This window comes from Seriola dumerili, unplaced genomic scaffold, assembly GCF_002260705.1.
Source record: "Seriola dumerili isolate Sdu_G_001 unplaced genomic scaffold, Sdu_1.0 BDQW01000091.1, whole genome shotgun sequence".
Classification (NCBI taxonomy): Eukaryota; Metazoa; Chordata; class Actinopteri; order Carangiformes; family Carangidae; genus Seriola; species Seriola dumerili.
In genome coordinates, this window is record NW_019174346.1 from 5,754,772 (window position 1) to 5,879,161 (window position 124,390).

Here is a 124,390-nt window from a genome sequence, read left to right on the forward strand (position 1 = left end):
CAGCTCTGGTACATCTTTTATGGCGATGCCTGCACAACAGCCTTTATTTGTTTTTGTTTTTTTGTTTTCTTGGTTAACTTCAAAAGTTTTTACTGTTTCTTTTTGTGTTATTTATTGAATATCTGTCGAGCACCTGAGTCAATCACTAGCTGAAAATACTGTACAGCAGAGCTCTGTCGTCCTGTCTCCATCTAGTGTTCAGCAGTGAAACTACTCATCGCTCCGTCGAGCCAAACAAATCTATAAAACAAGTTGCATCTTGCCCCATTTGTCAAGAGACAAGAGCAGAGATAACACTTCCTGAGTGAGTGGGGTCAGAGTTTTTAACAAGGATAAAAAAAATCAAAAAAGATCTGATGAATAATGAAATACAAGTTGAAAAAAAGTATAAGAGAGAAAACCTTCAGAAAGATTTAAAGAAGTTTTATTTGTTTCACATCTTGCCAAAGCATTACAAACTAAGAACTAAGAAGAAGAACTAAGATCTAAGTGTAAATCTTTAGCCTGGTACAGTTGGTTATGCAGAGAATGTTTTGAAATCAGTATTATTTTACTTGTAAAATGAACTATAAAAATGTCAAGTCAAAATGGAAAGATTGTGTACTGAGGCAAAAAAATGTAATGTTCCTCCAGGAACAAAGTGATTATCCCTTGTTTATTATGCAGCAGCAAGGTCATAAGTCACTGCCTGAATTGGTCAGTGTTTGTTTCTATATGCTTTTATTTTTTATGTTTGACTTTCAACTGAAAGCATAGATATATGATCACACTATAGATAGTTGACAGTGTAGGAATATACAGGAAGTGTGAGGAGAGACGTCCATGATTGGATTTATGAGGCATAGACATACTACTGTTATTCAGTTCAAATTAAAAGTATATTCTTTTAAATAGGCATTCTTTCAAAATAAAGCTCCGTAGGTGCCTTAACAGGTCGGTGTAATTTAATTTAATGTCCTGCCATATAATGTGTTTGTTTGTACATGTTGCAGGCACACACTGTCACGTTATGTCCTCCGGCTCCTCCACTTCTTTCACCTTCATCAATGAGGTCATATGAGCACAGTGTGTGTGTGTGTGTGTGTCTGTGTGTGCGCCTGCGTACGTGTGCCGGGGGAAGCAGGGGGGGGTGGGCAGAGTATGTAGAGCATCAACATGCACCTTCACTCTGAAGGCTGACTCATCCCCATATATCACGCAAACACACCCTTGTGTCCTGGCATCATTTCTCTCATGTTTGCTTGTTTTCTTTTCCATCAGCCTGGCAGCGGAGGGTGTCGAGGAGGCGGGGCAGTCTGAAAAAAAAGATGCATCACTGACAGGCTCACATGTCGGAGAAGTGAGGTAAATCCTCAGGTGAGTCACAACTGAACATAAAAAAAGTTGACCCGTAAACACTTTCTCACAAACTGACACGTGTTCTGTTGAGTACATTTTAGAGCATTTCAGAGCCGACACTAATAGCTATTTTCAATATTGATAAATCTGGAGATTATTTTCTTGCTTAATTAATTACGATCATTTTGTCCACGAAATATCAGAAATTCAGTTTCCCATAGGCGAAGGTGCAGTCTGAAGATCCGAGTAGTGGTTCAAACCCAGAATGATATACAGTTTAATGTCATATTGAAAATCAGAATGTAACAAATCCTCACTTTTCTGAAACCAGATGAGCTCATTAAATCTGTGATGATTGAGACACTGATTAATCATTTCATCACTATTTCACAGGGCAGCAGTTTTCTTATGCAGTATTCACTGTAAATATGTAGCTGCATATGTTAGCACAACTGCTAACACTGTGTCAGCCACTGTCAGTTACAAGCTAACAAAAAACATAATCAAGCAAAAGTCCGTTCTGATACGTCAGCTAAACGCTGATTTTGATCACAACAGACTCCTCATCTGAATCTGGGTCTGACAGAGGCTCAAACATGTGGCTGACTCTCTCTGATGTTTCCCCCCATCTTGATACTCTCTGCTCTTTCACCTGTCAACCTGGAGCAAGCAGCGGTGGTGGGCGGGGCACAAGGCCTGATCCAGTAGTAGATGAACTTCAGCCCCAATTTTCCTTTTTTCAGTTTTTATGTGAGAGAATCATGTTAAACAACATATTAATCATAGCAGGGTGTTTATACATAGTTTGAAACATGTCTGGAGAGGAACTTCAACAGCGAAACTACTACAGAATCTTTTCTACACGGCCATTCAGTTGGTTGTTTTGTGAGGCAACAAAGAGCTTTTTGCACTTTTATTTACCTGATGTGGGGATTTTTCTGTCTGAAATAAACCAGCAACAACAGCGAGAAACCAATGTAGTCTGAGTGGAACTGCAGGGTACTGTCAGCCCACTTTCACTCTGGAGTCTCTTTGAGGAGCCAGACAAGTAGATAAACTGGCTGTAGTGAGTGGAGATCTGCTTTTGTGCCAAAAAGGGAGGAGAGAGAGACATGCCGTCACTGAGTGCTGTCAGCCACACTCGTCTCTCGCTGGTGAGTCAAGGTTTTCCAGTGATTCATGTCTGAGCAGAAGCTGAACGATGGGCTCCGAGTGTAGTCTCTCTCCTCCTTTTTCTTACCACCTCTATCCTCCTCTTCCTATTATTTCACTCCTCCTCTCCATTCATCTCTTTGTGTCTGTGTTCCCTTTCCTTCCTGTCTGCTAATTGTTGTTGTACCACACCATTTATTTCTCCACTAAGCCTGCAGTACTTCTCCCCGGGCCAGCTCTTTTCAGCAGCATCTCGAGGCCCTTGTTGGGAGACCTCCAGGATGTTCAAAACACTCACACACACACCCAATTCCACCTGCGGGCCAGTGCAGCCCGGCAGGGGATTTCACCGCACTGATGACGGGGCACACTCTTCCTTCCTGAGCCCACATAAATCTGTCGATGGGCTCCGTCCTATGGTCTGATATTAAAGCTGTTTTCCATGACATGCTCCTGCGCAGCGGGGGGTGAGGGGGCGGCCGCAGGGGGTGGGCTGTTGTTGACTATCCTGAGGTGGTAGGGCTGGGGGGAGAGTTGTGGTTAGAATTTACTTGTCTTGGTGGCATAAAGACCAACTTACCTGCCACTGGTTATGATCTCACTTGCTGTTGTTGCAGATGAGTAGTTTTGAGCAAAATGTACAGTAACTCTGTGCAGAAAGGAAAACATCCAGAGAAATAGTGTACAAGATGCAATTGTATTGCACATAATAAAAACCCTCTCAGTGTTGTCCTTCTAGCTGTCTCCTCGTTTATTTTGCTTTGTGTAAAATAGCACCTTGACTTTTCTTCTCCCAGAAAAATGACAAGAATGGACTTGTAAGGACATTTTTCGAATGAGTTAAGGACCTCTGTCATCTCAGGCTCAGAATAGTAGAGGCTACTGACCTCAGGCTATAATCAAGCACAGAGACACACACACACACACACACACACACACACACACACACTCACAGACGTGCATGCTCGCACTCGGACACACACATTTGTATAGTAAAGCGTTATTGTCACATACATACAACATAACAGGAATCATGTCATTTTAACATTTAATTCTGAGGTTTACAAATTGATGTACAAACTCTTTACAATTTTACAAACAGCTTTGACTTTTTATGCAACAGAGAATAAATACATTAACAAGTGTTGATCTTCGGGTCAAATCTTTATCACATTTCCTTAAGTTGCACTTTACACTACTCGAAAGAAAACATAGTGTAAGAACAAGTTACCTAACAGTATAGTACATATGCAGGCTGTCTCGTCTTGTGTTCATGTTTCTTTTGAATATCACACATTTAGTAATGTAGCATAATGTCCAATGAGTCAGCTTTAGCAGAAACAGATGACAGTTTAACTAGGGCACAGTTGTGTGGGTTGATTATCTACAGCAGAAAGTAGAACATTCTTTAAGTTTAACATTTTGAAATGCAATAACAAAATACATTTCCTAATATTTACAACATTCTGCAGTCTGGGTTGCCATTGCACTTTCATTTATATCTGTCAGTTACATTGAGAGGACTCTGCTCTGCAGTAAGAGAGTGTTGTTGTAATACTGAAGTGGTTGCAACAGCAGAAACACAAAAACCTCACATCACTTTTCTCCCTGAGATTATTTAACAGTCCACTGGCGTTCTCAGTTTTCTTCAGGGCTCACAGTGGTTGGTGTAGCTGTTACAGTATGTCAGAGCACAGAGAGAGGCCGTGCTCCGACTCCTGCTTGTAGCTCACCTGCCACGGAAGCCCCAGAGCTGGAGGAGGCTCCACAAACGTGTCCATGTATCCTTGAGTACAGGAGGCCCACAACCCTGGCTGGTACCCCAACCCCTCACCCACCTGAGGGTATCGCAGAGGACTGGGAGGATGGTTGGGGGGGCTGCTGCAGTGTCCATGTGAGGCATAGAGCTGTCCCTCCGTGGAATAACAAGGGTAGTGTGGCGACGGGGGGCATGACGAGACGGTGTTATCCATGTATACGTGTGGCTCTGTGGGCAGCCTGTGCATGTGAGGCCCCTGTTGTGGCTGCATCTGATGAGAGATGGATGCGTTCCAGGGGATGTAACTCTGATGCTCCAGGCGGGGAACCATTACCCTGGTCTGCTCGAGTCGAGATGTTCCCATCGCAGCTGGCCCTGCTGATACCCTGTTGCACTCCCGGTGGGTGCAGGGTTTGCTGGGAGGGTTGGAGTTCAGGAACACAGAGAGAGCGGAGATGCGGTTTATGGCCCTCTGCAGGGTGGCGATCTTGGAGAGCCGTTTGCCACTGAGGTCATGGTTCAGAGCAACACGCAGGGCGTTGAAGGCCTGGTTGTAGTCCATGATGCGTTTCCGCTCGCGTACATTGGCAGCCATTCGTCGAGCTTTTGAGCGGACTGGCCGATTGCGCTTCTTGGTCAGGCCCTCCTCTGGGTCGCTGGGGCTGCTGGTTGAGCACTCACTGTCTTGGAAAGATGCCTTGGGACTTCCCTCGTCCTCCTCTTGGCCCAGCAGACCAAGCTCCAGCTCTTCCTCAGAGAACTCTGAACCTTCAACACTGCTGCAGCTCATTATGTCAACAACGTTTAGACTAGACGAGTCTGAGTCGAATCTTGCTACTCTGCTGTTTGCAGGCTGCGCGCGCTCCCTGAGTATTTGCTGTTGTGGGGCTGTCGGTATTTGCTGCTTTGCCGACAGCCCAGGTATTCTCCTCCTCTGACTCCTCTGGTGCCTTGTGATTACTTGTACCTTGACAAGACAGGTTGGCCTGCTTTTAAAAGCTCTTGAAGTCACATGGTACAGTCACCTGTGAGGAATGGTGCACTCTCTCTCCCTCTGCAGGTTTATGGGTGCCCTCCAGGCAAATGGCACTGTCACCTCCTCCTCCTCCTCCTACCCTGACTCTCCCTCACATCCCTCACAGGATCTTACAGAACAGTTTCAACACTTCACATCAGTGTCAAAACATGAGCAAAACATACTAATTATTCCAAAATAGCAGTTAACTATACGCTTCCTTTAACACTTTAATAGTGGATTGGATTCAATGCTTATATAATCCCCAACTCAAGTTAGGTCTGTTGCTACTGACTGCAGAGTAACTGTGAACTGTAGAGTTTAGGAAAGCTAGAGTCAGTTACCGCTAATATCACTTGGTCATTTTGTATCATGCCAGACTGAATGATCACCAACATGATTATTTCTTTCCCTGCACCATATGTGCATCTCTTTCTTTTTACTATCATTGGCAATGAAGGGATATTCATCCAAATCAGTGTTTCATGACTGTCTCCATGTCTCAGGGACATTTGTGACAAATTGCACATTCATCCAAGTAGCCTAATCTGTTAGATGCATTTCCCCTTTTCTCAGCTCCAGGAAGAGAGGAACCTTCTTATCTACCGTAGGTTAGATTTGTCCTTGCAATTAGCTGTCTCTGGAGTGGCGATTCTCTCTCTCTCTCTCTCTCTCTCTCTGTCTGTCTCTCTCCTTGCTCAGGTTTAAGGGCCATGTAATTTAGAGTAGCTTCCCTGGAACCCATCCCCATAAATCAGGCCTGGGCAGCACCTGAGGACAAGAGTAGAGCGAGCCCTAGACTTCAAAGAGAGGGAAAAAACAAGGGCAAATATTTTACAATTAGAACCTGCAATTGCTGCTGGCTTGGGCTATCGATCTTTCATAGTCTTTTGCTAGTGAAGATGTGGTTACATTTTTATGAAATTTTTAGTACTGAAATGGTTTAAAATAGTTTTTTTTATCAATTTTCCTGTGAGGTGATGTCATTTTCTAAACAAATGCAAACTAGAAACAGACTATAAATACACTATCTTATGTCTTCTTTACACTTCATAGTCCTCTTGAGACAAACTGGTCTTGAATTGAACACTGGAATGGGGGAAAGACCTGCATCCATGTGAAAGATCTGTGTGTCAGATATTGTGGAGGTGGACAGTGAAAGGTGATTGAACTGACCTTTAGCAAGGCTTCTGGCCAAGTGCAACGGGTCAGGTAAGTAAAGGTTAGGGCCTCAGACGCTGAACTGGGGGTCGTTGAGAAGCATTGCTTCCTTCCTGCCCTTTCTTTTTATTATGTGTGCTGCGGCTCTGAGACGCCAACTTTTAAAACAATTACAGAGTTTCAGTTCTAAAAGCACAGCTAATGATTTGAGGCGGGAACATTCAGTCTGGCCTTTTTACTGCTGTGTCCAGGAGATCACCACAGACTTGAATTATTCCCTCGTTATTCATCACAGGTTTCTTATTTGATTTTGCACTTATTATTATTGCAACAAATTTAGTGTAAGATTTAACAGATTTCCAAGATTTGCAGAATATTCTCTATTACACTCACATACCACACTATGCTTATGTTTCATGAATTTAAAACTTCCAACCACCAGTAAATCCACTAAGATTTTTTTGAGCTTTGATTAATTAATGAATTACTACAATTTCAAATGGTAGTTAATGTTCGAAAGCTCCAGTTCTAACCTGAATATGACATCTGAGCAGGGCGACATACAGTTTGTCTGTTTTTTTACTCAATATTTCTGAATGACAGGAGTAAGCCCAGATGACACAACAAAATTCTTCTCATTTTTTGTGTTGCACAACAAAATGTGTCCAAACCTTTGCATTTGTATTTGTCTTATAGTGTTAAAGTTAAAGCCGCACCAACAGTTGAACCTAAACGACGATGTCTTGTTCTGCGATGGTCCGTTCCAGTGAAGCTGTAAAACAACCCACTTAAACCACTTTATTTACCACACCTTTTAAATAACCCTGCTGATCTACTGCAAACCTTTATAGCTAAAAGTATTTGAAATGTTCTGCCCACAGCAGTGCGTAGGCTGTATCACAAGCTGTGATTTATGGCTTCACAAACATGTCAGATTTACTGCTGTGGTGTAAAGAGCATGAAGACTACAGCCTCGGATTCTCCCCGTCCATTCATTTTTTGACAGGTGACAAGACACCAGTAATTATCAGCCGCCGGGAATAAATCACAAGATTTTATCACGCAGCTCGCCGTGCCCTTTATGGAATAACCATTTTCAAGCAAGGGGAACCTGTCCAACGCCGCTGAACCTTAGATTTGTAAATCTCCTGCTCAAGCCCCCATAATGACCGGTTGTTAGCCGTTTGTTATTAGAGGTCTGTGTGCCAAACATTATAGATGTATATTTCCAAAGGGGTAGTTAGGGGTAATAAGTGAGTAAGGTCCAGGTTCGCTAACCTTGGCTTTGCAGTGGTATGTTAATGCATGTTTTTGGTGTCTGCCATGGAATTTTCTCACCTCAATAAAAAACCTCCAGTCAAAAAAGAAAAGAAAAAAAAAAAGAGAGAGAAAGAAAGGGTTGCGGTTATCTCTGCCCCTCCACTATTTGTCACACCACAATCCCTTGGGAATAGTTAATGTCTGTAAAAATCAATGTTATCAACTGTAAACTGCCAGTCTGTGGTCATTCCATGGCAGTTATGTTATTTGTCACACTCTAATCTCTTTTATTGCAAAAACACTGCATTGCTTCCTCAGTCTAGGGAGGAATTTACATGGAAACTTAAAACTTATTTAAACACTCAAAATGATTTATGTTTGAGTGAAAATGATGTTGTTATGATCAGTTTTGTTTTGGTGAAAGGATAACTCATCAAAGGCAGTGCTGGAGGAAGTATTCATTTTTCTTTTTACCTAACTAAAAGCAGCAATATCACTTTGGAAAACTACTCTCCTGAATTCAAATGTTTTCTTCAAGTGGTGTCAGAAAAATGTCCTTAAAGTAACCAAATGGGCAGAAAGTTATGTACTGTCAAAGTTGTGTATTGTAGTAATTATTCTATAATTGGAATATTATTACTGCTACATTAACATGTAAACTGCATTTGAGTGTCACAGCTGGTTGAGATGCTAATTTCAATTATTTTTTATCTTGAATCCATAGCGATGCATCATATTTTACACGTTTATCATATTTTACAAAAAAATGAAAAGTACAAGTAGCCTACCTCAAAATTGTAGTTAAATACAGTTGAATGTTAAGTATGGTACTCAGTTACTTTGCACCACTAATCTAATGCAAAATTAGCATGTATCCTCTGTTTCTGATCATCAGATCTCTGTCCATTTTAATTTTTTTTTTTTTTTTATCTTTGCTGCCTGTCATGGTGACAGGCAGGCATGATTTTATCAGAGAACCACCAGTGAAAGAGCTTATCAGGCCTCCCTGAGTCCCACTTTCCTCTGCGATGAACAAGACGTGAAGTTTTGAAGAACCATTTGAAAAAAAAAAAGAAATAAATCAAGTTGTCATATTGATCAGAGCTGTAGTCAGTCTTAGTCTGAGCTGTTGTAATCATCTGTCAGCACTGAGTGAAACACACTTCTTGAATGTTTGGTGACATGGTGAGAGAGTGTCTGCCTCACAGATCCCATCCAGCGTGTTAAAAACCAAACATGCTAACAGCAAAGCTCCTGACACAACTAAGTGTGAATCACTCTGTCTGAAATTACTGGCAGTTACGTGCAGTTGGCTGCTGTAATCCCTCTCAGAGTGCACAGCGGCTATAAAATCTCAGTTGTCGGGTTGAAACAATGCCCCCGGTATTTCAGCGCCCACACCCCGGCATCGAAAGTGTTGTTCACAGAATATCTGTCACAGTGTTGGCCATTAATCACAGAGGTGTGCTGAGGTTTATTGTGCACAATTAGAGATGTTTCCAGAGTGTTGTGACTTATGTGGGAAAAAGAAATTGTCAAATAGATGGTTATTTATAAAGAAAAGGACATCTTGATTAAAGTGTATAAATATGTTGCCATCATCTTTCATCAAGCAGTTAATCATCAGGATACATTTTGCCAGAAAAAGACACAATTGAACATCTTTAATTCATTTTTTTTAAATTCAGATTAATTAATGTGATTTAGTTTGGAGTCTACATGTTTAATGTGAACCCTGCCTTTATAGTAATATTGATTTTTGTTTCAGACGGGTCATAAAGGCAGGCTGGTTGCCATGTAGAGAAAAACAACACTTAATGTTTGGGTCACTAAAATCCTGTACTCTCTAATTTAGCCATAAGCAGAACATTACTATAACCTCAACTCTTAGTGATTTATACCTTGTAAGAAAAACCATGCAAATCTGTCAGTACTGATGTCATGACATGTCTAACAGTTTCCTCCACACAGGAATGTCAGTACACTTCCTCCCCTGCCCTAAACACTTGAATCACGGTATGAATCAGTCTTTTTACGGGATAACATTTACCGTAGGATGATATGAACTGAAAACTGCAGACACTGCTGGAAAAGACGTGCGCAGGGCAGTGGGCAGGCATTAAGCTTGTTCACTTAAATCATATTTTATTTATGTGCCATGCAAAATGCTGAGGTTTAATGTATGCAGTTTTCTGCACATGACAAAAAATTTGACAGAAAAAAAGAAAAATCCAAATAGGCAGCGGCGTATGTTCATAGTGCATTCCTTCCAAAGACAAGTCAGTCATTACTCTGGGTTATCATTAAAGGGTCCATTTTCAGTGTTGGAACATGTGGTCAAGGTTAACTATCTGTAGGCTAGTTCCCACACAACCCACAGCAGTTAAAGTGATGCCCTCTGACCGCAGAAGTTGTAACAAAGCATCACACCAATATGAGTCTAATAGGTTTACAGCGCTCTCTTAAACTTGTGCGTGAAATGTCTCCTTCGAGGACTAAAGATTGTTTGACAGTTGTTAGAAGTCAGTGGTTTAATAGAATTAAATACCGATTGGAAAAAATAACTTACACACATATATACTAAACGAAAACACGTGACCGCTGGCTGGTTGACTGTGAGCGTGTTTGTTTAAGAACAAAGGAAAGTTACAATTAAACGTAGGAGTTTTGTCATTACGTGGTAGATAATTGTAGCTTTGGGCTTCGGGTCGGTCCGGTGGAGGTCATAACCTTGTCTCGCCTCCGGCCATTAACCTCGCTCATCAATGGAAAAAAGATGCCCCCTGTGATACAAATCTCTAGATGTAATTAGAAAAGACAGAAATTTGTCTTTGACCTCATTCCATCAAATGAAGCCCGCAGCGGTATCTTAAATTAAATATTCTCTCTAATCCTAAGGAGCGACATATTTACAGCAATTCTTCCAGTGCTGTTTCTCACGCTTAGTTAAAGGACAGTTACTCAAACCTGTCTTAAAACTTTTGCTTGCTGTAATTCTTAATGGTGATTAAATAATCCCTGTGATTTACACCTTCATGGAAGTGATAAGTGGCAAAATGCACAGCCCTTGTTTTGTGCAAACATGTATTCAGAAGTATTTAGATATGAGGCTGTGTATTTCATACCCACTCACTTACTGTACATTCACAGAGCACAAAAAAGGGATCTTTTAATGACCAGTATGAAAAGTAGCAATTATTGGATGGATTAGAGCAAGAACACACTGGTTCACTGTTCATATTAGCACCTGACCTATCATTTAAATCCATCTGCATCACAATACAGATGTATCATTAAAATGTGCCGAAAAACTGGCATGTATCCAGGCAATAATGCATTACAGATGTGACATGTTCATGTTTGTATACACTGGAAGTTACCCGTGAATTTTATTATAACATCATTTGACGTTAATACAGGGAATAATTAATCATACTGCAGGTTGAACAAAATCCTCCCGATTCTTTCATTTCTCGATGAGGCGGAAAGACGGACATCTGAGTCATGGGTCAAGTTTTATTGCTCAAATGAGTGACTACGAGTGATGTCCATCAAAGTGATGAAGCTCATTTCTAAGACTTTCCCTCTTAATAGATGTAAAGAGCATTTACTACTTTAAACAAGACAGAATCTCTGTCCTCCTGAATAATGTTCAGCTGTACAGACAGTGGCCAAAAACATTAAGAGAGTGATATTTTTACAGAAAAAATACATTGTCTCATAGTTACTGTGCTTGAGGTAAATGAGGAAAACTCCACCTCCACCTCAGAGGACGGCTCTAGTTTTATACATCACTGCCACTTAGTGTCTGGATTCAGAAGACTCTTCTGTCGCCGTCATGTCACTGAGAGGCAGGGAGAGAGAACAGCTGTGGAATTGTTGCCCTCTAGTGGCAATAACATCAAACACAAGTACTAAGAAGTCAGACAGTATTTGCTTTTTGGCTGCTTTTGGCCTGTTATGCAAATGCAGTTGATTTAAGATGTTTTTAGAAAATCAAGAAAAAATGTTAATGTCATTTGAATGGAACAGAAACAAAATTCTTATTTGCTGAACCATGTTTCATTCTGTTAAACTGAAGTAGTGAAATGGCACAAGCCACGGCAGCTTTTAAAACACATTTTCATACTCTTACAACTCCTCTATCAACTCGTCTCTGTAGGATTACGTGTTTTTAAGAACTGCCTTCAGACATTTTGGAAAAATAATACTGTGGTAACCTGAAAATTAAAGGGAACTGCGAGCAATAGTGAACAACAGGACAGAAAAAAAAGTTTACAGTCATACTTCAATCGTGAGCGTAGAGAAAGGAGAGACAGCACACCAGGCAAACTGACATACATGACATACTGTCCAAATGGTGCTACAATGCAAAATAAAAACATGATCAGTTGTGTGCAGACATCCAAATAATAAAAAAAACTGCCAAATAATTCCCAAGTTAGGCATTGCTTTGACAGTCAACACTTTACATGGTAAATGAAAGGATGACTACAGGAGAGGCCAAAGTTCAACGTGATGATAGCACTGGAGGAGAGTTCATTAGGACACCAAAATCACTAGGTGTGTTTCACATGAAAGTGAACAGCAATTCTTGTATCTGTACGAGGTACATTGTCAAATGAGCTAATCCTAAAGTTGAAAGTCTGGCCTGGTGGGGGCGCTATAGTGGAGTGATTGCAGAGTGACCAAAACCAGCACAAAAGCAACACAGGACTAGACCTCTGATAACAGATCAAGGTCTGTGTTCTCAGTACAGTGAAATAAGGTGAGGCTTTGAGACAACTCAGTTCAATCAGTGTGCTCAGTGCCGTGTGCAGCTTCTGTTTGACTTGTTGAGTTAGGCCAAACATCATCACACAGCATGAAAAATGTCTATTACCAGCCAAAATGTATAATGTTTAAAAGGATAACAAAGACTTTAAAGCAAAAATCATTCAGTGTAGTTCTCCATGAAAGTTGTCCATGACACATCCCAGATGTTGAACAGATGCTCTAGCTAGAGACGTATTAACTACCTAACAACAGTAACAAAAAGAAGTCACAGTAGCAGTCTTTTAAATCATTTACATGCAGCCACCAGATGAGCTAACCCGGACACTTCGGTGTGGCTACCCACGTCCTGTATATCTGCAGCATGCACTGCCTGTTTCATACCACTAGGAGGACTATTCCTACAAGCTGATTTACCAAGATGAGTAACTTCTATATTATTAGTCAGTATCTCATGGTCTTTTAAGAACAATTAATTAAGTACATACCTGAAAGAAACATATCTTTGAAGTGTGTCGGGTATTTATGATGTACGTGCAAATATTGTGTTTTTTTAACTTTTGTTTTACTGCTATGAGAGAAAAGGTGATTATTTTAATCAACTGTAATATTTAACATACATGTCTTTACATTGTGGAAGGAAACTAGACCACCTCTGTATTTAACCAAGCAAATACAACATCAACATACAACATCAAAGTATGTGTAAGACACAGGGTTTTCTTTGATCAAATTATTTGTATATTACGTCTTTGCTAAGGATTATCAAGATTATTTTAGTTTATTTATCCGACCCTGTGTTTGCGGTTTACTGTTGCTTTGAACTTAGTCCACAATCAACTAAGGAGGACAGCTAATGCATATTGTTGTTGTATATGTCATTAGGACATGCTTACAGTGACATTTCCATAGGGTCTGATTGTGTGCAATATGGGCTTAGAGAGATTTGTTAAGCCTTATAACATCACTGGTTTAAAGTAGCATTGATTACAAAGAATATACACTACATTGTAACAGAGAAATAATTTTGTTGAGGTTACTGACTGTTAGATTTAGGGTTTTGTTTCTTTTCCTTAATGATGCATTGATATATTGATATTATATTGCACTTATACTACACTACATATATATGCTATACTTATATTTTCAACAGAAATTAAAGATAAAGGTTTAAAAAATGTACATCACCATTCCCATATATAACCCTTTCGGAACTCCATTCATGCAGTTGAAAGTAGAGGACAAAATGTGCTATACCCATGGCATTTATCTTCACTGGTGGCATCTAGAGGAAGTGAAAATGGAGCGACAGGCCAGAAAAGGTTGAAAGTAATTTCATATTGTGTGAAGACAGAAGATAAATGCTCTCTCTCCCCTGTAGGTGGTGTGAGTAGGCTTCATTTGCTTCCTGTTTCTGTTGTTCCGTCACATGAAGCAGTTGTTTCTCGTACGAATGCTGCATTAAGTACTTCATTTATGTCTATGTTTATATAAGTCCATCTGTGTTCTTCCAGGATCCCACTATATTTCTATGGACGCCAATGTCCTGCAGAGGATGGTTCCAAATGATTTTTGTGAACCTCCGACTGGTTTAAGTGTCATTAATTACTGATTTTAAGACATTACACAGGGAAAAATAAAGCACTAAGCAACAAGAAGAAGCAACCATAGAACTAGTGGTGTGGCTGCTTTACCATGTATTTTTAAGCCCAGTGATACTGTATGCAATAAATGTTTCTGGTCATTTTTGTTATTCACACCAGTGGTGTGACTCTAAGCATGGCAGTGAGTACATTTACATGCACATCAGTATCCCAGTTTTGAGTCTTATCCTGGTTTTGATCATATTCCAGATATGTCGTTTACATGGAACTGAGATTATTATTATTATTATTATTATTATATCCTATTAGACATACTCGTATCCATATCCAGATTTATGATCGTCTGGGTGCAGTTGAGTCTGGAACATCTCAGTTATTTCTTTACTGACTGTTACCTTAATGTTTTTGTGTTTGGCCTGTGGCCGTCTGAGCTCTGTTATATTTACCACTACATTTACCACTATGCTAGGTTTAGCTACCTGATTACTGGTGATATAAAACAAGTGCGCCAATACAATTTATAATCTGCATTATTGAAATCAGGCACCCAATTATTTCAGTGTTGAAATCATCATTTACTATGATACATTATGATAATGTCATGCATGATAACATGGCAGAGAATGATCAGAAGCATTGATAGGGTGGTTTCTATGTCAGTACTCCAGTGAGTATATCCAGGTTTCTTAAAATCAAGATATGGCTGGTCCAAGTTTCTGAAACAAGGTACACTCAGAGCCAGTCTTGTCCTCCTTGGGGCCCTAAGCAAAATTCTGCTAGGGGGCCCTCCTACCTGATCCATGAGACATGTAAGCCATTTTCAATACAAAATATTATTTATACTATGGCTTGGCTGAGTACTTGATGGTAGCATTTTACTGAGAGATGTGCATCCATATTGCCCAGTATGCCCAACTGCCCAATTTTTAAATTCAACATTTATTCAATAGTGAGTCAACCCATTGGTTTCCATCTTGCATTAGTCCAGAGTTGTAACTACACCTTGACTGAGAGACTAGGTATTTATTGTCTTGTTTTAGAACACAGCCCTGCAAGTGACTGACAAGCAAGTCTGTCAGGAGCACCACAATATTTCCCGATGGCCTGGGGGTCATTTTGGCCTGCACAGTCAACTTGACTAGCAGTAATATAGAAAGCAGGAGTGAGTTGACAGACTTCTCAGAATCCACGCTTCAGATGTGACATCATCATGAATCTTGGGGACACACAATAGAGAGCTGTAGGAATGAGTCCTAAAACCCAGAAATCAGTTGAATTTTAACCAATGGTTTTTGGTTACAAGGTGGTTAAGACAAGATCAAGACATTTTCACATTTTATTCTTGGCATAAAATACGTCAGTAAGGACACCATTGATATTTAAAGATCCCCTCAAAAATCAAGTTTTTAACCTTGTTAACATATCCATATGGTGTTTTTTTTTTTTTTTTTTTTATTCAATACAAGACTTCATGAAACAAGAGGTCATGAACAAAGTAAGTAGTCAACGCCATGACCCTTGGAACTGCAGTGAACCAATGACAGCCTCATAGAAACAGATTCAAACAGCCAGGGTTTTACACATCATATAACTAGGGAACCAATCCCGTCAACTTGCAGGGACGCAAACCATCTTGATACTCTCTCATGGCCGCGGATACTAGGGATGCTGCAGTGACGAGAGCATAATGTTCTTATAGTGTTGACGTAACTAGTTCTACTCTGCCTCAGAATGACTTCTTACCTTGACCCTAACCATTCTCACTCCTTATGCTTTAACCTAACTAATCCAACCAGCGAAGGCAATGATCATTAGCCAATCAGAGGAAGTGTAGGGCGGATCATGTCAACTCTATGGTAGGATTCGTAAGTTTACAACCAGCTGCTGTAGCATTGATAGCTAACCGAAAGATAAAATCACAATGGAGGAAAAGCGTATTGCAGATTAAAGAGAGCAAAAATGAAGTCCAGCTTTTCGCAGGACAGCAGCTCCACCAGCATCGTTTTCATTTTGTTGTAATTTTTCCTCTGAGACAGAGACTGTAGCAGCAGGCACCTGCCGGAGTATCAGCGTTAGCACCGCCACCACTGAGCAGCCTGCTGCTCACAGGTGTCAGACTAGGACTGACTTGGCGGCATTTTAGGAGCCTCTCATTCCACCCAACTTAAATTTTCCGGCCAGACATTTTGGGAAAGAAACTTTCAGCTGTGGATTTACACCAACTTGGTTAGCTAAATGGAAGTGGCTTCATTATGTGGTGGAGTGTGGTCAGGTTGTGTGTTTTGCTTATGTGAAGAGGCAGCAGAAGGAAACTGGGTTTATTTGGTCCTCTACACCTTCCCAAGGACCTGGACCCAGGCCGTCCTGATGGCCACATTTGAATTATTAAAACTACTGAAAAACATTATTGTGAGCTATTATTGTGCAATAGCATTACTGAGTCCTTTTTTTTATAGACCTGGCTGCTGTTGTTACTGCTGCTACTTTTTTGGTGTGGGTGTAATAGTATTTTTGTAGGCCTATGCTGTATTTGTATGGGTTGGGGTAAAATGCTCCTACCAATACAGCACCCCCAACTTGAAAACCTAGTGTAAGCAGCGGTGGTGGGCGGGGCACTAGGCCTTTTCCAGATTTCTCAATGAGGAAGTAATCGTAGATGTGCTTCCTGCCCCAGTTTTTTTTTTCCACTTTTAATGTAGGAAAACCATGTTAAATATTAGTACACTTACATTTTTATACAGTTTAAAACATGTCTGGAGAGGAACTTTAAGCTTTTAGAGGTCTTCACAAAGGCAGTTGCTAATGTGTCCACAGAGGTTGATGGGGTTAAACGTCATCAAGCCGAACACGAAAACTCACTAGTCTTCCTTTACAGCCTCTTTGTGTTTATACTATCGCTCCTGCAAACTATTTCAAAAATTTTTAAGAGGAAAGGCTTTTGTAGTCAAATCAAACTACAAGTTGGAAGTTTAGTGGTGGTAACACAAGTCTTGTGACCATGTTGTAGTTTGTTTAAAACCTAACATTAGACTTCAAAGATCATAAAAGTGCTGTTCGTTTGTGAAGATCAGTATCAAAACGTTTGTTCATCACAGAGCTTATTTTCTGCAATAATCCAAAAGCCAATAAAAATTGGCTTTTTGTCGAGGGAACCAGGGCAATGCTAACTTCTGGGTTTGCCCATAAAGATATGTCATCCCTGCAGCACACTATAGCTGTGTCCCAATTCAGGGGCCACATCATTCAGAGGCTACATTTGAAAACTGATTGCATCACAGCGGCGCAAATAGGCTGTCCCATTTTGAAGCCTCCTTCAAATGCGACCTTCTCCAACAGGTGGATCCATCGTGGCCCAACCTATCCCATGATTTATTGCACGCTGTTGAAAATAATAAGGCAGCAAACAACACAACAGAGAGCCCGAGAATTACATTTTCAAATGTAAGTATTGGGTTTCAGCTCAGTTGAACAGCTAACGTTCCAACTGTTGAAAAACTAAGGGCCTTAAAACTAGTGATCGAAAGACTAATCGACCAATAAATAGGTCAGTCAAATGATTAATCGACCGACCAATTTATTTAGCCGATTAATGGCATTTTTTCATAATCGGCATTGGCAAATTAAAATGCTCATGAGGCCAATTGAACAAAAAATGTATGCAGACACCATTGACAGAGACTCTGTTCCCAGCGAGAGAGTATTCAGTGACATTGGGACCATTTATGAGGAGAAAGGGAACAGGCTCAGGGGGGAAAATCCTGAGAAATTTTGTTTCCTGCATTACAACTTGCAACTAATAAACTGGGACTACTGAGTAACTCAGGGACTGTAACTAAAGGCAAAGAGATGCTGCCACTCTGCACAATACTGATATTGTTTTTTTTGTTTGTTTTTTTATTTATGTAAGTTCAAAATTTTTGTTCTCTCTTGAGTACACTAAAAAAAATTTTCACTAAAAAAAGTTTTTTCTTTACAAGTAAACCTGTGGACATTTAAGTTAACAATTTTTAATTTAAAATAAGTGCACTGCAGACAGAATGCAGATCTATTTGCAGACACACAACAATCAGCAAATGTTACTTTCAGCAATTTTGTGACTTATTTGCCATTGTTATTAAATTTTTAAAATTTAAAATTTTTAAATTGTTATAAAATTTTTATCAGATTCAAAAAAAAAGAAGGAAAAAAAAGATTTATATATATATGTATATTATATATTTATATATTGGCCATCGGCTGCCCTGCTCTAAATATCAGCATTGGCATTGGCCATTAAAAAACCCATATCAGTCGATCATTACTTAAAACCTCAAGTTTTTGTGTTGTCAAGGTTGCCATCTTGGCAGTGTCTGATTCCGCCTACATCCCGGCTAATCCAGAAATGGGCAAAGAGGTGGGGCATGTGTGGAGCCAAGACTTTGGTGCATGCTGGTTTGTGGCAAGCATATGGTCACCCACCTGTCACTCAAAGCTGCACACACTCAATTATGCATAACTTTAAGCCATAATAAAAATTGAAGCAGGTGAGTTATATAATAATTTACACCCCGTACAGTTGTCATGAAGGAGGAAATTAGAGACCAAAACCGTTTTTTTGTACCAGGCTGTAAATGTGTTTATTTCTGCTGTTAAATTGGACTTTTTAACATGTTAGTCTATGTGGATTGACTTACTATCGGAGCCAGACTCTAGTGGCCATTTGAGGAACTGCAGTTTGTGGTACTTCCATGTTGGCTTCTTTTCTCAGCTGCTCGGTTTAGGCTGTGCTACCGCTGGTATTTAAACATCATTTTGTGATGTGATTCTGAACTAACAATTTGTTTAGATCAGGGAGCATTCACACCCACTTCTCTCACTCTCTCACTCATTTGTGTATTGTGCCTGGATTTCATCCAGAAATTCGTAATGTGAGCTCGACCACTGTAGTATCTGATTTTGAAGATTCAATAAATGTTTTTATTTTTTATTTATTTATTTCTAAATGTTTTAAATTTATAAAACACAGAATTATACCTGCAATCACTCTCAAACTAACTGACAGTTTTATGATGACGAATGTTTTATGATGCTGTAAGTGTTAACATCAGTAATGTTTGTAGACACAGTGCTAGAACAGGCTTGTATTTCCAATTATGATCAGATGAGAGAGAAAAAATCAAACTACAGTATGAGGCAAATTCTTATGTATTTGTGAATATTTGTAATTTATTGGTTTATTTGGTTCTGATTAGGTCTGATTAATGCCTGAGAAAAAGAGAGATTTTAATTATAAACCAATGAGTGATTTGCTCGTTCAAGAAAAATACAGACAATCTATTAAATTCTGAACTAAACACAAGAAGAAAAAGAACACATAACCAGCCTGAACAACTAAACTTGGTGGTTCAGGGTTTAGTGCTCCACTTCAGCCTCCACTCATGAAACTTTAATCAACTCTGGATGCTACGATGATTCAATTTGATAAATATTGGTGTTTTTTAAAGAACAATATATAAATAAAAAATGTTTTCTGTGCTGCAGCACAAATGCAGACTAAATATTCAAACCAAATTTTTTTGAAGACATAAAATTGTTGCTTTTGTCTGGAATTCAGATTGAATGGGGCTGGTTTAGTCACAGTTAAATTCATGCACCCGTATGTACACATATGACATATTTGCAGCAGGAGAATCATATGCAGGTCCCCTTAAAGAGGGTGAGCGAACAGTGATCAGAATCAGTCAGCTGCACTGTGGACCATGTGTGCATGCGTCCTCCTTCCCTCTCATTCAGCTGTTTTAAAACGACAACCCCCACCACCACCACCACCTTCCCAAATCCTGCTCCCGCTCCGAGTGCAGTCATTTCTAGTGCAGAGAAATGTCCCTGGTGACACTGAGGGATGACGCAGGCTCTCTCTTCCTTTCTCTGTTTCACTACCCCCCTACCCTCACCATCTTTTCCCTCTTTTGACTTGCTCTCCCCTTTTTTTTTTTTTTTTTTTGCTATGACGCTCCCCCTTTCTCCATTTCCTCTCCCTGTCTCACTCGCCCCTTCTGCTCTTGCTGTCTCCCTCCTCTCTCCCCTCCTTCTCACTCTCTCTCTCCCTCCCTCTCTCTCTCTCTCTCTCTCTCTCTCTCTCTCTGCTCCGGCACTGCAGTGCTGATTGTGATTGCACACACACTCGCGCACACACACACACACACCGACACTCACACAAGCACACACACACATCTCCCTGTCTCACTCGCCCCTTCTGCTCTTGCTGTCTCCCTCCTCTCTCCCCTCCTTCTCACTCTCTCTCTCCCTCCCTCTCTCTCTCTCTCTCTCTCTCTCTCTCTCTCTGCTCCGGCACTGCAGTGCTGATTGTGATTGCACACACACTCGCGCACACACACACACACACCGACACTCACACAAGCGCACACACACACACACACACACACACACACACACACACACAGGAGCGTAGCTGAGAGGCAAGGACTGCAGCAGCATGCACCAACCGCGGCTGAGCTGTTCGGGGACACGAGGACGGGGAACTGAGGAGAGAAAATAGTGTGCTATTTTCACACCAGCCTGTGTGTGCATCTTTTCAGCGGTGGGGACGATGCATTTCAAGAGAGGATAGCTTATGTTATCCGGCCTCCTCTGCACTGACTCTGCATCCCATTCACCCTGCTCCTCCCACTCCAACTCTTCCTCCTCCTCCTGTCGAAAGCATCGTTAGACAGGACTACAGATTGACCGGGACTGGAGAGTGGTGGATGGTCAGGTTTTGCCCTGGCTGAAAGATTCTTCTGTGGCTATGCTACATCTACATCTCCACTGATGGCTGGATTGTAATCGACATTCGGAGCTAGAAGATAACCCACAGCCCGCAAGGAATCTTGGATGAGTGTCATTCTTTACCAGTGTTGTCATTGGCGCATTTCCTCTATTTCGCTGGTTGCTTTTGCCTTCTCTGAGACTGGCTAGCAGGCACTGCAGCATCAGGACCGCAAGACCCATGAAGTGGTAGGGCATGAGGACCCAGGGGCGACCCAACGGAAGGGCTTGAGTGCTTCCATTGCTACCACTGCTGCTGAGGTGCTTATCTTGATTTTTTTTCTCCAGAAAAGGGTGTCTGGTGGGGGTTGGGGAGGGTGGTGACAGCACAGGTACCCAGGCCCCTGCAGAGCAGAGCGGGTGGCTCTTGCGTAGAGGAGGCAGGCAGGACGTCCTGTGGGAAAGGGGGGAAGAAGGGCTGGCTCGAGCGTTGGGCTCCTGATGGTGGCTATTTTTGTCTCCCCTAGCTGAGTGATTGGGACAGCGGGTGGAGGAGAAGATGCTTATGGCCCGAGACACGGCGCGGGATGAGGCTCAAAAGCTACACAGGAAGTGGCTGAAGCACCAGGCCTTTATGGCAGAACTGGCCCGCAATAAAGAATGGCTGGCCAAGATAGAACAGGTGAGTGGAGGGGACCAGGGCATGACGAGGGAGGGAGGGTTAGATGGGGAGGACAGATGGGCAGAGGAGGTGAGCTGAGGGGAATGTACCATGCCAAAGAGAGCACATGACCAAGACACAGTGTTGATGGTGGGTGTGGTGGCAGTGAAATGGAATAGGTGAAAGTGGGAGAGATGTCATCACTCAGTTTTCATTTCATCACTTTGCTTGGGGACATCCTGAATTACATTCTCAAGGTTATACTGTTATAGTGGCTGTGTTGTTCTCAGGTTCACAGGTGGTGTGATCCCTGTGGTTCCTTGGTCTTTTTGCACTGAGAGCAGACCATCTGAATTTCATTGCCTAGTTATGGAGGTTACGGTGAATCATGTAGAGGACACGTGAACCTTTGCAGCAGCGAAGGCCTGAACATACAGAGAAGCCACATTCCTCTCATTTCCCTTTATTTACAAAAGGCACCTGCTAGGAACACACAGCTGATATGAAGTCAGCTCACATCAGGAAAACATTCTCAGGTTTGCTTTATTGCCCCGCAATTCCCATCATGCTTTGCTCCCCTGACAGAGCAACGTCCCATCATCCACACAGAATGTTCTCCATGCCCTCTGCCTCAGTGAAGCTCAGGTGGGCTCTCGAGATGTAAATTAGTCAACGAGACTCCATTTCTGCTAATGGCACGTTGCGTTAAGTCACAAATGTATTGCTGCTGTTCAGAAAAAAAGGGATTTTCAGCTCAGTCACATGTCGAGCTGCTGAAGACGAGGACATGTACAGAATATGAGACCTCAGTGCATTTAGCATTTAGCTGAGTGAAGTTTGTATACCATCATTTCTGCTCACAATGTAAAAATGTGCAGTTTATCTGTTTTCCTTTGACACTTGCTGACTTTAGTTATGTACTGTAAATGTGTAATGATGTCAAATAATTGATTCAGATTTATTAGCTCTGGAGAGAAAAAAAAAACTATGATGTGGTTAAACCAGGAAGTGCTCTTTTGAATTCAGGCCCCCAAGCATCATAAGAACATTAGCAAAATGTCAGGCAGAAACCATTTGTGCAGCTAGAAGCCTTTTAATTTCTTCATTTTTATAAATATTTTAATTATTATTAATCATTACTCATTTTCTTTCAGGCAATTCACTGGAAAAAGGCTTCACCAGGGCAAATCTTATCAGTGCATTATCATTTATTGTGAAAAGTGTCTTCTGTTTTTAATCATTTGACACTTAGCTTTCTTACTTAATCTAATAACAACTGAGTGGCTCCTCTCAGTCCTGTATGAGTATCAAAAGCTGGGACTCAAATATATCAAGTGCATTGTAGATGCATTTTAAACAATGTCTGTGTCTGTAGTAGTTTGATTTCAGCATTGGTGACGTTTCTCCTTGACCTTGCTAAAATGTATTTACATCTCTGAGAACATCCTGAGAGGTTTTGTTGACATTTCCATGTGTTTTAATTATTAATTTTTATTGAATACATTAAGAAATTCATTAGACCGTATAGATTTTAACACATTATTTTTTGTTGTACACACAGTATTATTAACTATTTATAAGATGGCTATGTAACTAATTATCTGAAGACAAGACCTGTGACTGTATATTACCTAATGAGGAAATCTTCATGAGCCATCTTGGTCGTCCATGTGTGAAATGTGTTTTAAGGCTCATCATGCTATAGTCTAGACCCTCCCATTGAGCCAGCAGACACCCCGGTTTAGTTCAGTCACGATGCAAAAGAGCTAAAAGATGACTTCTGATACGACTGTGTTGCATACAAATCAATGCGTGCAGATAGGTTTTTTTCTTTTAGCAGATGACGTTTTTTTTTTTCAGTTTTTTTTCTGAGCTATAGACAGTTTTTCTCTCAATTCCCAGGTTTAGTCACTGAATCTGAGCTGCCATATTCATTTGTGTCCTCAACAGTGTGATGTCCTGTGGCTCAGTAGTGCAGCATATTATGTTTGTTCAGGTATTGCCAGTTGAACCGTGCATTACAGGCTTTTTTATTCATGGTGGAAACACCCGAGGTGTTATTTTTACAATGTGCAGAGACTCATATATGGGAAAGTTAATAATCAAATGTACTGTAGCAACAAAAGTCAAATGGAGCTGTAAAAGATTTAATATTGTCCAACAGATTCAGGTTTGGAGTCCATTATGAATGCATCATGGTTCTTCTTCTGATATTAGGGTTAGGGGTTATATAAATTCAAAATCCACCATACAAGATACTGGATGACAGGTATAGCTTAAACAGTACAAAAACAAACAAGCAAATGAGAGAATTTGCTGCTTCTCTTGCTGAATATCTTTTGGTCTGAAAAAAATCAAGCTATGTGAAGCTGCACCTTGACATTTAGGAAAAATTGTGATGGCCATTTATAACTGATATCTGACGTTTTATCGAGCAAGTGATTAATCAAATAAACTGGAAAATAATTGGCAGCTTAATCAATAATGAATATTGTTAGTGTCACTCTACTATATATATATAATGTGTATTATAGGTATAGTTTTTTAGGTTTGTAGATGTCCAATCCGAACACTGACTTCTCAACAAGCTTCATCCCGAATCATCAGCAAAGCTTTTTTATAAATGTTGTTGTTGTTTAGTTTGATGTTTGAGGAACTGTGAATGGAAGCGTCGTGATATTAGCTAAAATGATCATGCTCAACAGAAGGAAAGTGATGGTAGAGTTCAAGTGGAACAATGACATTTTTATATAAAGAATTTGAAGATCTGTTGTCAACCTCTGATCATATCCTGTTATTATTTTCTCTAACACTGAAATTACACACTGAAATTAATTTGCCTGTGTAGATAATCATTCAAGAGGAGCTGGACACATTTGTCTACTCAGCAGATGATTTTATGACCACGGTTTTCTGTGATACACACATGACTGGGCATATCTAAAAATCCTTTCACCATCATGAACATTTCTTTATGAAATTAAATTAGCAACTGCAATGATTTTACATTAATTACATTTGCCACAGTAGGTGCTACAGTAAAGGGAATATAGTGTTTTTCTGTTTTTGTTTTTTTACGAGATACAATGTGTTATTACCTTTGCATGATGTTCAGTGGTGACATAGAGACAAAGACCTGGCTGGACACATCTAAGTTCAGTGTAAGCCATGGTTCTTTAATTTGGTGTTTTGCCTGTATTGGATTGTTATTGCATCGTTTACAGCAGAGATACAGACAGGACGAATGGGAAAAGGGGGGAGGGTGCAACATGCAACAAAGCTCCTGGGCCAGAATCGAACCATTTACATTACATGCACCTAGTACAATTTGGCCACCGTGACACCTTGTAACACATAACCAGCTGCCTTTAACAGATGTAACCAGTGAAATTTCAATATTTACAATAAGTTTCCAGAATTTAAAGTAATACAGTTAATGTTCCGGTTCTGCCAGTCATGTGACTCCACTCAGAGAACTGTGGAGAGGCCCTCTACGTAGACTGACATCTCAGCTTGAAATGAAAACGGACTGAAACAGGATCCTGCTTTACTTCTGAATCATCAGCGCATTTGTGTAACCTTTCCTGCCAAATACCAGAGAAATAAGCTGAAAGGATTGACACTGAGTGCAGAAGATGGCTGCTCCGTAGAGGTTAGGGTTCTCTCCTGTGCTGTCTGGCATGATTTCCTAAAGTTCCTGTGCCCCATACACACTCACAGAGACCCTCGTGTCTTCATAGCCCTGTTACCAGTATTTAATCTACCCCCACACTTCTCTCTGTCGTTACCTGAGAGACAGAGAGAAGAGATGACGCTGCGTCCTGATCGGAGAACTCTGCGTCCTTTTGGAAGGGTTCCCGCGTCGGCCCCTTACCTCTGTTCTCTCTCAGTACTTACTCAGCACATGAAGCCAGGCGCGCAGCTCCAGGCCGGCTGGTGTACGTGGAGGATCTGTGGGTGCCTCTCACAGCTGACCTTGTGCCAGGGCTCACCGTGGGCTCAGGGGTCAAAGCTTCATAAACACACAGATAAACCATGGGCCTGTCTAACTGGAGCACATAGATCAGTGACAAACTAAAGGTCCCACACCACATACATATTTAAATATAGGAACTGGTCATCAGTTGTTCACCTCTGTCTTGCTAGGGGCTGGACCGAATACATTTTACAGTCATCTGGGATCAATATGTATTTCTATTTTTCTATTTCTATTTAGTTTCTCTCTTACTCTTTATCTTCATCTCCTCCTTTGTATGTGTTTGGTAGGACTTTAGTAAAGGAAATCAACAGGGATGATGGCTTCACTTCAACACACGTTCAGCACATTTGTCACTGTATGTTTGGTTGACATTATTCTACATTCTTCTAACTGTCATTAAATTCCATGATCAAACAATTAAAGCCCAATAGACCAAAACTAAGACTGTGTTAGTTCACCTCTTACTGGACCTTTTCCTCTGACGACATGTTGACAGGTCACAGAGGGAAAAGGACAGATGTAAAGGATTAAATAATGGAGTTCAGTTTAGCTGCATCAGTTTCAGGAATCAGGTGTTGTTCATGCTATCGCACTGTCACACTGTCATGGTTTTACTGGGACACCCGAACAGAACAGAGCCAGAGATCATGTTATCAGTGACACCTATGCTTTTCCTACTATGACAAATGTCTGCTGTGAAAAAGGCCTGCACTTTCTGGCATCCCTACCCTGTCTGCAGCTCCAAAGCCAATCTCTAACATAGATAGCAGATGTAGTACAGTATGCTTTACATTTTTAAGTCCTAAGGAGTAATTTCATAAAATATCTGGGCACTGCAGTTTTTAACGAGTGTTACTCAGACAGGTGGAAATAGTTAATATGCATTTGTTGGGGATTATTTTCTGTGGTGGATTAACACATTTGGTGCTCTGGTGAGTAGTTTAGCAGGATGGTGTATATGAGGCTGCTGTGTTCACATTAATCAAAGACTATGTCATCCAATGCAACGGTGGGGCTTTTTTATTATCAATTGTTCTAATAAATATGCCTTCCTTTTTCCACCATATGTTTTTAAGAGCAGATAAAATCAGAAAGTAGAAAAAAAACAAAAAAAACAACAATCCGCTCTCTCCCGTTTCCCTCACTTTCTTCCTACCTTCGACACTAAATGATGTATATTTAAAAAGGTATGGTCAACAACATTAACATATACTTAATACATAATAGTGCCATTTAGTTATATATCTGGTAAGGTATACCATTACATTTACATTCAAGCATGGCCCAGTACTTAATTCCAAAGGAGATTCCCAACATCACCACATCTTAAATAAGAGTAAACATGTTCCAGATTTTTAGATTTACATCAAAGTGTGTGTTGTTTTTTTTTTAGACAGTGTGACTCTTTGGTGTGTTTTTAATTGTTTGTGGAGGTCAAATTAAGTCTTGCATTCAGACTACAGTAACTCATGTATCTATAGCACCTCTCTGCTTGCTTTTTTTTTCTTACAGTTTTTATAAGTTCACATTGTCATCATTACTTGTTTTGTGTTGTTGTTTGTAATTGTATGTGGTGAAGCAAAACACAGTTTCTCACAGTGTTGACAATAGTTCCTACCAGAAGAATGACCTACTGTATGTCAGGCTCCATGAGATTAGTTTAGGTTATAGTAAGAAAACTACAGAATATTTCCTGTCTTATCATTTAACACATTAAGTAGAGAAGTCACTAAAACGTTTTTCATCTATTTTCCTCTCATCTCTCATGAAAGTAATGTTTATGTCACACATTTCATATTGTAGAAATTCCAACACCCAACAAGACTTATAACACAGAGCAGGTGCAGTTTAAGAAGAGTGTTTACTGTAGCTGTATGTAAGAAGGAACTTTTGACTGATCTGCTATTTTCATTTTGCACCATCCAATATGCAACATCAAGATTTTAGGAAGTTCCTACAAATTAAGTAAGAATAAACATGTGATACATATGCAGGATAGTTTGGATGTTTTAATCTTTGCATTATACAGTTCACATTAAAATAATTACATTATTATATCCTGTAATTTACTTGTTACTAATACATGGAGTAGCAGTGCTGATATATGATTGCCAAAGGCTCATGCTTAGTTCTCTGAACATTTAACTTAAACTAAATCGAACCTACAGCAATGCCTCACACTCAACACAGCTATAATATCACACTCCCATGTTATTAAATCTGTTAGTTCTAGTATAAGGGTAGCTAATAAGCTAATGCTTAGCATGCTCTGACTGAATGAGTACTACATGCTCATATGTCAACTTGTCTAAAAGCCAACATTGCCATCAAATTAGCATCATTAATTAGGTCGCATCTACTATAGTGCTATCTTGGCATTATGCTGTGTTACTGTATCTTAAGCTTTTAACTCTTAGCTCCTCAGTGTCCATGTGGCTACTGGTGTGAGATTTGGGGAAACCAAACGATGACCTGGTTGGATGGTTTTCTAAAATACCTGTGCATTAGTCATCCCAGTAACTTGCATCATGATGCAGCAAACATGATGAATGAAGTGAAGGGGAAAAAAAGCTTACTGCACATGTTTTGATTGTAACATCTGTATATGCAGCACTATTATAGTCGTGCTCTATCTGTGAAATCTCATCTTCAGTTGTTCTGCATTTTAACTATCAAAACCATTCACATGCTTCCGCTATCAAACAGCATTGTGCAAACATTATACAGATTGCAATGTATTTACAATGAACTAGAAATGATCATAGCTGCAGCTGCAGGTAGCATCTTCTCTTTTTTGACTTGCTGACTCCAAACACACTCTAGTGTGTAAATACACTTGGTGTTACATTGGGATTTGATAAATCACTTTGATATTTAGCATTCCTATTAATTGTTTTAGTAAACACTACATTGTTATGATGCTCTTGAAACATCTTGTATCTCAAAAATCCTCTCAGGAATTAATTAAACTGGTTTAACTATAAATGTTTAACATCCTACAGTGACTGTCCGTGGTTTAGCTTGTCTTGTCTTAGTATCTTTGTTACTTGAGTGTATTTGCTGGTACAGTTTTTATTAAAGTTTCTCACATCTTTAACACAGTATAGATGAACTTACCCCTCCCCCCTGCTGTTTCCACTTCCACAGTTTCTCTCTCTCTATGAAAACCTACATCATCTGAATCACTACAACACCTTACTGTTTTTCATCTTACATGTAAATGATTTTAGTTACTTTATTAACTTAGTGTGTCTATTTTTTTTCATTAGTGTTGCCTTCACTCTCCTGACCTTTTTCTTTTGAATTTCCATCCTCACCCACGTGTCTGTATTTGTTGTCTGTTAAACTTTTTTTATTTTTTAAATAAAATGCTTTACTCTAAATCAAAATACTCTGATTAGAACTGTTCTTATAGCCTCACCCATGATGTAAAACAGATAAGAGTTAGGGCCATAAAAATATATTTTAAATAGATGACAAATAACAGTATATAATGTTACAATATCCAAACAATTGCTTTAATGGACAATACATTTCTGTCTGACGGCAATGGCAGCCTACTTTCAGAAAGGAAACATGCCACCAAGCATTGCATGCTATCCATGCTGTACTGGTCAGAAAATGGATTTTTAAAATCACAGTAGAAAAATTAAATTGAATGGCCGAAGCCTCCTCAGAAAAAAACTACACGTTTATGGCATTGTCTCATAAAGTGATAATGTTCAACCTATTTAGCATATGCTTTGTAATCATGGAATCCATTTATTCACATACTAATACAAAGCACATTGTTACGAGAATAAACTTCAGTTAGTAAAGCTCCAGAGTGCTTCGAGTACATAACAGCTGAAAGGTGTTTATATCAAGAGAGAAAAGTCCAGAACTGTAAATAGAGAAAGCTGGTAGCAAATGTTGATGTTACTGTAATAGATGGTAATGTTAGTGTTGCATTGTGGGTTGGGCTGATTAGCCAAAGTTGAATGTGAATGTCTGCTCAGCGTTCAGGTGTTTCCTGTGTTTTGTGGATTCACCTTTGGAAAGGTGTTATACAGATGAGTTTGACAGTGTTACTTTTATGCAAACAGTAGACCTGAATACACTGTTGTTTGTGCCAGTAGTATAAAACAAGCTCTTTAATACCACCCACTATTTCACTATGCTGCATCAGCATTAAAAGAAAGCCTGCAGAATTTGGCAAGACAAAACAGCCATAATAGCATGATTCATATGTGGTAGCCATTAAAATATCACACTATGTCAGCCATGACTGCCTCGAAAATTTACTTCACAGATGCCCTTTGGATCCAACTGTGCCCAGGGTGTAGCACGGCCCAGCACACCCGCAGCCTCGTTCCTGTTCCACAAACCTTTGATTCCTCCTCCTTTTGCTTCCCTTCTTCCTTTACTCTGCCTTTCTCCGCTCTCTCTCTCCTCTCTCCACCCCCTCTCTGATTCCTTCTCCCTCTGCTTCACTCTGTGTGTCAGTAAAGCCAAGAGAGAGCAGAGAGAGAGACCTGCTTTCTGCTGGCTCTGCATTATGAGAGGGAGAGCGAGGCTGAGGCAAGTTGGGAGCGAAAGAGAGAGAGAGAGAGAGAGAGAGGGGGATGTGAGAGAGTGAGCACTAGCAGCAGTTAAGCAGTGAGCCTGTGCCAAGAGGAGGAATGCAGCACTGCATTATGAAAGCCATAGGATATAGGTCCAGCTCTCTGTGAAAGATAAAGGAGAGAAGCAGGATTTAGAAGATAAAATACATAATGTGCACAGTTGTTATTACAACACAAGCTAAGTAAATAATGAATTCATCACCCACTATCATAAATATCAGAGGAACGTAAAAAGAACAGCACATAAATGCTTTTTTCTTAAAACATGAAAAAAAAAAAAAACTGCAACATTATCAGAGGCTTTTAAGTCTCGACGCTATAAATGAGCTTTTGTGGGCCAGATGCAAAAATATCCAAAATCCTGTGAGGAAAGGAAAACACCTCTTACTCTCCTAAGTCTAGGCTTGGGAGGAGACCGGTAATAATCTATTTCAGGGAAGAGCTTCATTGACACAAAAAATGCCACCAGCTTTGATCTCGCCGCATCTCCTCATCCAAATCACGTCATGAACAAAGCCCAAGATTTAGGGGAGGGAAGAGGAGCAGAGGAGCACAGGCAGAGGACAGAGCGGGGGTTTATTAGACTTACCATGCATGATTTGTGGGTCAGCCCGGGGCCAAACTTTGCTCCATACACCTGCCTCTCTGCAAGCAGGGGGCTCCGAGCCTTGGCATGGAGCTGTGTTGTCCCGAGCTATTTTGGGGACAAAAGTGAATTTAGCCACTCACTTTTTTAGCACATTTGAAATAATGGAATAAATAGAAATGCAGATCCACAGGTTCATGGTAAAGAATGATGAGCATGATGTATTTAGGTAGTTTAGTCCATATACTGCCCGATCTTTCTACAAATGCCAAATCCTTTAGATAAAGACAAGTGATACAAGGTTACTGTTTATCTCAAAATTATTGTCATGGACATGAAAATGGATAAATCTCATTTTAGAAATAAAATAAAATCCAATCTAATTTGTGCTTCAAGTCTAACGTGGTGGACTGTTCTGTGCTGTGGCTGTGCAGTTCACAGATTTCTGAGGCAACAATTATCTCAGCCCATAAGAACCATCCCTCGAAGCAAGAGCTGGCATTAAAGGAGTGTACAAGTGAAAACTCAGCCAGGAAATGACAGACCAACACTCAGTTTTTAAATAGGATAGGTTTCACTGACTTACAGTAAACTGATGTGATGATTTTGATCTTGAACTGTGATATTCACTAGTTAGTTTAACAATTATAACCTTCTATGTCCAGGAGGGTCAGGAGCTGATCCAGGAGAAGCCGGAGCTACGTTCAGTCGTTCAGCAGAAGCTGGAGGAGATCCGAGAATGCTGGTCCGACCTGGAGAACACGACCAAGGCCAAGGCCCGCCAGCTCTTTGAAAACAACAAGCCCGAGCCGGCGGTGAAGAGCTACTCGGACCTCGACAACCAGCTCTCCCACCTGGAGCAGCAACCCCCTCAGCTGGAGCAGGCGCACCATCTGCCCACCTTCAATGAGCAGCTCCAGAAATTCCAGGCAAGTCTCAAGGATCCCCAGGTTCACTCTGAGAAGGTTGTGCATATGTAAAATCTTTATTTAGAGCTGATCTGAGGCCAGAAATGACTCAGTTGTTTGAGTTACAACAACCAATCGGTCTTCGTCTGAACTCTGACCAATGTGCCTTGTCTAACACATTGTCCTTCTTCATACTGCACTGTTTAACTGCATGCTTAAACTCATGTCTACAAAGTTTTATCCTGCAGTTTGCCTTAAACTGGTATTTATACACATTTGACATTTTTATACAGTGGGGAAACTGGACTGCCCACCTACACACCAGGAAAATTCCCACTTTAGCATGGTGATAATGTGAATCCATATACTGAGAAATTTCTACGTTTGAAATGTTACCCATTATGTTTATTTTTCTAATTGTTATTTCTACTCTCAGTCTAATCATTATTCTTTATTGCACTCTAATCTCTCAGAGTTTCGCTGTATGAACATGTGACAAATAGCACCTTTAAACCTTGAATGTTGAACCTCAGTGGGAAAAGGTTTTTGGAGCAATCATGAATGGCAAAGAAAAAGTTTAAATATAAGTTATAATAATAATAATAATAAATAGCATAGCTAGTATTTCTAGCCACTATTATATTTTTCACTGGGCTTCATCAGGTAGAATGAGATCTTTTATTTAAGTAACAGAAAGTAACAGAAATATTCCATTACCAATGAAGAATTAACAGTTATAAACTCAAAAATTTAATTTAAATACATGCATTTTAGCAGCAACATGTTCCTAAAGTATCGAAAACAAAAGTAATCATAATGCAAAATGGCTTCATTCAAAGCATTAAATACATCATATATACAGTATATTACTGGAACATTATTACTGATGCATTAACATGTAAGCAGTATTTTATTGCTGTCAAAGTGGAGCTAGATTTATCATCTATATACTGTTGGGTAGTCTATCTATCTATAACAGCCTTATAATTTATACATTTATCATATTATTTTTTCACAAAAGTGTAGTGGAGTAGTAGTGGAAAAAAAAGTACAATATTCCCTCTGAAATGCTGTGTAAAGCATATAAATATGAAGTAGCATAAATACCCAAGGAAAGAGCAAGTACTTCAAAACTGTATTTGAGTGCTGTGCTTGCATGAATTGGGTTGTGTTACATTTCAGAATTGGGCTTCAGTTTTGCCTAAATTAAATAAACAACTTGACTCCGCCCTCTGACATTTAACTCAACCAACAAGATTATTTCTCCGTCCACAGCATGAGAAATAAATGTTTGTAGAACTGCAAATCTCTGATCAGCCCTGATGTATCTAATGTTTTTGACAGACTGTATAGTTCAGCTTATTGTAGTTTATGTAATTTTCCCCAGCTCTGACATGTGTCCATGAAGGCTGCTGCTGTGGCATGTTCTTAAACACAAGGTTCAGTGGCATTAAAAAATGCACCATATGCTTTTTCTTCCTTAAAGTGAGGCAGCCCATTACATAACCCCTGAAATGTTCTGATAGGAAAAAGCTGATGTGCCGAGCTGTGTTTGTCCATGCCTGTAACATGACCTTCCTCTTCCCTCCGTGCAGGCTATGGAGTCTCAGATAGGGGACTTTTACAAGGATGTGGGAGAGCTGGGAAGCTTGCAGGGGGTCTGCCTACCCCAGCGAGGGCTGATGGCAGGTGACAGGGAAGGCGGCGAGCAGTCAGGCATGGTGGAGACGCGCATCGTCCGCCTCATTGAGCCCCTGAAGGAGAGACGCCGCATCCTGCTGGCTTCCAAAGAGATGCACCAAGTCGCCCAGGACCTGGAGGATGAGATAGTGAGTGGCACACTTCTTTCCTCTGAGTTCCCTGTTCTTTCATTTCATATATTTCCTCCTCCATTTACAAAAGCTCCCTCTTGCACGTCAGTTAGAGTCACTATATTAAGTTATATCATATTATGCCGCATGTATTTTAGGAATCAGAAATTAGAAGAATGAATGATGTGTGTCTTCCTCATGGCTTCAATGTTTTGCTCCTGTACATCAGCAGTGTGAAAGATGTAATGACCTGACTTTGGTTACTTGATAGCTGTGGATTCAGGAGAGGCTTCCTGTGGCCTCCTGTAAGGATTATGGGAATAACCTCCAGAGTGTTCAGCAGCATGTAAAAAAGAACCAGGTAAGTGTCAAAAATGACGTTTGGTCATGGTCAGCCGAAACGTGGCCTGACATCTAAGTCTGAGAACTTACCTCTGATTGGTCCTCCAGACTCTCCAGAGGGAGCTGACAGGGCGACGGGCTCGTGTCGAGGAGGTTCTGGACCGGGCGGGGATTATCGCTTCGCTGAGGACTCCTGAGGTGGAGTTTGTACGTGAAGGGGCGGGGCATGTGCGCCAGCTGTGGGAGGTTTTGCAGCTGGAGACGGAGAGGAGGTCTGTGATGCTGGACGCTGCCCTGCAGTCTCAGCAGTACTACAGTGAGGCAGCTAAGGTGGAATCCTGGCTGTCGGGTCAAAAGCTGCATCTTGTCAGTGAAGAGAAAGGCACGGTACGGTACAGACAGATACTCATACATGTCTCTGATGGAGTAAAACCTAAGTGAACATATGACACTGACATCCTGATGGTATTCTGATGTTTTTCAGGATGAGTCAAGCACACTGCAGCTGCTGAAGGCCCACCTGGCTCTGGAGCAAACGGTGGAAACATATGCAGAGACGGTCGGCATGTTATCCCAGCAGTGCCAGCGTCTACTGGAACTGGGACACCCGGAAAGGTGCACTCACAAAGCAGCACACATAGCCCAAGAAATGTTTGATTTCTACTTTTTCTATCCACTGTGTAAAATAGTAGAAGAATACCATTGTCATCAATTATCTTGTTGCTGTAACATTTTCAACAGCGAGCAGATCACCAAGCAGCAGTCCCACATAGATCGGCTGTACGTGTCTCTGAAGGACATGGTGGAGCACAGGAAGACCAAGCTGGAGCAGCAGTACTGGCTCTATCAGCTCAACAAGGAGGTGGAGGAGTTAGAGAAGTGGATCACTGAGCGTGAGGTGGTGGCCAGCTCCACCGACCTGGGCCAAGACCTGGAGGATGTCACGGTCAGTACATCAACGCGGTTTTAGCTGCTACACCGCTCTGACCACAGGACAGAGATATTAAACTGAAGAGTAATTCATGAGTGAACACCATGAACCATGATGATATGGCTATAATAATATGACATTTTTCAGGAGAGCCACCAAATGCAATAGCATTTTTGATTTTATAATTGTATTGACATGAAAAGCAACATGAAGCAGGAGGAGTTGGACTCACACTGAATAATGAGAGGAGGACATTTTTTTCTGTGAGCTGAAGCAGAATTTGATGACCAGTCATGGTAGTACTTTACCTGATCTACAGGAGAGGCAACCAGACAAAGGCTTGGGGCTCCCAAGGGAAAATGGGGCCCCTGGTGCCACTCATATTGGCACATTTTGCAACAACTATAAACCCCCTCAAACCTCCCATAAAGATACTATACAGTGCATTGCTGTAGCCCCCAACCCCTCCTAAGAGGGGAGGGGCCCCTGATGATGTGTGCTGTAGTTAGCATCTACCCATTGCCTGTGGGTGAGGCATTTATGGGACATCTGTAAAGTGTAGCGTCTATCGATAGTCTGCACCTTGGATGGGCTTCAATGGGCTTCTTTGCCTGGGCCCCCAGAGCCTAGGACCGCCACTGCTAATCTACCATATTGTATTTATGCAATAATGCCTTGCTCAAACTCCTCATCTCATGTGATGGAACATCCCAGATGATGGCGGACCATGGTTGTTTTCCAGGTCATGGGTTTGAGGACAGAGAAGCAAAGATAGGAGGAAATATAGTTACTGTAGTGGAAAGCACCCATTGTCTGAAATAATAGTTAATATTATGAGCTTTACAAAAGTAGCATTTACTGCAGGTAAATACTGTTGTATCAGAATGAATTAGTTCATGTTATTGTGTCCAGTCCCTGTAGTGTTGTGTAGTTTATGTGTTTCAGGTGCTTGAGGAGAGGTTCACCAAGTTTGCCTCAGAAACCAACAACATTGGCCAGCAGCGCATGGAGCAGGTGAACAAGATGGTTAACGAGATGATCGACTGCGGCCACACGGACGCGGCCACCATCGCTGAGTGGAAGGACGGACTGAATGAGTCATGGGCCGACCTCCTGGAGCTGATGGAGACACGCAGACAGATGCTGGCGGCGTCGCACCAGCTGCACAAGTTCTTCACTGACTGCAAAGAGGTACAGTCAAAACAAATATCAGTCTCTGACTCATGTGTAGCGCGTTCTTCATCTCCAAGGTAGACTGTCTGGCTGTGACATGCGGCTTCTATTTTTAAAGCTCTCATCATGAGGACGTTGTCCTGTGTTGTAGGTCTTGGCTCAGATTGCAGGGAAGATGAAGCAGCTGCCAGAGGTGAGGGCGTGCCAAGCCAACATCACCAATCCAGCCACCCTGCAGAGACTCATGCACTCCTTTGAGCATGCCCTTCAACTGCTAGTCGCACAGGCAAGTGATATGACTTCTCTCCTAACCCATCGGTCACAGAGTGAACTTGCTGAGTGAATATGAATTTCACCAAACTTATTTGTGATTAGAAAAACTGTATAACTGGCCCTAACCCAGCCCTTAGGATATAAAACTATATTTATATACAGATTTTTTTGCTTGTGTGTGTATATTTTTACCAACAATCAGAATCCCAACGTATACCAGTTCAGTTCAATTTATGTTCCACAAATACAACTTTTCTTCCATTCTGACTGCACTTACATTGACTTGTGATGAAGCCACTGTCTCCCGTCATCCCGTTGTGGTGCAGGTGAGGCAGCTGCAGGAGAACGCTGCCCAGCTGAGGACCATCTATGCTGGTGAGAAGGCTGAGGCCATCATGGTCAAAGAGCAGGAAGTGATGGAGGCGTGGAAGGAGCTGTTGAGCTCTTGTGAGGCCAGTCGCGTCCAGGTCACTTCAGTAACCGACAAGGTGCAGTTCTTCTCAGTGGTGCGTGAAAACTTGATGTGGATGGAAGGCATCATGGGCCAGATAGGATGGGATGAGCCCAGGTAAGATATATATATTTGATACAGTATGAGTTCCAGGTTAAGTTGCCACATTCTGTGCATCAAAGTCTGTGGTGTTGTGCAGTCCCTGTAGACAGAATGTCATCACTGTGCAGTGTCGTACTAAGCTGCTGTGCCACCTTGACCTACTTTCAAATGACATCTTCATTCAATTTTTCATATGTAGCTGAAGACTATAAATTTTTACATTGTAATCACTGGCATTATTTGACATTTCTCCCAGTTTAACTGTTCAATAAGCCTGCAACAATTCCAACTTGGCTTGAAATCTTTTAGCAGATGTCGATATATCAACAAATGCATCAACAGCCAGCACTATGGGACTGGTAAAGATGGCAAAACATATGTGCATGTACTGTATAGGGCTGCAAGTGACAGTTTCTTGCATTTAGAGTTGAAATATCAATTAATAAATCAGTTAATCAACAGAAAATAAATATTTTGATAATAGTTTCACTGACAAAATTGCCTAGATACAGTTTGTTAATGGTGGAGATTTGCTGCTTTTGTGCGTCTTAAGACGTCACCCTGGATGTGAGGATATTGTAAGGAACTTACAATGGAAGTCTGTGGTTTATTTTTTAATCAATAAATTGTTTAGTCTGTTAAATGTCAGAAAGTCCACCCTCGTCCAAGGTGAGCAGCAAATAAGGCAGGTGCAAATTTGACTTTGACTTGACAAATTCTCACACTCATGAAGCTGAAACCAGTGAATGGTCTGCATATTTTCTTCAGAAATGACTTCAATTGTTAATATAACGCCAACATTTATGTCATTTCAGTTTTTGTTTTGTGTATGTGTGTGTGTGTGTATGTGACAAACATACCATGTAAAGTATTTGTCACTTAATCTAATCTTTATAAATTGATCCCTCCATCCTCAGGGATTTGACGGCTTTAGAGGGGATGATGAAACAACACCAAGAGCTGAAAGCCAAAGTAGACGGCCGCAGCAAGACCATACAGCAGTGTGCAGATCTCGGCAAGATCCTGATAGCTGCAGGCAACCCTGCATCCGAGGAGGTCAGGCTAAAGAACTGTACAACACATCTGTATTTGTATCACGCCACAAAAAAATGAAACCTATACAATACTTCATGACTATGTAGCGGCATGTTGTTGTGGTCATGACTGTAAATCTGTCTGTCACCACAGATAAAAGAGAAGTTGGACAGCCTTCTGTCTAAGCAGAAGGATCTTGTTGAAAAATGGGACAAACACCAGGAAAAGTTACAGCGCAGTGAGTAACTCATGTCTCCATCAGAGCAGAAGCAGCTCTTAACACAACACATTGTTAAATGTCGAATGGACTCAAACGCTTTTTCCACTTCATCCTGTTATGTGCAGTTAATGTATCATGAATCATGTATGAATCTTATTGTTCTTCTTGTTTGCACTGACATCAACCACTCACTCTGAACATGAAATAAATGATAAGATAAACATCCAAGCTACGCTCTCACACATAAAATGTCCCCATGATATACACACCAGCATGTAAACAACAGATTTCTACTGGAGCGTGCGTTAAAATGTGGTGTAATGATAACCGTGTTGTTGGTCTGCTGTCACCTCCAGAGCAGGAAAAGTTCCAGTTTGCCCAGGAGACGGTGAAGGCGGAAGCCTGGCTGAAAGCCAAGGAGCCACTGATCACCTCCAGGGAGCCTGAAGGAGGAGAAGCCCAGGCCCAAACAGACGAGGCTGAGCAGCTCATCCTTCGCCACGAGGCCTTCCGCAAGGCTGCTGTAACCTGGAAAGAACGCTTCAGCTCCCTCCGCCAGCTTTCCGCAGTAAGCTTGACTGTAGATAAATGTTTAATCAGTTTGGTGGAGTCACAATTTAATGCTGCTACAGGAAAAAAAAAAAAAAAAAAGTGACCTTGGCTTGTTGTGTTTGCTTAGCAGTTATAGGCTCATGCATTGTTATGGGCTTATATCTGTTTCATGATGTTTACTGCATGTGGTGCACCCTAGCTCCCTGCACCCCAACTGCTAACAGCATTGTTTACATTGTTACACTGCTTTGAGCAAAAACTCCTGATAACTAGCTATACCTCAGTTGTATTGGATCCACCCTGCCTGATTTCTGGTTTGTGTAGTGTTATTATTTATTTAAACTCTTTCTTTTAGGCTGAGAAGAAAAAAGAGGAGGAGAAAAAGACAACCCCACTCTCCAGCCGAAGGATGTTCCCATTATCTTGTCTGACTCCAAACGTTCCCTCAACCAGTGCTACCTCATCTTTCTTGAGGCAAACAGTACAGGCACATATAGAACCCAAATCCCTACAGACCAGTCTGGATCTAGGTGCCACCCCTGCAACCCAGAGATTGTCCTCAACGCTAGGAAGCTACAACCCAGTCATAAACGGATCAGGCTACCACGGACTGGAGCAGCAGTGCAGCGGGAAGTTGGTGACCTCCTCGTACCTCGGGATGAACCACCAGGCAGCCGGAGGTGGGAGTGACTCCGGTTTCTCGGTGTTGACCTCGCAGAGTGGTGGAGCAGACACTTCTACCTACCTTGGGATAAACCATCAAACTGTTGGCAGTGCAGAAAGCTCTGGGTACTTTGGAATGACTGCTGCGTGTGTAAGTGGTATGCAAAACCATTATAGCAGTGGCAGATTAGGAAGTTCGGGTAACCTAGCTCAGCAGCCAAGCAGCGGAGGTATGGGAAGTCCTGGCTTTCTCCCTCAACAGAATATGGGTAGTTCCGGATATTTGGCCCAACCACAAAATGTGGGAAGTCCTGGATATTTGGGACAACAGCCTAATTTAGGGAGTTCAGGATATTTGGCACAACAGCCTAATATGGGGAGTTCTGGGTATTTGGCACAACAGCCTAATATGGGGAGTTCTGGGTTTTTGGCACAACAGCCTAATATGGGGAGTTCTGGATTCCTAGCGCAGAATTATCAGAGCAGCGGGGGATTGGGTAGCTCAGGCTTTCTGGCACAAAATCATTACAGCAGTGGAAGTCTGGGCAGTTCTGGTTACTTAGCTCAGAGTGGTGGCATCATGGACCCTAAGATGGCGTATGCATGGCAGCACCTAAAAGCTGACTTCATGCAGCCCAGGATCAACCACATTCACAAGGCAGTAAACCCCCTCCTAGAAGCCAGCAGAGTGCAGCGGGAACAGTTCGGGGACATCCCAATGGCAGATATGATGGGGCCAGAGTCCGGGCTGGAGCTCCTCCACGGCCGTCTCCAGAGGGATCCCCGTGGCAGCCGCTCTGACCCTCAGATGGACCATCTGAGGCGAGAGAGGGAGTACAAGCTGGGCAGACAGACCTCCAGCGAACAGGAGATCCAGGCCAGGCTGAACGAGCTGCCAATGATTGTGCGTCAGGAGCGCTACCGGAGGCGTCTGGAGAGGCAGTCGTCCAGTGAACAGGAGGGCAGCGGCAAGCAGAGGCTGCAGAGGCAGGATTCAAGTGACCTGGAGGGCTCCATTAAGGAGGGTTCTGACAAACGCTCAGGGTATGTAAAGAGTCGTGCTGGTGAAAGAGAAATTCAAATGATCTTCACAAAATTTGTCCTAATGATTTTTAAGGTCGCATAATGATTGTGTGTGTCGTTGGGTGACTCATGTCTGTTGTCACTGCAGGGAGAAGAGATCTACCATGGCAGAGATTGTAGAACAGGTCCAGGAGAGAGAGGCAGCACATGTGAGTTAGCTTACATACACTGTTTTGTAGGTTCATTGTTCTTTGCATCTTTGTGTCACATTAAGTTTTTTCTCTGCTTTCTCAGGCACGAGGAGAGCCTTACCGGCCTCCAAGCAGCCTCTCAGCACCAGTGACTCGTTTTGACGGCCGTCCTCGTGCCCGAGACCGTCCAAAACCAAGGAGGAGGCCACGTCCAAAAGAGCCTGAGGAGACACGACGTTCTCGCTCAGCCCCAGCAACTGGAGCGCCAACAACACCCCAGCCGCCTTCACACACTGCCCATAACGAAGGCTCCCTCTACCGCAAAAAGGCCACCAGCTCTGACCTAGAAGCTCAGCAGAGGAGCCCCAACAGGTACAGCCATCACAGACAAATGATACAGAGGACATAGCTTACAACCCCTCCTCCGAACAGAGAATGTCCAGTTGCCGCTTTGCAAGTGCAACATGGATTTCTCCACATGTTGAAGTGGTGTCCACATGTTGAAGTGGTGTATAAACCTTTCCAAGACCAAAAACGCGAGAGCCGAACTATAAGGAATGGAGTGAACTGCATGTTCATCTGTATTAACGTAAGATGCAAATGTTAGTAAGTACAACTAACTAGTTAACTAACTACAGAGGCCAAGGAGCACATCATGAACTACTTAGTTTGTGCAGTTATGTTAAATTAGAAATGTGTGTGTCGCAGTATTTCCCCCGTGTGGAGGTCGACCCTGGATGCTATTAGAGTTTTTGCTCTCGTTAGCATTTTTCCTGCTTTTCTTTGGATTAAGGGATGTTAACACTTAAGTAACCCCAGCCAACAAGGTAGTGATACATTTGTTAAATACGTACAGACGCAATGCTGTTTCTTTATTTCCATGTCTTTTACATGGATCATTAAATGGTTAGGATGTTGACATTTTGCCTAGGACAGTGTAGCTTTAGCCTCAGTCTTTTAGCACAGTGACATGTCCACCAAGTGCATATTTAAGACCCCTTCTTTGACAAGAATAGAGACCGATTTGGAGTGGACATCACAGTTATGTCAGCGCGGTTGCGAGTGCACTGTGGTGGCAGAAAAACAGTGGAAACAATAGAGTGAAATAGGCAATAAAAAAATAAAATGTCTTGGCTGTTGGATATCACAATAGGAATGCAAAAAAAAAAAAAGATCGCCTTTGAAGCTAAATACAGATGTTTATGGTTACAAGCCATAAAACAGACAGGCTGGACTGAAGAAATCTCCACTGTTTATCACACACAAAAATCAATGATGGCCACAAAGCTGGCATTCTCAGTATCGTTATTTCAACAAACCAATTTGCCCATAGACAGTACTCAGTATTTATGCAAGCATTAAATTAATGAATGGCACATGTGGTAATATTATCTATGATATAGCATTTACTTTGCACTATGACTCAGTACAGACTTGGCTAAGCCTTAGGACCACACAATATCATTGGCATTACAGTTACAATGTACACCTGAGGATGTCTTACATAGGAGGCATCCATGGAGTCCAGACTTTCACTTATTCACTTATTTAACTTGTGCTCTGCTGGAAAACCATTAAGATAATTGGAGAGGGCGTCCAATTGATTTATATTCCTATGTTGTACATTGACACCTGACATTGCTAACTGTAAATTTCTGCCACCAGTTCAGCTCCTCCCACAAAGCACATCATCTTTGTTACAACAGGAGTTTTGCTTTAAATGACAGTAGCTTAATTAGCTAGCTACAGCTGTCAAAATCAGCTAGAGACAATTTTTCATTTCAGTCGGCAAAATAAGAAACCTGTTTTTCTCTTCCACTGTCTGAAATCAAGGACCCATTGTTTCCAAAACGTAATTAATTTTGAGTTAATCTACCATGGTTATCAGTGTAAACTGCATATGCACTGTGCTAAATGGAGAGTCGACAGGCCTAACAACACTGACTAATGCGTTAGTTTGCTGCTGAGCCTTTATAATGACATTATAAATGTGTCATATAAAGGTGTTGTGTCCATCTTTAAACTAATTTGTTATCTCCAGAAATGTTTTCAGTCTTAATCTGTACATATCCACTGAATTTATCACTTTGATTTTACAGTAAGTCCTGGGTGAATGTATACTGTGTGCTGAAAGAGGGAATGCTGACCTTCTACAAGGATGCGAGGAACCACAACACCACGTACAACGGAGAGCCTCCCGTCGACCTTAGTAACTGCACATTTGATCCTTCGATGGGATACAAGAAGAAGAAAAATGTTTTCATTCTAAAGTAAGAACTGTTTAATGTTGCAAATTTGAAATCGTGATTTTAATAGTAAAAAAGTGTAATGTTTCTTTACAATTAAAATAAGAAGTTAGAGCCTATAGCCTATGTTTGATATGACGTGGTTATAAAAGAGGAACTAACTGTCCCTGTTTTCTTTGCAACAGACTAAACGACGGAAACAACTTTGTATTCCATGCAAAAGATGAGGTAAGAACATTTATGTTTAAGACATGTTTAAGATCAGGAAATAATTCACCTTCCTTCTGTGCGCCACATAAGAAGACCATGAGAGACCACACCTCTAGGAGCAAATAAGACATGTCTGCACATTAAGGTTAATAGTGTGAAGTCTGGTGATAGTCTGTACTTTTATTACTGTTAACAAATCCCATAAAATGACCAAATCCAAAGTGTATCCTACTAATAAGGTGTGTGTAACCAAAACCTGATACATCTACAATATAAATCTGTTATTATGAACATGGGTGCTGTGGCTGAATCCTAAATCGCCCTGCTGAAATACCTACCAAGGCACCAAAGGTGTGTTAATCAACAGCTGAAAATAGAAATGCACTATTTTCTCCAGTTTGAGTAAATTTTGCTAAAAAGTACAGTGAGCAGCTGTTTTAGGAAATTACTGAGCCTCTTGTTAAATGAAAAAAGATGTTTTAAATCTGATTTAAATCTTCAGTAAGAAACAATGAACTTGGGGCTGAGAGCCACAGACAGGGTGTGAAAGTCAGATTTGATTTTAGTCTTTTCATGACATTTGCTGACAGTGAGAAAAATATACAGTAGAATATTGCTAAACTTATCTTGCTTGCTGAAACAAATGAACAGATTTAGAATGGACTAAGTGCAGCAAAACGGATCGACATTTACTTTGCACCAAAATACATTTTCAAACATGTTCAGTTTTCACACATTTCAATCATTATCTTAGACAGACATTGAATCACTTTGTCTATTTTTAATTTTCCTTTTGTATTTCTCTATTGAATAAATAAAATAACACAAGATATGAGCACAATATATAGTATAGGGGAACATTTATTTTTTCTTTGATGTCTTAGGGAATTATCTCGATGCAATGCCTATATGGAACCTGGAGTCTTTACAGTGTTTAGGTTGTAAATATACTTATTAAAGCCTTTCATTCACTTTAGGAAAACAACCAAGTTCCAGCTTTTAAAAGCTGCACCAAGTAATTTCACATTTTAGTGGCCCCGTGTGGCAGTGGGAGATAGTAAATAGTATTCTTACATATTTTATGCACTTCATTTATTAGAAAGATGTCAATTAATGGCCAGTAGTGGAAAACAAGAAAAGTGTATGTACTGTACTTCAGAACAGTTGTAGGTACTTTGTATTTTACACTATATTTCAGAAGGAAATACATGGTAACTGGTGTGGGTGGTTTAGGAAAGAAACCAATACACTGAGAGAGGTGAAGCCCCAAAAACAAGTGACTGATGTGATAGAGGAAAGGTACAATACTCTGTCGAGGTCAGGTTCAGTTCAGTTGTAGTTCTCTGTGAACTGGAACTCTTTGAACTGACACCTGAAAATAAGTTTGTTCAAACAAGGGGAGTTCCACACAGTTTCAGTTGCTCTTCCCTGTTGCAGGCTCAGACATATGATTCCTACCATGACAGGATGTTGTAAATCCCAAAACAAAATATGAAAAACATGCAAAACATAAGAAAGAGACTCCTTATATAAGCTGTCTGTCTCTTGCTGGTTTCTGTAGGAGGACCTGAAGGCCTGGACTTCAAATATTACCACCTGTATAACTGAGCATGAGGCCATGGCCAAGTGGGACAAGCCTGGCACCTCGTCCATGGACCCTGACCGCTCGGAGAGGAAGGAGAAGTCGGAGGGGGACGCGGACGCCAGGTCAGAGAGGTCTGAGCTCGTCGAAGGGGAGGAGAGGTCTGAGAAGGAGAGGTCAGAGAAAGGGGATGGCTCTGAGAAGTTAGACACATCAGAAATCGCCGACAAGATCGAGGGCGGGGCGGGGGGCTCCAGCACGTCTGGAAAAAGCAAATGAGGAGCCCCCTTTGTGTTTTAATGTTACTCACAGACAAAAGGCGTAGGAGGCGGTGGGTGGGAGGGATGGATGGAGAGCATGTGCAGCTAGGTTTGCAGATCCTCAGTCACAGAGCTGGAACACACTGAGGCCATGGTCCTTGGACTGACTACTGTAACTGTGACAGACTAATCTCTCAGCCCCTCCCCTTCACCCAGGCAATACATCAGTGCTTGCATCGTGCCACCTGCTGGTAGATAGGAGGTTGGCCCAGACAGATAGACAGACCGACAGACAGACAGACCGACTCCAACAAGTGGTCCCAGGAATTAGTCACTGTCATGTCCCATTGTTGATCGTTTAATCTCTTGGATTCACAGCATCCTTCTGTATGTATCTTTGACTGATAATGTAATGCTCTGTCGATCTAGACGAACCCGAGAAGTGGTGAATGAAATGTTTCACAATATTAAAAAAAAAAAAAGAAAAAAAGTTTTTTGAAGCAATATACTTTTTTTATTTCTTCTCTTTGTTAGAGAGAGAGAGAGAGAGAGAGAGAGAGAAAAAGGGAAAAGGAAACAAGAAATAGTTGCAACTCTATGATTTGTCACTTCCACGTGAGCTTACTCCAAGCAGTTGTGCACCTTAGACACTTGACACATCTGTATACTAATCATAACAACATTTAATCCCATCACACGGCTAGCTTTCAATCATGTTAATATAATGGAATGCTGGTGTTAGCCACCTGACTTCATCGGTCAATGAATACACATTTCTACTGTTTCTTTTCAGTTATTATTATCATTATTGATATTATTATTTATTTATTTATTTTTTGTTCACAATGATCCATGTCAAGAAAAGAGCTTTCCATCAAATTCTAATCCATTAACCCGAGGTGTGTTGTTCAAAGTGGCAATGCTCAAAGTAACACTAAGCCTATGTGACACAATGCCTTTGTATACATGACAAAAATCAGAACATTGCATGAGATAGTCTGTTAGTGCACCTGTTAAAACTTGCCTTTATTTTTATGTTCTTGAAATAAGTTGGGCAGTATTGGAATTGCAATAATAATTCAATGTGAGTGGGGGGGTGTATTTTGCTATCATGGGGCCACACTTCTCAAAATCCAGAGGTAAGTTTGACAAAGTAGGATTGTCTTCTATCCACAGTAAGCATGAGAACAAGGGGGGAAGGGCGGGGGGGTATACTGTACCAGAGTATTGACTACTCCTTGATCTGTAACATAAATTAAGAAGCCAAATGGCCCCTCCGCTGTTTGTACTGTATTACTGCAGTTTATTTTCCTCCGAATGTACTGATCTCAGCTGTGAAATGTTCAATCACCACTGAGCTTGTGGTGCCCGAAATTGTAAAACCCTGAAGCAGTTCACTGAGAGCTAAACCTCTCTGTACCCTGTGTCTTTCATTTGAAGTTCAAACTGATTGGAATCTCTCCACCAAAGGCAAGTTAAATGTAAAACTGTCATGAGTCCAGTCATGAATTGTATATATCTATCTTTGTATGTATACCAATAAATCCTGTGCTCTAATAAAACAATACTCTGAACTGAAATGGGTAAAATTAAAACATTTGTATTAATCCACAAATAAAAACAATCATCACTCAAATATATTAATGTTTATTACATTTAAATGAAAAATATGCAAATTAGGAGTCACTATTAACTATCATAGTGTATATAAGTACACCAGTATCTAGTTGTATTAAACACCTTTTACCAGGGAAGAGCAGCAGGACATACTATAGGTATGCTTGTTGTATTTTTATATGCCTATATTTATTCATATCAGATTCAGGAGTTGCCCCGCAGCCCCAATAAGAACTTGTAATAATAGCTGATTGAGTAGTCAGTGTGTCTGTGAGAGGTGTGCTAAATTTATGTATTACCAACGAGAAAAAAAATCAACTAGCCTGGGCAGTTCACTTACATGCTCCCCTGGATAATTGAGTTATTGGTGACTAAACTGTGATTGCAGAGACAAACAGGCATTAGTCCACGTATTGTTGGTCATGTATGTCAGTTATTTTTTACATGTATCAGTACAGTTAAACTTCCCCTAATGTCAATCAAGTGTGGTCATTATGACACTGTATTTACATGAGGAAAAAGGAGGAACACAGGCAGCTGAGGCTTCCTTCAAATTTGGCTGTTATGGTGTTTCATGTTTTTCCATCCTGTCAAATTGCAACTCAAATATGTAAAAAAAAAAAACAACAACAAAAAAAACAACTTAGTCTTCCTTTCTATTAAAACACCAAAAGCATAACTCAGATGGAGCAGTGCTTGAATTCACTGACTTGAGGATTATAGTGATTGTCTGCGTTACTGCAGCTGTCAGTTAACAGAGAGAATATGAGCTGTGTTATGTTGTAAATGTTATTTTCATTTGTTTCGTTTCATGGTTTGTCTTTATACATACGTGCCATGTCATGCAGTTTGCCGAATGAGTGGTAGAAGAAGAGAAAGCCATGGGTTATTTAAACATGAATAAGGTTTCATCTGACTCGACACTCGTCTGACAGAAAGCCTGTCTTTGCAATACATATTTTTATCACTGAAATAGGAGCTATAGTATTTTCATGTGGCTGTAATTGTTCTGATTCATTGCTCATGACAGATATTTAGCCCGCATCACCATGTGCGTTTTAAGTGTTAGCTTCCCATCACTTTTATGAAACACAAAGGATTTTTTTCCCCACTATGTTATAACAGTAACAGTCGAAATTAAATAGGCAGCATAAACCGTGACTGAAGAAAAAAAAAAAATATTGTGCAAACTCTGTTTCCTTCATTGATGGTCTTACAAGTGTGTATGTCTTTGTTACTTTACATTACAACTTGCTGCTATGACATTAAATAAACCTCCAACCTTGCTGATGCAAACTTGACGTGGAATTGATGTGGACACATATGCTGGTCTCACACACACACACACGTGCGCGCACACATCCACACACATGCACGCACCTAATGGCAACAGTTTGCTCATCACATTGATTTCAGCTACAAACAGTGTGGTTCTCTCATTCTTGAAACTGCAGCTGTCTCAGTATCCATGAATCTGAAGGTGAAGACCTCAGCTGAAAGAACACAACATTATCATGATGAGGTAGCAGCAGCACTGATTAGCATTGGCTCCATTTACTCTATACTAAAGCCTCGGTGCTTCCAACCTTATGGAACAATTTCTTGGGGTCATACATACAGTAGGATATAACACAGTTAAGTATGTTGGGAAGACACTGACATGTAAACACATTCAACTGATGGACTAAAATGTAAAAAAAAAAAAAAAAAAATGTCTTTTTTTTTTTTTTAGAATCATCAGAGTCTGTGTGTGTTTAAGCGCCTCATGGATATAGAGCTGAACTAGCCTTTATACTGACACTACTGCAGGACTGCATTATTGGTGGAAATCAACTGAAGGGCTGGTGTTTTCCAAACTGTGTCCATGTCAAGGGGTTAATCGAAATGCTTCAGATCCATCCCGCTTGCTTCTGTACATACAGTAACTGGTACAACACAAACATTTTTACGCTGTATTTATGGCTTTTCTTATAGCAACTGATGAAAATGCTGAATCTCATCCAGGCTACGTATGTGCAGTTTTAAATAAAAATGTGAGTGGAAATGTGAATAATTTATGTGAGTAAAAATAAAGGTACATGCAACTTTTGTTATGCACTAAGGTACAGCCCCATGCACAGTGTAAAACAGTAGTGGTGATGCAGGGTCTATTCTATAATTAAATAATTAAAAAAAAAATACATACATACATGTATACAGTATTGCACAAATTCTGCACAACTTGATGTATGTTTTAAGAATGTAAATTTTAATTATGATTTGTTTATTGAATTGAATAACATCTGCCAATGTCTGTCTGTGGAAATATGAAATATGGTATTGTCTCATAAAATCTCTTCATCCCTTAATTTTGCCATTGTCTTTTTTCCCCTCTGTAGGTTCATAAAATGAGCTAATGATGGACACTTTATAATGTGACAGTGAGAGTTAAGTAAAATAGCCTGAGTGCTCTTAAGATGATTCAGATGAATTACTGTGATTTAATTATCTTATTGATTCACAATTTTACATATCTCACACATTGCCAAGCAGCTTTTAGATAAACCTGTATACATCATTGCCCAAAGGAGGTTCTACAACTATAGCCATGTCATTCAATTCAATTCAGTTAAATTTTATTTGTATAGCACCAAATTATAACATATATTATCTCATGGCACTTTATAGGGTAAGGTCAAGAAGAATAAGAATAAGTATAAGTAAATATAAGTATAAAGTGTGAGTGTGTCATGCTGCAGTATCTGAGGACAAGTTGTAGGCTACATTCTTCAGACCTAATGAGTTAAAATATCTTCTTCTTTATCACAGAAAAAGAAATTCAAACTCTCCATCCAAAAAATTGTTAGTTTGAATTCCTCTGTTTTCGATTCGACTGGAGAACAGATTCTCTGCCATGATCTCATTAAGTGTAAATGACATTCTTGACCCAGACTGACTCTGATTAAGCTCACTGAGACAAAGCAGATTAATCTGAACTTCAACCACTGCTGCTGCCTCCCTGCCCTTCACAACAAAGGTCGTGGGCTCATCCACTGTGTGGCTGCTCTATAGGTGAGCCTGCGGGACGAGCAGAGTTCACAGAGACCAGCCTTCATCTGGCAGCCCTCAGTCCTCCGACACTATGTGCTGTGATATATGAGACAGTGGGATGACACAGGAAAAAGATGGTGGATGCTGCATGAGGAAAAAGCAGAACGCTTGATGTGTGCTGCAATTCTGAGGAGCTGCCTGTTTAACCCTTTGTGTTCCTTCCTTTTCCATTTGTACACAACCTGAGCACATCAAGTACATTTTTTCTTACTCCTCTGCATTGAACAGCTCCTCTCCTTTTCTTCAACTTATCTTCGAGACTCTATTCCAACAAGGCTGCTCAAGGATGTTTTTCCTTTAATCAACACTTGTTTATTAGATCTGATCAACTTATCTTTATTGATAGGTTATGTACCACAGGTCTTTAAGGTTGCAGTAATTAAAACACTACTTAAAAAGCCTAGTCTTGATCCAAATGTTTTTATCAATTACAGACCCATATCCAACCTCCTGTTTATTTCTAAAATTGGCTCTGGTTAAGGTTACTAATGATCTCCTTATGGCCATAGACAATGGACTCGTCTCTATACTTGTCCTATTAGATCTTAGTGCTGCATTTGACACCATCAATCACAGGATCTTATTACAGAGACCAGAACGTATCATTGGCAAGAAAGGAACTGCACTAGGCTGGTTTAAGTCATACTTATCAAATAGATTCTAGTTTGTTCATGTTAACAATGACTCTTCCATGCACACAAGAGTTAGTTATGGCATTCCACAGGGTTCTGTGCTAGGACCGATACTTTTCACCTTATATATGCTCCCTTTAAGCACCAGGTAAGTTTTCATTGTTACGCAGATGACACCCAGTTGTATTTATCTATGAAGTTGGGTGAGACTAACCAGTTGGTCAAACTTCAGGCATGTCTTAAAGACATAAAGGTCGGGATGACCAATGATCAATTTTTTACTTCTAAATTCAGACAAAACTGAGGTTATTGTACTCGGCGCTAAACACCTCAGAAATACATTATCTGATAATATAGTTCCTCTGGATGTCATTACCTTGACCTCCAGTGCTACAGTAAGAAAACCAGTCATTTACTTCACACTTAAGGCAGCCTTCTTCCACCAGTGCAACATTATGAAAATCAGAAACATCCTGTCTTTAAAAGATGCTGAAAAACTAGTTTATGCAGTTGTTACCTCTAGGGTGGACTACTGTGATTCTTTATTACCAAGATGTCAAGCCTTGTGACCAGTGAAAAACCTCCAGTTGATTCAAAATGCTGCAGCGCAAGTACTGACAGGTACTAGGAGAAGAGCTCATATCTCTCCTGTGTTAGCGTATCTGTATTGGCTCCCTGTAAAATCCAGAATAGAATTTAAAATCCTCCTCCTCACCCACAAAGCCCTTTATAACCAAGCTCCATCATATCTTAAAGAGCTCATAGTTCCCTATTATCCCAACAGTACAGCCTCTCGCTCTCAAAATGCAGGTCTGCTTGTGGTTCCTGGAGTTTCTAAGAGTAGAATGGGAGGCAGAGCCTTCAGTTATCAGGCTCCTCTCTTGTGGAACCAGTTCCCAATCTGGGATCAGGAAGCAGACACCCTCTCTACATTTAAAATCAGACTTCAAACTGTCCTCTTTCATGAGGCTTATAGTTATGGCTGGCTCAGGTGAGTCCTGAACCATCCCTTAGTTATACTGCTATAGGCCTAGACTGCTGGGGTGACTCCCATGGTGCATTGAACCCTCTCTCTCTCTCTCTTTGCATTTATATCATACTATGTCATGTCATTAACTTATATTTTCTCTCTCCCCTAGTTTGTGCTTCTCCTCTCTCTCTCTCTCTCTCTGTCCTCATTATGCAGGTATCTCTGATTCTGGATTATTATGGGTATTACAATTACTAATGTTGCTACTATCACCATATCAACAGAATATAGCCTACAGCTGTTCTTAGTCCAAATATTTTTGCTACACAGCTGTGGACATGTATCATGGATATATTAAGAAGAACAGTGTGGGAACATCTCATATTGATCTCATATTGATCCTTGATCATCGCCTGACCGGGAAATTGTGTTGGTCATCCATCTTGAAGGTCATCCCAAAGCCTCTCATCTCTGCTCCAAGGACCCATGAGCGAGGATCCACTAGACATCCTTCACAGAAGGAAGGTTGCTGCAGCTGATCAACCTGATCTGAATTTGCATCACAACATTACCAGATGAGCTTTAGATGTTATCTGTTTTTCAGATTCGACATCAAATCATAAACAGTGGCTCTATGTCTGATTAGTAAAACAACCAAAAACCATTAATTACAAACATTTTTCTCCTCATGATCACTTATTTCCCCATTGAATCTGTATCATTGAGAATACATTCTGTGTGATGGGGAGAGTCTGATTCTTTCAGAAATAACCACATTTTGCTTGTGTGTGGTCATTTCCAGAAACTGTATAGTTTGATGTGAGGTATACTTATCTAATACACTTTCCTGGAAACATAATGATTTGCTATAAATTATAAAACATAATTGTAACCTGGATTATTACATACTGAATTTACAAACCCAACATAAAAAATTGAGGCAAATAGGATAATCAATGAATTAAAATGTTTCATGTGCAGTTTTTTAAATAAATGTGCATATGTTTGTCAAACAGTTTCAACAAAGACGCATAAAACACTGCTGTTATTATTTGGACAGTGTGTATGTGAGCAAATACAAACGCCAAACAGTGAAAAGTCTCCTCAGAGCTCTAACATCTGTGTGACAGCTGATCCAGCTGTGATGCAGTTGTGCAAACGTCATCAGAAACGGACGTCGCATCAGATGATGGTTCAGAGAAAAGGACGTCTGACGTCTCTTCTTGCATCGTCTCGGTTGGGAGGGGGTCGAGGAACAGAGGCAAGGAGGGAACAGTTAAGCGGACTGGGGTGTCTCACGTTTGTCTACTCTGAGACTGTCACATGACCTGTCGTTCTGCACCTGAGGGCGGGGCTCTGGCTACATACGCAGCTACGGAAGCCTTAGAGTTCGAGCTAGCTTCCTGAAAATGGCCAGCTGGGGAAAGGTCGCTTCTGTGTTGAGGAACGTGTTGAGGAGCCCTCGGGCTCTGCGGAGTTTGTCTCTGCGCCGGGTTGTCGGTCCCGGTGTTGTGGGCTCGGTTATAGGAACCGGGCTTTTCTGTTATTACCGATATCACGCAAACAACAGGACATTGCCCTTCGCCGTTCACGCAGAAGAGCAGAGGGTGAGTACGAACAAGTTTCTGTCGTCGAAACAGACACACTGGTGTGATCCGTGAACGTTTCACATGTCCGTCAGTTTACATAGACAGCACTAAGTTTCAAAATATTAGTCATAGCTGCGGAGAAATGTCGAAAAAAGGAATATAATACTATAATACTCAGCTGAGTTTGTATCAACAATAACGCCCCCCAGCCGTCACTCACTGACACACCATGCAGAGTGGACTGCTGTTTGAATGCAGATGGTGCAGCTGTTTATAGTGATGTTTCTGTCCCCTGTCTTGGCCCAGGAAGCTCCAGCTCCTCAGCTGTCCGCCAGAAAGAGACGTTTCATCAAGTTCGCCTCCATGGTCTACGAACAGGAGCCCTACATGACGCCCAGAGACTTCCTGTTCTCCGTCATGCTGGAGAATGTGGACCGTGAGCTGCACTGACTTTACACCCTCCATACAGTGACAGCCTGCAGTCTGAATCTAGTCTCACATTTCTAATGACAGAGTGGAAATATTATAAATACATGTTATACACCTTTTCCATACATCATAGACTGTATGAGAGGGTCATAATAAGGTTAATTGTAAGTTTATTGAAATAGAAAAAGATGGAGGAAAGTCAAGGTTACCAGTAAAGACAGTGATACATGTGTTAGCAGGTGAAGACATGGACCAGAGAGAAAGGCTGGAGCCTGCAGCTACACAGTGCTAATGTGAAAGCACCAAGGCTTAAAAATCTAACTGATCGGCCAAATTGAATAACAAATATGTCATGTTGATTAAAAATGAGGTTGCCAGCAGCAATAGATGAGTGGCAGTATGAAAATGTTGAATCACAAAGCATATGGGCTCATTTTTAACATCATTAGACCAGCAAAACATGATAAAATCATTCATGCAACATGTTTGTGCCGGGATCAGAGTTCATGAAATATCACTTACAGATGTAACCTAATGTATACATCAATGCCTTTTACTGTATTGATGGTAACTAAAGATTATTTTATAGATCTATAGAATATTTTTAACAAATGCTTTTTTTTTTCTTTTTTTTTTTTACATCTTTACAGACATTGCAAACAAAATTATGTAGAGGAATACAGTAAACACTGGAAATGTAAACACTGTAGGCGTATTCGCCTTACAAATGTATAATCATGGTCATTTCTTTTCCTTGGGTCCGCATCAGAAGCTGTTTGTTGTTGATTGGTTATGGTATCAGCTGGTCGTAGGAAGTATCTGGCTCAAAAGTTAATTAAATGCAGCTTTGTTGAACCATGCAGACATTCAGATCTATAAAACCAAGATGCATGACATAAATTCACACATAATGCTGGCCTTGACGTTGTTTTCTGTTTCTTCTTGTGCAGGAAAGCTGCAGAAGAGAACTCTAACAACAGAGGTATATTTACATGTCCCTTTTACAGTGTGAAAATAAGTTCATTTCAAACTGCACATGTTGAGCACAGTCATTAGTTTGGGCTAATGGTGCTGTCGTCTGCTTCTTCCTGCTGTCTTTGCAGGACGTTAATAAGATGCTGGCCTCTGCCTCTAAAGCTCGGTCTGGTAATGATCTGTTCAGAACCTTAGGAGACCATGGTGAGTTATTAATCTGTCATCAGAGTACACTTAATACACAGGAGCTTCAGACCTAATATCCTGTATCCAGATGTGTTCACACAGTGTCTTGATTCAGTTGTGACTGACTTGAGGTCACACTTGACATCAGAGTGTGTCTCAGATGAATTTTGGGGTGGGGTGGATTTTGTTTCTCCTTGAATTTTATCCGTGTGAATCACTGTCAATGGTTGAAAGACATGGGAGAATAATTGTCCCTCACCTGGACACACAAGAAGGCTGGAGCATTATCTATTCAAGGTCATGGGTGTAAGAAGTGTAAGAAGGTCAAGAGAGACCGAAATGTTAGGATGATCAATAAATTGTGATGATGATGAGCAAGAGCATTTTGCAGAATATTCTTCTGAAGAGACACTTTCCAACGCAACTGCATCCAAGACGTTTGGATGTGTCGTGAAAAACTGTGTGACCTTAATAGGAAAAATACACATCTCTCTGCTTGCACATGATTTCTTTTTCAATATCAGTCGAATTTCTAAACTCTAATTTCACATGCATTTCTTTTTATCTTGCAGGTTTGATATCCTACACAGAGTACCTGTTCCTGCTCACTATCCTTACCAGTAAGTTGCTTGTAGATTCCCAAACCTTCCTGGGCCTTATAAGAGCTTCCCTGACTCTCAGTAATAATGTGCTGAATGGCTTTGCATGTGTTTCCTTGTGTGGTTGTGCTTCAGTAAGAATACTGATTTTTTCCCTGTTGAAGCTTTGCACACTTGCACATTTCGAGTGGAGCTAGACAACAGCTGTTGATGTTTTTTCTTTGGTGTTACCCCGCTAACCAAGTGTATTGATTCTTTTGAAGTTATCTGTATACAGTTAAAGAAAACTGACAATGCTATGCTGTTGCAGAGCCGCGCACAGGATTTCATATAGCTTTCAAAATGCTCGATGTTGACGGCAATGAGCAAGTGGACAAAAAGGAATTTCTCAAGGTAAGAGCTCTGACATGTCTGGATTATTTATCAGAAATAACAGAACAAATATTGATCATAACACAGATTGTTTCATATGTAAGCTCCATAATCATGGGATATATTATACAGAGAGAACTATGATTCTGTTTGTTCACATGTCTGTGTGTGCACTTAAATTTCAAAATATTGCCACTTTTAATGCTGCCTCAAGCTGTGATGCTACTAAAGTTGTAAGTATGGAGACATGGAGCCGTGTGAAGGTGAGGGAGAGCTGCACTTTCCATCTGTTATGCGTTTGCAGCCTGAGTCAGCTCCTCCGTTTAATCCATTTATTTAAGGTCACTCGCAATTTTTGTGTCTCTTTGTACCGGACTGTGATGACGAGAAGACCTCCAGTGTGTTTAGTCTAGATCAGGTCTAGACTAGTAGATTGCATGATGGCACGTTATGCAACTTGTGTAGTATTCTCATGTTGTGACTTGGTGCACAGGTCTAAAGCATTCAGTAAAAGATTAGAAGTGCATGAGTTCTCATCTGCTCCAGTTTCTGTTGTGTGTGTGTGTGACTTAAATGAAGGTCGTTTCTCTGGTTTGATCAGTGACATACTCCTCTTTCAGTTCAGAGAAGATATAAAAAAAAAAAATAAAAAAAAAATCAGCGCAGAAAATCATTTTTATTTTCTCTGATTAGATGTTAACAATAATTTGATTTTTTTTTTTCTTTTGCTAATGAAGCTGAAGAAAATCATTGGGAAAAGTAAAATGAGAATTCCTAAGGACAGCACAGAGGTGGGTATTTCACATTCTTCTAAAAGGACCGTTTATGATGATTCTGTCACTAATACAGTATAATGTCTGGCCATCCGGTTTTAATGGTAACAATACACGATACATGATGTTTACAGAAACCAGAAGAGAAAGGGGAAGGTGTGAACACGACACTACAGGCCTACTTCTTTGGGAGAAAAGGAGAAAACAAGTTGCAGTATCAGGAGTTCCACAGGTAAGGAAATGGCCTCTACTGTCCCACACTCAGCTGCTGCTGTCAGTGATCCTACCACATTATTGATATATGGAATATATTTTTCACATTTCAAGAATCTTATCTAATCACCATCCACCATCTGCAATGAGAAACAGCTTCTCCTCATGCTTTTCAGTGACTGTGATAATGATGTCAGTACGAACCAGCACTAGACAATAGACATAAACATTACTCAGTTGTTGTTCCATCACTCCTTTTGAATACTAAAATGACTCTGGCTCATTTGTCACAAGAATTTCAACGTGCAAAACTCTCAATCTAACGAGCTAAAAACAGACTCACTAAGTTCTTACACTTTATGTCCTGACAGACAAAGTGTAAAACACTACATCACATGCTCAGGCCTGTACAGACAGCTCATTAGTAACCACACAGTCGCTGACTCAATGCATCATGTGTTTGCAAGCATTTCTCCTAGTTTTAATGACATTACCCTGCTGAACAGCATCACGACATAATGTAGCTGCTAATTCTGGCACAACTGGAGAGAGAAATGTGATTTCTTTCCTTTTTTTGTGTCAAAATGTTACAGTGCATTGAGTCTGTTACAGTAGTGTGAAATCTGGTTTAATGGTACACTGTACATTATGCTTTCCAGCATTACAATATTACAGTAGCTTACTGTGTTGTAGATTTTTAAATTTACAAGTGAATGAAAACTCCAAGGTTTGTTGCCTTGAATAAAAACAAACTCTGTGGTTGGTGCAGAACAGAAACAGTAAACTGATGTACAATCATCATTTTGCCGTGTATGAAACCAGAATTTACTGTTGTATAAAGTCAGGCTCTAAACTACATCATCTATATTTAGATAGATTTCAAGGTTCTTTTACTTTTCTATAAAGCTCTTGAACGGGTTTGGGGTCCGTTTACATTGTGGACTCTGTTGTTAAATAATCCTTAACATCCTTCTACTGCCAGGCTTTTAAATACACAAAAATTTTACACACAAGACAATAGGCAGCAGTTTTTTTTTCTTTAAACTATGCTCCAAAACCATGGTATACCCTACCAAGAGCTTTAAGAGATGTGGGCTCTGAACATTTTTAAACAACAGCTGAAAATCTATTTATTTATATTGACTTTACATTATCTTTCTATTCATCCTTGTTTTATTGTACTTTTTTCATTTTTATTTTTATTGTAAAGCACTTGGAGCTACATCTCTTTTATGAAAAGTGCTCTATAAATAAAGTTCATTATTATTATATTTACAGTAATATGTCACATTCAATAAATTAAATGGAAGTTTTAAAAACAGGAATCTTTAACCCGCACTTTCACTTTTTATTTGACTCATTTTAATTGTGACATCTAACTTGCAATAACAATTTATTTGCAACGTTGCAAATAAGTTGTTTATTTATGGCAAGTTGGACGTTACTACTTCAGAAGCATTCATCCTCCTCCTACACACCCGCCTCACTAGATGTGTGAAGTGTTTTATCTGTTTTGAAACGTAATTGTAAAGAATGGATTCATTTTTAGATACTGTATATTTGTCATGTTCTCTTGTAAGTGACAAGGTCATAATGTTGTGACCATTTTCTTCTCACAAACCTCAGAACTCAGTTACTCAAGTAAACAATGTGTGTCCTTCAGGTTCATGGAGGACCTGCAGGCTGAAGTCCAGGAGATGGAGTTCCTGCAGTTCTCCAAAGGTATGGACACCATGCGAAGAGAAGACTTTGCAGAGTGGCTGCTCCACTACACCAACGAAGAAGACAATGAAGTCTATTGGGAAAACATGAGGAAGCGGATCCCGGCTGGCCAGGTACAAAGACTCTGCCTCTCCTCTGCTGCAGTCAGATGAGACAGAAATGCTGTGAAAATACCACAAATCAAGTGACTTATTTTGTCTTGCAGAGCATCACATTCGATGAGTTCAAAGTCTTCTGTCTGTTCACCAACAACCTGGAGGATTTTGCCTTTTCAATGAAAATGGTCACTGGAGCGAACCGTCCTGTTGGAATGGGTAAAACTGTTATTCTAGTGAGGATAATTTCCTCTTAACACTATATACAGCTTATGACATTTCCCCTTCTTGTGACTGTAGCCCAGTTTAAGCGAGCTGTGAGAATTGCCACGGGCCACGACCTGTCTGAGAACGTGCTTGACACCGTATTTAAACTCTTTGACATGGATGGAGACAACTGTCTGAGCCATAAGGAATTCATCGGTGTGATGAAAGACAGAGTGCTTCGAGGCCTGAAGGTGAGTTCATCCATCCGGATCTTTTTTAGATTTGAAGTTATTTCATTAAGAACAGTGTGACTGCTGTTGAAATTGGAGAACAAAAAACTGTGGACACACTTCTAATACAGACCTGTTATTCATTACATGGCCCTTTGTGACGTAGTTTGTGTTCCCTTTGAATGTCATAGTGAACTGAGGTGTGAACTGTTAAGTGTGACTGACGCTGTTCTGTCCTCAGGTGCAGCCTCAGAACGGCTTCTCTGGCTACTGGAAGTGTGTGAAGCAGGAGACTCTGAAGGGAGCTCAGGAAGCCCTGGGAGACAACGGGTGCCCCATTTGAACCACTGTGATGTTGCAGGAGACGTCTGATAGATGATCACTCGCACCACTGCTCATCTTAAATCAAATAAGTGGTGTGAACAAGATTATAAATGTAACCACATGTAAAGAAACTAAGGATTTACACCACTATCTTATGCATAAATTACATGTTTACAAGGTTGTTTGATATTAGTTTACTTAGCTATCTGTGGGTCTGGTTGTGGTGTTTACGATGTTACAGTAATTTCTTAATCACGCCATGCATGGTTATATTCAGAGTGGCTGATGACTTTCAAATTAATCTTGCACTTTACACACTTTGGCGCTCATGAGCAGTGTGTTTACAGAAGTTGTTAACTGTGGTTCAAGGTAAATCAATAATTCTGTTCATATTGACACATTTACATTTTCAAAGGCTTTTATAGTACCTGGTGTGGGTTTTTTCTTTTTCAAAAATATTTATCAAATAAAGTTTTATTTAAAAAAAATCCTAACGTTTCAATAATGTGCTGCACATTTTGAGCTTCAACTGATTCAAACCAGTAGCAAAAGAAACCAGCTACAACCGCTAACTATTTTGTAATTTATTTTAGAATTGACCTGTTAAGATCACATGAGTATGTGGGTTAACCATTGAAGATTGTGGTGCTAATTATCTTACCATACATACAAGTCAAAAAGTAAATAGACAAAACAAGCTTACCTCTGTGATAGATGAACAAATTAGTGACTGATGCCAAGGTTATCAGTGAATACAGCATACACAGCTACAATACAATAAAATTACATTGCGCATGAAGCCATCTTTGGTCTTCTTATCACTATAAACAAATACATATAAATTTGTATTGTATCAAAAATAGAAATTACATAGCCATATTGAAAGTAAATTCACATTTTTGACATACAATATAAGGAGAATACCTAAGAGACATATTGTGGGATTACATTTTTTTTTTTTTTTCAATCCTTGGCTTTAAGGACCCAATGGTTTTGCCACATTTTTGAACATTCATTTGTTTTTCAGAGAATTGCATGATCCTGTTAAACCACCTATCAATAATCGCTGTCACCCATCTGTATAGGACAGTATACAACATATAAAACAAAAACACAAATGAAAGACAAAATAGATTGTCATTCTTAAAACAAGCATGTGCTTTCAATCCTGGGCTTTGAGTTGAGGCCTGTCGAGAGGCCTCCGCTGCACTGGACAGAGGAGAGAGGGAGAAAATGTGGTTGGGACTCAACATTCAGTCATGATGCTGTAGCTCAGCCTGAACAGGTGAGACGAGCCCTGACAGACGGACATGTCCCTCTTCTCATGAGTGAGTCTTTACTTAACGGTGTGTGTGTGTGTGTGTGTGTGTAGCTGTCCTCGTGGGGTTCAGAGTTATTCTGTTCTCAGAGGCACAAATGATGAACTGCAGCCAAAGAGGACCTCTGCTTGAGATAATAGGGAAGTGCTTTCAAAGTGTTTGATCCACTGTGGAAAAAGAAGAAAAGCATGTGTAAATATTTGGGAACATTATAAAGAAACAGTATGGTAACAATGTCCAGCTTTCTTTTCCAACTGAGCTGTGGTTTTGTTGCATTTGGTTTTAGTTGCCTGAGGAGCATTATATAAAAATAGGATATGAAAATATCAGAACAAGCTCTGGCACGAGTGTAAACAGGATATATTTTTTGGGGATGTAGAATATGTAGTCTTTAAATGTGGTGTACCTGAGGACTGCAGTGAACAGTTATTCTTTTATTATTGATCACTCTGCCTGTTATTTTCTAGTTTTTTAGTTAGTTGATCAATTGGATGTCAGAAAATACCTACGCTGACATATTCAAAAGTCTTGTTTTGTCCATGCAACAAGGGCTAAAGATATTCAGCTTAATATCATAGACATCTGAGGAAAACAGCAAATGGCATTTTTCTTTTAAACCTGCTTCAATGATAAATTGTTGTGACAACTACCAGTTGCTCTACAGCACATAAAATACAGTTTAGTTGATGACCTTATATCACAGAAATCAGAGCTGAGATCATGACCTGAGGTTTTCATGACACCTCAACTGTTTGTATTTTTTATTTTTCGTTGTCACTTCATTTTTTAAATTCTTGAAACAGCTTTTAATGACAGATTTAACATTTCCCTCTAAATAAGCATCCACCACAATTAATCATTCAAACATTTGGTCTATAAGATGTCAGAAAATTGTGAAAATGACTTTTTCCACATTTTCAGAAAAGTTGTTTTGTCAGGCCAAAAGAAGTAAAACTCAGATGTTACGTTTGCTATGACGTAAGACCAAGAAAAGCTGCGAACATGTTTTAAGATGGAACTAGATAATGTCTGGTATTTTGTTCAGAAAAATTGCTTAACTAAATAATCGATTATCAGAACAGTTGCTGATTAATTTTCTGTCCATCGATTAATCAATTTATCATTTCAACTCTAGTCCCAATCATCAAAATGTCTATATATGGCAGGTTTCTACACTTTTCTGTCAATTTAAATGTGAGTTGCAATAGTGCAGTGTTCTAGTCTGTGTGTTAAAATGCAAATGTAAACAAAGGATGGAATGGAGAGGGTATTTCCAGTGTCAAATAACTGATGAATAAAGTCAACAGATATCGTTTTTCTTTACGGCACACAAATGATAAAAAGATGTTTCAATATTTATTTACACTGCTAATGCTCCTACAGTCACTGTGACACTGAGTTTCCCTTATCTTACAGTGCAGTGCCACCAGAAGGCACATTTAGCCCAAAGGAGCCTGTGTAGCTCAGTGTATTTTGTGTAATAAACATTGTGATAATTAGCTGTGGCTGTTGTTTAGATATTATTATCATTATCTAAATAAGTTATTTATTTTTAAATTATCATTATTAATACATTTTTATTATTCTTCACTCCTGCCAAACTTTTAAAACTTTTGTACATTCTGCTGTATAGTTTAAGAGATGACATTGATGGATTATCATCGCTGATGTTTGTGTGCAACCGTGGGAGCGTGAAGTTTAAAATATCACCTAAAAACAATGGAACTGCTTTACAAATCTATTCTATTGCTGTGTAATTTCAAACCAAGCAGCTGAAAAAAAGAAAACAGCATCAAAACAACCACATATCCATTGTTGATATCACAGATTCATTTGTAACTAATTTTTTTTTCTACTTTAGATCATGCACTTTATTGTTTTAGGTTTTTTTTGGTTTTGCATCGTTTTATTTCTTAGTTTTTTTCCAAACTGAATGTTAAAGCCAATTACTGAATGGTCACATCCAAACCAACCTTCTCGGGATACCTGCCCCTGTATTCACTAGTAAAAGCAAGATGCTGGTCAATAAAAATGCAGGATTTCTCACCATCTTACCATTCACCACAAAAGGATGGAGACGTCAAGGGTCGCTCTCTTTCTTTACCGTCACATCTCCGTCTCCGGCCAGGATGGTTGAGATCTCTCCCTGCATGAAGGCCCAAGGCACAGTGGATCCAGCCAGGGGACAGCGCTCTCCACTGGGGCAGTACACCTCACCTCCTTGACCTTGGCTGCGGATGAATCCTCGGGTACAGGGAAAGCAGAACTTGTGGTGCGGGACTGAGGGACACTGGACAAAATGAGTGTCCTCCAAGCGCTCTCTGCAGAGGGTGCAGCAGAGCAGGGTGCCCTGAGCACTGCTTGAGGACTCCCCAGCATTGGTGTTGCTGCTCGGCCCCACCGCACTTAAACCCTGCCCCATGGATGCCTGGGAGACTGAGGTGGAGGCAGTGGAGGGGCTGCTGCTGGTGGGACGCCCGGCTGAGGAGGAATGGGCTGTAGACATGCTGGGGCTATCTCTGGCCATCTGGGTGGAGCTCAGACTGTCTGCAACTCCCATGAGTGCTGAGATGGGTGAGGGCTGGCTGTGTAAACGGGGTGGGCCTTCTTGAGGGGTGGCCATGCCAGGAAGAGGTTCCATGCCAGAGTAAGCACCTCGGGGCCAGGGCTCTCTTGCTGGATGATCAGGCCTCCCTTCGCTCTCTCCATTCTCAGAGCCTGGAGAAGCCTTGCGGCGTCGAGTTGTGCTCTTCGTTTGTATAGGGCGTCCAGCAGTTGCCATTGGCAACACTGCATCTGGCTGTGGTAGAACCTCTGGGATTGGGGGCTCTTTAAACATACGCACACCATCATTCAACAGCTCAGACAGCCCACGCCAGTCTCCTGTGCCTTGCCGCTTCTCATACTCCACATATCGTAGCCCAGAGTTCACTGCTTTACCTGCATCTTTGGCCGAATCACGGAACATCTGCCTGACCAGGTCTGGGACTCCTGAGAAGATCATTCCAGACCCGGCAGGATACTCCACAAACACCTTGAGCTCAAACTCTGGGGTTGTGCTGGCATCGAAGGCCAGAACTCGACCCATCAGATTATGGTCTTTCCTGAAACGCACATTAAAGGGGACACAGCTGCTGAGAGCTACAAGCACATCTCGGACTGCTTTGGGACGGTTTGGCCAGCCTTCAACCCTGTTACGAGAAATCTCATTCAGTTCGGACATCACTTCATTGTTCCTCCACACTGCAGGATCTATGCCCACCAGAGTAGAGGTGCTGGCCCCCACACCCAGGGACACAGCCTGCCTTCTGCCAGCATCCCCCATTATGGGGCCAGCTGAAACTGCAATAGGTGTGGCCCCAGCCCTGGAGCCTGATAATGGGGCTAAAAGCCCATGAGGGGCTGCTACCAACCCCTGAGCTATCAAGGCATGGGATATGGTGCCATGAAGACTAGGGACTGCCCCAGCTATAGCCCGACGAGTATTTGGGCTCTGTCGGCTGCCCTCTGACAAGGCCACATCTTCAGCTCTGTGCAGGCCATTGGGGAGGCGAGAAGACACCCCATACTCACCCCTCCCCCTGTCTATGCGCTCCCCATGCTGCCGCCCTGCTTCAATGGGCCCAGACGAGCTGGGTTTGCCCTGCTGTGGACCGGGGGACCTGCCGTCTAAAACTCCGTGCGTGCTCTTCAGTTGCCTGGCAGTTTCAATGAGGAGCTCTATTCGGTCTGCCCCATCGTAGTTGACACATCCCCGGCACACAGCCTCGCTGAACTCCCATAGCATGGCCCAGGGCATCTTGGGCAGATCGCAGAGGTAGCACCATTGCCGTCTAGAGGAAGACTGCGAGGCGGAGGACATGTTGTTTACAGGCCCTCGACCAAACTTTCTTCGGAGGCCTACACGTTACGGTCTACGTTTTTCAACAATTCTTCAGTTCTCCGACACGACTCGACACATGCCGCGGATTTTACGATGGAAATTAAACGAAAACTAAGCTCGAAACGCGACTGTTGACGACAGCATTTAAAAGTTAGCAACGTCTTCTTTCTCGATTTGTTCGTGTCGGTCTGTGTGGAAGGAAGTAAAATGTTATAAGACACCGGAAACACCTACGCGACGGTCTCGACTGAACAAGGGAGTTGTAGTTTTTGTCTTTGAGGCGCACATAACAAGTAAGACGAGCCAGGCTGTGATTAAACGGGAAATTTGCAGGCTATCCAACTCCAACTTGATTTACTAGCATTAGTAACATATAAAATATTATTACATTTAGCATAGTTAGAAGGGGATATCCATTTGTGTACTTAACCTTTACTGTCCGTTGGGCGAGCAGGAAAAATGTGTGTAATGCAAATATAGCTTCAGGAAAACTGTGATTCTGGACGTTACCGTCTGCATAACACTACTGTGCTGTGCTTAGGCTTCAACGAAGAAAATGTGATACTTGAAATATAACCTTTAACCCCTATGAAGACTGTATATGAGATGTTACAAGAACACAATATGTAGTGTCCGTGGGTATTAAATTTAAGCACCTATCTCCAGTGATGCTAATAACGCAGTGCTTAATACTGAATAATTAAAATATTAAGGTGAATATCTAAGTGAAAGGTTCATTAGGGGAAATATAACATTTTATTCAGCCCAGCACTTCTCAATACAAACCTTAATACTGAAAAGTGACGCAGCACAGGTCTGAATACATGTAATTACAACATTACCAACCAGTGTGTGGATGTGGCCTCTGTCTGATCCTCTGATCCAGGCCAAGATCTCATGTTATTTGATATGTGGAAACTATAACTGATAAATGAATAATCCCTGTTAAAGTATTATTCACAGTATTTATACTAAGACAGTTGTCACTGAAATCTTGATAGTGGCTCATAACGCTTTTTACAGACAACCATGTCCTCCATGTCTGCTATCCTTTATTCTTTATAATGATAATCTTCTATACTCTAGGTATCAAAATACAACATCTTCAGTACAAGCCAATAGAACAGAGATTTCAGTGTGACTCTTTGACCCACAAAACTTTTTTTTGTCTTTGTAAGAACTGGCCAAGCAAACCAATATTTTTTCCATGAATAGACCTGATGTCTCTCTGTCAAGAGCGAAGAAATGAAGAGATACAACACACGCCATCTCTGAAGATGTGAACACTGGTTAAATCAGTATTCACATAATAGTTACTGTTCACTTTATTTAAAAATCAAAAAACAGAGGCCCATGTTTAAATGTTATTTCAGGGTAGTGGGGAATTATTCAAATCTAATGTTGTGAACATACAAAATAAACAATTGATTGAACACAGTAGAAGTAAATTAAATCATACAAAACCATAGTTTAAGTAACATGTTCTCACGCACATCAATCCTAGTTTTTGTCAATACTGATTGAATTTTTAATGGGATAAGACAAAAGAACTGCGGTATACTATGCAAAGACACATAACATTACAAATAACTTGACGGGAAAATATTTAGTTGGCATGGTGTGTGGTTGAGAAACACAGCTTCAGTGTGTAAGGGTAAGGCCCACCTGTAAAAAAAAAAAAAACATTTTAAAAGATAAAAGGTAAGACATTATGAAGGCTGTAAAATGTAAAATATATAGTAAAAACTGTGGTAGCCAGCCTTTAAAGACCATGTTGAGTACTTACTAGGGTTTTTCATCTGGTAATGGTTCATCATAGCTAGAGCCTCCATGGCATCATTGATCGATTCCCACTCCAGAAGTCCAGATGAACTTCGCTCACCTTTTGTGCAACGCAAGACCACTGATTAGATTAACATAATAAATAATACTCAATACTACTGTTAATGCATTGAACTAAACAGAGATCTCTATGAGTGGTCTACCGATATGGGTTTTTCAATGGCCTATGCTGATATTTAGAGAGCAGGGTGGCCATATGTTGTTATTTTAATGTATACCATATAAACATAACACAATAAATATTTAACAGTAGATTAACACTGTCATTTATGATTTGGAGAAATGTGTTCCACAGCAGCCACTTTTTGTTAATCGGCCTCATCGTGAGCACAGGCGTTGAAAGATGCCAATCATCTCAAAATGCCAAAAATCAGCCTGATTAAATTGGTCGACCTTCAATCCAAACAGGTTTTAACATCACTCACTAATATATCTGAGAAAGCCACCTAAACCTGCAGCATAACCAAAATAACATTCAATGTACAACACATAATCTAAAACCAGAGGGGATATATGTAATGCAGTTTTAACTCAAAATCAAGTAAACTGAGAAACAACCTTTTTTCTAACATTGAATTGGCATTCATCTGGTAAAACAGTGAAGAACATTTATTCTGCTAAAACCCCAGTTTTATACACGAGACATTAATTAACGGTATCCCATTTTTAAATGATCTAATTAGTAGTTAACACCTTGCATTTGGACAAGGGCTCAGGTTTGCTTTGGTTATTTGTCATTATGGCTGTGCAATTAATCAAATTTTATTTTCCATCACGATTTTTGCCTCCAACAATTATGAAAACAAGATAATAGAGGGAAAACGATTATTGTGCGGCGTTCTGTTTCACAACAAAATTCAGTCTCCCTAGAAAAACCATCCAACGATATCAGTATCATGCTCAGATTTCTTTAACTTATATCGTGTATAACGGGAACAACTACACAGACACAGCGCCTTTTTGTTTTGATATCATTTTTTTCTGTTTTTTTTCCCAAAGTCAATGAGAAATCGAGCTGAATAATCGTGATCTCAATATTGATCAAAATAGTCATGATTATGATTTTTGCCATAATCGAACAGCCCTACTTGTCATGCTGATCAGTACGAAGACAAATGCAATGCTTTGTTGGCAACTGGCATCATGCTGCATATAAAGCAGGAACTATAAAGGTGTACAAACAGACGCATACAGACTTGTATATATACCCCCCACCCATCCCTCTAGAAATGTTTTGGTTGGGCATTTTGTATTCTTATATCATTTGTCTTCCCACTCATTACTTCACTCTGAACTCCAGAGGACAGAATCTGTAACTCATTACTCACTCTTTCCAGTGAAAAGCTTCACACTCGTGGGGCTCTTAATTCCCAGTTCATCACAGACCTGGAGGGAGAGAACAGTTTCAGTGAAACTTTGAGAGGGTGGTTTGAGGAAAATCTACCTTTCACAGATAGGCCCCTGGCAGCTTTCTTTACCTGGTTGAAGATCTCTGCAGAAATGTCGGGCTGAGCGTTAAAGAAGTGCAGGACGTTGCTGGGGTGCTGGATTCGGTTTTTAGCCGCCTGCTCTGGGGAGGTGAAGCGGTTGTTGCGGGATCCATGGAAATCTTTGAAGCTGCTGGTGTTGTCCTCTAACTGGTAACACTGTCCTGGCACAATAGCCTGCTGCTTGGACACACTGCCAATGAAAGACAGCCAGAGGTTATACTTCTGTCTACGCACTCAGCATAATCTTTGTTGTTGAGGATTTTTTTAAATTTTTTAATAACCTGTGCAAATATTTTGTAATAGTTTAGACAGCTCTTCTTACCAAACGTTGAGTTTCTGTCCGAAAAGGAAGTTGTTGTTAAGGTGAGTGATGGCCCTGTCCACAGAGTAGCAATCTCCCATCTCCACCATTGCTGCCCCGGGCTTACTCTTCATGAACTTAACCTGAAAAAGAAAAGCATCCAGCTGACTACACACAAACAAAATCATGTCAAATTGTTGATGCTTATACTAACTTCACTCATCACTTCAATGAGCACTCCAACTTCAGTAATCAGTTAAATAAATTAGTTAAATTTTATTTCTTTGAAAGTAAAGGAGGATACGACCATCAATAAGTAATAAGTAATGCTTTGAAGAATGTTTGGTTAGCTTCATTTTACTCACCCTCTCTACATTGCCATATAGGCAGAAGATGTTGAAGACCTTGTCAGCATTGATCTTGGAGGGCTCCAGGCCATATACCATAAGAACTGGGGAGTCAGCATGAGGACCGTACTCAGGGGGTGGTGGTCCATATCCAGGGCCATAGCGCTGGCTCCCCCGACCACGCCCACCCATGCTTGGCCCCATGCGGTGCGGTGGAGGGGGGCCGTAGCTGTCGTCATTGTAACCATGATAACCTCCTTGAGGGCCACCTTAATTAGAGAGAGAAAAGTCATACCAGATGCAGATACAGTATGGAAATTGATCTATTAATCTAAAAGTAAGACCACTTTCTTTGTTGAATATTTACCATAATCAGGTGGGTGATCTCCCAGAAGGGCAGGCTGCCTTTGGCGTTTGTTGGGATTTCCATTGGGATCTAAAATGGTAAAATAAAAGTTGCCTATCAAACAGTTAAATTACACAAGCTACTATGTGCTAGGGGACAAGGCTGTGATTGACATGCAACAGAGGGTACTGACATCCAAAGTGTTAAAAGAAAAAGTCTGCAGGCTCTATTTTTCTAATCTATTAAGTGACATAATGGAGATTTTCAACAGTGATTTTGAAAGATAGCTTTCAAGCATTTCTAAAGACCTCCTATATCTGACATCCTAGTACAAATACACACACACGCACACATACCCACACACACACGCACACACACCTTGTGAATTGTTCCAATTGCCTTCACCATCAGCATCTGTGCAGGTACACATATACACACGTCAAATCCAAATTAACATGAAAAAAGTATAAATTTGGCAACGATGTATTAAGACATTTCTTTAAATCCTAGAACATGATATGAAACAGAAACATTCAAATAGAGGATCGGAGATTAAAAGATGCATCAGTGCTACGAGCAACACCTGCAGTCTAAACATATTTTATTGGAAACTATGAGAACTTAACAGTTTATACAAACCAGGATTAGACACAGGTATAACATCAGAAGTAAAAGGACATCAAGCATTTGGACTAGATTACATCGTAAAAAGGAAAAAATTAAAACATAATTGTAGACTGGCTTAAATTAATCAAGAAAAAAGTAAGTACTGACATTATCCATAAGCTATCCCACAAACCCCAGGGTGATTTCTCTGCCCCAGCATCCACCTGTTTTTGTAGATTGTTGATGTGAGGTTTAGCAGATCAACAATCTACTTTTAGCAATTGTGAACCCAGCATTAATTATTGTCATTTAAAATTGGGCTATTTTTTCGTTGAATATTTAGTTCTGGTTAAGAATACTGTGTACATACTTTATTGCTGACTATAATCAGCAGTGAAATTTAAAATAAGGCTATATAATCCAGTCTAACCTGTAGGTAGTGAGGCTGTCTGTGAGTATAAGACCATTAAAAATAATCAAATTAATCAAAGGTTTTTATGATGCAACATCTCAGCTTGAACGTCCTTTAGAAGATGTTGCCCTGCCACAATCAAGGTAACTACATTATTGATTAATGCAGTGTCACAGATGTGCACCACTATAATATTACACTCCATCAGGTTAAGTATCGTCCAGAAATAGGGACCTGTCAGCAAACACATTTTCTTAGTAACACCCAAATTTACTTCACATCTGTTTGGTGAAACAGTATTATTCTGTTACATGAAATAGTTTCACTATCCTAAATCCTACCTTAACTTTAACCAAAATATTTATCTGCAGAATATTTATGATGTGCATAGACACTGAATGTACACGTTGTGCTATGACCACTGAGAGACTGTCTTAACTGTCATGAACAGTGCAATGTATCACACTAAAACAAGTGTAAAGTTAATCATACTAAATCAGGGGCTGCTTATAATTTGCCTTGAATCTCACATTGCTAATTGTGTCACTAAAGACACAAACCAATAGGCCATACAAGTATAGAAGACTAATGGGACTAGTCACCATATGGGGACTTTAATTCCAAGCAATGCTTCCGCATATGATTTTGTAGTAAACAGAGAATGTGATATAACAAATTCTAAAATATTTTTTCAACATAAAGTTAACAGAAATAAAACCCTTAATTTATCTTAGTTCCATTAGATCCTGACTTGAGTAAACAAAACCTCCTGAGGTTAGAGTTCATCACTATAATGTGTCACTACCAGGTATGACAGCAACATAAGAACAATACTAAAAATCAAATAAAAACAAACAGCACCAAAACCAAACTCCACATCTGTAAAACAAAAGTCTACATTTAACCATATTAACTGCTACTGCTACAGCTGCCACTGCTCCAACACAGTAAAATCCATGTACAGCAAACACTTTCCCTTAACAGAACTAAATCAAAGTTAAGTTAGAAATCAACGTTAAGAATTTTCTGCCACTCATTCCCCTCAAAACTAAGGTGTTTGGTAACCTAACAAAAGGTTGTATAATCAGACAAACTCTTAGAATATTTTAACAATAATTTTGAATAGAAGGTTGCCAAGAAACTTCAGCTTGTCAATTACATTTCTAAAGTTTCTTGTTTACTGGTGTTACTATGGGCCTGCTACAACGAAATTGTGGTGTTGACATGATGGCTCAAAAATTTAACTACAAGTTGGTATAGTTTCACAATAACATTTTTAACTTTTAACCATAAAGTCAGATTATTCATTCATTTCTTTCAAGTACTTACAGCACCACACATGGAGCATGGGACACAGTGGGCAGGTAGGGGGCAGTCTTCAGCAAGGATGCTACCCGCCAACCTCTGACTCCAGCCTCAACTCATTCTCCCTCTTCAGTCTTTCTTCTTTCCTTCCTTGCATCCCCACCACCAGAGAGAAAAGTACATCCACAGGTCCATGCTTGGTTTTGACTTGCTGCGAGTTTGTTTTGAAAGTTGCTATTAGAGGCTCATTTCCGGCTTACCGTGCTCTGACCACAAAGCAGGACATTTGCACCATTTGAGAGTGGGCTGTCAGTCCACAGACACACTGAGCCAAACCTGCATCACACGGGAGGCGTTAAAGGCATCACTATGGGCCAGTGCAAAAAAAAAAAAAAAGGGTAAATGAAATAACGCAGAAACAACACAAGAACAGCACAGAGAGAAGGAGGGAAATGGGAAGGAAGGCACAGGGAAAAAAACAGAACACCAGAGTCCATAAATGTAGAAAGCTTTGGGAAAGGATTTTAATCTGTTTGCCTCTGTGCTTATATGCTTGATAGGTGTTTGATGCTTGTGTCTTCATAGGCCCCCCCGTGGATATTTCTTCTCATGTAAAAAAAATGGCCGTTCACATGATGCTCGCTTATTTGGTTTAATAGCTGTCAGCCACTTGCAAAGTGAAAAGGCATCTAGTGCTTGACAATAAGTCATCTGGAATATCTGCGTGACGATGTGCTGTCATGGCGGTACAGTTCTGTGTGTTGCCGTGGATATTCAGCTCGATGTGTTGTCATGTTGTGTTCGGCACAAGACGGTAGAGACGAGCGGTATTAGCATCTGAGAAAGAGAATGGCCTCTTTTTTTTGTTTACTGCCCCAGTATGTGGTGTCATCTGTTCCCTGGTTGGGCTGAGTGTGTCTGAAAACTCCTCTGTTGCTCCCTGTGGTTGTGTTATGGCAGGCACATCCCAAGGGCTAGGAGACGTGGCCACAACGACCACACACCTGACTCCCGCCCTCATCATCAATGTGTTGTGTCAAAAGTGGTGACTCCTCAGGGCTCTGCAGATGTGCTGTACTGGTAAAGAGGTAGTAGTAGATGCTTATCAATCTATCATCAGTCTGTGGTGGATATGCAAGGTGTCTGTTTGCATGGCCTTGGAGTATTTCTGTCCCTCAAACTGAAATGGTGGCTACTGTCCACCACCAAAAATAAAATGGATTCCCATGTCAGGTGGTGGAGATAGGGGTGATGATGGACTTGGAATAAGGAAGTACTGAGTTGAGGTTGTGTTCCGGTGTTTGTTGCCCCACTGTGTCCGATGTATGCCACAGCTGATTTACACTAGTTGTGGCTGTGGGTGCTGTAGCTGTAGAAGCCACTGCATCTTTGCAGCATGTGTCTGCTTAGAGGTTGACATAAATCTGTATGAGTTTGCACAGTGAGGACACAAGGAGTACCTCTGGTTTGTAAGGCAGCACAAACTACAATATCAAAAAATGTCTTGAGCGGACAAGATGTTCACTGCACCTGCATGAAACTTGGAATGTACATGTTTTCGCACTGGTTGTGTACAAGAGAATTAATTAAAGCTTTTACAGTGTCTGGCAAAAAAAGAAAACAACAAAGTTCCTCCACACAGCTACGCTAATGTAAAGTATTTGTCTGTAGTGAGGTTTAAAACACCAGCAAAATTCTATTGCTGACCACACAGAATCAAAAGCAAATGTGTAATATTATGAACTGCGGTATCATCTTCTCTATCAGGTTCCTAGCACATGATATTTTGCTTCATATTTTTCCCAGCTACCCTGAAATCTGATTACCTAACAGTTGGCCTCTCTGTCACTACAATGTGCCAAGTGGCTGATGAAGTTCCTTTCCTGGAGTTTTCAGGAACGTAGTGACATTGATTTTTAAACACATTATATCAAGAAAACACATTCAATAATTCAAACCTCTACAAAGAACTTTATCTGGTCTCCTACAAAGTCCATGAGTGAGTCTCAAAACAACTGATTTGAAAGCTACAATGAAGGTGTGTTTGTATTATAAATCTCACATTAAAGGTCCCACGAAATCTGCCCCATATCTTTCGTTCCATCATCAACACAGAATATACCAAACTACATTTAACCCATTTTATACCAAAACCACACCCTCTTCCTTTCTGTCATTTCTTAAATAGCTCATCGTATACAGAATCATCCATCTAATAACATTGTGATCACAGACTGAGATGCCATCCAACATCAGCAGTAATGTTAACACCAAACACCACAGTTGTGTGTTGAATCCTTGACAACACAGTGAACTACTGATAGTGTTCATTCTGCTGTTTATGCTCCAACTAACCTAAAAACCCAGGCCCTGCCATCCTTAAGTTAAACCTTCAACCAGAAATACGTTTACAACACATTTCAGATCTCATTTCATGGGACCTTTAATCAGAGGTGTGTCTAGCGGTCTCTTGACTCAACCCAGCTGTCTAGTGCAATGTCTAATTTAAACTGTGATAAAAATCTCCACTATGTTTGAAAGAATGCTAACAGGTGTGATAGTCTCTAGTGTTTACTGGATTGGAGTGAGCAGGGACGTGAGGTTGTGCAGCTGTGGCATGCTCTACAGGGAATGTGAATCTATGTGAGGAATGGTGCGCCTGCATATGCTACTGTGCCGGGTGCGTCGGGCTTTTCACATGCATGAGCCTGTTATTGAGGTCGGCTGCCCTTGAGGTTGCTCCTCATGCCCTTACTTTGTGCCTGCTGTGTGGCGAGAAAATGCATGAAGACTGTGAAGGCATCACAGGAATACTGCCTATGAACACTGAGTTGAGCAGCATGGTGAAGAAACCACTCATCTGTGATCAAAGGCAATACGCCCGGAGGCAGAGAACCCTAACCATCCCATACAGTGGCATGAGAGGAGAAGAGGAAGAAAATGGGGAAAGGAAGGGTTGGGGACTTCATTTTACCTTGGCCACTCAGGTTGGGGTTTGTGTAGTCCCATGTGTCTTGGTCGTTCTTGAAGACATTAAGGCGTGCTGGCTGTGGATAGGATTGCATTGCAAAAAAATAAAATCAAAACTACTTTCCTGTCACTAACATCTGATGTTAATTTTCCATGTACAAAGCTTGATTAGATGTTGCCATACACTCACCTTGGCATATTCGATCTTTAGAGTACAACAGCCAGAATAGATGTCTGCCCCATTCAGAGAGGCTTTAGCCCTCTGGGCACTTTGGACCGAATCAAATGTGGAAGCAATGAGTTAAGGAGAGGTCTGATTATAAGAAGATTTCTGAGGGCCCAAGTATGATTAACCATAAGCTTGTTATACAATCATAGTGTTTACAAATGTAGAGGAACATGGACAATTAAAACAAGGTACTTTTTAAAAAAAGGATATTCAACCATGGCCTGGACACCATTCTTTCTGAAGATGACAATCCTCTGTACAGGACCACAGTTGTTACAAATGGTGTAGAGCACATCCTATGGAAGCACACAGATATATTTATATAGTAGTATTGATGTAGTCAGCACATTTATACAACAACACACATATCATGTTTAAATGCTTTGATGACTGTTATCCAAATGGCCAGATTTTTGCAATTTCTATAAAGAATTGAGTAAGATCAAGGTGGAAAGGAAATTCACTGTAGTTGTGAGAAGAATATTTTATGCCTTTTTCTGTTAGTCAGACAGTGATCCTCATCAAGGCAAGTTAATTTAACTGTCAGTTATGGTTCATTTGCAGCTCACAGGGCAAAGGAGAAGAGTCAATGGTTCAGCATACAGTGCACTGGTTTAAGAGCCAGAATATAGTTATCCCCTTTCTTTTTATAGAGTCAAGAATCATTTTGAATCAAGAATCGATTCTGAATCAAACTGTGGCACCAAGAATCGAAATCAAACTGTGAGTTTGCCAAAGATTCCCACCTTTACTCTGTATGCTACAATATTTTTATCACTGGTCCTCACAATGAAATGCAGTTGGGGAAGAATCGACACTGATTGGCAGTAATACCTGTAGCCAAACAGCAGCAAAATAAAATAATCAAATGCTTTTATTTTCTTAAAGCCAGTTTCAATCATGGTTCATATCGAACAATCAAAGACAACACTTAACATAGTGACCCAATGAATGACTCTGATGTGACACTCTGAATGGCTGTGATATGCACACGTCTTGCTTTTATATTTACGTTACCGTGGTGATAGGATAGATGGGATTTATGATTGTGAGCAGCAGCACATTGTTGACGCTGCGGGTGTCATCTGAGTCTCCTGGCCGAGAGATCTTCTGGCTAGTGGAGTAATTGATGAAGGCAGGATGGCCTGCGATGTAAACTTGGTTCTCTGCGGCATATGTAACAGCATTGCAGGAGCCATTCATGTCCTCATACTCCACCAGGGCCTGGCGCTTCTTGGGCATCATAACTACATAACTGTGAATAGATCATCGAAGAAGAAAATTACAGGACCTTTAGGCTGGATGACTGAACTATGCTTCATTAATAAAAGCATGGATTACAAATGTTTAATATTTTTGGCAACTTGGCTGAACTTGCAATTACACTGATGTTGCCAATAACTACCTACATTTACACCAGTATTATGTGATAATTTTCATATTAATACTGTAACAAGGAATACCCAATAATATTAAGGAGTTAATAAGAATTCACATTCAAATTTCCAGCTCTTACACCTTTTTTAGCTCAGTGTTTTGGCTTTGAGTTTCACTGCGATCACCAAAGTCCTCATATAAGTCAAAAGGCAGCTGTTTTCAACAGACAAGCTCAGATAAGTCTTGTGTAATGTTATGTGCCCAGCATGTAACAGCACAGATAAGTCGAATAGTGGCTGGTGAAAATAATCAAACATCTAACAGATACTTTACAAAGAAACTGAAGAACAAACCAAGAACTGACAAGCAAGTGAATAATGGATTCCAGCAGTCCTCTTTCATTTCTGACTGTCTTAACCACAGTAATAGCAGATTGATAAGGTGACAGTGGGTCGGGACGGTGCTGCCTGTGAGTTCCTTCATGACGTTATTATGAATGTTCACAGGCGACATGAGATTGGCAGCATGAGAATGACGGCACAGAAGAATACAGTGAGTACTGCGCGCACGTTAGACATACGGGGTCTTAGGTGCTCTGATATTACCTGATGGCCCCGAACTCCTGCAGGGCCTCCACCAGGTCAGCCTCCATTATACCGTCAACCAACCCCCTGATGTGCACCACCGGGGAGGGCAGCGGTTTATGAGGGTCATCGTAGCTCTCCTGAAAATGAAACGCACAAGATGATGCTTGTGGGGTAATATAATACTTCCACCGCTGGTGATAAGGTGATTGAGTAGGAAAGTAAAGTAGCCCCTGTCAGTGGGTCACAAAATATACTGCGCTGAAGATTAGCGTTAGTAGCTAACGTCATGAACGTTAACGTTAAACGCTAACATGAAGAAACGACACATTTTTGTGGTCGTTTGCACATCTTATGATGAACAACAACACGTTTTCTATCCGTACACATACAGGTTGTTACGTACTGATGAGTAGCTATTTATTTAGATATTTATGTATACTCGGTGACCACTTTAACGTTTTTCTGTCTAAACCTGACCACACTAGCGTTAACGATAACTGATCTGCTTCGGTTAACTAAACTAGCTAGTTAGCTTTTTCATTTAAACTAGCGGCAAGATAAGCACTACTTTGTCAAGCTAACATCGCCTCTTAGAAAAGTTAAACATAGGACATTTTGACATAATAAAGTTCAGACTGTCAAGGTGCGAAAGAAGCTCTCACCGTTGTCATTCCTCCGTCCTCAGTTTTCTGTCTTTTCGTCGCTCTGCCACCTTCTCCGTAGTATCGGCCCGCAGCAGCAGCCATGTTGTCCTGTCTACCGGACTACTGCTGCATTCACAATGTGTGGGATAAACGAGACACTATTTGACAGCTGAAAGAAAATAAAACGGGTTTTCTCTTTTTTATCCATAGTAAGGTGTTTGAAGCTGTAAAGACGTCACGATTGAACTTTTCTGGAGTCTCCAGTTGTTCCTGAGATCACATTTTACAATGCAGATGGGATGAAGATTCAAATAATTTTCTTATATCATACTGTACTACATTATATTTGTTATACGTGAATGCGTCTCATCCAGTGGTAATCAAACTTTGTGGTCACAGCATGACTTTTTAATGAGCAACAGTTTACTTTGATTATTCTACAAATTTTGAACAACGACTTACTTAGACAAGAGTTGTCAATTGTTTTATTTTCAACGGTGGGCCCTGAATGCAGTAGCAGTTCGTCACACGCCACACACGTTATTATTGGCCACTTTACCCTGTCAATTATTAATATTATCGTGTCCTCCAGTGTTATTTTTTCCCCACCCCAGGTGGGAAAACACCCGCCCCTACCATGACTCTAATTGGCTAATCCTTTCCAGGCACTGCTAACAGCTAACGTTAGTCTGACTAACCGGTGCTACGATTGACAGGACCGGGGGATAACAGCCTAGCTCCTGCTGCTGATATTGTTGTTGCCGCTTGTGGTAGCTTTTGGATGTAAGTTAATGTGAAACGCAGAAGCAAAACTCGACCCCAAAACTCAACCAGTTATCTGTTGTTGAGATTACACCACCAACATTTAGTAACATTTTAATCATCTGTGATTGTAAACTGTGTTTGCACTGCGCAGCGCCAAATGGGTTAGCAGGGCAAGATAACTTCAACATGGATGCTATTTGTGCAGCGCCGACTATGGGGAAGGAGAGGTAATTGCTAAATGTTTCGGCCAGCCTAATGCCAAATGCTATATGTAGAGCTGAATACAAATGTCCTAGCTAACGTTAACCTTATGTCAAACAGGTCAGGAAATCTGAAAAGACCTCTCAGCACTGCTGAGCGGTTTCCCTGCACCGCCCCATCCATAAATATGGACCAACACAGTGAATTAATGGTAAGTGCCAAGGGTTTTCCAGTGATAAAGCCCACTCATCAATGTCTTGCTTTAAAATTCTTCAAAGTTTCAAAGCTTTATTCTAGCTTTAAGCTGAGGCTCATCTGACAATAAAGCATTGTTCCATTATCCATAGTAGTTACTGTGACATGCCTGAACAAACACTTCAATGCTAGTATTCAACAGAGAAGACAGCATACTTTTAAAATATCTTGTTGCCTTTGTGTTGAAGGACTTCTTACCAAAGGATTATCAGTACCACATATGTAGGTACAAAGCTGTGAGCCAGTCCAGCAGTCACCATATCGGTTTTGATGCCACAGTACGGATGCCCCTTAAATCCAAGGAGGAGATTCTGGTGTGGCTGAAGTCCATGGCAGTTGCATGGAGAGTGGCACACACCAGGCCCACAAAAGGCCACAGGATCATCTTCAAAGTGGGTTGTTTTTTTCCAAAAGAGTTGGTATTGGGAAATCATTCCTGGGTAGTGATTTAATTTCCAGCCACTTTGAATATGTTCAGTTGAAAGGTGACTCCTTGTGTAGTGTGTCTTCAGGTCCTTAAAAAGTGTTAAATTCATGTTTTATAAATATTAAGCCTTAAATTTGAATTTTTTGAAGTCTTAATTGCCACAAACATTTGCTCTAATTTCATTTAACCATCTTTTAATTTACATTTATAAAAATTAGTCAAGTACTTCATCAATGTTTGCATTTCTCATGTTACAAATCTTTAAACCTACCACTGAACGTAATCCTGCCTTTATACTTTTAACTTGCACTTGCATGTTGGCAAAATGTAGTTAAACCTAACTCACTCCATACTCATTGTCACACATTACGTTTACATGCACATAAGAAACCAGATTATTCACTTGAGCATCTGTAGGGAGAAAATCCAAGAAAAATCATGAACTTCCCTGTCCCAAATTAATCTTTAGAGAGCGCTTTTTAGATGTATCACAGCAGCTTGCTATCTAATCGAAAGGATTCAGTATCATTTAGTCAATGGCGCACCTCTGCTCGTGTCCACATATATTCTGCTTAGTTTATACTTACTGAAAAGCTTAGATAAGAAAAAGATGTTTTGTTCAAAAATCAGTCTCAAATTTTGACAAAATTTATCTTATTACTTATTTTTCCTAATACTATAGGCAGACTACCGGTGCCAGCATAACACCAAGCCCAAGAAAACAATAAAGGCTGGCAGGGTGTCCAAAAATACAGATTGCCCTGCTAAACTTAAAGTTACCCTTGTGCGCACTGAAGTCTCCAATGGGCAGCGGAGCAGGTCTAACACACAAACTCCACTTAAATTCCAAAACAATTCTTGTTTGAATGTATGTCTGTGTTTCTGTGTTTTTGTATCTGTTTAACAGGATGCTTTTTCCCTATTCACTCCAGAAACACTGATCCGCACATACCCGACTATCCAACACTTGTGGATATCTGTAATATTCACAATCACAACATACACGTGGCTGATGCTACTGTGTGTCGCCAGGATGTGCGCAGTGAGGCTCAGGGGAAACTCACAGAGATGTTTGAGGCTGGGCACTCGCTGTCCACAGCACTTGATGTGCTGAAGTATGATTTGCAGGTTCAGTGTGAGGATGACTACATCCACACCTCAGCTATTTTAGACAGCAAGCAGTGGCACTCTATGATCAAAGAGTTTTCAGCCATGGCACAGAGCAATGAAGAGTTTCAGCGAGCAGCATCAGCCATGATGAAGGCCTTTCACAGGCTAAAGGGAAACCCCTCCAGGCTGCTGTCAGCGATGCACATGTTTGGTCACAATGTTGCCAACAGCCCAGCATTACAGCAAGCACAAAGCCGCCGGCGGGCCGCTAATTGTGCTGGGCCAAATATAACTGCACATCCCACCTCTGTTGCCGGCGGAAAGGTCAAGTTTGGGGGTAGAAGCCGACTCACTGCTGGGAGGCCGAAGAAAATAGTTGCAACCATGGACCATCGCTACAGCTCCCCAAAAGGAGTGAAATCTGGCACTCACATCTTGCAGTAGAGGTGTGTTGCAGTAATCCAAATCCCTTTTTTATAGTTGTTTGTATATAGTTCCTTTTACAAAACCTATACACATTGACAATGTTGCAGCCCATGATAGTTCATACAAATCTGTTGTTAATGTCTACAGCTCCACTTACACCTACACAAAGGGAGTGCCATTGTAGTGTTAATCTCAACTGATGGCAGGTTTTTAATCACTTGCTTTTTCAAATATTATAATATTATTAATATGTATTTGATTTATTGTATTTTTGTTGTTGTTTATGACTGCCATTATTACCATTACTACACTATTATAAACACATTTAGCATCAGAGTGGCATCTTTTAAAAACTTGTCATTCATCATTACTAATGTACCGAGAAGGTTAAGTAAACTCATAGGAAGCAGATATTATAAATACACATTTATTGAAATATGCAACAGTAATTGGTCCTCGCTGGAGTGGGACCAGCCCTCCATCTGCATGTCTGGGTCAGGACGGGGAACATGATCACTGTGATGATCTGTTGCAGTGAATGAAGAAGACACCCAGCGCTGTTCTTCCTCACAGGGAGTGAGAAGAAGGGGAGAAGACCTTAAAGCCAACAGAAGCAGTCCAGCATACCAAAGCAGGTCCTCAATGTCTACCGCTCTGAGGGCACACCTGGGCTATGGGAGGGAGAGAAATTACAAGTTATATGACATGGACATTGGAAAATTAACAATGAAGTGTGGGCCATTGTTTTATGTTTACAATATTCTCATGTTGCGGATACGATCAAACAAGGTAGTAAGAGGGGGTCAACTCTTTAGGTGCAAGGCAAAAAATCTAATGAACATTCATGACATTGATAAAACTTAATTTAAAAAAAACAAACGACTGATTAACTGAGCTTAAGGAGTTTTGCCTCTGCGTTTCACATTAACTCACCTCCAGTAGCTGCAACAAGCAGGAAAAACAACATGAGCTGCTGCTGCTGAGTCGCTCTCCTCCAGGCTCTGCCAAGTTTGGAGCACCGGTTAGCATCATAGCTAGGCTAATGTTAGTGGTTAGCAGACACCCGGAACGGATTAGCCAATCAGGCGGTCTGGTTTAACCTAAACATTTTGAACAGTGCAAGTGGAGCCACTGATACTCCTTATGAAAGCATTAACCTCAACATCCCTGCTCTCAGACTCACTGCTTCTCCATGAAAGGATTTACATAACTTGAAATGAAGTTTACCAGCATGGTGAAATGTCCTTTCCCTACTGCATTACTCTGTAATTCAGAAATTTCCAGATTAGAAACTCAATCAGGTGCATGTAAAAAGATTAAGTTTGTCTGTATTTGCAGCATAAGTGCTTATTCACTCTTTTCATTGTGTTTTTCATATTTTCAACTGACCAATTCAGCACAACGTGAATTATGAGAGACCAAGTCAAGATGCATTTTCCCTCAAATTTTCATTCGTGATTAGACATGTTTTTTTTTAACTTCACATGTGTTTTTCATAAAGTTTTTGATATGTCCACTCTCAATGTTAAGTGATACGTAATAACAGTGTAATTAGAATGATGTATTTTATTAAAACTGTTGAGATGAAATGCAATTTTATTACTGTAAAATAAATATTTTCAACATATTAAAATATACTGCTTGATGCTGTGGAAATTTAGCCCAAACTACAGTGTGTCGAATTGTGAGGATACTCTTTAGTTGTAGGGTTTAGCTCTGATTGTTATTTTGTAACGTTACCAAAACTTATTTACCTTTTTTAAAAATTAAAAAGAAAAAAAAAAAGGAAAAGAAAAGAAAAAATATTGTCTAGAGCTGAAATGATTAATCATTTAGTTAAAAAAAAAATCAGCAACTTTCTGATAATCAATTATTTAAATCAATTTTCAAGCATAAACAACTACATTTTGCAGGTTGCAGCTTCTCATGTGAGGATTTGATACTTTGTATGTGATTGTAAACTGATGTTCTTTGGGTTTCAGAGTACTGATTGAATGAAACAAGGCAATTTGAACACATCACCTTTGGCTGAGGGAAATTAAAATCTGCATTTTTTGCTATTTTCTGATTGGCGATTAACCAATTAATTGATCAGCAGATTAATTGATAATGTAAATAATTAATTGCAGCCCTAATAATGCTCACAAGTCTCCATAAACTCTCCTCAAATAGAAGTTAGATATCTACTTTCTTCTTTAGCGTCCTTGAAATGTAAATCAGCTCCTCAATTCTATCTACTACGAAGATTGGCAATGAGCCCAGGCCGCAAAGTCACATGTTCTTTTTAGATTTGCAGACATAAATATATCTTCTGTTTCTGATCACAGAATAATATTGTATGTGGTTATGTCAGTGTGCCCCAAATGTCATATTCCATCAGAAAAATGTTGTCCTCTGCACTAATGAGGAAGTAACAGTACTTAAACAACCAGCATGGGTGATGGATCCACCGCAGACACTCAGATAAAATTTCAATGTAATTGACAACTTACAATAAATTACAATATATTTGTGTTCATATCAGCTCAAATACATTAAATTATAAAGACATTAAATTACACCATTGATAAATAAACAGAGAAGACTTTAGGGGTGAATGAATCATCACTTTCAAACAGTCACACTAAATGGCAGATACTAGGTACTTTTTTTTATCTTTCCACAGCTTATTAGAAATTCATCGTGTGTGTAATTCTTTGTCAATTATACATTTCAGTATTGGGTCTGTATAGTGCATTTCTGATCATTGCTATAATCCATACTCATGGTGAGATCAGCTTCAGCAGGTGCAGTACATTACACTAAATGTGTCTCATGTCACATATTTATTATATTTCACAACATCTTATCTCCCAGACTGTAGACTGGTGCTCAGTTTTTTATACCATGGCCACAGCAGATATTTGTTTGGGGTTGGCTGTCCGGGTCAAAATCGTACACTAGCACAACTCAAATAATTCCTGTCAACAGTTCATCTCATATTTAAAACTGTGCACAAAAACTGGGTGTAAAAACTGAGTTAAGTTACCAATTAACTGTAACTGCTCAAATAGAATTAATTAGGGGTTAATCATGCTCAGGTCCATGTTTACTGACAACAAACAAACTTTAAAGGTCCCATATTGTATAAAGGTAGATGTCCATGTCTTTTTTGATTATAGAGCAGGTCTAGGTTCTATATTAATACTATGAAAGTATCAAAGCGTTCAGTCAACAGAGAAATGCACACAGCCTGTTTTCAGAAACTGAGCCTTAAAACGAGCCGTCAGGACTTCTGTAACTTTGTGATGTCACAACTATACAGTCACTGCCCACAGCACAGCCCACCTGGACCCACCATCCAGCTTTGCAGGATTTGGGCCCAGTTCCAACTCAGCCCCTACACCATCCCCATACCCACTCTCACTCCGTTTGCGTGTTCGTGTGAAGGGTCCGCCACATTAAGTGTCATTACAAACTAATGACCCTTAAGTGGGAGTGGCCCTCCAACACCGCATCGATGCAGGCTCACAAACCACACTACCAGAAAAGTGCAGCATGACTTTGAGTCCGTGTCGGATGAAATGCCTACAAATACAATACCTAAAAAAAGAAGTAATAAGTTACCTCACCTCAAACAGACATTTGATAGACTATTTTCATGCACACATGACGAAATTAAAAGTTGCATTGTATTTTGGATTGAACATGTTGCTGTGGACCTGAGGAAATGGGACGTGTTTTTTTATTTGACTTGATCATTTCAAGAACTATGGAAAAAACAAGGATCTAATCTGATTAATAGCAACGAAAAAATGTTCAACAAAAAAGAAATGCAGCCAAAAAAATCTCACTATGCCATGAATTTAATTAGTGTTATGTCATTGTCATACACTATATCTTTGTCAGTGCTGTGTATAAGATTATCTTTTAGATAAATATTGATTAATTACAATATCCTTTCAGAAATATTTTTGGTAACAATGAATTTCCTGTTTCCATCGGAGTAAAGTGAGGGCATCCCAAAGCTTGCAGGTGTATTTATATCTTCCCCCTTCATGAAGAGACCCTCCACAAACAGAGTTACACTCTGTCTCTGAGTGGGGGGGGGGTATAGGTGCCGGATTGGATTGGGCCTTGGTATCTTTGAGTGTTTATCTGAAATCTGCTTTATTTTTTATTCAATCACTCAGAAAACAGTCAGCTAATCGGAAGAGAGCCTCAGAGCCTCTCTTCTGATTGGCTCACTGACCTGTTGTTGCTAGAGCTCCAGAGAGAAGCCTGAGAGAGGAGCTGTAAAACTATATTGAGCTGGTTTTTGGTTCTTAAAACCACAAATATATCTTCTTATGGATCAACACTTTAAATAAAACACTGGAAAAGTGTAAAATGTGGAACCTTTAAGAAATGGATGACAGTTTGAACACAGCCTCTTTTTGCCCATGACACATGGCCATGGTATAAACGTGATGGTTTCTGACACACAGAAATTACAGACTCCACAGCTGTAATGCGAAGCACAGTGGTGTTCATCTATGATTTTCATATATCAGAGCAGCTTGTCATGTATTATCACTTAACATTGCTCATATCTGTAAGAAGCTGTCATTGCTTTTCTTATGTAATTACTAGGAGAAAGTCAAATCTATAGATCCAGACTCTAACAGCCTGAGGAGACACAAGACCAAACATGATATTACGGTTATGAACCGTGAGGCACAGCCAGCATCAAGCAAAATCCAGTGACTTCACAGCGTACATGCTGACCGTTTGCTCTTCTTTATCAAAAGCAGTCACTGCATGTTATTTAGTCCACTGAAGTGAAAATGATCAGTTCTGTCACAATCAATTTTACTGACTGGAACTGTCCTGGAGTGGATGTGGTGCACAGATTTGCATGTACAAGTCTGTTGTGTGTGTACATTTTTTTTTTACGCGCCATGGCAGCAGTTGTCAAGTGGTGACAGGTCTTTTCAGTGGTAGCTACAGTACCAGCCAGGTCAATGTCCTGGTGATGTGTGTGTGTTTGTGACTGTGCTCTCTCAGAAGCCTTGTATATGGCAATAGGCCTCCAAGCTGGCGAAGAGGATGTAGAGAAACCAGAGTCCAAAGAAAAGGAGTGAAGTGAGGACTTTGGGGATCCGCGGGCCTCCCAGTTCACCGCCTACGGACGGCCTCCGGCGGAGCATCAACACTCCCATACTGAAGAAGGCAAAAATGGTGAAGAGTGTGACGGAGAAGGCCAGCGAGCCAGGGTCCACACGGAAGACCTTACCTTTGATTTCCCAATATACAGCAGCCACAGACCAGGCCACGCCAATACCCAAAAACACATTAACTGCATTGCTTCCTGTCACATTTCCTATACATGCATCCGCATACTGGTCCTGAGTGGCAGCCACTTTACTGGCGAAGGTATCTGGGTAAAAAAAAGTAAAGTTAGTGAAGTTTAAGTGTTTATTAACCTAGCCAAAAGTTACATTAACTAATATTGTATTTGTTTTAATAGTTAAAAACTCAGGTAGAATCACTCACCAGGAAGTGAAGTCCCCAGTGCTACAAAGACGACTGCAGTGACAGCGTCTCTCAGGCCTACGGTGCAGCCAAAATGGGAGGCTAGGTCTCCAATAATGGCTGTTAAGACGCCAATGACAGAGATTGACACGATGAAGCATGCCCAGCCATTCCAGTACTCAGTGGGCGGGACACAAGCAAACAAAATCTTCCAAAAAATGCACAATATGTGCATGAAATAGTCGAAGCAGTTCGGCATTCGTTGCTCTTGTCCCTCTTCATCTCCATCGCCTGTTATAAGAAGAAGAAAATTAAACCAAGCAACAAGTCCCGTCATCAGCCACAAATGATAAAATCACATTTTCAGCAATTCAGCTTATAGTGTCATAATAATTTGAAGTGGTGGGTGATCTTTGTGCTCATAGGCTACCTTGCAAATGACTGACAGGTCAAGGGGCTATGTGGAGATTATGGTGAAGGTTGTGCCATTTTAAGAATGCAGATAATTTTTCAGTTCATCTGTTAATCTAATGTGGATAACCATTTTCAAAATGGCTCCTGCTTCTTATGGCAGCATTAAAGTTCAATGTTTTTTTTTTCTTTTTTAGAAAAACACTTATTTACTTTTTGGCACTGGTTTCTTTTTTTTATGCTAAACTAAGACAACAGGCCACTGGAAATAATGGGAATTTTTGTATTTTCGAAAATTATGAACTATTCCTTCAAATTGGCAAATCACATATTTCTTGTGAATGCCAGACTAACACACAGCTAGCAGCAATTTGGGAGAAATACTTTCCTCTCTATTCATTGTTAGTAACATTAGCCATATTGTGAGTCTGGATGTTTAACATTAAAAAACTGACATGAATGAACAGCAAGCAACAAAACAAACTAGATTATTTAACCAGGTTGTAACATTAAATTATAATTGTTTATTTAATCATTTTGAGACCAATTCATTTCACGTCTTAATTTGAGTTAGTGTAAAAGATCATCAACATGATTAATAATCAGGTTTAATGCAGTGAGCAAAAACACCCATCTGAAACATCGAAAAATGTAGCGGTCAGATTCAAGTTCTGGTCAAGTCTGTAAAATTAATTAAATCATAATGAGGAAGAAATACTAGTTTAGTACTGCTGCTAAAACTATGTCTCTAATTAATGCTTTTAATGTAACTAAATATTCTGCTACTCAGTTAAAAAAAATATATATACAAAAAATAGCCACTGACCTGAACTGACGGTGACTGCTTCAATGAACTGCTCTCTCCACGAATGAGTGCCAATCACTACAGCCAGGTTTGTGTCCTTCAGGAGTTTGTCCACAGTGCTCTGTTACAACACATTAAACAGGTCAGTAAGTAAGCAGAGGTAATCATAGCTCATATGAATGCACACAGAACATATGGGTCCACGTTTATGTCACTTCACCCTCAAACTCTAAGATGGATTATTGTAAACTTTTTAACATAGGCTAGTTGATGCAGAGCACATATTTATAGTACACGCACAAAACCACTGGCTTCACTGTTCTGCTGCAGAACTTGAATTAAATCCAGAATAAACGGACCCAGACGTTGCTCACACAGCGCACACTGATATACAAACATTGCATCTGTACATCTCGTATCAAAGTGCATGTGATACATGAGAAAAGTTGAGAAGTGACAAGAGGTAGAATTAAATGTGTGGTGTTTGAGTATGACGAGAGTTTAATGAGGAAATGAGAGGAGAAAAGTCTCATCAACACACAACATGCAGGCAGTAACTGTACCTGGTCTAGTACTCCATTGGGAGTCTGATGTGTGAGAGGGCAGGGAGAGGGCATATGTTCACTCATTGAAGATAATAAAAAAATCTCATATTTTCTAACAACTTAAATAAAATGTACTTGGATGTTCCTTGTATTCACTGATTTATTTGTACACAGACTGTCTGTTTTACTGCTGGTTTAACGCCTTCTGTCAGCCACTCACACACCTTAAACTCACAGGACTCCTCTATGATGACCTCAAGCCTGCTGTGCTCTCCTAGAATGGGTTTACCCATCTCAGAGATCCTCCTGGCCTCTTCCTCCTCAGGGGTTGGGTTTCCTGTCAGGAGAGAGCAGATATTTAATAACCCTATCTGTAATTTATTGTCTCATTTACAAAATACACACACATCCTAAACCTTAACCAAGGGTCCAGGCCCAAACCTAAAGTATGAAGATGAAAAAAACATTTCACACACATGCACACACTTTCAAAGTATAAACGTTTTAAGGGTGCTGTGTGCAGCATCCATAACGTCATGTACTTCCTGTCGAAACAGGTTGGGGGTGGCATGCTCAACCCCCTCAGTGCAAGCGGTCAAAAGGATCTGTCTGCAGGCTGCAATACTTGCCCTACTAGGGCTATGGCCACTTCAAGTTACTTCCCCTTCATATTACATCATGCCGCTGTACCTCCAGTGTGAAAGGGGTTTAAGCACAGCACCTATGCTAACTAGCTGCTAGCTTCTTTTGTAGGACCGCTGAATAACTATAAAAACACACATTTACTGACCGGAGCGTCTCGCTCCGAGGCTCTGACAGTAACAGGAGCACCAACCCGCGGATGAAACGTGACGGATCAATTTTCCCAGTCTGCAAGGCAGCTAGCAGCTCACTCTCAGTGCAAGCAGAAAGGCACCATCTACTGGCAAAGAGCTGAAGGAAGTGAGAGGGACCCTGCCCCTGCGACCCAGGTAAGCAGTAGAATATGGATATGGGCAAATGGTAGTTTATCACAGTAAATTGATACATCTTATAATATTTTATGTGGAGTGGTGGCAACTATTCATAAAATATGTGCCAAGTTGTCTTGTGTACCATCGTCTTCACGCGATCTGCCATCTTGCCAACATCTCATTTTGACATCTCGTGCGGTTCTGTTTGATTTGGACAACTAACAGTTACGCCCCCTTAGAGTTACACTCTTCTCTTGCAGTCTGCAGACAGACCCCTCTCCAAGTAGCTGGCCATGCAGTAACAGTCCCTGCCCTCAGCAAGCACAATTAACCAATAAAGATTTGCTATCTTCCACAAAGTAAAAGTAATAATATGCTGACGGATGTTACAGCACAAAACAATAAAAAACTAAGATTTTAGACTTTCAGACAATGGCAAGTATTGGAAGTCATTTAAGCCTGAAACCATGTTTATGGTCTTCAGTAAAACAAATGCCAGGAAGGACAGAAGGAAAGTAGAAAATCCCTTTTATTACCAGGAAGTAATGGGCAAAAGATCCACTGATCTCAAGGAAGCAATGGGGTTTTTATGGGTGTTCTGACACCCTAACTTTACTGCTGATAGCATGCAATTTCACAATAATACACTGATATCTAATAATGCTGCACATTGCACCTTTAACAGCCAAACTGTACCTTGGTTTAGCAGCAATGCTGGGAAAAAAGACAGACAACAATTCAATACCATACAGTAACACTATTTCCAGGGCCTAACTAATTAGAGAGGCTTGAGAGATTCTAAGATGCAACAGGAAAAAATAACACACTCTGTTGGGTTTCATTTTCACTTTTACCTAAATGAAATAAACTACTGTTCATTACAAACTGATGTAAGTGATTCTTTTGACCTCTAATAACAAGCACACATCCTGCTGACACATTGAGGTTACAGGGAACAGGCAACTGAATGATACTAAATTCATAATTGGCTGCAGCGCCTGCGCTACAGTGAAACAGAGACAGCAGTGAATGGCAGCGTGTAATCTTCGGTTACTGGCTCTGACGCAGGTGCCCAGCCTTCAGCCGTCTGTGCTGCCGTTGTTATTGTTTTGATACTCGATCTTGGATATTGCTGCCATCTACTTGCTGAGTGTTTTTTTTTTTTTTTTAACGTCAGGGTTTCTTTCACCATCATCTCATACTGCATCACTTAATTGTCGCAAGTCATTAAGATGTCAGAGATAAAATACAAAATGCTTACACACTCACCAGAGAGTCCTCGCTTCAGCCATTTGGGGTCCTCAAGCACAATGAAGAAGTTTTCCTGCTTCTCATATTCTTCCACATTTATAATGCGCACCTGTAAGGTCTGACTGGAGATATGCAAGCACACACACACACACACACACACACAAGCACACACATATTCTTAATTCTATAACAAAAGCAACATTAAGTATTATTCAATTCGATGAAGGATAAGGTGCCTAAAAACACAAGACCTCAACGTCTTAAACATTTCCTCTACCATCTAAATCACATCACAAATTGAAGTGACCTGAATAATTAATCACTATCGACCTGTAAATAATTCAGGCCTAAACATAGTGTGCTCCTGCTCCTCTGTTTGCCAAAGAAATAGCGCTAAACTAAATACCTTGTAACACAGCTTTGATACGCTGGTTAATCAATGTGTGTAAAGTTAATTTGTTGAACTTTGACGACTTGCTGAGAAGCAGCGAATACAGATAAACGTGTATGTAACGGTTGCAGTCTAAAAAAAAGAAGTTAAGTAATAAGGGCTAACCACCCCCACACTTTGTCATTAACTATGATCTACACATTGTTATACTCTTGACTGTGTAGTGTCTATTGATGGGCCATGTTACATAACAGAGTCTTTCACTAAGTGTACAATTAGTCCATGTGCAAACACAGCTTATATAACCTGAAAATTTAATGGGAAAAGGATCTGTCAGCTTACATGGGGTGACTCGAGGTTCCCACACCTGATCAGGGACGGGATTATCTTTGGGTGTCAAGTCGTCAGGTAATTCTGTCTAAAAGGACCTACTCCACCAGGAGTGGGTGACTGATAACCCATAGTAATCTTTCAGCGAGGTTCAGATGCCCTTTTCCTAGAAGCACCAATGTGCCAGTAAGATTAATATAAAAGCAGAAGGGTGCTGTGTTTCTGAACTAGTGTTTAGAAAAAGAGGACAGCTGTCTTTTTGATTATTGTCTATGTGGTTGTGTGTTTATACCTAGAATTTAGAGAACATCATAGCATATTTAAGTTTTGTCAATTATTTAGCTCCTATTAAATTGGCTGAATGAGGAAATGTAGAGAGTTGCTGGTTCTGAAGACCTACATACATCAAAGTTTCCTTCTCTGTGTTAAGTATCACAATATTCTATATTTTTCTTGTTATCTTGTTCTCATTAAAAGACCAAAACCAACATTCTACTGATCCTACAAACAAATACTGTTATATGTTATGTGTTTTTAATCCTTTTTGGACAATAAAAATGATTAAAAACAAACAAATATGTGTTATATAAACTACTCGATGCCTAAATTCTATCTATCTAAATAAGCCACACTGCTTTGACATGTTTCTTGATTATCATGAACACATACACTATAGTTTATTTTGAGTTCACTCACCATCCACATCAACATCCACTACGAACTACACCGTCCAGCTCTTTTATTATTTAGCCTTTTTAAAAAAAAACAGAAATATGTATTTCTGGCCCATTTGTTTTGGTAGGAACCAATGGGCTTGTGGGATACAGGGTAGGGATCAGATCGTATTGAAAGATGGACTAACACACAGTTGTTTTTGGTCTTTTCATGGGATTAATTATAAAATGACAAAATATTGAATAATCCAAACCTTGACCTTTAAAGGGGCTATTTATACATTTTTTTCTGACACCGAATGTTGTTTCTTGCCGGGAGCGGGTGGTAGTGATTGTCGCTTGACAAGGGCTTAAGTCATTATTGTCTTTACAAGACAAGAGGTTATAATACACCCTCTGAGCACCGCTACATCTTCAGGTCAGACCGGAGGCTACAGTGAGTCATTATCAGAAAGTGACGAGACAGGCCGTGGCTAGCTGGTTAGCATACTAACTTCAGTAGAAGAAGAAGTGTTAGAGACAAGAGTTAAAATTGTTGCTGCTTTCCACAACTGGAGACAGTTCTTGGTTGTGGTAGAATGAAGTTTTTTTCATTTGACTATGCTGTCAGCATCCTTCACACAAGGCAACACACACTACATGACATCCAGAATGTCTTTATTATTACTATTATAGTCAAAGAACTGCTGTGTAATTCACATTTATAGACTCTTAGCTTTAGGAAGTGTTTATTATGTTGTTTGATCAGTTAACCACTTGCATTATGATTGATCTCAGGTTTTGAAGGCTGTAATTTGAAATCCCCATTTGTGTTATTCCTGTCTATCATTATTAGTGCCATTAGGTTTATATGTTATTTCAGAACAGAAAGTCTCCTGGCAAACTCCAACAAGGCTGAACCGCTGAGACACCGGCAGAATCCGTCACCGTGATAACGGGACACAGCCTCCAGGAGAATCCATTGTAATTCATTGTTGTCCTCCCTGAGGACTGGTGCCCCCCTCCAACGAGAGAAAATATGTGGTGTTCACACTACACAAAACTTACAAATAGCCCTTCTGAAAAAAACATTTGCTTCAGGCTTCTTGATAATGAAGAAACCTTGTTTTAATGTATTGTAGGTTAAGGAGCAGGAAATTGCAACATTACGAGACACAGTGTCTCCTTCCTGGAAGAGAAGAGATTGAGATTGTTTCTAAGGAAACACATCCATCAGACTCTGTGGCTCCTCCACTCTTAGTGTATTTGCCAGTCATTGCCTCACCTGGTCTGTTCATTGGTGAATTCCAGCTCCCCTCTGCTCTCCTCGTAGTCCACCCCAGACTTGGCACTGCCATCCTCTGTATGGTATGGCACAGCAACAGTACCCCTGGATCCTGAGTTCCTCACCACTGTCACTGTCAATATGCCTGTGCTCTCGCTCACCCGCAGCACCCGCTGACCGAAGGTGAAGATGCCAGCGTGGTCGTCGTCCAAGATAGTGATGGTGGCAACCAGTGGCTCCACTAGTCTACCCCTGGGCGGAGTTCCTGTGCCTTCATTTCCACCTTCTTCTACCCTCAGTTTCTGAAGACGCACAAAGAAATGCTCATCCTCTTCAAAGATGTCGTCATCCAAGATACCAACCTGGAGAGAGTGCAAAGTATCTCCTCATAAACACAGAAGGTAATAACAATTTTAATTCAGATTCTCGAAACTCACTACACAACTTTCAAAATGACTGGTTCCGGGGTTCCACTGATACCAAACCCTGAAATATTTCACTGTATTTAAAATCATGTAAATGTTAGTTGCTCACCTTGATCTCTTTGCGGGTCTCCCCTGGCTTAAACACCAGGGTTCCCTCGGTGAATTCATAGTCTGCCCCAGCATTGGCAGAGCCATTTTCTGTACAGTAGTCCACATAGAAAGTGTTCTGACCTGTGCCCCCATCAAGGATCACGCCAAGGCTCAGAGATCCACAGTTCTCTGTGCACTGGTACTGGGCACTTTCAAAACAAATGTGCGAACATGTGGCCTTGTCAGCATCATCATGTCCTGAGCGGCGTGTGTGCTCAGCAGCATGTCTCTTTAATATGTTACCGGCACCAATCAACATGCGTGTCGCCTGGACACGGTAGAAGGCGCGGCTCTTCTTCTGGTGAATCAGGGCAGAGTAGTTGGCCATCTCAATCAGCTGGTCCAGGTCTTTGTCCGGATGTTTCTCCTTCAGGTCTTTAAGGATGCGGACCACCTATGCAGGAGAGGAAACCGGATGTAAAATAACTCACTTTATTCATGGAGATGCACTCTTTGTCAAATGTTCTGTAAAAAGTGCTCTTTAAAACACAAATTGCTTCAGACCCTGTTTTAAGTTGTGACTACACAGGCTGTGTGTGCAGTTGGGTCCGATAGGGGGTTTCAGTTCACAGCAGAATGAGAACAAATAGCTTAGTTTATAATGACAAAAGTATTGGTGTTTCTTGGGACAAAACTCTGCAGACTAATGTAAGGATGTTTATCAAGAAATACTTTGAGATCCCCTACCGCTCAGCCTCCTGCTGTTAAGACTCCTGCTGTCTGCACTCCTGCTATTCAGACTTCTACTAGGATTGAATCCTGCTAGCCTCAGGAAACCTGATATTCCCCTTAAATTCCCATTAAGTAACTTCAAAGTCATAAAAACATTAGAACCAGGAGTGGTCATGACAGTGTTCCTTGTAAATATGTTCCCATCAATAATTAATTAATTCTAATTACTTAACACAAACCTAATGGAGCAGTTTGTAAGTGTTGCTATTTGCTACATAGCCAATGTTAGCATTAACAGCTGTTTACTTACCAGTCTAAAAGAAACTTTGCAAGTTAAGCATCAAACTTCATTCCTTTACTCTGCCTCCAGAGGTGGAAAGCAACCCTCTTGTTCTGCTTCTATGTCCATCACTTTTCTTCCACTGAAGTTAGCATGCTAACCAGCTAGCCCTGGTTTAGTCAGATTGTCTCTTCACTTTCCGACATCGAGTCACTGTACCGTCCTGAAGAAGTAGCACTGCTCAGAGGATGTATTATAACCTCTAATATCGTGAACACAACGATGGCTAAAGCTCCTGGCAAGACTGGTAAGTAAATAAATGTTAATGCCAACTCTGGCTATGTAGCAATAGCAAAACTTACCAATAGCTACTTAAAAAAGCTGTGATTTCACACCATCCAATCTTAGGTGCAATGTGTGTCTCCAACAGCATTTCTCCTTGAGCCACGTCTTACCTCATCTTTGTTCTGGTCTAGTTCATTGCCCGTCTGCACAGAGACCGTCACACTGGAGGAGTTTCCAGGGCATGAACTGCCATCCGACAACTTCCCATCCATGATCACATCGATGCCTTTGGGCGTAAGGTCCCCTTCCATTTCCACCACAATGCCATGCCGCTTGTCAGCACGGTAACGCTTGTGCATGTATTTGTAGAAGAGTAGGCGACGGTCAGCGATCCAAGCCAAGATCACACACACAGGGAAGTACAGCAGCGTCACTACAGCTTCCCACACCTGGTAATACAGGCAATATGAAAATAACATGTTTTATAAACGTGAATTATTAGAAAATACAGCCAAAAATATGCAGTCATCAGAAACACACCTCTACAATCCCAGGTGAGATGACAGCCAGTATGAGGTAGAGCCAAATGTAGGCAAAAATACTCCAGAAAGCCGTAATAAAAAACACACGCAGGTGTTTGATCTTGCGAGACTCTCCGTCGGGAATCACCCACACACATAGACCAACAATCACAAACATATTGAAGGCAGCGCTGCCCACTATGGTGCCCGGGCCGAGCTCCCCTGCATTAAAGTTGTGCCCACACACCTGTAAAAGTCAAACATTTGAGGGACAAAAAAGACAAACATCACAAGCAAATTAAAGACATTTTAAATGCTAAGTGGAATTGAATAACTCAAACTTACTCAAATATTATATATTTTGAATATGTAACTAGAAAAAGAAAAGTATAAAAATATATATTTGAGTGAGAATAGAGTTGAAATAAACCTGCAAATTGTGATTTTAATTTTCTATTAATTTATTTACCAGTGAATTTAGTTATTTAACCCACACAACTAGATTCTGAGAACTATATATACCTATAGATTTAAAGAATTCAAAACTTGAGAGAGATGTATGAATACCACATTCACAAAGATGAAAGATGCCTATGTCTTGTGTGATGGTTTATGTTAAAAGCATCTTGTGTACCTCAATGACAGAAAGCAGGATCTCAGGCGCAGAGGAGCCCAGAGCCATGAGTGTGAGGTTGGACACCGTCTCATTCCATATTCTCACTGTAGTTACTGTAGTTTCACCGTTAGGTTTGGTGATGGTCACCTCCTTCTCCTACAAGACATTTGTGAAAATGTTAGCGATGCTTAACCATCATACATATGTTTCCATTACAGTAATAAGTGTTAATGTCATAGTATGATACGTAGGCTTGGGTGGTATTCAAAATTTAACATCTTGATACAGTCCAGCCCAAATATCGCAATATACAATATTATATTTATCTTGTAATTATATTATTGAATTTTAGACTTCAGGTATAGGCGATGCCACTAAACAGTTTGACCACTTTTATTTGTCACATGTCAAGGTACAATGTACAGTAAGCAAAGCAATGAAATGAGAGTCAGCAGGACAGACTGCAAAACTGCAAAAAATAAAAGTAAAAAAAATCATGAAATGAAATATTACAAAAAATATTGAATATGGCGGAAAATATCACAATATTTGATATTATCAAATGCCAAAGCCTTATGATAAATTTCAAAATACATGTTTATAAAATCTCATATTACGACATTTAAAAGCATCAACACTCAACTTATACAATGCATAATTACATTTTTAGCTTTATATGTAAGTATTTGATATAAGTAACCTATCAATTCTGCCAAACTATATTTCAAAAAACACGCTACATATGGAGAATCCAAGAGCTGTGGGGTACATACTGTATCACTTCACAAAAAGATGCTGAAGGTTAGTGACAGGGGTCAACACAGAGAACCAAAACTGAGTGATGCTATGACTCTTTTTTGATTTTATGAGAAATCACTGTAACATTCCTGTAATATTCTTACATGGGCTCATAGCTGCCTGTTATACTTGGCTAGTTTGCATTTTTATTTTATAAAGAAATTTTTGAAACTATGGTGCTTTCAATTTTTCACGTCAATACTTAATTATGACTTTAATCCAATAAGACTGGATATAGATGATGTAGTTTACATGGATTTTTCTTTTTAAAATGTTAGTCTTAAAGTAGCTATATGTAACTTTTTTCTGATCAGTGACTAATGTGGGATAATAGCACATTGAATTTCCAGAGATTCTTGAGCCAATCGATCTGAGAGAGTAGAATCAGACCAAAGTGTCAAGTTCAATAATACCTGAGAGGTGATGACTTCTATTGATGCCATGAAGCGGTCTGCGATGATGGACACACCCAGAAACATGTACATGAGACCCAGGAAGTAGATGATGGCCCTACCCGCCTGCTCCCCCAGTGGAGGGTTGAGCGGTAGCCACACTGGCAGCAGGATACCAGGTCTACAAACCACAGTGCCTGCACACGCCCGCTTTCCAGACCCTGTAGAGTTGCCCACGGGTTGAGGCTGCTCGGGGCCAGACGCTCGCTCTACGACCTGTGGCCTGAAGGAAGTGCAGGGGTAGGCCAGGAGGACCAAGGAGAGAAGGAGCAGGAGGAGTGGGGAGAGGTGAAAGGGGAGGGGTCCCATAATATCCCTAAGACAGGAGGAGCACCTTGGTCACTGGACGAGCAGCTGGGTCAAAAGACTCTCCTGGAGACACAGAGGTACACATTATACAGTATATATGCAGTACACAGGCACATTATTCTAAATAAAGAGATACAATTATGTCTAAAGAATCTTTAAAGGTCCCATATTTTTATTTCAAATGTTGATATCAATAAGAAGATATATTTATAGTTTTAAGAACCAAAAACCATCTCAATGTAGTTTTACATCTGCTCTCTCAAGATTCTCTCTGGAGCTCTAGTAACGACAGGTCAGTGGGCCAATCAGAAGAGAGGCTCTGAGCCTCTCCTCTGATTGGATGATTGGTGCTTTGATACTATCACAGTATAATACAGAACCTAGACCTGTTTTATAATCGAAGAAGACATGGAAATCTCACTTTATACTAAATGGGACCTTTAAAATTTTTTTTTTTTTTCTGTCTGTCGGCTGGTTGACCACTTCAGTCCAGTCTGAAATGTCTCAGTAACTACTGGATGGATTGCCATGATATTTTCTAATAATTTTTTAGGCATTCATGGTTCCCTGAGGATGAATCCTAATGACGATGATGGTCCCCTGGTTGACATTTGTGGTTTTGAGTGAAATGAAATTCGGTACACACATGTTATGTTCTGCTCAGGATTAACTGACCTTTATTAGGTTAATAGTTCAATGTGTCCAATACAGTGACCAAGCACCTGCAAAACTATTGACATCCTCATCAGTCTCAGTTGTATGATGTTAGCATGCTAACATGCTAAACTAAGATGGTGAGCATGGTAAACACTATGCACATCAGCATGTTAACAATGTAAAGGATGTAAGCCTGCTGATGTCATCATTCAGCCGAGTACAGTCTGGCAGAGCCACTAGCATGTTGTTACATTACATTTTCTCATTGAAAATTATGGTTAATTATGGTTTGAAAACAGCCCCATGATGTCAAATATGAAAACAGCATTAACATGAAATACATGCAAAAAGGCAAACAAAAGCTGCTGTACAAGAGCCATTTACCTACAGGATCTATTTAGAGGCAGCTTTTCCAAGAATCAATGTGAGATCTAACACTGTCCTAAAAGGGACCTATTTTAAAATTTGCACAACCTCAGCTTTTTGTGAAAAAATAAAACAAAAACATTAGGACACTGTCAATAACATATATCTGTCACAAATCCCAAATTTTTCCCTGCAAAATAAGTGCATGCATTTCACTCCTTAGACCTCCCTAACATATAATATATATGAATTTTTTCATTTCATGTTGGTTATGTTAGTGAAAATGTAGGTTTTATACTCGGCAACAATTGTTGCCGGTGGGAAACCGCATAGTCTAAATTTACACAAATTCTTCAATTTGACCTATTTACACATGTAAAGAATAAAACTAACATGAACATGAGTAACATATTATAACTAGGCATGGTTACAAATGTGTGAACTTTATTAGATACATTTAGATATCATTTCAATTCATACTGAAGGGAACTAACAAGGACAACAACACAATTACTGTATTTCATAGTCTCATAAAACGGTTAAATAACCGTAGAGCTGAGAGTGTTTGAACTTACAAAATAAGAACTGATACTAGTTTGTAAAAAATAAAATAAATTCACATTGTGGCAGTACCTTAGATTCACTTAACATTTACTGACCACTAACATCATGGCCGGAAGATGAGTGCACAGTGTTATTCAACAGAAACACAAAAAAGTGCAGGTAAGTATTCACTTTACCGCAAAAACAGTGTATAGTGAAGGCGCACTATTAGTGACAAAAATCTGAATATTTATTTTACAGTCTTATGAACCAGTTTCAATAGATTTGATTTACATAACAGCTCAAAGGTTTATCGGTTAGATTTTACTCTCCATGAAAAATCTTGAAGCACTCAATGTGGAGTGGTACGTCACACTTCTCACATCCATACACAGTGCGGTTGTAGCATCGTCTGCATCTTTGGTAACGTTTTCCTGTGTTTACAGGCCAGTGATGTTTCCCATCACCTCTTGTGGAATCCTGAGGTTTCACAATTGCAGATCTTCTGCCTTGCCCAAGAGGCTGTTTACCATATCTCTTGAGGAGATCCAGGGACAAAACCCGCTGAAAGGTCAGGAGGTCATAATCACTGCCAACAACATCTCTGAAGAACAGCCAACTATTCACCACTGCACTGTGAAGGGACCAGGCCAGGATTGGCCACCACCACTTCTTTGACCTTATTGCAGATCTATATCTTGACACATGAAGATCATGCAGATCCACGCCACCCATGTTTTGGTTATATGTAAGGAAACACAGAGGTTGTGGCACTTTGACAAATGCTTTTTTCTCTTTGCTCCACCTGGATGCTTGACCCTCTGAATATCTTCCTACAGCATTGGTTGCCATGGTTACAACACTGTTATCCTTCCATCGCACCAGTAACTTCTCCCCCTCTGTAAGGACCTCTGTGCTTCCACGAGGCATTTTTTCAAAATCCTTCACACCTGTGAAAGGGATGTCATGCAGACGGCACTGTCTCAGTGTGCCAAGGGACCCATAACCTTGTTTGGTCATTTCATCAATGAGGCTAAGTGAGGTGAAAAGGTTATCATGCACAAATGTGCATCCTGGAGGGACTTCTGCTTGTTCAGCCAGACCAAGGACTACACTTGGGCCCTGTCCTAAGCCAGTTTCAGGCAGATGTGTGTGGACTCCACAATAGGGCTCCATGTGAAACATGTACCCTGTGGGTGAAGCAAGGCTCCACAACTTGTATCCAAACCGGATTGGTTTGCCCCTGATGAACTGCTTGCAGCCATGCCTGCCATAATAGCGTATCATGCTTTCATCAATTGACAGCTGTTTTGTGTATGGCATCATCTTGTAGGTGCTATTCAGTGCACTGAAGATGGGCCGCACTTTGTAGAAAGGGTCGTCTGTGGCCTTTGAGTTATCCACCAGATGAATTGAGGCCATTATCTCGTCAAAGCGGTTCCTTCTTATTGCATTTGAGATGGCTTCATTGTAGACATCAGGGTCATATGACCAATACATGTGCCTCCTTGGTACTGAACTGTAGCCAGATGCGAGCAGAACCCCATAAAAACTCAGCAACTCATCCATGCTCAGATCAAGTGCCTTCCCTTTGGTTTGCATTGAGTAGAGGTTTGACATCTCAACAGTGAGCTCCCTCAGAGTAGGAGGATACATCAAAAGGAACAAATCAACAGGGTCAGGTTTAGTTTGTTTTATGCAATCTGCTGCAGTTGGACCATAGGTCACAAAATCTGGTATACCGGATGTGGCTGGGCGTCGTGATCTTTTAAAAATCCTGTCCTTATTTTGCTTATTTTGAAGCGTTTTTTTCTGGTTTTTTTGGCGTTTTGGGGTTTCATTTTCTTCAGGACATCTCCTTTTTTTTGGTTGTGGGGTTTCATTTTCTTCAGGACATCTCCTTTTTTTTGGTTGTGGGGTATCATTTTCCTCAGGGCATCGTCTTTTTCTGGTTTGTGATCTGGGTTTCTGGGTGGACACTGTGGGAGATTCACCAACTAGCGGCAATGGGTTTTCTTCAAAACCAAATGCTGGCGGAGTGAGAGATGAGGGAGTGGGGGAGTTGGGGGGGCAGGGAGGGTCTGGGGGTAGTTCTGGAATTATCAGGTCAAAATCTTTCTCATCCTCCAGATAGGTCACCTCTGCTTCACCATTCAGCAGTCTAGCAGGCAAATGGCCTGTTTCGCCTTGGTACTCTCTATCTGAGCAGTCGCTATCACAGTCACTTTCAATTGCATCTTTTTCAACTGTAGGAATGACTGTTATGTAGCACACATCTTTTTGGGGTTCTTTTAAATCTAGAAGATCCAAAACATCTGATAGTTTTAAGCTGTGTAGAGAAAAACATAGGAAAAATAGAATAAACAGCTAAAACTTTTGACACCTAGCATAATGCTATGACTATGCGTTATGCTAGCGGCAACAAATGTTGCCGTGGTTCCATTTACTCTTTTTATGATCAAAAAATTTATGCAGGCATATAATTCTCATTATATATCAGTAGTAGACCCTTTAAATACTATATGTACAAAATATTTCATTTATATCTGTTAATTAAGGTATTTTACTTACTTCCTTTTGTACAAGTTTGAGGCAGACATTTCCCGCCAGCGGTGCAAGCAGGAAGTAAAGAGGCCTGGTCATGTGACCATTCACACTAGTTACATGACACTGATACAAATTAGAGGACACAACATATTCTTTTATTTCAAAACTTGCATTAGCTGCCAAAACCAAAACAGCACTTTTAGAGCTTCCAGAAGTAAAAAAAAAAAAGAGCGGCAACAATTGTTGCCGGTGGGATAAAATGGGTTGCATTGCTATCACCTCAAAACCCTCTTTCTCTTCCCACATGGTAATCCTATATAACACCCAGCAGGTGAGTAATGCACATATCCATTCTGTTTCAGGGATGTCTCTGTCATGCACACTCAGTCAGGGTGCAGGTTGTTTTGTTTTTATTATTGCCACCAGCACAAAGGCTTGTTTTTAGAAGTTAAAAGTAAACTGACCCGACTGAGTCATCTTAACAGCATATCAAAATGACCTCTGAGAAACTAAAGCCAAGTTGTTAAGTCACGCAGCTCCTGTGGTTAACGTTATCTGGCACTAATCACTGTACCCTGGTGGTAAGAATGACTAAGTGCTAATTTACAGCTCAGACAGTTTTTTTTACCTGAAGTGCTATGTCAGTCTCTGTGAAAGCTTTTTGAAAGCAAAATTTAGGCAAAACGTCTGGAACACCATGAAAAGAGTAAAGTCAGTTGAGAATCAGTTCGCTCTGGGGCGGATGAGGTAAACTAATGTTACATGATATCTGAAGATATAACGAAAGAAATCAATTTAGGAAATATTGTAATGCACGAAGAAATCTGTAACAATTATAATAATTAATTACCTGCTTTGTTTATTATCCCAATCATTACCCCTTAGGCCTTAATCTCTCCTCTTTGTCCCCCATTGTGGTAAGCTGCATGAGTAAACCTTGTGTGTGCTAATGTAATTTACTTGTTGACCATTACAGTTCTTATAACTAATCACTGGGTCCTGATGTTACCTCACATTCTACTGATTTCAAAGACAGTATTTTGACTGAGAAAATTCTGAATTACTAACCTGAAATACTAAGCAGCATGAGTTGATACTTGAATTATAAAGAATGATCATCGTAGTTTTGAACAACAGGAATCATTTTTTGAGCATTTGTAAGTTTTAGATTAAAGGAGAGTGTAATAATGTCAAAGCACAGTCGTATGTTTACAGTGTTGACGTCTCTGAGCATGTATGGATGTGAGTACAGCAGACTCCTGGGCCCGCCGCCTCCACTCCACCGGCGCAGGTGACACTGCACTATTGTACACTGTGAGCTGAAACAGATACTTGGGTGCTGCATCTTTGATGCAGCTTGAGCTCTGCCAGCTCATTATGGAGTTGTGATTCAGAAACACAGCCCAGAGGGCCCGCCGCATCACATTTCACTTTCCAAGGCCTGCTATGGTTACCACGACCTCAAACTGAGGGCCACCTTACACCAGTGGTAGCTGATGGGGGGTCGGCTCGCCAAAAATAACTTTCTCAATGTCCATATTTGTAAAACAATAGTGCACAGAACAGAGTCAGGGAGTCATAATAGTGATATACATCTTATATGAGGTCTCATTTAAACTGCTGGGCTGTAATGAGCGCATCAGCCTTGTTTCTACCATTGCAGCCAACATGAAGTCTGTCATATGCAATACATAGAGATTCAAACACTCACAACACAACCACCCAAACAAACAGGAATAGTATTAACCAAGTGCCTGAATGGTTCCATAGTTTTACTACCTGGGCTAAAGGAGACAGACTTTCCTAATGTCCTGTATTATATTGTAGCAAGAGTCTTACGTCTTCTTGTGTGACATGTTTAAGATCTAAATGCAGATTTGTTTGTAGAATGCAGCAGTGGCAAGACAGGCAGTACAGTGTATGAGGGCTAGCTAATCAAGAAGCTGGAAGAGCAGGATGCATTATTGATTAATGCATTCACCTAAATATAGCAAGATCTTTTCCTTTCATGTCACCTACAAGGAGCTCTGTAAACATAATTCAGATGAACAGCGCAGTAGATTTATCAAGCAGACATAAAGGGAGTGCTTCTCAGTCTTTCCAGTTGAGAGATTGAGTAAATAGGGCGGTAAATTGGAAGACTCCTGCCACTCCCAACCCTCACCTGAACAGAGCCGAGCTCTTCCTCTGCAGTGACACTGATTCAAGTCAACTCTTTTTGATTGTAATCCAGGAGTGATGTTCACTGGGTATATTAAGATTAAACTGTTACAACGAAAGGAGGAAAATGCTTTAAAAAAAACAAAACATATAGTACATGTTAATGTAAAAGCTGAGGGGAGTAAACATAAACGCAAGAAAAAAAACCAAAAAAAACTCACACTTCTTACAAGCCTTTCTTGTGCCTGGGGGAAGGGGTCATGAAGCGTTGACAGGTCTGTGTCCACTTCTCCCACAGGAACAGCGAGCTGGGTGACAGCTCATCTCCCCTTACTGCCTCTGACACGGCCACTATCAGTCAGCACCACAGATAAGTGATTGCCTGGGGTTATCTTACACTGATAGGAGTGCCACTAAAAAAGGGAGTTAGCACCTGTAACAGTTTAATATTTCCTGGTTGTACCCTAATGGTGGGGTACTGTCTCATGAGGGCTGCTTCCTTTTGACATGCAGAGCACTGTGGTGCGACAGCAAGGCAGAGATGACTAATTTAAGCATCAATAACAGGAAACAAATGTACTCTTATTTAAGCTTGACCTACAAATCATCACCTACCAAACCAGTGTAACCTGCAGCTCAGTCATCTTCTGATTGCACCGATTTGATTTCAGTAATCAGAAAGTTAGTTCATGAATTTGTTTCAGTTTCACGGTGCATTCAAGGACCTGACACAAACACACACACTCACACACACATCCTCAATCACCAGTCCATCGCCATAAGGACTGCATTGACCACGCTGTTTGAACATTAACCTGTATGAAGATTGACAAAGATTGCCTTTCCGGGATGTAAGCTCTATGCACAGGTAAACCAATAACATACCATGTATCAGTTTCACAGCTAGCCAATTAAAACCTGTGTTTGTACTTCATCTTAAACGCTCAGTCACCTACGCTAAAATCCCAAGAGCAGAGGGTCACACTCATTAGTGTAACATTACTGCAGCTCTCTACAAACAAAAAAGTTAATTTATATGCAAGCGACTCCACTGCCATTCACAGCCTTTTCAAAGCCGCTCTGCTGGCTGCTACCACAAGATGTTATCAAAGAGAACGAGTCCTAATGTAAAGAATCAAGGTGTAAGGTTGAAGTGAATTATCTTCAGATGCTACGATGCACGAAGGCAGCAATCACCAGAGCCAACACCTCTGATCAGTTCAACAGCAAAACTGACTTTGCAGGCAACCTGAGACAGCTCGGCCACTTAGTTTATATGTGTGATCAGAAGGCAGGTGTAGTTAGTAGCTACTGTATATGAGAAAAAAACTGTAAACGTCTCAAAGTAACAGAAAATGTTCACGCCAAATCATTTAGAAACGGCAACTGCCGATGGGAAAAGTCCGACATTCAGCCAACCAATGGTGTAACTTTATCACAAACTCTATCACTCAGTCACTCACTCACTTATGGACATTCAGGTATGTAGCGCTGTGCTTTAAAATGAACTGCATATGCCTCTAGGACAGAGTACTCTTAAAAAAAAGAAGAGTAGAAAAACATGTTTTAAAGCAGAAAATTGTTGCCTTTATTATTTTATGTATCTATATGCTGTATTTTCTTTTACATTACTGTATGTATAATCAAAAAAGTTTGATAATCATTGAGGATTTGGCTCAGGTGTCCTCCACCTGAGTCTTGCTGACTGAATACAGTAATAAAGTAAAGATACTGGGACTAGGTGCTCATCAGCACTGGTTTGATGAGTGGTGGTTTTTCACCACAGCTGCTAGAGTCAGTCAAACAGCAGGCAGCTTTTCTGTTGATAAAGTTTGGGGTTTGTGGCTGGTGCCCTTATATTTGCCTATTTATCTCTGTTGGCCATTGTTGTTCAATGTTGTTGGATAGCTAAGGATTGGACGTTGGATGTTTTGGAAGTGTTTGGATGTTTAGAATAAAAGACTTCAGCCTAGGCACAAAGGGAAATAATCCAAGAGACTTGTTTACCCTTGGAGGTGTTGTGGATTGCACCTCCAAACCATCGTCCCTGCAGACGATTCAGCCTTGGATTAGAGCAGTCCGCTATAAAACACATCCATTACAGCACAATAACATCCGTTCAAGTTACACACAAATCAAGGTGGTTAGACGGTCTCCCTGTTAGACAGTCTCTCTGTTTGCAGTTAGAGCAAAGAAAGGAAAGGGATCCGTCCTTTTAATAAGTAACACAGGGCTTTGGCTTGCTGCTATGGGCCTGTTAATGAACCAGATGAATCAGTGTAAGATAATCCACCAGGCCACACAGACAGACAGTCAGACAGACAGACTGGGCCAAACCACAAATGTGTATCAAAGGTATCTAGAAGAGGATTCCAACATGGCTTTATTTACATTCAATATTTTTCTCATTTTTTTCCACTTCAAGCTGGATTGTGCTAACATTACCTCACCATAACTAACAGTACCTCAGTCATATATGGTGACATAAGTGAAGTTGAGTGAATCCACAGGGATGCATTTGGTCAGATCTTGAGTTGATGTCAATTTTACAATAAAAATTTAGATCAACAACAGGTCTAATCTGTCTCCAGGGAAAAACAACCCACTCCACTTTTTCCATAATATTGCTAATATGTTGAATTAAATAGGAATATCAGTCACTTCTTTAATTTGTATAATTTCTTTGTGGTGTCAAAAGATTTAAGAAACATTTAAGATGACTTTTTTATATGTGTGTAACCCAGAAGTAGGTGATTAATATCAGTCTTAATACAGCATTTTGAAGAGTTTCACGAACAGAGGTCCTAAAGACAGAGCATATGCAAAGCAAACCAGGCTTTGTTAAAGAGTTATCCAGTCAAGTTGTTTCCATTACATAAAATTTTCCAGACGACAGTCTCTGTGAATGTTTAAACAATTTTAACACATTTCTCACACACAAGTGTAGTCACTTTAGTCACTGGGTACAGGACCGGATGTGAGAATGCACTTGAATTTAGACAGAGTGAAGAAACAGAGTCAGGAAGGTTTGCACATCAGATTACACCTTCAACAACTGGATCCACACATGACCCCAAAGTCAGGGCTTCAATTTCCATGACTTATTACAAAAAAAAAATCAAAACACGATGCTGTCTCTGTCTCATTTTCTTGGGCAACTTACTGGTAAAAGATGGTTTTGGTGCTTTTATGATCCTATATATTCCCTTCACACCTTCCTACTGTGTCTTTTGTAAAAAATGATTGCATCCTCCACCCAGGCTGGTTGTATCATACAGTAGTGTGGTGGATGATGGCTACAAAAGTAGAATCAGTTTGTAATAGATGCACTCTGCCTTTGACCAGTTTAAAAAGTTTTCTATGACTTCTACATTTACTTTTATGCATTTCTTCCACTGCAAAATAACTGCTTAGCATTTAGATCCTGAGATCTTAAACTTTTCCAGATGTAACCTACAGACAAAGTGAACTTCATCATTAGCAGCTGTCTCTCAAAGTGCTTCAGCGTCTCTCTGCGCTGTGTGAAGTCACTCCGTGTATAAATTAAATACACTGGTTCAATCAGTACCCCAGAGGAATGAACTGGTTTTCGAGAAGTCTGCGTACTACATACGCAGCGGGGGGAAAGCCAAGCTGTGCACAGTCTCTGTTCCCTCCATGTCCACTGGGTCAAAATTACCATCAATCTGGACAGCAGCAGTTCAAGCCTGGCTGAACACAAGGTTTAGTTTACAGCACGATGGGCACGCTGCCACGCTGTTCAGCTCCTCACGTATGGTGATCTACTTTCAGTGACCACAGTTCAGCTCCATTTCTCTGACCCGTTTATGTCTAATGGTGAATTTTCAATGTCTACAAGAAAGATCTTAGCAGGTAACAATCGCTATACAAGGTTTTTGCACAGGATTTTACCTGATGAATAAAATGAATAAAAGTGATTGACAGTGAGCAGAATTTTCTGGTTCTCTTACTAAAATGATCCTATAAGAATTTCTTAGTGACTTTTATTTTGGAAATAAAATTTCTATTTATGGAATACCGTGTCTCTTAGTTACAGAACTTAGTACACTCTCCAAAAGGCAAAAACATGTGATGTCAAAAACTGAAAAATATGAGTGTGACAGTTTCAGGATGATTTTCTGTGGATGAAAGAACATTTCCTGCTTATAGACTATTAGCACTGACATCATTTAACGCACAACTGCCTGTCTTGATTTATTATTATTTTATTTTATATATATTTTCTTTTCTCTCTGGGCTTCCTTCCTCTCCTGCACAATTAATATATCTTTTTTTTTCCTGTGTACTATTTTAACTTCTGTGCAAATAAACTAAACTGAAGCTAAACAGGCCAGTTTCTTCATTACAGCTGAAATTATTAGTTGATTAATTGGCAAACTGACAGAATTTTTTTTTTTTTTTTCCATTTTTCAAACAAAAATTGTGACATTCTCAGGATCCAGCTTCTCAAAGGGCAGGATGTGCTACTTCTGTTCAGATTAGAACAAACAATTAATTGAAAAATGATCTGCAGATCTCTGACAGGTGACAAATTCATGGTACAGTACTGTGCAAATGTTTTAGACACTTGAAATGTTTAGATTCTTATCCATCATCAGGACCATCAGGGAGGTGTCTGATCCGCCCACAGACAAAGCGTCAGAGTCACATTATTTTTCAAAACATCCTCACTTTACTCTTAGGGTCTAACACTTTTGCACATGTTGTCATGTCACCCAACTGTACTCCACACATCTAAGGGTAAATTCAGGTTAAGCATGAATTAGATCCTGTGACATTTCAGAGCCCTATGAGATCTCAAAGGGTGATTAGGAAGTTCAGCATCTTCAGTTTGACTGAGGGGAAACAATCCATCTGACGTCTCTAAGCCGTTCTCGTCTCTCGTTTCTCCCCCTCGACTCATCCTGCCTCTGCTAAAAACATTACACGCTCCCTTTTCCTAAGATTTCTGCATGTGGGCCTCAGGTAGGTTCACTGTAAAGGAGGGGGCAGGTGGACGGAGAGAGGCTGCATGGGGCCCGGAGGTGAAGTGGACAGAAAGGGGGGCGTCAGACGTACGACTGACAGCCAGCAGACAGTAGCTCCTGAGGTTTCCATTACCTGAGATACCCTGCTCAGCCACTGACTGCCCTGTCACCTTAGAAGGAACAGCATTCTCAGCTTCAGTATGAACCCAGACAGGGACACCTGTTATGCAATATTCAAGATACTGTCAGAAACATCAATAGCAGACAGAATATACCAACACATGCGGCATTCAAAATCCTAGCGAAGTAAAAGTATTATCAAAATGTACGTAAAGTATCAAAGCAGACGCAAAATGTCCCCTGTGACTGATATATTAATTATATGACATTATACTGTTAATATTGATGCATCAATGCTTCAGCAGCATTTTTCTGTTGTAGCTGCTCAAAGTGGAGCTATAGTCTTAACTACAGGTTAACGGGTGTATATATGATAACACATGTGAAGTGAAGTGAATCCACAGGGCTGCATGTGGTCAGATCTTACAATGAAAATTACTGATTTAGATCAACAGCAGCTCTAATCTGTCTCCAGGGAAAAACAACCCACTCTCCCAAAGTCTTCAACTAAAATTTTGGTTCTAATACTCTATTGATTTGATTTTTATTCTATTGAATATTGCTGATTTGATGAATTAAATAGGAGTATCTGTCACTTATTTAAATTGTAAAACTTTTTTAAAATGACTTTTTTTATGTGCATGTAAACCAGAAGTGTTGATAGGTGATTAATGTCGGTTTTAATACAACATTTTGAAGAGTTTTACCCACAGAGGTTCTAAAGACAGAGCATAGGCAAAGCAAACCAGGCTTTGTATAAGACTTATCCAGTTAAGTTGTTTCCATTATGTTCAATTTTCCAGAGCACAGTCTCTTAATATCAGTCTTTTCAAATGAAGCAATACAACATTTTATATTTTATATACAGTTAGTCAGTTTAGTTCCCTACCAGGGGGTCAGGCCTCTCCAAAGGGTCATAGGATAAATCTGGAGGGATGTGACATGATTAATGGGGTAGGAAATAGGTTTTGCTGCACACATTTTTTTTCTAGTCTTTGATTTTATCTGTGAAATACTGAATAATTCTAACAGAAAGCAGAAACCATGTGAGAACAATAACATAGGGGAAAATGCTATACTCATACAAGTACCTGAAAATTGTACTTAACCTCAGTACTTGAGTATAAGTACTCACTGTCCACCACTGATCATATGCACAAACACTACTTGCACTTTGCAGCAACAACACGACAGCCAGATTGTCACTACTTAACCCCTAATCTCTAATCTTTGAGACGGAGTTTTTTTTTCCGATGTGACACATTAAGGAGAAACCTCTACTCATTACCCAGCCAAAGTTGACATACTGCATATAATGTTCATGAACTGAGCTAAATCACATGGTGAGGCAACCTAAAGAATAAGGAAAAGTCAACAAACCACTAAGTAATATTTCCACTTCAAACATTTTGTAACACCTCAGATGCAGACGAACAGTGGTGCGTTTTAGTCTTTGCCATGACCGCTTGAATTCAGAGCAACAGTCTAGTTCAGACCAACAAAATGTTAACAAAATGTGCAGAGGCAGCCAGCAGGCCTGAACACACAATAGAACAGAGAGTCAATGAAAACAAAACAGACCCCCACAGGCACTGACTCTCCTCTCCATTATACACACACGCACACACACACACACACACACATACACACACACACACACACACACTCACACACACACAAAGATTCACAGAGAGACTGGTAAATACTATCCATTGCAGCATGTGCACTGCTAAAGATATAATGATTGAAAGAAATGAAACAACACCGTGACTGACAGCTGTGACACACAGAACTACATCTGACTCTGATCCTCCGGTATGTGGGACGGGATTTTGGCCTTCATGAGTACATTATAGTAGCATTACACGTCAGTAACAAAAAAAGGTACAGTAATCTAATTCACCCAGGGTAAAGGGGGCCCATCCGTTAGCTGCTGACTTCCCTAAATCAAGAGGATGAAAAGGTTTCAAGGGGGGAGTCTGATCGACTGTACAGTTTTACTGATTGATTGTAAGGGAAATGAGAGAGAAACGTGAGGTGTAGTATGGCCCTTTGTCCTGTGGCACCTGCAGTTGGCGAGCACATCGGTGCCTGCAGACAATACCGCAGCATTGGTTTACTTGTGCCGTCACATACGTGGGGAGGAGGTTGCATTTCAGGGTAAGTGTCAGTGAACGTTGGTGGTGGACCACTTGGATTTAGCTTATGAACAACACATACTAAAGACAAGACCAAAGACACAAACTTTACACTGCAAACAACTTATAAATAGGGCTGATTATGTTCTTAATTCATTGTTTTTCCTCCAATAAAATGACAAAAAAAAAGTGAAAAATTCACATCACAATTTCCAAAAGCTTCAAGACACATACACAACAATGTCAACAGTCCAGAACCATAAAAGACAAAACATTCTTATTAAAGAAGCTGGTATCAGCAAATATTTGTAATTTTTGCTTGAAAAGTGACTAGAAACAAATTATTTATCCGAATAGTTGCAGATTAAGTGTGAAACTTATCAATCATTCCACTAACAATTTCGGTTCTATGTGCAAATCTACATATAACCTACTAATAAACTACATTTTGCATTAGTATAAAAAATACATTTAATTTGTTTAAACATCCACAGTCTATTGATTTTGCCTAATTTTTTCAAATATAGTAAATACAGTCTGTTTTTTGGGTTGTTACCTGTTCGGTTCACTGTCATTCTTACTATAGATATTATGACTAGATGTCAGGAGTATATTGATAAAACATGAGGATCATTGTGTGCCATAAAGAAAAAAAGACATGCATGAGTTAAAAAAAAAAAAAAAGTGAGCATAGTGCTTTTTGGGATGCTTATGTGAAAAATGATACAAACAATATGATGTACATAATTAAATATAACGGACTGGCACTGGGGGTGTATCTGCAGTCAGCACCTCCCGTCTCACACATCATCAACTCTTCACACAGCTGCCGGCACTGTCACAGACACAAGAGCTGGGCAGGTGGGGGATACTGTATGTGATGTTGCCAATTTGCTAAATGGATGATACTTTTATGTGAGTTAAAATGTCAGCTGTGAAGTAAAGAAAATGATCTTTCAGAATAGAATCAATGGGACCATCAGGAACACACAGCAGTACGCTCTCTTTAACTTATTGGTGGTAACACAGTTTTTAATTTCTACATTCAATCAGAAGAAACTGGCAGAAAACGATGCTGTCAGACAAAAAAAAACCAAGCAGAGTGTTGTTAAATTACAGGTGTGGTGCAGCTTCACCTGTGTTTTTCAAGCATCAACCAAACGTGATTCATATGAGACATTTTTACCAATTGAAAATATATAGTATATATTTTGGCCATATCTCAGCCAACTGTAGCAGAATGAATAGGTTTATACTAAAAGATCAGACTTTCCTTTATCACACTTATTTTCTATTTTGGTCACTTGTTTTCTTGACCTCATGAGTTACCTCTTACCACACACACATCTCTTTGCTGAATTATACCTGGAACTCTCCTCCTATGCAGGACTCACTGTGACAATCTGGAGGGTCCTGACCAAATGTGACTCTATTTCTATGCGAGTGGTGGTCGTGTATATATTTCATATCAGAATTTTATCAATCAAAAGCACAGATGTGTCACTTAGCAGCCTCCCCAAACACCAGTTTACTTACACCTACTTTATATACGTACTTTGTTCCTGTGCACCTTCGTGTCTTACCTTCTGCTTTATGGCACAGCTCCACCACAGGCTGGCATCGCCTCTGAACGTCTGGAAAACACACGCCCGGTAAAACTATCCCCGTCTCGACACACGGCTGAACTCACAGAGTGAACTTTCCCGTTAACTCACATTGCCGTTAACAAACGATGGTGATGCTGCGAGCTCACGTGGGGGGGATGACGCGCTGCCTTTATGGTCTCCTCCCAAGTTCATGCTTCAGATACTGTGAGGTTGTAAGGCTGTGAGGTTGATACTGATTTAAGTATTTATGGTGGGAAAATAAGGACAAAATTGTGTCTGTAGTAGTCACTGTACATTATGTTTTTGGTTCTGTACATTATGTTTTTGGTCCGGCAACAAGCTGCAGGTACAAGTGCTTATTTTGTGTTTTACGCATGAGACATTTCGTCCGAACTGTTTTCGAGAGCACTTGAAAGCAGCAGCAGCAGCAGGTTAAAGTGCGCAACTGCAAAGCAGCTGCCGCAGTTAGTCTCCTTTGGTCAGTGGGCAGCGAGCGTGTAGCCGCTCCCAAAGAGCGTAGTTTTCTCTGGGGCTGGAAATTGTAGTTTCAGAATGAAATTTACAGTAAAACTTCCATAAATTAACATATGTGATCAGAGTTGATAAAAATTCTTATCTTAATGTTTTAGTCTCTCAGGCCAAAGACAGACTGCCCTCTCTGTGGGTAGGCTATGAACCCTGAGGAATAACTGCAAACATTCTTCAGGGCTGAAAAAGACATAGAGAATTTCGTTTTTAAGTTAATATTCTGCAGGAAAAAAACAAGATGTCAAAACTGAACATCGGTCGAGGACTAGGCAGTAAAGCCATGGCTGGATTAACTGTCGCGGGCTTCTAGGGGCAAAAACTTGTTATTGGGCCCCCTGTTGACCCCCTCTGCACCCAGAAACTAAGCAGTGTTTTAAAGCTGAAATGATTAGTTGATTGATTGATAAGTTGACTGACAAAAAATTAATGTGCAACAATTTTGGTAATTTATTAATCATCTATTAAATACATTTTTTGAGCAAGAAATTCACTGGTACTCAATGACTCAATGACTGTGTATTTTTACTGGTGGTCAGACAGTAAAAGCAATTTGAATATGTTCACGTGGTCTTCAGGGAATAATAATCAGCATTTTCTTTTATTATTTTCTAACATTTGATAGACTAAACAATCAATTAAAGAAAATAATTGTCAGACATATTGATAATGAAAATAATTGTTGGTTGAAGCCTTACAGTACTTACAGCATCAAACTGAATGATCATAATACAAACTATAACAGTTAAGGTCTTAAAACTGGTCTCTGGTACCACAAGATGGAGGATGGAGGATCCATCAGAGTTGATATTGATCTTCCAGAGGTGATTATTATTTATTAATCCAGCCCTGAGTAAAGTACAGAGCTGTTTGTAGTAAACATGCAAATACAACATTTCTAAGGAAGTACCAGGTATCTAAGGAAACGGAAAAGGATATAGGGTTAGCGCATTAACTATGATTTTGACCTATGAACTTATATACACTCAGTTTATTAGGTCCACCCAGTGTGGTCTAACACAACAGTTCTGCAATAAATCCTCCCTCCATGACGGTTATAATGCTCAGTTTTGGCTTCAGTTTTAGGCACCAAAATTAAACTGAGGATGCTGTCAAAATGAATGTCATGAATAGTTTTTATGTATCAGTTACCTTCATACAAAGTGCAGTAAACAGAAAAACCTAAACCGGTAGTTGTTATGACCCCCCTTTGCTTTTAAAACAGGTCCAGTTCTCCTCAGTACACCTGCACAGTTTTTCAGGTACATGGTAGGTAGGTTGTTCCAGTATCTTTGGAGGACCTGCCACTGTTCTTCTGTGGAATCAGACTGTCTCAGAGTCTCTATTTCTTCATGTAATCTCACATGACTCCATGACGTCAGGATCAGTGCTCTGTGGGGGCCAGACCATCAGTTGCAGGACTCACTGCTGTATTCTTTGTAGTATTTTGACTGGTGGTTGGCTACAGCGTGATATGATATGATTGTTTAAATGTGTGGGATGTGGCCGAAATAGTAGGATAACAAATATCTTTTTTCCATCTCACATATTTTGCCAAAACATTTTCTCTCTAATACTTTGTAAATGTGGTACCACTTTCTAATAAGACACACTTTACACACTAAATAATAATATAATTGCTTTATTAATGGTGTAGTATTTTAAGCCATTAGTAAGACATATTTTGGTTTGCTGGGTTGTGAAAAATCCCATTCGCTGGTGTTCATCTTATCTAGTTGAGAATTGTGCAAGTGTTGGTAATTGTATTTTAATTAATAAATTATTATGGATATTCCACTTTCTAACAAGCGACCAAATCTGAAAAATTTAGACGAAAGTAATCCATGGAAAAGCCTGCTGCAGACTACATAACTTTCACCTATTTTTTTCGTCAAATAAGATTATTTTACAAGGGAGAATGGAACTAAACCTCGCTCCTCATAATGTTTTTATTTTACAAAATAAGTAGATTTATTATCCTATGATTATAAACAATTCAGGCTACAAGACCACTACAGCCTTGAAAACAATGTGGGAAAAGGATTTTGGCAATTGTTTTCAAGACCGTGATTGGGATATAATTATTGGTATTGCTAAACAGGTCTCTCACCAGAAAAGAACACATGGTTACTACTTTTAATATCTATTCGACAAGGATTATGATTCTTCATGAGACTGGTACTGTGGACATTAGACAGGTTTACTGGACACTATTCTATTCTTTTATTTATTATCATTTTTCTTTCTTTTGTTTGACTGTTTGTGAGTAGTTGATATATTTGTTGCTTGTCTTTCTTTTCTTCTCTGTTTAATGCTGGCTGGAGACTGTTGTGTATTTGTAATTTGTAATTATGAAAAGTAATACAAATTTAAGTCATTAAAAAAAAAAAAAAGTAGACTTGTGTACTGAGAACCTATCGTAATATTCAGTCAAGAACCTGCTATTTACATTAGATAAACTATACTGAAAAATACTCTTGTGATTAAATAGATACTGATCAATGCTCTGTTATTGCATAGATAGTGTGTATGTGCTGTATATAAATGTACAATTCCAGTGCTTTTCAGACACAGCTTTTGCATCTTAAAAGAAATAATCAACTCTGAATTAAGAAAACAGTTTTTTATATAGCACATTTAAGACATCCAGAGTCAGACTTTGGTTAAAGGCACATTAGCATAATTAAACACCAGTATATAATCTCTATGAACCTGGATTCTTTGCCCGCTCATAGCAAATACAACATAAAAAAATGTAAACCACTCTTAAATCATCATTAAATCAGCATAAGAAAGTAAAGTAAAGAAAGTGCATTCAAATCAAAGCTAAAAAGAGTATAAAAGGAATTATTTGTTGATCAGGTTATCTAGACTGATAGTGCTAGCAGTTATGGCTGCATTGTTTTCAGTAGGTTTTATCCTAGGAGCTGGTGTTGACTGGTCTGACAATCACTGAGCTGCCAGTGAACAGTGTGGGGTAGAATTCCATCATGAACTTGTTCTTCAGGCGGTGCAGGAAGTGGACGTATCTCACCCCAGGTCCGTAGCCGGAGAACACATGTGCCACCTGCAGGCCGTCACACAGAGACATGCAGTGAACAATTTGAATACAAGCAGACGACCGTACCTGTGAGGGGACTGAGTCACTCACCTCTTTCCAGGTGTGTGAGTAAGTGCTGAGGTCCTCAGTGGGGCTGACAGTGTGCTCGGAGATCACCGTGCTTTTGTCCGCAGCCAGTAACTTTACATGCAGCTGGTAGATGGATTCATGTACCTGACTCTCCTCATACCTGACACAGTTTATAGAGAAATCACAATTGTGTGAAATGTAGTTCATCAATTTTGTTCACAACAGTGTTCACAAGTTGACAGATGGCAGCACATTGAATGCTGCTGAACCTAGAATAAAATAACTATTAAAACATGGCTGACAGTTTATTTTACAAATGAGTAACTACAAGTTTAGTCCCTAATAACTTCTGGGGCTGCAACTAATTCATGTCATTTTTATAATCAATTAATCTGGCAATCATTTTTTTCAGTTAATCAATTAATCATTTAGTGTATGAAATATCAAAAATTAGTAAAAGTCACAGTGATATCTTGAAAGCCCAAAACCCTTTTTTTTTCAGTTTACGACGACTTTGAACAGACAAAATCAGAAAATCCTCATATTGGAGAATCTTTTTTTTCACAATTTGTATTTGAAATTTGAAAAATGACATTTCCATTCATTCTTATGTCAAACTACTTGATTAACGGACTATTTGTTTCAGCTCTAATAACTTAAAGCATCCTGAAAGAAGTGTGTAGTTTGGTATTAATTTTAGGGGAAACAGCCAGTGTTAAATGACTCATTCCAGTTATTTGTTGGTGTAACTTCAGTTCAGAGTCTTTCAGTCAGAGCACAGCAGATCATCTGAACATGCAGACATGTTAACTTGTCTCTACAGACCTTACACAGTTCAATAATAATAAATTAATATATATGTTTATATTCACCTATTATTAACTTGTCATTAACCTTTGTGGCTGTATCTGTACAATAAAGCCCTACCAAAAACTGAATGGATATATATACACATATATATATATACAGTATATATAATTTATAATTTATCAATGAAGTAAGCCTTTGATTCTTGGTCCCACCTACAAACCTAGCAGTTTTTTTGTGACTGTCCAAAAAAAGCTATGCAACAATGCACATACAAGTCAAACTTTAAAACCCTTTATATTTTTAAACAACCAGTAGAAACCAATACCTGTACTGGTTTGTTCCCACAGAAGGCAGTCATATATAGTTATAATTCTATCTACTTATGTTGGATTTCACTTACACCTACAAACTGAATGTTTCTAGACCCATTCACTGATTATGAAAACTTGGTTAATTCTCTTAAGGTGCTGTCAAAGGGGATTTGCACTTCAATGCTAAGCTAAAAAAGCTAAAATAAGTCAAAGGCAGGTCTTTTTTCTACAAGCAATTTCAAATCCTAACACTATTTTCTGGATATTATATTTACAAAGACACAAGCTGAAAACCAGAGTCTCACCCAAACTATTCCGTTTACAATGCAAACCTACATGACGCATGTACAAATGCACAGACTGTGAAACTTGCGCTGCACGTTGTGTCATCTATATGTGTACCAGCCATGCTGATAAGGTCCCAGTGATAAGTAATCATGCATGGTGTGTTATAAGGGCATGGATGTGGGAGGTGGGTGGGGGTGCTCATTAACCCACCAGTCTTGGATGACTATTTCAGGCTGAAATTCATCCAGCAGCTTTTCCCACAGTCCCTCTGCCTTCAGGTCCACGACCTGCTCCATGGAGAACCAGCTGGGGACAACAAAGCAGAGTCACATTCACCACATGTTCATCATTTGAGACAAACCGTTTTTAAAATCATATCCTGGTCTTAGATGTGCCAGTTTTTACCTGTCCGATTGTAAGTGGAAGTATACGCTCACTGCCTGTAAAAACACCTGACCCTGAGCGGCACCCACCTGTATTGAGGCAATTCACAGATCACAGCACCGGCTGGGATGCCAGTCGTGTCATAGGGGAGAACCTCTACGCTCGTGGTCCAGCCACTGAAGTCACCTGTGAATTAAGATTAGCTTCTTAGATTACTTCATTCATTTCTTTGTTTTCATTTTCTGACAAACATGCTGATCAATGTCTCTCACCATCAGGTTGAAAACGTGGAGGTCCACGTGTTGGCACTTCAGGCAGCTCAGGTTCAGGTGGAGGGGTGTCCTTACTCAGGCCTGTCAGGAATAAGACAGAGGGACAGTTGTAAAAAGGTGCCACACCTACAGAAGTCACTGTGAATCACAAAGCCAAAGAATCTGTCTTTCTCACAAATAGGGTCACTGGGTGTGTCTCTGTGTGAAAAACACACACTTGTATTAGTCAGCAGCTCATAAATCTAAAATCTGCAGTTTGAGACATACAGTGATTACAGCTGATCACAAGTGATTATTTTAGTTTAAAAAGTGACACTGTTACAATCCAGTGACCTTGTTTGATTTATTGTTTCCTTGGCAATAAACAATAGTTTAGTGCTTAATGTAATGTGAATGGAGTTTTTTTTTTTAAAAACAACTGTTTGAAAACTGGACTGGATAAGTATGTTCTATATTAATAAATACACCTGTGATTAAAACCTCATTAAGAGATTTAACAGAGTAAAGCTTTAACGATCACCTCCCTTTCTTATAATTGGTCCATTCCCTCTTAAAGCCTTTTATGATCATCATCACAGTCGCTTTCTTCCTATTTCACTTCTCATTGTAGACATTTTGAATCTTGGAATATTTTCCACTGAGCTAAAGATCCCAAAACCTCAGCAAAACCAACCAAAATGAACAGTAATGGCCATCGGGATGAAACCACTTCAGGCTCAGTTTAAACTACTTCGTGTTTACCATTGGGTCAAAACACAACTTCGTGACAGAGAGTTCAGGAACAGTTGGAAACCGGTGAAACTACTTTAAAACACCCGTAGCTACGTTAGGCCGCTGTAGTAAATAGGCTGAAATACATGTGTTGTACATGTAACTGTAGATCAGTCTTACTGAACTCTGAACCCACCTCTGGATCAACACTGCCGTCTGGATCAGCACTTAACAACACATGAGTCATTTCACCAAAACAGTTGTGTTACCGTGAGGCGCAGGGTTCTTCAGTAAATTTCTCCCGAACGGCTTTGCTTCGTAGACGCACTTCCAGTCCAGGCTGTCGGGCATCGGGGCGCCGTGCAGAGTCCACTCAGCCTCACATCTCGTCCTCCATTCAGCAGACATGGTGCGGTCGGATACTGTGTGATCACAACACTAATTCATCCAGGAACTATACAAGGAGTATTTATTGCAGCCTGTAGACGGAGCCACACCCCGTGTCACAACGCACGCTGCGCCCTGGTCTCTTAAAGTCACAGAGTCTAATATCGTTGCCAGTAGAGACGAGCACAGGTGAAAAAGTCACGGCAAGGTAACTGGTCAGAGAGAATTATTCTGCATGTTTTATATTTTAAAATATATAGATAATAATGAAATAATAGCAATACAAATATTGAATATGTTTAATTTATATATTAGCTGTGTCCTTAGTAACGATTGAATGAATGAATTAGTGAATATACATTTATATGTTATAAAACAATATATAATGTTTTACAGTATATTTTATGTTTCTACAAAAAGTGCAGAATATAATTTTCCAGTCTTCTTCTTCTTCTTCTTCTTCTTCTTCTTCTTCTTCTTCTTCTTCTTCTCACAAGGTTGTTAAACAAGTCAAGACAAATATAACCAAATACATCAATAGGCCTATTTAGATACTTACTTATAATACTTAGTATACTAAATAAAAAGAGTGCAGAGTAAAATGAAAAATAATTAGAATGGAGAATAAAACCTAAAGCTTTTGGCCTCCAATTAATTGGTTAAAAAAAAGCTTTATCTTAACTAATTCATCTTTTTTCCTCCATTTTCTCTGGAGGATATGGGAAAATTATAAAGTTTTATGTTTAATCAATTTTGGGGTTTGAGATGAAAGTAATCCTAAAAAACAAACTGCATCAAAGCAGCAAAGAAATGATATGTGAAAATATGGTAGGAGGACAAAACTGGCAAAGGAAATAACATGTGAAATCTTTTTAAAAAAAAGCTTTTTGAAAACCCATTAAAAAACCTTTTTTGTTATCGTTATTATATAAATGCAGTGAAATAGATATGTTAATTGGTCCATTATTCTGTTTTATTTTTTCTGTTATGCTTTTTTTTTTAAAATCACTGAACGAGTTCATAAATACTCCGGGTAAAGAGCTCAGACTCCACAAAACACACCATGAGAGATAAATCACTTCTGTTGATTTCAGTTGCCTTTGCCCCTTTACAGTAACACAGGAACAGCTACTATAGAGACACTAACAGCCTTACCTTTGGACTGTGTAGATGCCTGTAGGTTCACTAGGCGGAGTTGAATTTAATCAGAAGGTCTCTGATATGGGAGCAAAATGCGAGCTTAATGTTTTAAGGGAAACAAAGCCGATTTTATTTATTTAATATCTAAAACATCCCATATTGTATGTGACCTTTAAGAAGATCTGGCCCACTATAGAGTATTAATGACATGAGTTCAGCAGAATATCTCTGGCTTCACCTGTTGAAATGACTGATAATAATGTTACATTATTCTGATTCCTGGTGGGAAAGACTCTCTTGCCTCTTTCTTTTCCTCTCATCCAGAAAGGTCAAAGGTGAAGGTCACCTACAGACCTGGAGCTGCTGGAGATTCAGTGTTTTTCACACCAATAAGTTCAGCATGGAGGATAACAGTGATATGGTTGTAGAATATATTTTATAAATCTGTGTTTTATTTGAAATTCAGCAAATTTAACAGCAAATATAAAAATACACAAACTTAAGGAAATATGGTCATGTAACAATTTTTCATCTGATATAACCTCTAAAATAAATCAATGTATAGTGAGTTTTGTTCAAAGGTAAATGATATTATATGTTTCTTACTAAAACTAGTTATAAAACACATTTGATATGGGTATACAGTACTTACAATGGCTTCATGTCAGATGGTTGTATTTCTTTTTATATTCCACAATGTTATCTTCTTTCTTTTGACACATATGTTTAATACATCTGTCTTTTTATTATTTGCTATTATTGTGGAAAATCAGTGAGAGATATTTTCCTTTAAGAATTGGAAAGATGTTGTACAGCATAGTCTCCATCACCTGTATTATTACCTGTCTGGAGCTTATTTTACTGATCTAACTGACTGTGAAAAGCTCTTGTCTTACTGACCCAGTAGTTTTAGCCAAAGGTATTGTGTTAGTGAGTTACACACATTTGTGAATGCATTTGGTTGTTGTGTCTCTGTAGAAGTGACAGAGCAACAGTGAGGGGGAAGCTTCATTGTTCACAGCAAATACTTTACAATGTCTCCATCTTGTGGATTAACCGTGCAGTCAGTAGTAAACTCAGCTTCACACAGCAAACATATTTCACACAGGCAGACTTAAACAGCAGAAGAAATGCAAATGTAGTACATTTTCCAGAATCGATTATGTCTGTATTTTTTAGCATAAAAACTTTTGTTGCTGGAGGCAAATACAAGAATAATCAGTTCTAAAAGGATTGAATGCAACCTACAGAGGCTGACGCTTGTAGACCACGCAAATACAGGCCTATCTGAGACTAATTAAAAGGGTATCTGAGCAACTTTGTATTGCACTTCCGTAAAGCTGTGATACTTGTATGTATGTATATATATTTTTTTTTTATTTGATGTTTTTTTGTTGTTGTCCATTTTCCAGTGTGACCACACCTCTGTCATTATAACATCTGGAGTCTGTTGCATCATAAAGTGATGAATCTGTGTGTCAGATTGACTTTTACAATACTTCTTGCGATACATTTTTTTTTCAAAAGTTACACTTGTAACTGGCAGTGAGAGTTCAGAGTGGGGTAAATACAGTGTATGCCCTGTCACTCCCACTTTGCAAGAAGTGTTGCAAAAGTCAAGAGTTCCCATATTAAAAGACAGATTAAAAAAACATCAGCACAGCAGAGGCTTAGATATCCTGTCTTTTAATTTCTACTAAAGCAAGCTCCAAAAACACTGGATCCTGCCTTTCCCATAATGCATCTTGAAGGTGTCTTTCATTAGACCTGTCCTATACCCCCAGATTTCAAACTCCCTGTACTTAGTTTAGCTTAGACACACCTGAGGTGACCTTTGACCTTTTCATGATTCTGTAGTTGAAATGAAATGAAAAGCTTTAATGACATGAAAGTTCAGAAACAGTTCAGTTAATGTAGATTGTAATGACACCTTCCATTAGTGTGTGTTTGTGTTACATAATGCATCTTCATAGCTTCCTGCGTCAGTGTACATGTAGTGTATGTGTATGGGGTCATATTACTTAGTGGCTGTTCTCACTGTTAAAGCAAAACATGGAATGTCATTGCACTGAAACAAGTGTGTTGCCTCTCCTCTGTTTTGGAAGTTGTCCTGGTCAACCTTAGCAGGCAATTGGTTGACATTGGAGAGTAGTCAGCTGATGCAGTTCACCTGGGCCTTCCAGACTATAAAAGCTGGCCCATATGCTCACTTGCTCTCCCCTTCCAACAGCTGACATTTATTTTGGTATCATCTATTGCTTTTACACATCCACACAACCGTCACTCATTCATATGCTCATTCATGTGCTGCTTTCATGGCTTTAATTTTATTTAATTGTTTATTTTATGTTATTTTTTTTGTCATCCATTTTCCAGTGCAACCACACCTCTGTCATTATAACATCTGGAGTCTGTTGCATCATAATGTGATTAATCTGTGCGTCAGTTTGACTTTTGCAACACTTCTTGCGATAAATTTGTTGCAAAAGTTACACTTGTAACTGGCAGTGAGAGTGCAGAGCGGGATAGATACAGTGTCTGCTCTGTCACTCCCACTTTGCAAGAAGTGTTGCAAAAGTCAAGAATTCCCATCTTAAAAGACAGATTAAAAAAACACACACCATTGCTTATTTGTCTTACCTTTTAGTTATAATGAATTGTTTGTCTTCAGTATAACTTTGCATGAACTCCTTTCACTGAGCCAGTCTGTGGCACAAGTAAGAAATAAAAATGGCTGCAGGCTATCTGTTGATCAGTCATAGACCTGGACCAAAATCCATGTATTTGGCCATGGATCTTTGTTGCTCCTCATTTCCCCAACTCTCTTCTATCACTGAACAAAAAAACATATTAGATGTACTGGACCTTACCATATTTTGCTGCACATTTGAGGGAACATAAATCCAGTCCGTTGTCTAGGACGCTGTATATTCTACACAGTAGGTGGATGTTGGATGTCCCTTGACAACAGCAGATATAGCTTGAACTTATGTTTTCTTATGTCATGGAGGATGATTCATAGTTCAGCTGCTGCAGACATAAGGAAGGGTATATGGTCGGCAGAGAGCCAGGGAAACAACAGAGGGAGGCAGACGCTGTGTCTGAAGAAAGAGCTGCTGCTGTAGTAAAATGGTTCCAAAATGCATACAGACTCTTCAAGTGCACTGCCAAAGCTTTGTAGTTTCCTTTGACTGAGGGCACCACAGGCTGTGCTGGAAAAGTAGGACAGCATACTGTAAGATTATGTAATAGACATTCAGTAATATGATCGCAGCTGCCAATTGTTACACATTGACATGTGTTACTCTATGGACAGGTGTTTAAAAAAAAAATAATGTGTTGACTTCTAAAACCCTCTGACCGGGGCTCAGTGGTGGTGGCAAGTTTGCATGGAGACTGATAATAATGTGTATTTAAAAAAACATAGTAGTACCAGGTTGTAAAAACTTACCTCAGCTGGTGACCTCTATATAGAGTCATGTAACACTTGTTGTCGACCCTCATACCCCTGTGCATTGTGGGTTTACTGACCAATATGTGTTAGAGGTGAACTCTGGCTGCCTGACAATTTGGGAGTTAATCCAGTCAAATTGTGATACAGTTAAACAAACAGTTGTACTCTAACAGGAGGGATGATACAAACATTAGCTCTGCTCCAGGCGGATGAAGAAGAATCCCCTCTAATAACAGTGGCATGCTGCTTTAAGCAGGGTTAAAGCAGAACGCTACTGATTTTACACATATTTAATCTGACAGAGGAGGGTCCATGCAACACGGCTAATACGTTCTGTCCCCTCAAAGTTCAGCACTGTCAAGATTTGATATTTGTCAATGGTGGAAATTTGTCGGTCATAGTTCAAATGAAGAAGTTGCATTGTTGGAATTCAGTGTTTTTGAAACATGACTCATACAGGGGTCAAAAAGCCAGGATATCTTGACCTCTGCTGATTTCATTTTGACTGTCCTTTTAAATCCCCCAACCTTACGGTAATGCAAAACTAAATTGCTAGAGTCCCCCTTTAACGGTTAGGACAAGTTGCAAACATGTGTAACACAAATTGAAGACAAACCTATCTATGTGAAACTTATACAGTAGGCCTATACATAGTATATATTTATGTACATATGTTCTCCATGGCCATGGCCCCGAGCCAGGTGCATGTTACATTGCACAGTGCAGTGTGTCATTTACAGTCACATCACATGTGCAATGAGCCACAGTTACATAATGTTCGCGAAGCTTCTGGAATGTCGGCCCTTTTTCTTTCAGATGCACTGATACATATTTAATACGCTTAAATACACATTTCACAACTAGAGCACACTGTGTCGATGTGTTTCGGTCCAGTTATTCCTACTCAGAGGGTTATACCTGTTCGCTTAGCAACAGCACCTGAATGACCCACATGTGGCGGGGGGATGAGGTGGAACAACAAATGCCACATCCCTACTCTCACTTAACTGATTTCTTTATAGACTAGAGTTTACCAGTGTTTTTAGTCAGATACAAAGCTTTAAAGTGTATATTCAAAGTACACAACATGATAATTAGCGATCATTAATTTCATTTGACCAGTGATTGATCAGTGATTTGATCATTTGTAGCACAACATCACACACAGACATCTGAATTTAGCCAAAGCTTGGAGATACTTAGTCAAGTCTGAGATGGATGGAGAACTGACTTGGTGAAATTGAATCAGGGTACGAGGTGGGCGGGGGCTCCTGTTTGGCAGGGTGGAGATGGACCCGCAAGTCTGGTATAATTATAGCCTCCCCCTGACCACACTATGTACACGTGACCCTAGTGGCTCAGGTTTCAATGGAGTAAGACCAACCACCAACACTTCAACAAAACACTGCAACCAGCGCAGCTCCCCAGGCCTGCAAAAGAGAGTTCATCTCGTAAAAGACCAAATTTAGCCAAGAGTTTTTCTTTTGAGCAGTCATTCAAGATTTTAAGAGTCAATGATTAAAACTAAATCTTTTATTTGTACTCAGACACATTATGGAATGAGATACCTCTTTAGATTTTATGTTGCATGCATAATTTGTGTCTCCCAGCAAGTTCTCTATGGACAGGTGTTGAATGCGGGAGAGAAGCTCTAAATATAGCCTGTCATAAAGGTATTATTTATAGAGGCTTGCTACGTCATTGTGTTTGGTTGCCAAGCACATAATGTTACCTTGCCAATCAGGTTTCA

At 40.1% G+C, this 124,390-nt stretch overlaps 8 protein-coding genes across 11 annotated transcripts; 3 read left to right on the plus strand and 5 right to left on the minus strand.

The window, feature by feature from the left end:
* Positions 1–4,166: 4,166 nt before the first annotated feature.
* bhlha9 (basic helix-loop-helix family member a9) lies at positions 4,167–5,039 on the minus strand. Its single transcript, XM_022746069.1, has one exon. It carries the CDS (start codon positions 5,037–5,039, stop codon positions 4,167–4,169), a length of 873 nt encoding a protein of 290 aa, XP_022601790.1.
* Positions 5,040–21,368: 16,329 nt separating this feature from the next.
* Positions 21,369–44,705, plus strand: LOC111222339 (spectrin beta chain, non-erythrocytic 4-like). Its single transcript, XM_022746042.1, has 19 exons — positions 21,369–21,491; positions 31,305–31,568; positions 33,143–33,376; positions 33,630–33,719; positions 33,809–34,087; positions 34,185–34,315; positions 34,442–34,646; positions 35,577–35,822; positions 35,956–36,090; positions 36,404–36,645; positions 37,548–37,686; positions 37,819–37,903; positions 38,242–38,453; positions 38,793–40,144; positions 40,272–40,332; positions 40,418–40,686; positions 42,414–42,584; positions 42,746–42,788; positions 44,332–44,705. The coding sequence occupies exons 1-19, from the start codon at positions 21,369–21,371 to the stop codon at positions 44,629–44,631; spliced, it is 4,581 nt and encodes a 1,526-aa protein (XP_022601763.1). The 3' UTR covers positions 44,632–44,705.
* A 7,434-nt stretch (positions 44,706–52,139) lies between these two features.
* micu2 (mitochondrial calcium uptake 2) lies at positions 52,140–59,101 on the plus strand. The gene is made up of 12 exons (XM_022745739.1): positions 52,140–52,528; positions 52,817–52,946; positions 53,890–53,921; positions 54,043–54,118; positions 54,673–54,720; positions 55,010–55,092; positions 55,809–55,862; positions 55,979–56,076; positions 57,721–57,892; positions 57,985–58,093; positions 58,175–58,332; positions 58,553–59,101. Exons 1-12 carry the CDS (start codon positions 52,331–52,333, stop codon positions 58,652–58,654), a joined length of 1,260 nt encoding a protein of 419 aa, XP_022601460.1. The 5' UTR covers positions 52,140–52,330; the 3' UTR covers positions 58,655–59,101.
* A 103-nt stretch (positions 59,102–59,204) lies between these two features.
* On the minus strand, positions 59,205–64,024 carry LOC111222153 (interferon regulatory factor 2-binding protein 1-like). Of its 2 annotated transcripts, none has more exons than XM_022745735.1 (2): positions 62,010–64,024; positions 59,205–60,121 (listed from the first exon to the last, which is right to left on the minus strand). In XM_022745735.1, exon 1 carries the CDS (start codon positions 63,814–63,816, stop codon positions 62,035–62,037), a length of 1,782 nt encoding a protein of 593 aa, XP_022601456.1. In that variant the 5' UTR covers positions 63,817–64,024; the 3' UTR covers positions 59,205–60,121; positions 62,010–62,034. The 2 variants fall into 2 exon arrangements, with proteins under 2 accessions (XP_022601456.1, XP_022601457.1); XM_022745736.1 differs by having other exon boundaries at positions 62,002–64,024.
* A 1,078-nt stretch (positions 64,025–65,102) lies between these two features.
* Positions 65,103–76,395, minus strand: LOC111222154 (heterogeneous nuclear ribonucleoprotein L-like). 2 transcript variants are annotated; one of them, XM_022745737.1, is made up of 14 exons: positions 76,312–76,395; positions 75,668–75,786; positions 74,703–74,940; positions 73,896–73,981; positions 73,647–73,743; positions 73,461–73,533; positions 68,542–68,577; positions 68,185–68,253; positions 67,836–68,086; positions 67,492–67,613; positions 67,158–67,359; positions 67,008–67,065; positions 65,624–65,719; positions 65,103–65,502 (listed from the first exon to the last, which is right to left on the minus strand). In XM_022745737.1, the coding sequence occupies exons 1-14, from the start codon at positions 76,393–76,395 to the stop codon at positions 65,444–65,446; spliced, it is 1,590 nt and encodes a 529-aa protein (XP_022601458.1). In that variant the 3' UTR covers positions 65,103–65,443. The 2 variants fall into 2 exon arrangements, with proteins under 2 accessions (XP_022601458.1, XP_022601459.1); XM_022745738.1 differs by lacking the exon at positions 68,542–68,577.
* Positions 76,396–76,986: 591 nt separating this feature from the next.
* Positions 76,987–81,293, plus strand: LOC111222346. 2 transcript variants are annotated; one of them, XM_022746050.1, is made up of 7 exons: positions 76,987–77,076; positions 77,210–77,285; positions 77,380–77,470; positions 77,703–77,906; positions 78,624–78,760; positions 78,874–79,497; positions 80,013–81,293. In XM_022746050.1, the coding sequence occupies exons 2-6, from the start codon at positions 77,245–77,247 to the stop codon at positions 79,493–79,495; spliced, it is 1,095 nt and encodes a 364-aa protein (XP_022601771.1). In that variant the 5' UTR covers positions 76,987–77,076; positions 77,210–77,244; the 3' UTR covers positions 79,496–79,497; positions 80,013–81,293. The 2 variants fall into 2 exon arrangements, with proteins under 2 accessions (XP_022601771.1, XP_022601772.1); XM_022746051.1 differs by having other exon boundaries at positions 78,874–81,293.
* Positions 81,294–83,774: 2,481 nt separating this feature from the next.
* Positions 83,775–111,321, minus strand: LOC111222347 (sodium/calcium exchanger 2-like). Its single transcript, XM_022746052.1, has 12 exons — positions 111,205–111,321; positions 95,755–96,165; positions 94,562–94,699; positions 93,947–94,174; positions 93,577–93,855; positions 92,129–92,563; positions 91,595–91,956; positions 88,954–89,057; positions 86,956–87,068; positions 86,208–86,307; positions 84,992–85,261; positions 83,775–84,875 (listed from the first exon to the last, which is right to left on the minus strand). The coding sequence occupies exons 2-12, from the start codon at positions 96,100–96,102 to the stop codon at positions 84,499–84,501; spliced, it is 2,754 nt and encodes a 917-aa protein (XP_022601773.1). The 5' UTR covers positions 96,103–96,165; positions 111,205–111,321; the 3' UTR covers positions 83,775–84,498.
* Positions 111,322–114,361: 3,040 nt separating this feature from the next.
* nccrp1 (non-specific cytotoxic cell receptor protein 1 homolog (zebrafish)) lies at positions 114,362–118,107 on the minus strand. Its single transcript, XM_022746031.1, has 6 exons — positions 117,929–118,107; positions 116,949–117,029; positions 116,766–116,862; positions 116,503–116,598; positions 114,905–115,043; positions 114,362–114,820 (listed from the first exon to the last, which is right to left on the minus strand). The coding sequence occupies exons 1-6, from the start codon at positions 118,065–118,067 to the stop codon at positions 114,674–114,676; spliced, it is 699 nt and encodes a 232-aa protein (XP_022601752.1). The 5' UTR covers positions 118,068–118,107; the 3' UTR covers positions 114,362–114,673.
* Between the last annotated feature and the right edge of the window lie 6,283 nt (positions 118,108–124,390).

Coding starts and splice junctions, on each gene's coding strand:
- bhlha9 (XM_022746069.1), bottom strand. CDS start 5,039: ATGAGCTGCAGCAGTGTTGAAGGTTCAGAGTTCTCTGAGGAAGAGCTG.
- LOC111222339 (XM_022746042.1), top strand. CDS start 21,369: ATGCTTATGGCCCGAGACACGGCGCGGGATGAGGCTCAAAAGCTACAC. Junction 33,720..33,808: donor AGCATGTAAAAAAGAACCAG/GTAAGTGTCAAA, acceptor TTGGTCCTCCAG/ACTCTCCAGAGGGAGCTGAC. Junction 40,333..40,417: donor AGGAGAGAGAGGCAGCACAT/GTGAGTTAGCTT, acceptor CTGCTTTCTCAG/GCACGAGGAGAGCCTTACCG.
- micu2 (XM_022745739.1), top strand. CDS start 52,331: ATGGCCAGCTGGGGAAAGGTCGCTTCTGTGTTGAGGAACGTGTTGAGG. Junction 55,093..55,808: donor ACAAAAAGGAATTTCTCAAG/GTAAGAGCTCTG, acceptor TTGCTAATGAAG/CTGAAGAAAATCATTGGGAA. Junction 56,077..57,720: donor CAGTATCAGGAGTTCCACAG/GTAAGGAAATGG, acceptor TGTGTCCTTCAG/GTTCATGGAGGACCTGCAGG.
- LOC111222153 (XM_022745735.1), bottom strand. CDS start 63,816: ATGTCCTCCGCCTCGCAGTCTTCCTCTAGACGGCAATGGTGCTACCTC.
- LOC111222154 (XM_022745737.1), bottom strand. CDS start 76,395: ATGGCTGCTGCTGCGGGCCGATACTACGGAGAAGGTGGCAGAGCGACG. Junction 75,787..76,311: donor AGGACGGAGGAATGACAACG/GTGAGAGCTTCT, acceptor TTTCATTTTCAG/GAGAGCTACGATGACCCTCA. Junction 73,982..74,702: donor CCATCTATCCTATCACCACG/GTAACGTAAATA, acceptor GTGCTTCCATAG/GATGTGCTCTACACCATTTG.
- LOC111222346 (XM_022746051.1), top strand. CDS start 77,245: ATGGATGCTATTTGTGCAGCGCCGACTATGGGGAAGGAGAG. Junction 77,286..77,379: donor CCGACTATGGGGAAGGAGAG/GTAATTGCTAAA, acceptor TATGTCAAACAG/GTCAGGAAATCTGAAAAGAC. Junction 77,471..77,702: donor ACCAACACAGTGAATTAATG/GTAAGTGCCAAG, acceptor TTTGTGTTGAAG/GACTTCTTACCAAAGGATTA.
- LOC111222347 (XM_022746052.1), bottom strand. CDS start 96,102: ATGGGACCCCTCCCCTTTCACCTCTCCCCACTCCTCCTGCTCCTTCTC. Junction 91,957..92,128: donor AGACCCGCAAAGAGATCAAG/GTGAGCAACTAA, acceptor CACTCTCTCCAG/GTTGGTATCTTGGATGACGA. Junction 84,876..84,991: donor ACTGGGGACTTCACTTCCTG/GTGAGTGATTCT, acceptor TTTTTTACCCAG/ATACCTTCGCCAGTAAAGTG.
- nccrp1 (XM_022746031.1), bottom strand. CDS start 118,067: ATGTCTGCTGAATGGAGGACGAGATGTGAGGCTGAGTGGACTCTGCAC. Junction 117,030..117,928: donor GAAGAACCCTGCGCCTCACG/GTAACACAACTG, acceptor TATTCCTGACAG/GCCTGAGTAAGGACACCCCT. Junction 114,821..114,904: donor ACTCACACACCTGGAAAGAG/GTGAGTGACTCA, acceptor GACGGCCTGCAG/GTGGCACATGTGTTCTCCGG.